The sequence below is a fragment of the Melozone crissalis genome, unplaced genomic scaffold (assembly GCF_028551555.1).
Source record: "Melozone crissalis strain CALT ecotype California unplaced genomic scaffold, PUWL_Pcris_2 ptg000004l_1, whole genome shotgun sequence".
NCBI lineage: Eukaryota > Metazoa > Chordata > Aves > Passeriformes > Passerellidae > Melozone > Melozone crissalis.
The window spans coordinates 40,576,345-40,696,921 of NW_026535782.1; the positions used below are offsets into that span (position 1 = coordinate 40,576,345).

At 50.4% G+C, this 120,577-nt stretch overlaps 10 protein-coding genes across 15 annotated transcripts; 5 read left to right on the forward strand and 5 right to left on the reverse strand.

Annotated features, from left to right (window-relative positions):
• The first annotated feature begins 9,775 nt into the window (after positions 1–9,775).
• On the forward strand, positions 9,776–19,859 carry LOC128939159 (cytochrome P450 2D14-like). 2 transcript variants are annotated; one of them, XM_054279966.1, is made up of 9 exons: positions 9,776–10,186; positions 12,805–12,976; positions 13,695–13,847; positions 14,461–14,621; positions 14,756–14,929; positions 16,727–16,868; positions 17,412–17,599; positions 18,474–18,615; positions 18,742–19,859. In XM_054279966.1, the coding sequence occupies exons 1-9, from the start codon at positions 9,974–9,976 to the stop codon at positions 18,918–18,920; spliced, it is 1,524 nt and encodes a 507-aa protein (XP_054135941.1). In that variant the 5' UTR covers positions 9,776–9,973; the 3' UTR covers positions 18,921–19,859. The 2 variants fall into 2 exon arrangements, with proteins under 2 accessions (XP_054135941.1, XP_054135950.1); XM_054279975.1 differs by lacking the exon at positions 14,756–14,929.
• Positions 19,860–20,713: 854 nt separating this feature from the next.
• Positions 20,714–22,982, forward strand: NDUFA6 (NADH:ubiquinone oxidoreductase subunit A6). The gene is made up of 3 exons (XM_054280144.1): positions 20,714–20,875; positions 21,050–21,165; positions 22,346–22,982. Exons 1-3 carry the CDS (start codon positions 20,749–20,751, stop codon positions 22,475–22,477), a joined length of 375 nt encoding a protein of 124 aa, XP_054136119.1. The 5' UTR covers positions 20,714–20,748; the 3' UTR covers positions 22,478–22,982.
• A 1,487-nt stretch (positions 22,983–24,469) lies between these two features.
• On the reverse strand, positions 24,470–26,976 carry SMDT1 (single-pass membrane protein with aspartate rich tail 1). The gene is made up of 3 exons (XM_054280156.1): positions 26,821–26,976; positions 26,117–26,257; positions 24,470–24,757 (listed from the first exon to the last, which is right to left on the reverse strand). Exons 1-2 carry the CDS (start codon positions 26,974–26,976, stop codon positions 26,120–26,122), a joined length of 294 nt encoding a protein of 97 aa, XP_054136131.1. The 3' UTR covers positions 24,470–24,757; positions 26,117–26,119.
• A 3,922-nt stretch (positions 26,977–30,898) lies between these two features.
• Positions 30,899–33,536, reverse strand: PHETA2 (PH domain containing endocytic trafficking adaptor 2). 3 transcript variants are annotated; one of them, XM_054280056.1, is made up of 2 exons: positions 33,486–33,536; positions 30,899–32,510 (listed from the first exon to the last, which is right to left on the reverse strand). In XM_054280056.1, the coding sequence occupies exon 2, from the start codon at positions 31,879–31,881 to the stop codon at positions 31,084–31,086; it is 798 nt and encodes a 265-aa protein (XP_054136031.1). In that variant the 5' UTR covers positions 31,882–32,510; positions 33,486–33,536; the 3' UTR covers positions 30,899–31,083. The 3 variants fall into 3 exon arrangements, with proteins under 3 accessions (XP_054136031.1, XP_054136047.1, XP_054136039.1); XM_054280072.1 differs by having other exon boundaries at positions 30,899–31,889; positions 33,486–33,528; XM_054280064.1 differs by lacking the exon at positions 33,486–33,536 and having other exon boundaries at positions 30,899–31,889; positions 32,415–33,004.
• Positions 33,537–34,087: 551 nt separating this feature from the next.
• On the forward strand, positions 34,088–39,543 carry NAGA (alpha-N-acetylgalactosaminidase). The gene is made up of 8 exons (XM_054279988.1): positions 34,088–34,266; positions 34,631–34,805; positions 34,948–35,125; positions 35,405–35,499; positions 36,174–36,335; positions 36,797–36,994; positions 37,205–37,348; positions 37,608–39,543. Exons 1-8 carry the CDS (start codon positions 34,097–34,099, stop codon positions 37,788–37,790), a joined length of 1,305 nt encoding a protein of 434 aa, XP_054135963.1. The 5' UTR covers positions 34,088–34,096; the 3' UTR covers positions 37,791–39,543.
• A 755-nt stretch (positions 39,544–40,298) lies between these two features.
• WBP2NL (WBP2 N-terminal like) lies at positions 40,299–49,928 on the reverse strand. The gene is made up of 8 exons (XM_054280044.1): positions 49,845–49,928; positions 46,890–46,998; positions 46,206–46,341; positions 44,620–44,712; positions 43,622–43,810; positions 43,109–43,237; positions 42,714–42,790; positions 40,299–41,838 (listed from the first exon to the last, which is right to left on the reverse strand). Exons 1-8 carry the CDS (start codon positions 49,901–49,903, stop codon positions 41,791–41,793), a joined length of 840 nt encoding a protein of 279 aa, XP_054136019.1. The 5' UTR covers positions 49,904–49,928; the 3' UTR covers positions 40,299–41,790.
• Positions 49,929–52,227: 2,299 nt separating this feature from the next.
• Positions 52,228–64,121, reverse strand: SEPTIN3 (septin 3). Of its 3 annotated transcripts, none has more exons than XM_054280021.1 (10): positions 63,863–64,121; positions 58,622–58,813; positions 58,239–58,367; positions 57,433–57,514; positions 56,919–57,056; positions 56,448–56,565; positions 55,909–56,004; positions 54,970–55,066; positions 54,446–54,497; positions 52,228–53,234 (listed from the first exon to the last, which is right to left on the reverse strand). In XM_054280021.1, exons 1-10 carry the CDS (start codon positions 63,870–63,872, stop codon positions 53,099–53,101), a joined length of 1,050 nt encoding a protein of 349 aa, XP_054135996.1. In that variant the 5' UTR covers positions 63,873–64,121; the 3' UTR covers positions 52,228–53,098. The 3 variants fall into 3 exon arrangements, with proteins under 3 accessions (XP_054135996.1, XP_054136006.1, XP_054135987.1); XM_054280031.1 differs by having other exon boundaries at positions 54,970–55,069; positions 63,985–64,120; XM_054280012.1 differs by having other exon boundaries at positions 54,970–55,069; positions 63,863–64,120.
• Positions 64,122–69,445: 5,324 nt separating this feature from the next.
• On the reverse strand, positions 69,446–73,202 carry SMIM45 (small integral membrane protein 45). The gene is made up of 3 exons (XM_054280169.1): positions 72,879–73,202; positions 70,352–70,424; positions 69,446–69,797 (listed from the first exon to the last, which is right to left on the reverse strand). The coding sequence occupies exon 3, from the start codon at positions 69,793–69,795 to the stop codon at positions 69,589–69,591; it is 207 nt and encodes a 68-aa protein (XP_054136144.1). The 5' UTR covers positions 69,796–69,797; positions 70,352–70,424; positions 72,879–73,202; the 3' UTR covers positions 69,446–69,588.
• A 6,837-nt stretch (positions 73,203–80,039) lies between these two features.
• Positions 80,040–88,905, forward strand: CENPM (centromere protein M). Its single transcript, XM_054280119.1, has 6 exons — positions 80,040–80,119; positions 80,286–80,365; positions 82,953–83,051; positions 84,091–84,170; positions 85,179–85,270; positions 86,024–88,905. The coding sequence occupies exons 1-6, from the start codon at positions 80,063–80,065 to the stop codon at positions 86,147–86,149; spliced, it is 534 nt and encodes a 177-aa protein (XP_054136094.1). The 5' UTR covers positions 80,040–80,062; the 3' UTR covers positions 86,150–88,905.
• A 10,074-nt stretch (positions 88,906–98,979) lies between these two features.
• LOC128939237 (tumor necrosis factor receptor superfamily member 13C-like) lies at positions 98,980–101,582 on the forward strand. The gene is made up of 3 exons (XM_054280107.1): positions 98,980–99,124; positions 99,535–99,696; positions 101,269–101,582. Exons 1-3 carry the CDS (start codon positions 98,980–98,982, stop codon positions 101,580–101,582), a joined length of 621 nt encoding a protein of 206 aa, XP_054136082.1.
• Positions 101,583–120,577: the final 18,995 nt, after the last annotated feature.

Sequence of the window (120,577 nt, forward strand, 5' to 3'; positions counted from 1 at the left end):
AGGTTTGGTCCATTTCCGTGCATTTTGTGTCATCCAAGACCATTTTATTGTTTTCACTTTGTTTCAGAATTCTCTCTTTTATTTTTAGCATTTCATTTCATCCCTTTCTTCTTCTGTCCATTCATGTCGTTCCCTGATTTCAGGATTTCAAGCACCATAATTTTCAATGAGTATAATTTTGGCAAGTTTTGCTTCTTACACTGCACCTCATTTCCCAAAATCAGGGAAAGAAGGTAAACAACGAGTCAGGAGAAGAAATGGAAGGAATGAAATGCTAAAAAAAGAGAAAATTCTGAAACAAATTGAAAACAATGAAAGTGACTGGGATGACCTGAAGTACAGGGAAATGGAGTGAAGCTTGCCAACTGATCCTCACTGAAACCTTGAAACCAGAGAACAAAGTCTAACAAACACTCTGGATAGGAGATATGATGACATAAAATGCAATTGAAAAAAAGTCAGAAAATTTGCAAATAGGATGGCTACAACCTAGTGTATTGAGATGAAATGAGGTGCAGTGAGAAGCACTGAAACTTGCCAAAATTATTTCCATTGAAATGCTGAAATCAGAGAAGAAAGGTAAGCAAAGACACAGGAGAAGAAATGGAAGAAATGAAATGCTAAAAAAAAGAGAGAAAATTCTGAAGTAAAGTGCAAACAATAAAAGCGCATGGGATGACTTGTCCATTCAGCAGTATGTTCACATTTCCCCTACTCTTGCTTTTGCTACCTGTGAACTCAAGAACTTTTTCTTGCTGCTTTTAAGATAATTTCTCAGGTTCACCTACAAGTGGACTTTGGCTTTCCTAAACATATCTTTGCATGCCAAACAGTGGTTCAGTATTCCTCTCAGGTTAACCATCCCTGCTTCCACCCTCTATAAACTGCCTTTTTATGTTTGAATTTTGCCAGAAGCTCCTTGTTCATCAATGAATGAAACATTTATGGAAACTTACTATACAATAAGCTTTACAAAGAACAAGAAGTGCATCTCTGGCTTTACTTAGTAATTTTATGATACCACCTTTAATTTCTTATCATTTACAATGCATTTTGAGTAGGTGTGTCAGAAGGTGTTTAGTAGGTTTTTTTTCCTAAGTAAGTGTACCCCTATAGAGGTTTCATAATGCAGGAACCTTCTTCAGGCAGTATCTACTAATGTTGTGACTGGGAGAGAAAACCAGAGATGAAATAAAGAATTAACTCCCTTTTCAAGTACATAATTTCTGAGTTATATCCAATAATTGACTTAGAAACCTGAAAGTTACACATTTACTCTCTATGCTAGTGGACTTGATGCACACAGGGTTCATGGAGCAGTCCCATATATCAGAACAGGCTCCAAGCCATGAAGCATACTGAGCCAAAACAAATATGATAGTCAGTCAGCAGCTGTTCCCCAGCTTACCTGAATCACCCATACTTGATAGAAAATATCTCTGCCCACTGGGAAACAGAGGCTCCTTCTGTCCCAGTTCTTATTCAGGACAGAGCACAGCCTATTCTTTCCTTTTAGAGAGGTTTTTCTTTTATTGTTTTCTCCCCTTCTCTTTATGCTCCTAAAACTCTCCACAAAACGGAATATACAGCTTCAAGTTCCTCTTCTGATTGAAGGAAGCTTTGATTTCCCCAGCAAGTTGCATAATTGTGAAGGTAGAGCACATTTTCCCACCATTTTGCTTTGCCACTCTTTCAAGAACTGAAAAGTCACAGAGACAGTCAGGGAGAACAAGGAAGAGCATGACTGTAGCCCATGCTAAGGGTTCTTCAGGTGACAAGCTCTCAATTATAAAACTATAAGTTTACCCAGTATCAGGCCAGTGTAGGCCGTGGGACTGCAGGGCCATGCAGACAGATCTACTCTGTCACTATTTCAGGGGAGCACTTTTTCTTTTCTGTACACAGTGGTGCTACCTCCAAAGCACAGTTAATACATCTTAGTAAACTATGCAGCCACTGTCTGGTAGCTAGCCCACCATCCTAACAGATGGAAGCTCTAGTTTGATTCCCCATCATGCTGAGGAATTCTTACAACTTTGTATTCTGACTTGGGGGAAGGAAGGTTCACTATCTACTCAGGCTTTACAGAGAACGTGGGGCAGAGCCTCTTCTTTCTATATTCTTTTCAAAAAGCAATACCTGTTACCAAACCTCACAAGGTTCTTAAATCAGCCTTCATTTCACACATGGTCTGAAACTTCCTAACATAATAAGCCTCTCTGAAGAGTGAAATACTGTGAAGTCTCGTCTCTAGATACTGAACAGACCAAGCATGAAATAATTATCAAAATTACTGTGTGCACATTAACATTCACACTATTTGGAATCTGAGACAGTAAAAAGCAAAAGAATTAAAGTACGATGGAGAACCAAGTACATGCTTACCTGGTAAGCAGATCACCAGTTATGCCTCCAGACTTGGAACTTTTGATCTCTGCACCCAAATTCCATTCTGGGCTTCTACTGGACCTGCCTCAAGACATTTCATTTAACATTCCTTTGTTTATTCAGATGAACACAGAAAGGCAGATATTATTTAATTCTGAAACTGCAATGTTTTCTAATATGAAATTATTGTATTAAGCCGCTTGGAAGCAAGACAGACTCCTTATATTTATATTACGCTTCAGATTACACTAGGGAAAACAATACCTAAAAAGCAGAGTGTCATTATTTCTAATATATAAAGCACTGAGTAAAGAGCAAAACTAGAAGAATTTAACTGGAAGCTAGTCTCAAGTATCTGTTTGAAGAATTTAAACAGAAGAAAGATTTATTAAATAACAGCTTTACTGGAAACAAATTATTTCAGCTTTGCTAAGTAGTGATACCTTCCATTTGAGGATGGACATTTAAATCACCTATATAATCTAACATTTGGAGAAATATAGTTACATTTATCATGATGGTATCTGAGTGCAAAGAAAATCCTAAACCCAGGAAAATTATCCGGCACAACATCCACTCTCTGCTGTCCATGTTCCCAGAAATGTATATGGTAGAAGTATTTGCCTTTTTCCATCTTCTGCATGTTCCGTTCATGAACATTGCTTTGGGAAATTTAGTGTGGGGATACATGGTGCTCTTTCCTTACAAAATACTAATATTTAAACCAGGTATTCAATATTTCCCAGACAGTTATGAGAAAGCCCAGCTCTGTGCCCTGGCAAGTCCATGTTGTTCTCCTGGCAACTTCAGAAGCCTTAAGCAGAAGAATCATACAGGATGACATTCATGGAATTGGAAATTACTTCTGCCAGGCTAATTGAAGCCATAGAAAACAGAAAAAAGAATCTTAAAATGCATTCTGTATTGATCCAGGTCGCAGAGAAAGTGTGTTCCAACAGCAATCTGCTGGTTTGCAAAACAAGCTTTCTATTGCTGTCTGCAATACATGAATTTGTAGGCTTCATATACAAATTTGTAGATAGGAAAGCTGTTAAAAGTATTCTGGTACTAAATGGCACGATTGAAATATGCACAAATCACAACCAGGGCGTCTCCAACTCCAGAAGTTTAGGAAAAATATAAGCAAATGAAATTATTATTAACTGGGTAGTGACATAGCTCAGTGTCACAGGACAAATCAATGGCAGAAACTAAATCAAGATTGTTTTGTCAGTCTGGCTTCCAAAGCATGGATTTAATTACACCATTCTTTCCAAACGTGTCTATAGAAAAGTAGAATGAGTTTTTCTGTGTGGACGTAAACGTATCTCTTATGGGGGGAAAAAAAGATACAGGGTTCTAGCCAGTAGCTGTTTCCAAAATTCCCCAGGATGCTCTCATTACAGCAAAGAAAAACCCCCAGGTATCAGTATTAAACCAAACATGAAAAGAATAGCAAGATACTCACAGCTCCTGAGAAGCTGAAAAAGCAGGAAACCAACACCAGCACCTGAGAGAAATCAACAGCCTATGGTATCGGGGCATAAGCCATGTTTTTCTGACAGTTTCACAAGAGAATGTGAGTCAAGGCAACTGCTGCCAGTCAGTTTCCAAATGAGCAGGCACCTTCCCAGAGCTCAGACACATCACAGAGGTTTAATGGAATCTTAAGGAGGCATTTTGGACCCATGCTGGAACCACAACCTGTGCAAAGCAGCCCCCTTGCCCATCTAAGCCCATTTCCTCCCCGCACTGGGCTTAGAAATTGCACGTGCTGAGCTCTGTTTGGCTAACTCAGATTGAAGTAACAGTGGGAGCAGTTCAGCCTGTGAGAGAACTGAATTTGGCCATTAAAACCAAGCCTGCTCTGATCTCTGCTTAACCCCAGCTAACATGACCAGGATGCTGTGGTTCGGGCCCATAACCACAGCTTTGGGCTTGCTGAGCTGCTGAAGCCATTGCTGGGCAGCGTTACGTGTACATGTAAGCCCAGTCCTGGATCATCTCAAGCTCTGTGAAATGTCAAGTCAAATAAAGCCATTCTGCTCTTATCATTTTCATTTTTCAGTCCTCACTGTCCAAGGCTTTTCTAGGGGTGACTTCATCTCAGTGGCTGCTTCATTCATCCAGATGTTGATGTTTGCAGCAACTGCACAGCTCACTCGGCCAAACTGCTCACAACATCACTGGAGCTCGTCTCTTGACATCTTCCAGCACCAGCACAGAGTTGTCTCTCTGAGGTAAAAGAGAGGGGGCCAGAGACATGTGTTGCTTTTGGCGCCAAGTTCAGATCATTGCTCCTTCAGGGCAAGGGACATGTCTGGGGATGGGATGGCATGTGGGGTAAAGGCATGGGCAGGGATGGGTGAAAGAAGTAAAGTTCAACTACAACTCACTTTGGTGATAAGTGACCTGCTGTGATTGATATAGGGAAAAGGGTAGGAAGCCATGGAGAATTTAAGGAAGAAAAACCTGAAGAACAGATTTCTTTGCAATGTGGGAAGGCTGGCAGTAAGTCATAGTAGCAGTAACTATGAAAGACTTGGCTATTTCACTTCTGCTGACTGCTTTATTATGAACAAGCTGTTAGCACAGTCCATCTTAAGGCTGTAGAAATACTTCTAATATTTAAAATCCCTGTCTGAAGGCCAAGAAAGTCACAATGAACCAGCTGAGACTAAAATTTCCAGAGCTGGAGTTGTGCTTCAGGCTAAACTTGTTTGGGAACATTCAGCCAAAAGTTTGTTCATGCCTTTCTAACGGCTGACATCTTTCTTAGAAATCCATTGTTTATATGACCTTCTCCAAACCCATTAGAAAAATTTCTGGTGCTATTTTCCTGTCTCAGTTGAATGCTTTGAAGCATTACAGGCAAAATTTGGCAGGAGGCAGCTTTCTGTTAGGAAGACACATTGCAGCAGCTCTCTAAAACTGTGCTCAAACTTGGCTCTGCTACAAGCACTTGAAAACCCAGTTTGTGTGCACCTGATAGAGCTCTCAGTTCTTCATCTAAAACTCCCCCAAGATGTCTGAGTGGAGCAGGTGCTGGTTATTGCTGGCTGCCAGGGCTGCTAAGGGCAAATGACAAGTGTGAAGCTGGTCTCTGCCACGCACCCCTTGCCCATTCCAGCACCAAAATGGTCAGGGGGAAGCCAGCTGAGTGAAGGCATAACTGGCAAAAGAGACACTGTGTGCTGAAAAAAGAATGTGGGGGAATGTTAAAAGAAAATCTGGAACTAGGTGGGAGACCATGGGGGTTTTGCCTTAGAAGAGGCCACCAAAGAGGAAAGGTTTCTGGGATTTTCACCAGCCCCAGCTCTGCTGTAGCCTGGGAGACGGATAGCCATGGAATGAGAGCAGCAGGCTTCACACTAACCAATGTTCTTGCAAGAGGCTTTGCTTCTCCAGAAGGGAAAATTGCTGAGGTTTGTGTCCATCCACGTCTGAGGCGTGAAGGGGAAAGCAGTCAGCCTGATGGGATTTGGACAAAAAATTTCTGGAAGCTCATGGAAATATTCATGCTATGTGACCAGTGCTTCCTGGTTGGCTCCAGACTTGGAGCAAAGAAGGAAGGAGGGAAGAAGGAGCATCTCTTTGGCCATTGGAAGGGTTTCACCCACCGTTGTGGAGAGAGAAGTATGTGGTGCTGGGTAATTACTGAAACAGCAGGTTTCATAACCAGGCACTGACCTCTGACCTCCATGTCCAGGGTGCCAAAGCTGTGATCCTGCAGGAAGATCTGCAGAAGCTGCTTGCAGCCTCAGCTGGGAGCTGGCCATGTGCTGTGGACAGCTGTGTGTGGAACCTTCTAGACTTTTACACTCAGTTCCAACCCCTAGAAGGTCATTTGCCTCCATTGGTGGCATCTCTGAGGGACGCTTTGGGGACAAATGACCACCTGCTCCTCACCCACGCAGGCACTGATGATCACTGTGGAAAAGCCCATCTAAACCACCTTTATGGGCAGGGTGTGAACAGTAGGTGCAAAACAGACTTGGAAGACAAAAGCCATAATTAAAATCAGATTAGTAAGTGATCCTCATCTACTCTGAGCACTGAATACAGGGAAGGTCCTTCAAAAAGGAAATACAGCATGTAATTATAATTAAATCTGATCTTATGGACAATATGGACAAAAATGCTCAACTAAAGTTGCCTAAATTTTTTAAAATGGCAACTCTTGCATTATATTGGTTCTGGATGCTTTGTTTTGCAAGATTAATAAGTTTTTTCTTGAAGTTGCCTTTTTGTATTTCAGTGCCTTCACTCAAAGAATGGTAATGCCTGCATGCAACTTCTGTAATTCCACTTGGCTCATCTCTAAATTCACTGTGCTCTGTCAAAGATATGCAGCCAGCACAGTGGGGCAGCAGTTAGCTAAAATTAATATTTATGGATTTGGAGGGCTTTTTCTCTGACTTGTAAATTGCTCAAAATATTACTTTATTGAAAAGAAATGCAAATCATCATCTTTCATCCTTCAGAAGAGTAATGACCCTTTTTCTCTGTGTCAGAAAGAGATTTGTTGTCTATTGTTTCTTTGCTGGCTTTGAAAGCTGTTCTTTTGCAACGATGAAGCTATAGCGCTTGTTCCACTCCTTTGCAGGCCTGGCCATCCATGCTACTAGCCAAAAGTGGAGGAGCTGTCAAGTTTGCAGGAAAGGATCATTTACCAAGTGACCTTTTGGAAAGATGTCAATTGGGAAGTCAGTGCCAGTGTAGGGGTCTTTTCCTTAAGCTGGTGCATTTCTCAGGTTACAGCTGTGTCAATTTATGTCAAGGCTGAGCCACAGGAAGCAGAGTAGCTGGAGAGTTCCTATTCTGATGGCCTTCCATCAGAAGGGTGATGTTCATTAGAATTAAATCAATTCTGATCAACCATCCCTGTTAGAGTCCCCAGGTGAATGATGGGAGTCCAACAGCCTTTGGCTCTTTGGCTCTAGCCAGGGTAAGTAAAACTGAAAGGACCTAGGCGAATATTTTTCTGCTGAAGTTCATAAAGGTCAGGCTCAAACTAAAGTGAAACAGGCAAGGTAGCATCCTTTTACTGGTGGGGTGATGAGGAAATGTCCACTGACATTCCTGGGGCCACATTTCCCATTTTTCCTCTGTCATCTGAGTGCATGTGTCATGAAAATCAATGTGGGAAGAAGCCCTTGATCACCATTTCCCATTCAGCCATCTGCTCAAGCCAGCCCACTGAGGAGGGAACTGCTGCAGCTCTGTCTCCTGAGACCTCACACTAGAGCTGTCTGAAATGTGGAGGGTACTCAAAAGCCAACAACTGCCAGGCTACACTGCAAACAGAGTTCAGCTCTGGCAGCTCTCCCAGGCCAGACTTGCCAAGAGTGCTCTCTGTCCCATCACCCATAATAACTTAATAACCTTAAGTTTGTCAGCCCCAGTATAAACACCTAAGGGACGTCACTGGTGATCATCCACCAGCTGGACTCTGTACTGTTGATCCCACTTCTTTCAGCCCCACAATCTGAACAATCACCCACCCACTTTATCAGCTACCCTGGTACTGTAGAAAATGGTGTTAAAGGCTTTGCAGTGTCCAGGAAATAAATGAGACAGAATGATCTCATGCTTTGAGGAGGTTGCCCTCAAAGAACAACTAGCTCTCCTGGGCAGTTCCTCCACTCTCCAGGGCAGTTCCCTTTGGGATTCTCTCAGGGAGATCCCTGGATGAAATGAAACCTGTTCTCCTGCAGGTAAGGGCAGTAATGCTGTTTGTACTGCTGATTTCTTGCAGGATTTAGTATTTCACAGTTTCATGGTTGCTACAGGCAAAATTCATCATTGACCATCATATCCTGAACCAATTCTTCCTATTTTGTGAACAACAAACCCAGCACAGCGTCTCCTCCTGTTGTCTACTCAATCAGCTGTGTCATGAAGCTGTCTTGAGCACCCTCAAGAAACGTCCCAGACTGTGCCTGACCATGCAGGCCTTCAGTTAAAGCGCACTGAGTTAGCCCTAAGGCCTGTGATTGTGTGGGATGGCTCTCTTGACTTTCTCTCCTTTCCCAAGAAGTCTGTGAGTGAGTGCCTGGCCCATCACTCCCCATAGTGCTTTGCCACCTTCTCCTTGCCCAGAGGCACTCAGATGGCCCATCACCTCTCGCATGGCCACGTTCTGGGCACTCCTCTGCACAGCTCACAACCACTCCTCACTGTTTCCAGCCTGTCCTTCCTGAAGACACTGTGCCCAATGGCGCAGCTCTCCAGGTGTGTGATCTACCCTGGTATGTCCCTGTAACTCAGAAGAAATCACAGCTCTGCAGTTGTGTGGGAGCTGGTATTCCCCCCAGTTGTTCCCCGTTCTACATATTTGTTTCAAACTACTTGAGACCAGCCCTGCACCCTGAGTCATGATGCTCTCAAAACAGGATTCTGCTGTGGACACTCCAGCAAGGTAAGTTCAGCACACAGACAATGAGCATGGAGGTGGCTCCTCTGGCAGGGCAAAGGGCATTGGAGGCCCTGGCTGCACACCAGCGCTGCCTGCACAGCATTTGCAGGCGCACTGCCCTGCAGCCCGAGCTCTCCATCACTGCTGCAGCAACTGTTACATTAGGAGGCTTTCCTCTGATCACACTGAGATCACAGATCAAGCTGTGATGGGTTTACTGCTTCTTTTTATCTAGAGCTGACTGTCCTAAGAGCAAGGCTTGTTGATCTCCAATGGCAGGGATGCCAGGAGCACACAGGTGTGCTGCTTTAGAAAACACTTTGACTGACTCCATAATTGTGTTGGCATTACTACTGCCCCAAAGGCTGGATATTTGAGGCACCTTGTAACACATGTGACTTCTTCTTGCAGCTGAGCTGTGTTCCACAGAAGCTGAGGTCATTGTGCTGACTGACACTTGAAGTTTGATAAAAATTTTTAATCCTAGAAACATAAATTATTTTTAAAATCTCAGGGGATGGTTCCAAGCTAACTGCTGTAGTAAGTGCTTTCTGTAAGGGAATGTTTGATCTAACTTGAATTCTCTCAAGTTCCAATGGAACTCCCTCTTTAGCCTGCAAAGAGAAACCTGTATGATCTGTGTTTAGGAGCTGCTTCTTCCTTGACTTGCCTGTACTAACAAGAAGGTGACACACATTTAAACAACCTCTTTCCAAACTGTCCCATGAGAATGCAGCAGGACTGGTTGCTTGTGAACTTCTCCTCGTCTGTGACAGAAGGCACCCAAACACCCAGGGCTCAGCCAGCCCCGCCCCACTGAGTTCACTGTTAGCACCAGCTGCCACTTTCAGCAGCAACAGAGGACTCTGAGCTCTGGCCTTGGATGAAGAAGAGGGGGAGGAGGAGGGATGTCCCTCATCACCACTCCCCTAAGACTGAGCTAAGCAGAGGAGGAGCTTAGAGGTAGAGCCAAGGTTCATATCTAAAAGCCAGCTAGTGCAGGGAGAGAGGAGCAGCAGAAAAAGGCAGTGTGAGGAAGAGGAGGAAGCAAGGAGAAACGAGCAGCTGTAAGGGCAAGAAAGTGAGAGAGGAGAAGAGAAAAGGCAAAAGGAGGCAGCAACAGTCTTGGGTCAAAAGAGGAAAAACAAGTCGTAGACAGGCTACAAAATGGCATTGCTCCTGTGGCTGGGGTCCCAGCTGTCATCCATCTGGAGCAACATCTCTATACTGGGGCTCTTTCTTACAGTGTTTACTTTACTGCTTGACTTCATGAAGCGCAGAAAGAAGTGGAGCCGTTACCCGCCGGGCCCAGCCTCGCTGCCATTCATCGGGACCATGTTCTCCATTGACTTCCACAACCCCCACCGCTCCTTCGGCCAGGTGAGTGCCAGCCTCTGAGCAAAACCCTCCACATACAATCCACCATGGGCCCAGGAGGGTTGGGTCACACCCTGGCACCAGCTACAGGTACATACCATGGAGAACAGGAATGTTCCTTTCCCCTGAAATTGCTAGAGAAAGCTTTAAGACTAACTAGCAAAAAAAGGTAAAGGGATGTAAAAGTATGCACACAGGATGATAAACATGGAAACAGCAGATAAACAGATAATGAGGAATATGATGGGGGTTTTGGCAAGTTATGTAACAAGAAACGCACACATGACCAAAGAAAATGTTCAAGGGAACATGTAATACTGAATCACTCAGCGAGTCTGACTTCCAGAGACAGGTTTCAGTGACCCTCTAGGACCATGAAAGGACTTCCAGCAGGAGGCAGATGGGTGCTGATAAGTCCTAGGAAAAGGATATCTATGTAGTAGCTGGGAAGCATGCTGCTATGAATATGTATGTTCATGATGCAATAAATACCCTGTTGTAAAGGGCATTTCATGATACTCATTCTATGAGAGGAGTCGTGTGCTACAGTAAAGCATATCTGCTTTCTAATACTTCAGATTATGTTGGAACGTTTATTTCCAGCCAACTACAGTATCACTACCCTTTCCAAAGTCCAGTATGAAGCAAGTCACTGCTCAAGGACACTAACCTGCCCCACACAGACAATGAGATAGTTGTGCACCAACACTTCCCAACCTCTATCTCCCCATTGCTGTATGAGCTCAGTGGGCGACCACTGCTGTGCCCCAGTGACAGGGGCTGCTGTAGAGCTGGCTGCCAACCCTACTTGTGGGCAGGCCTGGAGGCAAAGGAGCAGGGGGTTGTGCAAACAACGGAAGACAAACAAATATCTGTGTGCTGGGAATGTGGCTGCAGGAATGGCAGGCTTTCCTGGGAGTTACTGAAGCATGCCTGCAAGCATGTCACATTTTCAGTTAAAGAGACCAGCTTGTGGGATTTGCCCCTGCAGCAATGCCCAAAATCTCAGTAGGCTCCTATTTAAAGTCAGTGCTTACCTTTTCGCAAAGGGAAGGCAGGGCTTTCACAGCCTGCAGCAGATAAACCACAGGTGTTTTGTTCTTCACCTTGCAAACCCTAAAGGCCTCTTTTCTAGAACAGCATGTCCAAAACCTGCAAGTGGAGAAACTAAATACAGCATTTGTATGATTTGCTTGCATGTAGACCAAAAGCTTCCCATTTTCAAATAATTTCATGTCAGGGTCATACTAACCACAGTCTTGACCAGTAATCATTTTTACTGATGTATTTCTAATTAGAATTTCTAAGTGCTAATCCCCTTTTCAACCCTACTGCAAATACAGTAGTAGGTACTTCAATTCCATTCAATGCTACAGTGAAGAAATCAAGAATCTTAGCTTTTAAACAAAGAAAAAAAGACAGGAAAAAAAAGTAGAAGAAAACTGTGGGGTATTGCTACTCTTGCACTGTCTTAAAACAATGTGCTTCTGAGATATGCTCAGTGTTCCTGACTAGCAAGGGAGCTTTGACCTGCCTACCCCAGGAGTCCATGTCCCATTAAAGGGCTTGTCTACCTGGAGAAGGCTTTGCTCCATGGCCAGCTCCCATGGAGCTGACAGGATTACCTGTGCAGCCATCCTGATTCAGCTTTATGAGGCTCACAGATCACAGCAGATGTAGGGTTCCAGTGACCAGTTGTACTAGATATGTACACTCTTCTTAGGGAGAAAGTTGACCTGGAACTCCAGTGTGGAATTGCCTTTCCCAACCATGTTTGTGGAAACTTGTCCTTGGGTAGATCTTTAGCTACAAATGCATCTTTAAATGCAAATTACATATCACATTATTATCAATACTTCCTTCAGCAGAAGTACACTAACTGAGAACTTACTTAGCCTTTCAGATCAAAATAAATAGAACCATTAGGAAATAATTCATTATTGAGCATGCAGTCTTTAAAAATTCCCACAAAGGTTCTTGACAAAATTAAAAATACTCGCACAATGTTCATGACAACAGTTTGGCCAGGATAGGTGTGTTCTAAATTTTTCCACTTACAGGGCATTGATCCTGCTACAGCTGCTGCTTGGCACTGTTTGGAGCTGATACATTGCAAAGTTCAAGGTCAAAGATCAGCTGAAGATCTCTGAAGAAAAGTACCTCAAAGTTCACTCAGTAGTAAATGCCCTAAAGAAAGATATGGTGATATTTCTGACTTTACACTCAGCTCATTTTCAGGGACATGGGAAGCAACTGCCGGAGCCTGGGCCAGCTCTTGGAACTCCGGTGCCATGCCCGGAGTGGGGAACTGCCTCGGTACAGGGATTTACCAGAGGCAGAACCTTTAGAGCCACTTGCTCTAAGGTGCCAGACACAAGCCATGACACGAACCAGGTTTAAGTGGTTAAAGTGGCAGGGAAGGTTTGGGAATCAAGGGCTGGTTTACCATGACAGGCAGGGAAACAGCTGGAACAAGGGGCAGGGAATGGCATGAGGGACAGCTTTGAGGAAGGGTAACACTAACTCAGGGAGAACATGGGGGTACAACAGAACAAACCACATAACAAAGCATCAATAAAATAAATTCAAACCGCAACAGACATGCTTTCTTATCTCGGCAGCTTCAGAAGAAGTTTGGAAACATCTTCAGTCTCCAGAACTGCTGGACCAACGTGGTAGTGCTGAATGGGTATAAAGCAGTGAAGGAAGCCCTGGTCCACAAATCAGAGGACTTTGCTGACCGGCCACACTTTCCAATATATGAACATATGGGCTATGGAAAGAATTGTGAAGGCAAGTCCCATGACAATGGATATTCCTTGATGGCACTAGCAAGGGAAGGATTGGGTAGAGGCAAGATTTTCTCAGTGCACTGCACCTTTGTGTGTCCCCCTGGTCAACCTCCTTGCATGTCTGGCACCCTTTGGTGGTGATAAACTTGGATTTGATTAAAGGGGGGCTCCCCTTCATGGCTGTAGTAGAGCTCCAGCAATCACACACTTCTTCAGCTGTGTAAGGACACTGTAAATGGTACAACCCAGCTCCCAACAGCCACAAATTAGTACTTACAGTGCTTATGTAAGAGAAAATGCTTATGGAAAATGGTACGTGTAAGTTGTTGCAAAAAATATGATAATTTAATTCAAGACAGAGTATTTTCCTACATCCTGCCCACATCACATCCTCAGCTCCTATGTGGTGGCACATGCTGCTACCCAGTTCACACAAGCTATGGGAACAATGCTGAATGCTTTGGAGAGGTGATTGCTTTATCCTTAGCAGCCCTTGTTGCTCCCTTTGAATCCCCCTGCACCTTTGCCAGCCATGCACAAGCTTTAGAAGGTGCAGTGATCCTTTTCTGAATTGCTGTCTGAACAAGCTGCACAAGGTCAGACTCTTTCATCTATCCATACAGACCTGTACCTCCAGACTCACAATTGCTGTTCTCCAGCACGCTTCACTTGATGCACAAGCTAGGTATCTGACATTTCTTGCTCATCCACAATTCCAGGGATTGTTGTAGCAAGATATGGGCATGTCTGGAAGGAGCTGAGGAGATTTTCACTCTCTGCGCTGAGGAACTTTGGGATGGGAAAGAAATCCCTGGAGGAGCGAGTGGTAGAGGAAGCTGGATTTCTTTGTTCTGAAATCAAGTCTAAAGAAGGTTTGTGACATCCACAAGGATGGGGAAATCACAGAAAAAGGCCATACAGTGATGCAGAGGGAAGTAATGCTACAGCCACTGCTGTTTGCATGCAGGGCTCTCTTCCCATGCAAATGCAGTGTTCCTAGTCTATGTGCCCTCCTTGGAGCCTCTTCTGCTTTACACAGTGGGCCTACTGTAATAACACTAATCCATTTGAATCAGTAAATAAATAGGAAATTAGAAATAGAGAGGTAAAACAGAGTTATTCCCAGAGCTCAGTAACTCTGATTGATGAAGTTTAGTGGAACATACTGATATTATAACATGCAATAAAAGTGCAGCTGAGAGTTCACAGCCTGTCATCCAGACACAGAACAAAGAGTTACCTGTCAAGTCACAGAGCAGCACCACAGCTCAGTTTTTCTTGGGAATTTTCTTCTTTAAACATAGAGCAACTAAATACTAGTAAGAATGAGATTATTTCACTTCCTAGAGTGATGCTTTGAGTGGTTTGGGGCATTTTCTCCTGGTGTCATCAAGGTGGCATTTGTGTATCCTCACTGCTTGCAGATGAGGTTCAGCAGTTTGGTGTTGCTGAGCTTCATGGCTTGGTCTCCATTGCCATTTTCAGGTAAATCTTTTGATATACATGTTCCCTTAAATAATGCTGTCTGCAACATGATCTGCCACATTGTCTTTGGAGACCGTTTTGACTATGGTGATGAGACATTCAAGAAGCTGTCATGGCTATTTCAAAATTCTTTGGATCAGGAAACTGGATTCCTGCCTCAGGTACGCCACAAGCTGTAAGAAGCTGCCCTCTATTACTTGAGAGAATTGTGTTTTCCTCATTTTTCTTTTTTTGCATCATGTAATAAATATCTCCTCTCTCTTTCTTTGTCCCCTCTTTGGTTCTCACACCCCAGCTTCTTAACGTGGTGCCCATTTTGGTGCGGATCCCTGGAGTGGCACAGAAGCTTTTTCGAGCACAAAGAGAGGTCATGGACTTCATAGATGTGGCCATTGATAAACATGTGAAGACCTGGGACCCTGCTTACACCCGAGATATCACAGATGTATTTTTAAAGGAAATGGAGAAGGTAGGGTGATACTAGCAGACCCTCCAGGATCAGGAGTAGTTTCTTGGCCAGTTCAAACCTGTGAAGCTGACTTTCCTCCTAGAGCTGCACAAAACCTCTTACCAACTGATTTCCTACTTTTTCACTCCATGCTGTACCTTGTGAAGAAAGGTATTCTTCATGCGGAACCTCTTTTATTGTCTTAGGACACCATGTTATCTATTGATGTCCTTGTTTCCATTTCCTGCCTTCACACTTCCTTTATTATCTAGGAACTTCCTATTTCCAGCCTACAAAAATATGAAGGCTTCTAAAAGGCAATAATTGAGAATTCGCTAAATGTCCTAAGTTTGCACTAGGGAACAAGTCAGCATGCAAGGTTCTCTGTAATGTCAGTGCCTCAATGACTGATGCCTCAACATCAGTGAAAAAATGGAGCAACGGCCTGACTTTTTGGAGTCATTGCCCCATCCATAGGCTGCCTTTAAACCAAGATATGATTTGAAACCAGTGTCTCCTTTGGGATATATATATATATTTCTATTGCTTGCTAAGAAGTAGTTTGCTAGATCTCAGAGGAAGGCCTAAATTCTGAACTTCACTGAAATTAAAAGGAGTCTTTCTTTGAATTCAGTCAGGCACAAAGTCAGTATAAAGTCAAAGATATTTGGGTTGGTCTGTCCATCTGCCATATGTTTCTGCACATGGATTCACTACATTTCAAGTGCCAGATGAGCAATATTACCAAATTCTGCTTGCAAATCACTTCCCCCATCCAAGTCCTCAGACTGCACTGCTGCTATGCACTACAAACCCTGCCATGCTGTGGGGATCGGGCACCTCCAGCCCATGGGCAGAGCAACGTGACCCACGTTACTCTGCATTGAGCAGTACAGCCTGAGAGTGGGTGCTGCCTCTTGCCACATCTCTCTTCTGTTCACTAACATCATCTGAAAGCCAGTCTGATAAATCCCTCTCCTGAGTTAACTTGGGTCAAGTCTGTCCCAAACTCCCTTGTCTGAGATCTTTTCTTGGAATAACAGTTGAGTCTTAAATGCATTATTAATTGCTATCCATATTACAACAGCATCTAAATATACAGAGTAACTTAACAGAAGCTAGTCCCTAGGAAAGGGAAGTATAGAGAGGATTAGAAAAGACAAGCAGGTGAACTCATGCAGAGAACTTGTCATATCTCATATGCTAACAAATTTGAGCTCAATTAGCATTTGGATGGGAGACCAGTTTTGCTAGAAGTGGTGTTGCAGATTTAGTAGGAAGCAATAATCCTTTCACCTGATAGCCCCGATCTTTTTTTATTTTTCAATAGTAAGAAAACACCAGGGCAGGAGCAGCGAGAATCTGTAATGCACAGCTAGAGATAACCCACTTAAAATAATGCTAATTTTGCATTTGCCACATCAATGAAGCCTCCTCTCTCCTCTGTGGCTTTTATCATCTGATCAAACCTGAATAAGTGTGCTCCACTTCCTCTGGGGGAAGATGTTACAGTGAGTGGCAAGGGCCTGCTGTCTGTTTGAGCTGAAGGCACAAGGTGTTTACTTCTGTCCTGAAGGCAGGAGTAGCATTCTTCTCTGAGTATACTGGAGGTGGTTGAGGGCCTTCAAATACAGGAGGTAACCGAGTTACAAAGTACATCCCTCATGCTCAGACTTTTGCTTGTGCTGTGCTCTAGTCTCCCAATAAAAAGCAGGAACACATGCTAAAAAATGGATCTAGTGCTTCTCAGCACTTCTCTGGAAGTGCTTTCCCAGCAATTACCGCAGCTGCAATCACTCACTTTTTTGCTCTCCACAGGGTAAGGCAGCTGAAGAGAATGGTTTCCACTATAACAGCCTTCGTCTGGTGACCCTGGACTTGTTCACAGCTGGTTCTGAGACCACCTCCACCACTCTCCGGTGGGCATTGCTGTACATGCTTCTCCATCCAGAAATACAGAGTAAGTCAGAAACTTACCTGCAGAAGTGGAGCCTCTTCCTTTCAAGAGTCATTTTTCCACAAGGATTTTGCAATCAGGAACAGCTTTGATGATTGTTGGTGTAGCAGACACAGAAGAGAAACACTTCCCAAACAGCTGTTCTGGCACAGGGTAGCCATGATAAAAAGACTGGAGTTTGAACGGCAAGTTTGCTCTTGCCTTCATTTTGAGAGCTTCATCTGAGGACTGGCTGAGGTCAGTGTAGGCTCTTCCAATATTTGGAACAGATGCTGATTGGTTTAAATTCTCTAATGCTGCTTATCCAGGCTGCATAGAGGAGGGGTAAGGTAGCATATCAAGTGGCAAGGCCTTAATAAGGGTGCTATAAGCAAAGAACAGTTATACATAGCCACTAATCAACTGAAAAATGCCTTCCTGTCTCTAACTGCTTGTCCTGTTCTCACACAGTGCTTACAATCTCCTGCAGCCAGTCTTCCTTCAGCTTGTACCAGCTGCCTCTGGTTCTCTAAGGGTCCTCTAATTCTTTATCTCTTCTGCTTTCAGGTAAGGTCCAGGCAGAGATTGATAGAGTGATTGGCAGAGAGAGGCCGCCCAGCATGACGGACCAAGCAAGCATGCCTTACACTAATGCTGTGATCCATGAAGTGCAACGCTGTGGGGATATTGTTCCTGTTGGGATACCTCACATGACATACCGGGACACCGAGTTGCAAGGCTTCTTTATTCCCAAGGTGACTGTGACCACACAAGCAACACAGCAACCTCTCCTTTTGCAGCTGCCATGCACAGGGTGGGGATGATCCCATCCAACCCTGCAGCATTGCACTTCCAGCCCCAATTACAGTCACTGCTGAGCACTAATTTTGAAATGCTAAATTCAGGCAGACGGTCACATCTGTGTTCTAGGCTCACACTTGTTGTATGGGAACACAACTGCAATGGCAGCTCAGTGCAAAGGTTTCCTTTCCTCTCAATGAGCTGTGATATTCACTGCCTGTCAGAAGCAGCCTAACAGACTCTCTGGAGGCACTGAACACCAGCTTACTGGCTTTCCTGAGATGCTAGTAGTTAAATTCTAATCTCTGAAGCTACTCAGATGCCATTGGCATTCAGGCCAGTTTCATTGTGACAAGTAGCTGCCATGGGAGCAGTGGCAGAATTTAAGCCTGGGATTTTTTTGTAGCCGTGTGGTATCTCCTCTGATTTAGAACCTTGACATGTGAAACAGGAAAGCTTTGCAATTTTCCCTGGTCCCTGCAAAAGCTGGGCTTTGAAGTCTGTCAGTCAGCTTTTTCTCTGCAGCTCTAAAACAAGTCCAGGAGGATCTGAGAAGCAGAGGCTGTTTCCACTGTGTAACCGTGAAATTGGCATTTGCACGCTACAGCCTCTGTAAGGCTACAAATTGCAAAAGTTCAGGTGCTTCAGAGTGTAGGGCAGGCACCAAATGCCATTGGAAAAGGGCCCTCCTTTACCTCTGCTTCAAATAAGATGCAGAAGTGGAAATGGGGGCTATTAGCTGGCAGTCAGGGACTAAAGAGGGACCAGTACTCTTGTGCCAAGATAATCCTGCTGGTCTCACTTGTTTCCTCTTGTGGGGGAGTGCAGGGGACGACAATCATCACCAACTTGTCTTCGGTGCTGAAGGATGAGACAGTCTGGGAGAAACCAAATGAGTTTTACCCCGAACACTTCCTGGATGCAAAGGGGCAGTTTGTGAAACCAGAGGCCTTCCTGCCCTTCTCAGCAGGTAAATCTGAGGGGAGGATCCAGCTGCAGGTCAGAAGAACAGCTGGAGGGTAATCCGGTCCCTCCGTGGCAGTTCCGGCATCGATTATTGCCCTCTCTGACACACTTCCTCTTCCCTTTCTTGCAGGTCGCCGTGCCTGTCTGGGAGAACAGCTGGCCAGGATGGAGCTCTTTCTCTTCTTTACCACTCTCCTGCAGAAATTCACTTTTGTGCTCCCTGAGGACCAGCCCAGGCCACGGCAGGACGGTCACTTTGCACTCACCAACTCTCCACACCCATACCTGCTGCGAGCTCTCCCAAGATAGGTGCACACCACTCCCCTTTCACTGACAGACCACCACTGCCCAAACTCTGTCAGGAGCATTGCAGGTCTAGGCAGGATCATGCCACGTTCAATCTCAAGTCTCTGCAGAAGCCACAGCTGTGTAAAGTAAGGACCTAGGCCACTATCTTGTTGAGCTTAATTCTAGTTGTGCTTCTTGAATCAGACAAGAGAGCTTCAGCTTCAATAACAAGGTGACATTACAACGTAGTTTCAGTGTAGTGCTTCTGGAAAATCTTACCATCCAGGACATTCATGTCCCCTTCATTCCTTCCTGTTTATTACACACTTCTGTGTGTTGAACAAATATTGCACTGTCTTCATTTCTAGCCTCAAAGAAAGTAAGTTTTAATCCTGACAGCCCTTATGTCACACTATGTCTCCAGTAGGAGTAAATACCAAGGAGTACATAAATAATCCAGATGGTGTTGTAGCCACAGAAGAAGGTCCTTTTTAAAATACAGAAATTTCTATAAATACATTTAAAGAGAAATCCTGGTGTTTAGATTTATTATCTCCTTCAATTAATTTTTATTTTTTATTTTTGGCATTACATAAAGTCAGCTCTTGGACAGGTTTGGAACTCACCTTGGGATGGAGTTAACACTGTTTGAAACTGTATGGCCACAGATTTCAGAGCTGCCTCTCTCTTTCTTCTTGCAATATCCCTGACAAATTGTGTGCAAGATATAAAGATATGCTGATGTTTAAATTAGGAGTAGCCCACTTATCATATCTAAAGAGATAGTAGCACAAAGGAGCTCCTACATATAACCACCACTAAAAAAATAAATAAATAAATCTGAAATTGAGTGCACGTGTGGAGTAGTTATTTTGTGTAATAGTAATTTTGGAAGCTATGAAAGCTATGGAATTATGCATATACTTACTAACAAAATTAAGATCTGAACTTCAGCAGGATCTGCACATTTGCACATTTATGCTTTTCATCGATAAAATAACTTGAAAGAATAAAAGTGATGCGAAATCTCATTTCTCTCCCCTCCTCTTTCTGGTTGCCTCAGTCCTTCTGTGCTCCTGCCTCAGATACTCACCTGAGATTTCTCTCCTCACACCCAGCACCTGTGCCTTTCAAGATCATTTCAGTGTTACTTTTCTGGTCTGTTCAGTGACACCAAACTGCATGTGTTCAGATTTATAGGGGCCAGCACATTCCCCAGTGTGTTTAAAGGGAAATTAACTTTGGAGAGTTTCCGGCACTCGCTTATTTGGATAAAACGTGGGTATAGCTAAAGTAGGGAGCATCTTTTCCAGCATGCAAGAGTAACAGAGAGAAAATCCACTTGCCTGATCGAACAGCAGCCGATTGCAGTGTTCCAGGGCAAAGGGAACAAATGGTTTGCTCAAAATCACAGCCCCAGCCCTGCCCTGAGGGAGAAGCCGGCTCTGAGGGGGTATAGCTAAAGTAGGGAGCGTCTTTTCCAGCATGCAAGAGTGACTGAGAGAAAGTCCACTTGTCTGACCGAACAGCACCCGATTGCGGCATTCCACGGCAAAGGGAACAAATGACTCGCTCCAAATCACAGCCCCAGCCCTGCCCTGAGGGAGGAGCAGGCTCCGAGGGGCGGGGCAGACCCACGGCCTCAGGAGGCGGGGCCCTGTGTGGGCCCAGCCAGCAGCTGCTCCGCCCCTTGTAGCACGGTGATTGGGTGATTGGCGTTTCTTCTGACCAGTCAGATGGGAGGCGCTCGGCCCAAAAGGCTGGAGTGGCAGCTCAGCCGGCCAATAGCAGCCGTTGCCCTGCCCTGTGCGCTCCCGCGGGCGGTGGAGGAGGTGGCGGTGGCATCAAGATGGCGGTGGCTGGCAAGGGGGTGGTATCGGCCGCCGTGAAGCCGATCTTCAGCCGGGACCTGGGCGAGGCGAAGCGGCGCGTCAGGGAGCTGTACCGGGCCTGGTACCGCGAGGTGCCCAACACGGGTGGGTGAGGGACGCGGGGCCTGCCGCGCGGGCTCAAGGTCGGAACGGCCTTCGTGACATTGGTGAAGCCGAACGAGTGACAGTGTAGCGATTTTTAGGGTTGAGTTGCGCGTTGCTGGTGGAACAAGTGCAGAACGACGTGGATGACCGCAGTAGGTGTTGTGTTTCTCTTAGTGCACCTGTACCAGCTGGACATCACGGTGAAACAGGGGCGGAACAAGGTGCGGGAGATGTTCATGAAGAACGCCCACGTTACGGATCCACGCGTGATAGACATGCTGGTTATTAAGGTACACACTGTTACTTCTGATTTGTTGAAGCTGCAGAGAATATGGCTGATGGTGGTGAGTGTGATGGAGGAGAGGAACAACTTTGTATCAGCCTGTCTGTGGAGTGGTTGTCTTTTGCAGTTGGATTGGTAATATCTGTGTCAGCAAACCTGTTGATAAGGGATCAGGTGGCTTTAGAATTCAGCAAGTGTATGTCAAGCAAAGCGACAATTAACTAACACTAAGCTTGTTCCTTTTTTTTTGTTGTTTGCTCGCCCTTTTTTTAACAACAACAATCAAAGGGAAAATAGGTGCTGCTCACTAGTTTACTATTAAAAATGAACTTTCTTCCCTCTACAGTACTTCATTGGATCGGAAAATAGTTTTCTTCACTGATTCTGAAACATATATTACAGTGTCAGTACTTGGTGGGAAGTTGGTTTTGGGTGGCAGAACACTCTGGCTCTGTAACACATCTCATGGTGCGTTACAGATGCTTCAAAGCAATAATCAGCACCTCAGGCTTCAAAACGTGTCTGAGCAACAGTAACTCACCTGTGCAATTCTAATGCATTAGAAAGCTTCCAAACAATGACTGCCATGCTCACCTGTTTTGTTTCTTGTATTTCAAGACAATTACTCTGACTTTACGTGATGAAAAAATCTGGAAACAAAGTCTTAGATAGTATGCTAGGTGACAGTTCCAGGCAGTCTCATTTTGCTGTGCTACCATCCTATAAAATGAGTACAAAAGAATGGAATTGTGAAGAATTTGCACGTCTCAGTGGCAGTGATACTGGTGCAAAGCACTTGGCAGCAGTTAATTTTACAGCTGAAGTGTTGCTGTTCACCCAAATTCAGTAGAGGTGCTTGAAAGTTAGGAATGTTGTGTAGAATTTTAGGGGAGGTGTGGGTCAGGAAAGAAACAAAGCAGGTTTTAAGAAGGGGACAGAGTCTCTTGCCTGTGTCACAGGGCTGGGAAGCTGTGCTGCAGAGAAATCCATGGAAGTCCCAAGGCAGGAACAGTATATTTGTGTCACAGTGCAGGTAATGCACGCAGGCTGTAGGAGTACAGAACTGTTGATGCAGCTATTATTTTTGTAGGTGTTTTTAAGTTCACTCAAATAACTTTCTCAGTACTGTGTGGTTAGACTTGGGCTCTAACTGCCAACTAGTCTAAAATTCTTTTGTGTGTGTGCAGGGAAAAATGGAGCTTCAAGAAACCATTCATGTCTGGAAGCAGAGGACTCATGTCATGAGGTACTTCCACGAGACGGAAACCCCGCAACCTAAAGACTTTCTGTCCAAATTCTATGCGGGCCACAATCCCTGAGGAACTGACTCTGTGTCTTCCTGCCTTATATTACAAATAAAGTTCTATACAATAGAAAAAAAAATCCATACCAAGAGATTCTCTAGCATCTTAGGAGCTTAATGACTAGGCAAATCCAGAGCATGTGCAAGCGATTATGATCTGTTTGAAGAGTTGTCATGTCCTAGTTTTGCCAGTGTGTATTTTCAGTGGATGGCATTTATCCCATCACTTGCCCTGGGGTGTCTGCTGAATAACCACAACACAGCCTGGCTCCTGGTCTTTGTGCTTGGCCTGCAGCCCCATCTGTAGATGTTAGCTCTGTGAGGAAAAGGGCAGAAATGTTCTTGTGCTTGAGGGGTATGCTAGGGATATTGCAAGACACTGCAGTGTATTCATGCAGTGTCTTGCAATTTCATCCTATGACTTTGTTGACCTTGTGTTTTATATTGGACATTAGTCTCTTTCATTTCTCCCAGAGAAAATATCCTAATGGTAGGCAAATAAATCCTTGTGTAATAAAACATCAGCAGAGTCTATTTCTCTGCTGTAAAATGAAACTACCTGGAAAAAGGGGATTTGTACTGTTTTCCAGAATAGGAAGGCTCTGTAACAGCTTCTGAAGCCTAGCAGGAGAAGGTGTCCCACCATTACCTCATCCACTGAATCAGGAATTATTAGTTCCCTTTTGAGAGGGATAAGGAGAATTTATTCTCTCAGCAGAGAACAGGTTTTCAGCAAGTAACTGGGTGCTCTTCCGGATGTGCCCAGCACTGGATGTTTGCAGTAAACTAAAAATTCTTTTTTCCAGCCTAAATAAACATCTTTTTATCCTGTAAGTCCTGGGGCTTTCTTCCCCATGAGGACTGTAACACAGCACTCCTCAGGGACGTGTACATAGCTGCCTTGGGCCTCCAGGGTTGACAAAGCCAGGAGGGGCCCAGGAGGGACAAAGCAGTGAAAAGGATTTTGGCAGCATCTAAAACAGAAGTAGGTACATGTTTGGCTCCCAAGAACAGATAAACTGGAACAGTTGCCTCTCAGGTGGCTTTGGGCATGGAGGGGGCAACTCAGACACCAAGTGACTCAAGAACCTAACAGCTGCCTTTAGCTGCAGCTCTCGGGGTTACTCAGATTACAGGCTCCCTTTTCTCTAGTAGCCATGCTGGAGAGTTATTGAGCAAACATTAAAAACTGTGCCAGAGAAGTAAGGGAACAAATGTGGTGTTGGAACTATACACTGCTGCCAGTTCAACAGCAACACCAATAAGGAAGGAAGAAGTGGGCAATCAAGAGGCCAGACCTAGTGACCAGAAACCATAAGACACTGGGGCAGTGCTGGCTTAAGAAAAATAAATAATTGACCAACCTCTCAAGGTATCATTTTGAGAGAACAGCTGGTCTGCTGTGACTAAAGATATTCTTCCTGTGCCGTAACAGCAAAGGAGACCTTTAAAGTCTATGATGCAAGGATTTAAGTGCAATAGCAAACACTTTTATGAAAAGAGGAGCTGAAGTTCATACAGTGAAGAAGACAAATACCTTAGGGCTCTTTCAGAAGGAAGTACTGAACTACCTAGGAAATATTGGATACCTGGAGCCAGCATTCAGAGACGAAATGCTATAAAACACATGAACAAGTTCATTTGCAACTTGTGATCTCAACCCTTTACCAAAGCCACTCAGAGTTTTAACTCTGTGATGATAATACTGTTGTTCATCTTCAGTGAGGTGAAGTTCATGACACAGTCCTCATCAGATACAGCTGCTAGGTTGTTGAACAGTGCCATTGTCAATGTGCACTCCATTCTTTAACAGGGCTGTGTTGTGGGGCTGCTGCTTCCCCTAGGATTCCACATGTCCTGTAGATGAGTAGTGAGTTTCTGAAAGGACTCAAAAGAGAAAGTAAGCATGAAGAGAGTCTCCCCACTGGAACCGACATCCAGAGATAGAAAGGTTAAGACAGAAGTGCTAGGACATAGGCAAATAATGTATAAAAACACAGGACCAAAGTTGCACATGTCAATCTCTGGGTCTTTAATTGTTTCCCATGTTGCTAATTAAAGGCATCCCAAGCAGTCTTTGATGAGGTGAGCATGTGTGTGCAAGGACGCAGGGCCTATCAAGCACTTCTTCAACCCTGATTACAGATTTCCAGCATACAGAGATGTGCAGGACACTCACTGGCAAAAGGGGATACAAAGCCCCCTGTCCCCTTTGGGAAGGGCAAAACACAGGGGACAGATGTTGGAACCATTGTTTTGTCAATAGCTTTCTCCTTTCTGTTCTTCTGTTCCAGTGCTGCAAATAGAAAAACAAGGTGTTACAGATACACTACTGAGCTGCAGTCTGCATCCTCCTCCCAAAACTACACAAGATGGGGTTTACATAAAGGGAGTTAACAACAGGCCAGTGCAGTCTTTGCAATCTTTTAAGTCTTAGCTTTTAGCTGCACAGTGCATGCTGGAAAGCCCCTTTATCAACTGGAATACACCCACCAAACTGACTGTAAATCTACATGATTTACAACAACTTCTCTAAAGCAGCTTCTTTGTTCTATAAAGAAATACACCCAAACTCAAATCTTTACACAAGAGCAAGCTAAACAGAATAATGGAAAATGGTAGAAAGTGTAGCACAGTGCAGATAAAGGTGAATTATTTCCATTCTTCCTTTCTGCAATGAGTCTGAATGGTCCAACTACTCCAATGTTGTAACACCCAGCAGACAGTTTGTTCTGATGGGTTCTGGAATGCTCTAACATTGTTCACCTATATCAGAATTTCAGACAGTACATGATTCTGTTTTAAGAGTCATTCTGTGAGTTAGGAGAAGACTTTTAAACAGGTAAACAAGTAGAACAAAATCATGGAATCGTTCAGGTTGGAAAAGACCTTCAAGTTCATGGAGTCCCAGTTGCTAACCCAGTACTGCCAAGTCCACTGCTTAAGTATGTCCTTAAGTGCCTCATCTACACCTCCTCTAAATACCTCTAGGGCATGTGACTCCACCACTTACTTCCCTGGGCAGCCTGGTCCAATGCTGGACAACCCTTTCCCTGAAAAAATGTTTTCTAATATCCAATTTAAACGTTCCCTAGCAAAACCTGGGGCTATTTCCTTTTGTCCTGTTGCTTGTTAATTGGGAAGAGATTGAACCCTTCCTGGCTGCAGCCTCCTTTCAGGTAGTTGTAGAGAGTGATAAGCTCTCCCCTGAGCCTTCTTTTCACCAGGCTAAACAGCCCCAGCTCCCTCAGCCACTCCTCATAGCAGGTGTGCTTCAGACTCCTCAGCAGCTCTGCTGTCATTCTTTGGGTGTGTATGTAATGTAGGAACACTGAAGTCTCTCTGTTGTCTGCAGTACAGACCCTCATTGACTACATTTTATTTCTGATTCAGCTAGCAAGATCTAAAACACCATCACTTTTTCCAGTCTCTAAGAAATGCATGGCATGGAGATTGCACAGACACCAGTCTGGCCTACTCTGCTATGAAACAAAAAAGTTCATAGCCAAAGGCTATATCTGTGTCCATGTGTTTAACTGCAAGTACATCTTTTAAGCTGTTGCTGGCTGTATTTCCTTGTCTGAGATTCTCCTCCCTGCCCCAAGCCAAACGGGAAGCATAAATAATTAGATTGCTGGTGTAGTTAATGACATACCGTTTAATCATCGTCATCGTCATCCTCTGGGACAAAGATATCATGTTCTTCAAGTAGGGCTGCAAAGTTCTTACTGATCTGAGTGCCAACATACAGGAAAGGGATCACGACGCTGAACACTCTGAGGAGTCCGAAGGGTGTCTGCAAGGATGTAAAAAGTGGATCTTTACATCCAAGCAAGTCGCACTTTGGCGACTTTGAACCGGCGCACTCCCGGCTCCCCAGGCGCGCGGAGGAGCCGAGAAGCGGCTCCCAGAACGATCTGCGTCCCCGGTGCCAAGTCCCGGTCACCGCACCGCGCTTTATGAGAGTATTTATTATAGCGTTACAAACGTATTTATTATATCGTTACCAGCGAGCGGGCAGCCCGGGGCAGGGAACACCCGTGACTTGGGAGGGGGGGCGGCCGTCGGTGACAAAGGGCGGCGCGTAGGCGGGTACTGATGTCCCCCTTGCGTCGCAGCGCTGCCTGACCCGGGGGGGACGCGGGGGACACCGGCCCGGCGAGCCCCGCACACTCGGGGGCCGCTCCCGTCTCCCTCCCGCTGCCCAGCGCTTCCGCATTCTCGCCCGCAGCCCCCCGCTGATTGGTCCCAGACACTGTCACTCACTTCCACGACCCCGCCCACAACAGCTGCGCCCGCACCGATTGGTGACCGCTCCCACCCGTGGCTGCCGCCTCCGCCCGCTCGCCCCTCACTCACCTTAACCGGCTTGGGCAAAATGGCGCCGCTGCGGGTGACGGTGGCGCCCCGGGAGGGCACCAGCGGCAAGGCCGGGGCCCGGCCCGGCCCGGCCCAGCCCGCACGCCCCGAGCGAGCCACGGTGGCCGCCAGGAGCCGCCCGGCTGCCGCTGCCATCGTCCCGCCTGCCCCGAGTCGCGGCCCAGCCCAGGCGTCACCTAGGATCTCGCGAGGCTTGTGGGGAGGCGGTGCTGTCGGCACTGCGCATGCGCAGGTGAGGCCGCGCCCCCCGTGGTCTCTGGGCGTTCTCGGTGCCCTCGCGGGACGGAGGGCCAGGGCTGTCCCCGCCGCCTCCCGGTAAGGGAAAACCGGGCCGGGGGAATGGCCAGGCCCTGCAGACACGCTAGGGGCTCCATGGATCTATTAACAGGGCACGGGCTACAAATCAAACCGGTTTATTCGGCTTCGCGACATAAAATACAAACTCTAAACAATGTAATAGGATGCGTAATACAAGTTCCGCGTGTAAAACAAACTCTAAACAATGTAATGTAATGTATAATACAAGTTCCGCGTGTACAACAGGCGCATGCAAAACCATCTCCTAAAACAGGGAACAGGCCCTACCTAAAACAGAAGCACTTGGAAAGGCAGGATTCGCTCGTAGTGTTTTCCAGGTGATTGTGCGGACAGAACACGAGTTTGGTGCTGCTGGTGAAAGATGCCCCGTGCCTTGCAGTGGGGCTTGCTTTCAGCTTCTCTGCAAAGGCAGCCGAGAGAGGTAACACTGAGGGGTAGCTCCCCCAGGCACTGTTAGTGCAGTAGCTACTGTAACACAAAACGCCTGATCTTGGTCATTATTGTCCACCCCGTAGCCAAAAAACGGGCTCAAATATGAAATGCTAGCCTCAGAAAAATGTAAGGATTAAATCAACTATTTTAGCAGGCCATGTCAGAATTGCCCTTCCTCTTTCAATTTCTTTTACATTTCAGTACCTTCCTCTCATCACTTGTGCACTAAAGAAAACTCTTAGAAAAGGATCTTAGTTCAGTACTTCAAGTAAAGTACCCATTCAATTTCAGTGTTCAGCTCCCCCTTTGCCTAGGAACTTGTTTAGATAGACATTCTCTACTTTTGAAACTAAAAAGGGAAAGTGGAGGCAGGTGATGAAACCGTCCAAACAGTCCAAACTTGAACGACTGGAGAAAAACCCTGGGTGGCAATCAGCCTTATTTTGCTGCCAGGGACAATGTGCAATGAAAACTCCCTGCCTTTCCTGTAACAACCTCTGCCTGCAGGAAGACAGACAGGCTGCTCCATTAGCCAGCTGAATGTTCAACCCCAGGAAGCTGAAATCCCGACCTCCTGCCTGGGGGCTGCTTCAAAGGCACTGCTTCAAAGGCACTGCCAGCACAAGCAACTCAGCTGGGCTGGCTCCATAGCCCCATCTCTGAGGAGGCAGGGCAGCACTCAGGTGCTTCCTGCCTAATGAAGCAAGTGGCAGTGATCATTAAAAAATCTGTACTCCTACACAAATTTGGGCAAGGCTCCAACATGGCTGCTACAACAGTGGGGGGGTGAGGAAACCCTGATCAAGCCCATCCAAAGGCCCAGGCATGGATGGCTGGGCTGAGCATAAATGTGGATCAGGATTGAGCCATTTTCTTGTCAGCACTGCAGAATAAAACACAGAATGATTCCAAACGCACTGAGATGGGAAGCAGAGCGCAGTGCCTCATTTGCAGGATTTGGGATTTAACTGGGATATGGGCTAACGCAAAGGTAGGTAGCGTGGAAATTGTGCTGTTTGAATGGGACAGATTAAAGCATTAAATATAAGCTCTTTAGTAGTGTTACGAGCACAATCCTGGCTTATTAAAACACACTAGGCTTCTTAAAAGTGAAACTGCCCTTAAATGAATAATACTGTCTCAGATTCAGTTCTGACAGAACTGGCTTTGTTAATTTATCTTCCCTTTCAAGTCACTCCCAATTCTTGGGTCTCACGTAGGAACTGCCGCTACATTTTGATTTGTTTTGGAAGTTGGGTCTTTACTGTCAATCTGCCTTATATTAATCTGAGACATCAGGAATATTCTCTCTGTATTACACTAAAAAAATATAACCACAGGAAAATACTTATTTGACCTTGGTCCCAAAATACCCATGCTCAGAGCAAGGAGGCACAGGTAGTGCAATCCCCTGATGCTGCTGTCCTGGCATGGGAAAAGGGACACATTTGCAGCCAGGAATGCTGCAGTACCGAACTTTTCAAGCAGCAGGATAGGGAGGCAGAAATGGCCCCTACGTCCAACCAGCTAAGCTGCTGAGGAAGCCAGGGCCTTGCCCCATGGCCACCTGCTCCCAATTTTTCTGAAATATTTTCACAAAAGCCGAAGAAAAAGAATCCTCCCGAATTTGAAGACCCTTGCTGTGAAGTAATACAACCATGAACTGGAGAGGACTGGATTGTGTTACTCCCAAGTGAAGGTTACATTCTCACTGCCCAAAGTCATTTGTAAGATCTAATTTAAGATCTGATTTCCTCTAATATACCATTAAGCTATAATTAGGCAGGAGGCTGGAAGCTCATCATCCAAAACTACCAGAGACATATTTTAAAAGGCACCAAGAGTTAACAGAATTAATTTCATTTCTGCATTGGCTATCTCTATAGGCCATTGCAAAGTAGGAAGCTGAGTGTATTTAAGGCCAGAAAGGTTCCAGCCAGTCATGATCTGAAATGGGCTTTTTCTTTCCTAGCAAAGCTCTTTAATAAAAAAGGACAATAAAAACAGCTTAAATGTTTTCAGATGGGAAGCATGCAACTAGATAAGGGAGATTTTTAAATCCCATCCCAAGGGTGTTCTAGTCCCTGGGCTTGGCACCCACCTATTTGTACCGTGTGCCTTGTGGCCAAGGTTTGTGACCTACTGATGGACAAGTGTGTTTCCACAGTGAGGTGACAGGCGTGCCCTCCCTGCAGCCCTCCCAGCCCGCTGGGAGGACAGGATGTGCTGCAGAGATCAGCCAAGCAATGCTGACATGGAGTCAGAGGGAAGCGCCAGCAGGCCGGGTGCAGGCTTGGTAGAAGGCAACGACATGGCTCTGACACTGGAGAGGCAAGCCTGGACACTGCCAACACCCATAACTCACTCCCACACCTTCACTTCTCCTCCTGAACCAGGCCCCTCTCCCTCCCCACCCTTCAAAGCCTCTCCTCCAACTGCGCAGCACTGCCGGGAGCTGGGCAGAGCCACAGCACTGAGAGAGGCCCTGCAGGAGCGTGGCTCTGGACACTCTCCTGGGCAAGCAGCCCCATGAGCTGACTGAGCCCTCCATGGCATTTTGCAGGGGCTGTGGTTCTAAACAAAGGCTGAGACATTTACTCCTGCCCAGGCAAAGAGGCTTGAGCATCCCTGTATAGGAACAGGGAAACCTTGAGCCAGAGATATTAGCAGGCTTGGTTACCACTTGACAGAGTCCAGATGAGCCCTGGGGTGCTCCTGGTGTGCTTCTGAGGCTTCAGGCCAAGCTCTGTGTCTCCATTTCAGGCTTGCTGCTGAGTATGAGCACATAAAGAGACTGTTGCAAGACCATGATATCTACATCCTGAAGGATTTAGCTGAAAGAAGGGTTAGTGCAGATGAAAGCAAAAAAACTATGCAAAAGCCCCAGCTGCTGTGCCAGCAACAGCTGCAGAGGCTCACGTGTCCTGTAGCGAGAGAGGCACAAGGCTGGAGGCACGCGCCAGGGCCAGTGGCCTGTCAGAGGCACTTCACGAGAGCCCAGCCTTATCTGCAGCAAAAGAACAAAGGCAGAAGGACTTTGGCACAAGACCACAGACAGTAATAAGTACTGACCAAAAGCAAACTTCCACACTGAGAAACAAAACAACAACAACAAAAAAAAAGTGGTGAAGGAGAGGTAGGGGTGAAACACCCAGAGCATCCGCTGTGTCAGGACAGCAAGTGGCCAAGCCTGTTGGCTGAGTTTCATTGCTGATTTGGGCAGCTCCTATTTCCAGCAAAGAGAGTTTAAGTAAAGGTGGCTCCCCTGGTTTCCACGAGGCTTTATACAGCCAGTATAAAGCTGTATAAAGCCTCGTGGAAATTAAATGTGAGGTTTAGAGATTTGAGTCCCTCCCAAGTGAAGCATACACACATCACACTCAGCCATTCAGGAGGGCAGGGGGAAAGCAGTGTCCCTCACTTTACTCTTCCTGCATGCAGGACAGGCTTCCAGGCATCAGCTGGCCAGTGACTTGTGTCCTGTGCCCCCAGTCACGGGTGTCCCCTCTTCTGCCTCTCCTGCCACTCCCGTCTCAGCACTGCGATCTCCTGCCCGTACCAGTTGTGCAGCTTGGAGAAGCAGATGGTTTCTGGTGGCACTGGGCTCTCCAGCATGGCTGGTGAGATGCCAGGTGCTGGAGATCCTGTGGCACTGCTGGCGGCCGAGCGCCGGCGTGGAGGCAGGGGCGGGGGCTTCGTTTGCCCCCCATCATGGTCAGGGGAGGTGGCTCCACCAGCGACACAACCACCACTACTCCATGTGGAGTAGCCATTCTCCAGGGTGGTGGGCTTCTCCTGGAGAGGCTGCAAGGCAGGGTTGGAGAGATGCCTCTTCCTGCCAGAGGAGGACCTCCTTGGAGACTTACGGCAAGCAGCCAAGCTCTTGCAGGCCTCCTCCAGCTGCTTCTCCAGCTCCCTCACCACCAGCCGCATGTAGTCAAAGCTGGCCCGTGAGAGTGCCTTCACCCAGGCCTCCATGGCAACCTGCCCGTCAGCCACCAGCACATAGGCCCTGGCACCAGCGTCATCAAAGCGGATGGCAAAGGCAAACTCCTCAGCGGCCTCGCACAGCTCCACGGTGCAGCCCTCCAGGACCACCAGCCCCATGGGCTCCCGGCTCTCCCGCTCCTCGAAGTAGAAGAGGAGGTTGCCCTTGAGGACGAACCAGCGGCGCTGGTAGGAGGTGCCATGGTGGTGGTGCCGCTCCACCCGCTTGCGCAGAAAGCCGGTGTGGTCGGCCGGCGAGTCGCAGGTGGCGTAGTGGGCCACGCTCCGCTCATTCAGCTTCATCGCCCCACCTAGGAACAGAGGAGAGAGGGGGAAGAGGTTGTCTTGGTGTGAGGAGCATGTCACTGGCCCCACCAGAAGAGGCCCGATCCTGCTCCCAGGGAAAAGCAACCCCTATTCCAGCAGCCACTGATACAGGACAGCGTCTAACCCAGCAGGTACCCTACAAAGGGCAGGCTGGTTCCTCGCTGCTGCAAAGAGGAGGTCATTACCAGAGCCTCACCACGCAGACACCTGCCTTCCCTGTGAACGCCAACACCGCTGTTTAATTTCTTATTCCACAGGTGACCTACTTTGCTGGTTTTTAATGGGGCACATCAAAGAAATTTGCCTCTCTGCCTGCAAGGCACTCATTTTGCTCTCTATTAGAAGGCAGGATAAGGAGGGTGTTTCAGACCCAAGGGCTCTGGAACTTACACTTCTGTCCCCTTTCCCTACTCCCCGTCTCCATGCAGGACCACCCACCCCCACCAGCCCTCCTGGAAGAACTCCCAGCTCCAGCAGGTTCACCAGCAGTGGGATGCAAGGTGCCATACCAGCTGTGCAGGTCAGACTGCAAACCCTCGCTGTCTTCCTTGGCCAGGCTGCTCCCTAGCCGAGGGTGTCCGAGGCTTTGGCGTGATGAGCACCATCTTTGGAGGAGGAAAAGGATGAAGAAGAAGGAGTTATGAACCAGAACAGTTTGGGACTGACAGAGCTAAGAGCTGTGTCACTCCCACCTCAGAAATCCAGGGTCCTCAGTGCAGGTAAGCTGCACTGGAAACTGGGATAGCAAAACTGGGGGAACATACACTTGCTTCAAAGCCTGAGCCCTATCCCAGCTCAGGCCAGTGCTCCTGTGGGTTTGTGTTCTGGCTCCTGGGTTTGTTTGGGGTTTATTAAAAGAAAAAACTAAATGTTTTGCAGAAGCTGTCACTGCCCCATTTGTGGAGGCCCTTTGGTAGGCGACTCAGCAAGTCAAGGAGGGCAGAGCCTTGAGGGGCAGAGCCAGTACAAACCTTTGTGCATTGTTCAATTGCAAAAGGATTTCCAACCGCTAAAACTCCACACATAGAAATATGCAGAAAACAAACCCCAGCCACCACTCCCAGGATCTGGGCGCTAGGAGCTCCCCACTGCTGAGCAACATCCAGAATCCCTCCCGGAGCCCCTCTCTCCTATCAGAGCTTGTGGGGCACGGCTGAGGACATGGGGGCACGGACCCCCGCTGAAAAAAGCCCAAGACCCCGATCAGACACAAGGAAAGGCCGTTCGCTCCCTGGAGGTGCTCTGCCCTGGGGAGCTCCCAGCCTGGCTCACTGTGCTGCGGACAGCCGGGGCGGCGCAGGCCGGCCCTGACGCGGGGGGGCTGCGGGGGTCCCACGTGTGCCGTGCTGGGCTCTGTCTTTGTGTGCGGGCGCACGCCCGTGCGATGGGGCTGCGTGTCTTTGTGAGTGTCTGTGCCCCTCCATGGGCGAGTTCGTCGTGTGGCTGCGCCCCCCGCGGCCCCGCCGCCGCTCCCGCCCCGCCGCCCTGCCCTGCCCCGGCCCGGCCCCGGCGCCACCCGGCCCTCGCCCAGCGCCTCCCGTGCGCCGGCGGGACCCCGGCCCCTGCCCGGCCCGGCTCACCTCCGGCCGCTGCTGCTCGGCGGTGCGGGGCCCCGGCCCTGCCGCGGCCGGGCGGGGAAGGCTCCTGCGGCCGCCGGGGCCGTCCCGCCGCGCCGGCAGCACCGCCCCGCCAGCGGCCAGGGGGGAGCGGGGGGGCCGGGACACCGCAGCCAGACCGGAGCCGAGTCCTCCCGCGCCCCTTCGCTCAGGCCGACACCTCTGCGGGGTCGCAACCTGGGGGGGACCTAAACCCCCGCTCCGAGTCACTGTGGGGTGCAACAGGCACGGGGGCGGCGGTGACAGGGTGCCAGCCACGGAGTGCAGCTACAGCGGGGTGCAGCTACAGCGGGGTGCAGTACGGGCTGGGCGCAGTGCTGATGGGCACCGGCTACGGGGTGCAGCCACAGTGGGGTGCAGCACGGACAGGGTGCAGGTGGGGGAGCGATATTAATGGAGCGGCACGGCTGTGGGCTGCAGTACCGGCGGGGCGCGGTAGCTACGGGCGGGCGGGAGGGAGGGAAGGAGGCGTGGACGGTCCGTCAGCTGATGCGGACGGCATCATGTGAGCGGGGCCGGGCCGGGAGAGCCGCTCCGTGCTCTGTGCCGCGGCGGCAGTAGCAGCAGCAGCAGCGATGGAGGCGGTGGCACTGAGCGGGCTGGCCCTGGCCCTGGCCCTGGCCGTGGCGCTGCCCTCCGTGGCCCTGGAGAACGGGCTGGCGCGCACTCCCCCCATGGGCTGGATGTCCTGGGAGAGGTTCCGCTGCAACGTGGACTGCCAGGCGGATCCCCACAACTGCATCAGGTCAGTGGATGGGGCTCGGTCAGGTCGAACTTCAGGCCCGGGATGGCTCTGGCACCGTCTGGGTCCCTGGGACCCCGCGGTGGATGGTGCATGGGAGGCGGGAGGCACAGACGCCCCGGTGCTGGGCCGGAGAGCCTCCAGAGCTGAAGGATGTGGCCAGGCTTTTCAGGCAGCCGGGGAAATGCTTCCACCTCGGTGAGATCAATAAACATGGATAGGGTTCAAATAGGAGCGCTGGAGACCCTCCTATGGCCCGGACCGGCCCTCCAGAGCCCCCAGTTAACCCGAAATCCCTCTGCCTGCCTCACCTGCTGAGGCACGAGGGTCGCAGGGTCTCAGCCTGCCATGCCTCCTCAATCCACAGCGAGCAGCTCTTCTTCGAGATGGCAGACCGGCTGGCAGAGGATGGCTGGAGGGAGCTGGGCTACGAGTACATCAACATGGATGACTGCTGGTCTGCCAAGCAGCGGGATGCGGCCGGGCAGCTGGTTCCCGACCCCAAGAGATTTCCCAGTGGAATTAAGGCTCTGGCTGACTATGTGAGTGCCTGCTGGGGGCCACTGGGGTTCTCTGTTCCCATGCCAGTATGGTGGGAGAGCTGGGAAGGAAAAGAGGAGTCTGGTACCTGAGAGACACCTTGGATCCCTTCATTTGCTCCTTGCAGCTCTGTTCTCCTCACAGGTCCATGCCAGAGGCCTGAAGCTGGGCATTTATGGTGACCTGGGCGTCTTCACCTGTGGGGGCTACCCAGGCACTATGTTGGAAAATGTGAAGCAGGATGCCCAGACCTTTGCAGCGTGGGGTGTAGACATGCTGAAGCTGGATGGGTGCTACTCGTCCGCAGAGGAGCAGGCAAAGGGTAAAAGTTCACCAGCCTCCGGCATTCCTTTCCCTGCTGCTTGGGGTGGGGCAGCTGGCCCTCTGCAGCAACACTGGGCCACCCAGTGCTTCCCTTGTGCCTCCTATTGCAACTGTTGGGAAAAGAGGCGGGAGTTTGTGTGCCCTGGAGCTGGTGTAAGGAAGGAAGCCAGGCTAGCCTGGTATTCCCCGTGCTGGGTGGGCTGGGACAAAGGCTGCTACTGGGACATGGGCTGCTGCCAGCCACCCCCTTCACTGGTTGTCATCTTCTCTCCCTAAGGATACCCAGAAATGGCAAGGGCTTTGAACGCCACAGGCCGCCCCATTGTCTACTCCTGCAGCTGGCCAGCATATCAGGGGGGTCTTCCTCCCAAGGTAGGGGTTTTTCCATCTGTTGGCAAGTTCCCATGTCCCCTGTGCCCTGGAGGAGCTCTTGCTGGAGCACCAGGAGCAGGGTGTTACACCCAACTTAGTTTTCCACCCTTGGATGGTGCTGCAGTCCCAGAGGGAATGTGGCCTTCCTGCCAGGCACCTGGGGACACTTGGGGGTCCCAGTACAGCTAGGTGATGGGAGTTTGTGGGAAGAAGGCTCTGGAGTGTATTCTCTCCACTCTAATCAGATGGTGTGGGGTTGGTCCTGACAGTCTTCTTGTGAAACAATCTTGTCTGGTTTCAGTGCTTGAAATAGGATAATCTTCCTAGTATATGTTTCTCGAGAATTGGTTGCTCTCAGATATTTCCTCTTTCACTCATTGAGTCAGTCCTGAGGTGCTCTCATTCTTGTGGCAGATAAGTTATCAGATTTCCCCATGGCCTCAGTGGTTGTTTTGCCAGACATCCTGTAGCACTGGGGTGTGCCCAGACACAGTGGGATATGACTCTGTCTTGCCTCCTTACCCTTCCCTCCTTGCCCTTCTCCAGATTCCTGTGTCTTTTACACACTTGCTGGACAGTGCAGCTCTCAACAGTTCAACAGTGCTGCCCCTGCCTCCCCCACCTTGCAGAGCAGCTCTTTTTTGTCTCCTGCCTGACACTGTTCTCCTTGTCAGGTGAACTACACCATCCTGGCAGAGATCTGCAACCTGTGGCGTAACTATGACGACATCCAGGACTCCTGGGAGAGTGTCCTTTCCATTGTGGACTGGTTCTTCACAAACCAGGACGTGCTGCAGCCGGCAGCTGGCCCCGGCCACTGGAACGACCCGGACATGGTGTGGCTGGGTGATGGGTGCTTGGACCCTGTCTGGGGATGAGCATCTCCAGGGATCCCCTTCTAGGGGCAGGGCAAAGGAAGAGCTCCAGGAGCAGGAGTCCTGTTGCTGCAGAGGCAAAGCTGGCGTTGCCCTTGGCTAAGATGTGGGAAAAACCACTGTGGTTGCAATGAACCCTTCACCACTTGAATTTACCTCTCAAGTTCTTCAGGTGTTCTTGTCCTTCCCTGCACAGCCTTAGGGCAAATAGTGCTGAAGCAAAGGGTATTAATGAGTGTATGTTGCTAGCAGGGATGAGATCTCCTATGGCAGTGGTGGACTACTTAAGAGGAAGCAAAAGTGTGCGTGAGGTTTCCCTTGTGCATTCCCTCCCAGCAGGAAGCAGCATCACCACAGGTGACAGGCAGACAAGTTTCTAACCCTTTTCTGCTACTTCCGTCTTTTCACTGTCTCCCCTCCAGCTCATCATTGGAAACTTTGGCCTTAGCTTCGAGCAGTCACGCTCCCAAATGGCTTTGTGGACAGTGATGGCAGCTCCGCTCCTCATGTCCACGGATCTCCGCACCATCTCCCCCAGTGCCAAGGAGATCCTGCAGAACCGCCTGATGATCCAGATCAACCAGGACCCCCTGGGAATCCAGGGGCGCAGGATTGTCAAGGTTAGGGGGAAAGCAGATGCATTTGGGAGAGCAGACAGGAGTAGCACAGAGCATCAGAATAAGGAGGGAGAGGGAAGCGATGCAGAGAAACAGGAGCAAGAGAGCTGTGGGATTGTGGTCCTGCTGGTGTAGCAGCCCCACAGGGCAAAGTCAGAATTCTGTTACACTGTTCCTGGCAACTCTGCCTCACCCACCTATCCCCACCCCTAGGAGAAATCCCAGATCGAGGTGTTTCTGCGCCCACTGTCGCGGGCTGCCAGCGCCCTTGTGTTCTTCAGCCGCAGGACAGACATGCCCTTCCGCTACACCACCAGCCTGGCCAAGCTCCACTTCCCTGAGGATGCTGTGTATGAGGTGAGCCCCACTGACACACTGCATAGCAGGGCAGTCCCATGGCACATGGATCCCCCTCTTCCCAGATCTCTATGCGATCTGGGAGGGTGAGAGGGAGTACTCTCACCCCATGCCTCTGGGATGAAGGGGCAGCTGCCCACTGGGTCACTCTTTTGTTGCCCACTGCTGTGCCCTTTCCCACTATTCCATGTCCGTGACTACAGCTGGACCCCAAGATGAAAGGTCTGGAATTGCTGGTAGCTCCATCTCTCTCTTTCAGGTACAAGACGTGTATGTTGGGAAGATCGTTGGGGCCTTAAGAACAGCAGACAACTTCTCAGTGGTTATTAACCCCTCAGGGGTGGTGATGTGGTATCTCCGTCCCATGGCACTCCTGGTACAACCCTGGCATGTTGCCAGGCAGCAAGCCCCTGCTGAGGGTTTCCACCCAGCCCTTCTGTGACAGGGCCCAGTGGATGTGGACCAGTGCCAGGGTGAACTGTGAGACCCCAAGGCACGTGGCTCTTCACTGCACAAGTGCCTTTTGCTGGTGAGCCCAGCAGTGCTGGGCAGTGACCATCCCCTGGTACCAGCTTTATGATGTCTGCTCTGTCTGCATAAACCAGGAATTCTTGTTACCCACTGCCTAAGGGTGTGCAGAGCATAGTGCCTCAGTGATTGCAAAGCCTTTTGAGATGCTCCTGTGGAAAATGCCATACAAGTAGAGTCCACCATTACTGACGTTTGTCAGCTCTGACACCTGAGAACTTCATTGCTTTGAGCTGGGTATTACTGGATGCTGCAGAGGTTGTTTGAACTACACTTGTAGAAAGGCTTTGGGTGCTTTAATATCTCCTAGGGTTGAGACATCCCCTTTTCCCTTTTCCCCCAGGTGTGTGATGGCATTAACCTTAAGGATTAGACTTTGTCACCTTCTTTCTTTTGCTTTTATCAGCTTGGTTTAGAATAAGGAGCTGCCAGCTGGGCTGCATCCCTCCCACGTATCCCCACCAGGACCAAGAGCTCTTGGAGGCATAATGGCCCTGTGCAGTGAGGCTTTGGCCTCTAGAATCCTGCTGCCAGGATTCCAGAGGCCAGCACTACTGCACCCTCCTGTGTGTGCTAGCACTGTATTGAAGCCCTTCTGGTAGAAGTTTACAGCAGGGCAAAAATCTCCATGCGCCATGCACAACCCCAGGAGCCGTGCTGTGGTACACACCAAAAACTGCAGAGCCATAGCACTTTGTGTAGGAGTGCTGGCAGGAAGATGCTGATACTCAGCTGTGGTAGTCTTTTGGGTTGGGAGTTGGTCACAGATGCCTCCAAGCTGAAAGCTGCATCCTTCTTTCTCTAGAAGGAAATTTCTGCTAAAAGGAGGATCAGATCCTACTTCAGCAGGCTGAAAACTCAGGGTATCTCAGGGAAAGGCTTCTTCTCCCGAGGGCTCTTGAATCCACAGCTCTATCCTGAGGAGGAACCTACACTAATAAACTGGAAGTGAGCATCAGGACACTCTAAAGCCTTCAACTGCTTCACCTTCATACAGCAGATTACCTATGGAGTTCTAGGTGACACAAGATTCAGCCTCAGACTGAAGAAATACATTTTAGATTAGGAAAAAAATTCTCTATTTCTATTCAGCTGTGGGAGGGTTCCTGGTCATGTGTCCACTCTGATTCCTGAAGGACCAAATGGTTGATTCTGGACCCTTCCAGAAACTTTCTCGGCTGTTGCAGGGTCAACATACTGAACAGAACGCTTGCAGTTCTAATAAGGGAGGACTTGCCAACAAAACAATGAGCTGGCTTTGTTCTTGGGGAGTGATTGAGGCAAATTGATTGAAATAAAGTGAAGTAGATCATAGACTCTGTTTCATGTGTTGCTAGCTATACCTGCTTGGTTAATGTAGGATTACAGGGTCATTACCTCAAAACAGGAACAACTGTGCTAGGAAATTTAACCGGTTTCTGTCATGGACATATTTTATCAAAAATCCTTTTGTTAGGATCTTTTCTCCTGAGAAGCTAAGAGGCCTCAGAAACAAAATGTAAACAATAACTATCTGCTGCTGTGGAATGCAACAGGTGTATCTTTGATTGGTCTCATGTGGTTGTTTTTAATTAATGGCCAGTCACAGTCCAGCTGTCTTGGACTCTCTGGTCAGTCACAAAATTTTATTATCATTCGTTCCTTTCTTTTCTAGCCTTCTGATGAAATCCTTCTTTCTATTCTTTTAGTATAGTTTTAACATATCATTTTCTTTTAATGTTATCTATATAATATATATATTATATATTATGTATTATATATTATATATATAATAGAATAATAAATCAGCCTTCTGAACCATGGAGTCAAGATTCCCATCTCTTCCCTCATCCTGGGACCTTTGCGAACACCACCACAGGTTTCCTGTCAGAAACTGCACTGATGCAGAGTAGGAAATTGCTTTCCAGTAGTTACATCATGTTCAGCAGGGTAGCAACATTCCTTGGCACAACAATCTACAGCCAAGTGCCATTTGCCTTATTATATATTTATTTTTTCCATTGCTGGAAAAAAAAATGCTGCCGAGAAGTTTCTTTTAAGGACTTTAAAGGCCTCCCCTCTGGTGTAATGTACATAGAAGAGGTGCTGTGACTGCAGCTGTAATGAGCAGCAGCGTGGTGACACGGCCCCTGCTACAAGCAGTGATGGGACAGGAACATCTGGATACCTGGGTATAACCACAGGCCCCAGCCAGCCTTCTACCCTTCCCAGGCAGAAAGGGGATAAGCCCCACTTTCTTCACTCCCCCCAGTTACTTGATTCCAGGTCCAGCTTAGCAACATACCAGGGAGAGAGATGTACTGACCCACAGGTGACCCAAGGGAACAGCAGCAGTGCCTCTAGTTCATTCTAGCCTCCTGTGGAGTATGCAAGAATTAAGGTCAACACAACACACACACACACCCACCACTGAACTGGCAGATAAAGGTATCAACACTCTTGTATTAAAGTGCAATTGAAAAAGTTACAAACATTCATGGTTGATTTTTTTTTTAAATACAGAGTTGTTAGAATATCTCTAAGTCAGAAAAAGTGTTTATAGATGAGGAAACTTACTTCCCCCCACGTGGAACTGCTTTAAGAATTCATTCTTTTAAGTTGTGCAAACCTGACTTGCAGGTGGGCCCTGCCATACAGGGAAGTAAGAGGGAAACACTCCTTTCCCCTCCTTGTGAAGGTAGGGAGGCTGTAGGAAGAAGTACAGTCACCCTATTAGGATAAAGGTAAAGGATCACAAGGGTCTCCACCAGACTAGAGACTCTCTTCAGAGCAGGTTTAACTTCACTATGACCTAAAGAAAAAGGAGAGGTTGCGGCTGAGCAGCCAGAGTCTCTGCAAGAGAGCCAAGCACTGGAAACTCCCACCCAGACAGCAGCTCCCAGCCGAGGGCACTGCACCTGTGAGCAACCAGCTGTGGCATTACAGTGCCCACCTGCCCACACTGCTCAGGTGTGGGCACACACAGCCTGGCTCCAGCAGCTGAAGGAAAAGATGAAGGCCAGTTTTCCCCTGTGGAGGTAGCACTCAGCACAAGTTTGGTCAGCAGAGGGAGCCAGGGCTGCAGGACTTGTCTCCTGACAAGGCTACTGCCAGGTCATCTGCCTAATGTAACGTACTTTGCTCCAAGGCAGGCAGCCTCCTGTGCAGCACTTGACTCCATTAGGCTGCTTGACACAGGATCCTTGCACAGACATGGGACCTGCTTGGACAGGGAAAAGACAGACTGATCCTCAGGCCTGCCAGTCTATGAGCTCACTGCCCTGAGGCACACCTTTGTTTGCTCCTCTATTCAATGGCTACAAAGACAGGTTGATTGGGACCCATCCCCTTCCCTCTTTTGTAGCCAAACAGCTTCGGCATCTCTTCGAATGCACTTCCCAAGGTAATGACCTTGTTATTCCAGAATGCCACACACTTCCAACACAATACAGCATGTCCAAAGCCCCATCTCACACTGAATTTAAGGACATTTAACACCTTTCTAGGGCACCAGAGGATCTGGGCAGGGAACCTCATAGCTCTCTACACCTTTCCTTCCTGTATGGGGCTTCAGAAGTCAAAAGTTTGGCATTCCAAGTTGTTTCACTCCAACAAGATCCCAGAGCCTTCACATTTTAGTCCTAGATTAGTCATGTGATACAGTTTAATAAGTCCATCTCTCTCCTCAAGCCAACGGCAGGGCAAAAGGTTAGTCCTCTGACCCCATGAGACAAAGCAAGTAAGTAGGAAAGTGCTGTTGTCCTGCCTTGTGTTGCCACTGGATCAATGTTTAATGAGGGCAGGTGCTCAGCTGCCCAGCACTATATCTATTGCAGAGAAACAGAGATCTAGAGATATGCTAACTTGAGGGGTATTAACAGCCAAGTTGTCTTCAGGGAGAGAGAATGTGGGAGGCTGGCTGCAATTTCCTTCTGCTAGTTGTTCTTCTTATCCTCAGGAGGTGCATAAGGAGGTGGCTGATCCTGGAAAGAGACACAGTAGAGTCAACAACCATGCTTGTTTTATGGCCAGCTCTTCCCAGACATTCCCAGGCTTGGCTCACCACCAATGAGTGCCCTGCAGTGAGCTACAGGCAGAATGAAGTCCTATGCTTTAAGCTGCCATTTCATCACACCATTCCTCTCTGGTATCAGCTGTGTTCCATGACACATAACATTTCTAGGAAAAGTCCCCTCAAAGCCAGGTAACAAATGGTCTACTGCAAATGAACCATTTAATGTGTTTTAAATGCCATTCTCCCTTCCTGTCCAGGGCTTTGGTCCCTGTTGAAGCTCTAGCTCTGACCCAGCAGACAGCAAACCCCGGGCTGAGGGCCAGCTTTGCTGCTCCATCAGTCTCCAGCCTGCCAGAGCCAAGCAAGGCAGTGAGGGGCACAGCCAGACTGCCATGTACCAGATGGAGGCTACAGACAACCTACTGGCTGCTACTGACTGAACAGTAAGAGACCTCCCTGTCCCTGTGCAGCCCAGAAAGAAACCAAAACAGAAACCCACATGCCATCATCCTTAAGTGACCTATCCTTCTTTAACTCTCCTCATTTTCAAGCCCAATGGATGCAGAGAGCTCTGTGTTTTCTCTGTGCCCATGCAAGTCTGTTATGCCTTTAGGAGTAAGACAGGAAGTAAATGGCTGTTAATGGATCAATCTTAAGGCCCTCCTCCTTTCCTGACTGAAAAATTCACCAGTCTTCCTCATGGGAGCCTCTCTCCCATAAAAAGGCATTCTTTCTGTCCATGTTCAACATGAAGGTACACTAGACTTTGTAAGAAAGCAAAGCACCATCTCTGCTAGTGCCAGAGGAGGGAGTAGGCACATGAAGACCAGGCATGGCACTCACCATGGGCATGTACACATTGTGTGGGTTGGCAGGGTTGTAATATGCACTGGAAGCTGCTTCCATGGCCTTACTGCCTCCTGGAAAGGAAGGAAAAGAAGCCACCTTAAATATCTGAGGCAATGGCCCTAGTCCCAGAGCCTTCTCCCCAGCTTCACAGGCAACAAAGGCCCAAGGAGCCAACAAAGGCCCAAGGAGCCAAGAGGAACTGCAGCAAGCTGGGTTAGAACCCAGAGCAGCTCAGGAAAGCTGGCTAGGGCTGACCACCAGCTGTGCAGTGCAAGGCAGAGCAGCTCCTTACAGAAGACTTGGAGCTACTGCAACAACAGCTTCTGCACCCCATGCTGTGCCCAAACCCACTTGCACCCAGACCCTGGCAACCACCCAATCCCATTTACCTGGCATTCCTGGGCTCACCCAGGCTGGGGGAGCTGAGGGGCCTGAGGATTCTGCAGGAGGTGCCCCAGAGTAGGGTGGTGGAGGTGGCATGTACACGGGGTTCATGTTTGGAAGTGGTGGGTAAATACCTGAAAAAGACAACACCGGGCTGATACTTCGGACCGCAGACCACGAGACAGAGAGCTCACAGGCCTGACAGCACAGTAGCTGGGACAAGAGCAGTGGTAAGGGAAGCTCTCCAGGCCTGACAGGGATGCAGACAGATTTGATAATTTGCTAATGCCTGTCACGTCAGCAGGCAATCATTCCCTACCAAGCAGCAGCACAATTTGTAAACGACATTTTCATGTAACTAGAACTATAGTGACACATGGGTGTCATCAACAGCATGTGACAGATTTCTGCAAGGACAAGGGTCCTCGATGGAGACAAAACTACAGCAACCCTCAGTGTACCACTGTCACTTCTTCTCAGCTGACATCAGAGGCAGTCCCCATGCACAACTTGCAAACCTGGGGTCTGGGCGTAGGGGTAGCCCATGGGCTGTGGAGCCGGTCCGTAGGCGCTCCCTGCAGGCGGCGCATAGGGGTAGGCTCCGTTCGGGGGCGGAGGGGCCACGTAGCCCCCGGGAACAGGGGCGTATCCTCCGGGAACAGGGGCGTATCCATAGCCAGGGCTCTGCAGAGGAACCCCACTGGAAGCTAAGGAACACATGTTTAGTAAGCCAGACATCTTTTCTTAGAACTAAATGGAGAGAATAAAATGAAAATAGTCCTGTTATTTTCTGTTATTTTTTTCCTGTTATTTTCCTGTTTCCCCTTATGTAGATTCACTATATAGTCCCGGCATAGTACTGTGCCTGAAAAGCATTAGTCACAGAGTGCTGAAGGAAACCAGCTGCAAAACTACAACCTCACAGGTCCCAGTCCCACCACAGAGCTCCCACTGCTTGAAGGAAACACCACTCTAAAGCAAGCAGCAGTACAGCGTGTTTTCCTTTAATATACTTTCATTCTGAAAACAAGTATATTTTAAAACACACATTTTTTAAAAAAGAAAACTTCATCAAGAAAAGAGTTCTTGTTCCTCCATTTGAAAACTTTAAAAAGAAATTGTTTTTTGAAACTTATATTTGCCCTCTCCAAATGTGCACGTTAGCTTTTCCCATCTTACTGCACTAGTTTAGAAATGAGCTGAGAGCAGCTAAGTGAAGCAATTTTTCACCATCACATATTTCAACTTTTTTCCAGTAGAAATAAGGCTCTGTAGAAAAACGTGGTCCCCCCTCGGAAGCCCAAACCCCAGAACGTTCTGACTGCACAAAGTACTAAAAAGAAATAAAGAAAAAGGATTGAAAGGGAAACCAAAAGCTCCCCTGGAAAGAGAAAAAAATACTTTGCTGTGGAAGAGGGCCTAGGGTACCCCTCTTCCCATGAAGTTCAGAACAAGAGCAATTTGCTTACTAACTCAGACAACCATGAGGGAACCACAGGATCTGAAAATCCCTTACCACTAGAAGCAGCTTTCATCATCAGCTGTCCAAACTCAACGGCTCCTCCACTGTTGAAAGTCAGTTTAAATGTCCCCTGCCCTTCCCAGCCACCTAGGAGAGAGAATTACGATTGAATCCAAGCCAGCAAAATTTTATACTTCAATTATTATTTTATGCTTCAATTATTATTCTGTTTATACTTCAATTATTATTTTCTTCTTTATTTCAAAACTATTTTGCATCCTATTACAAGAAGGAGTCATGGCACTGCTATCAGATGTCCCCCAAAATAACATCTCAAGAGGATCAAGAATTTATTGTTCTACCCTTTGAAAGGCAGAGTCATGTAGAAGCAGCCTACTCTAGATACAAGGTTGTTTTGTTCTTTCTTGAAAGGTTTAATGGAACCTAATAAAGAACAGTGTAAAGATGGAACATTTATTTCACTGAGGATATTAACCAAAAGCCCTCAGATTAAGTTTTATTGATATCCTCAGTGAACTACAGATCAGGATCTGCAACTCAAGCCAGGATTTAAATCAAATGTAACATCTTTAATCTCACTGACACATAGAAGCTCTGACAGATTTTTAAATGCTGAGGCATAAAAGCAACTTCTCAGGGAAAAAAAAAATCAAGTAGGCAATGTCTTGCAAGGCAAGTAAGACTGCTTGGTTTTTCTAGGACTTTTTGGGATTTAGTGGATTTTTTTGGTGGAGGGCACTTTTTGTTTTTAACAAAAAATAGGTGTCATTTCAATATAAGATTTACCTTCCTTGTCTAACAATTAAATTAGTATCAAGAGAGATAGTCTCTTGGGGACAAAGTAGAAATAAAGTATAGAAATATAACAAAAGAGCCCATCATGGATAAAGTCATTTCTTTGGAGATTCACCTCTATAAAATCACTGTCTTAGTATGACTTCAGCCCAAGAAAGTGGGCTGATCCACAATCCACTTTACAACATTGTTACAAACAGAAAGCAAAAAGAATACGCACTTCATATGTCATGAAAATGCACATGAAAGGGCTGAAGAGGGAAGAAATTTGGACCAAAAGCCGTGCTTCCAATCCCTGTTTATCTTTTGCAATTCCCCATGTGGTCATAAACACTTGGTTAAGTGTTACTGTGCCTCCATGATCAAATTGGGATCAAAGCTAAATCAATGATGGACAGCAGACTCCCAGATCCATGCAAACCACACCCAAAGGGCTCTTGACTTCCAAAAAACCAAAAGTGGATGCTAATTCTAATTCTGTGTATCAGTAGGGTGGGTAAATGACCAAGGCACCAGTCCAAGCTTTCAGGTCAAAGAAAAACAAGCACATCGGGAAAGTGAGTAAACACGACACACAAAGCTAGACAGGAGTTAAAGAATCACACAGAACTCATGCTGGGCAAGTCAGTCCCTGGCCTGAGGGCAGGAAGTAACATGGCAGCAGTGGCCAGAAGCGCAGGAGAGGGGAGTTAGCCCAGTGTGGACACACCAGCTATACCACCACAGCCACTCTGCCATTGCTGTGCACATCATCTGGTCTGGTGCTCAGCAAAAATGGGCTGCGATGCTTGGGAAGAGCTCAATCTGCACAGCACTGCACGTACCTCCGGCCTCGGCCTGGATCTGCCCCTTGATGTAATTGGCAGAGAAAACGGGCTGCTCGATGGAGCATCCTTTCACCAAATAGAACGGCATCATGAAGGACAGCATGGGATCCTTGCCCTTGGTCACAAAGATCATCTGCAAGAGAGCAGGGAATGCTTCTGAATTACTTGAGTGCCACAGAGAGAGTGATGATGGAGCTCTCACTGTATCAGCATTCCAAAAAGAGGGTGACTTCACCTCTAGTATGAGTATGCACTGAATTATTTCACAGCTTTAACACTGGGGATCCCCAACAGATTTGATGGCACACGGCTCACTGACCTGAGGCACGTACAATCCAAAATAATAAACCACTTAAAACACACCTGCACATTTACTGAGTTTTACTGCTCTGCTTTTTAAGGATAATCTATGACAGTCCGCAAAGGAAGTATGATTGACTGACACATTATATGAAATATATTCTCTAGACAGTGATTTCCAGGATTGCATGTGCCTTTGTAGGTGATTGGGATTGTGGCATAGGTATGGACTATCCCATTTCCACCTTTCCTTCTCCTACCTAGTGCTGTCAGTGGTCCCTTCCACAACAAAAATCCCTTCTTCTATCATCAACTAGATTTCTGGTTTAAAGTTTACAAGATCCCTTGAGAAAGAAGCAACCCTGCTGGCATCAGACTTACCCTGTAGGGGGTGAGATACAGCATTCCTTTTTTGGTGCCTTTGAAGATTTCAGGCTTGCCTGTCACGTCACTGAAGGAGAGCTCCACATCTTTGCACTGTTTGAGGACACTGCAGGAAGAAATCAGACAGATTGGAGAGACCAACTTGGTGACAGCTCTGACACATACCCTCATCACACAGGGCAGGGAACAGCACAGCAGAATCTGAGCAGTATCCTGAAGTCCTGCTGCAGCCCCTGCCGTTTTGGCTTTGAACAGAGAGGGGTGATTTATGCAGACTGGAAGAATCCACGCTCTCATCTGAGACAAGCCCTGCCCCTCCTTCCACAAGGGCACCTTTAAAATACAGGGGGGTTTCTGTCTCCAACGGTGTCAGACTGAGGAATTCCACTCTACACACCAAGACCCCCAGCCCAAAGATCAGGGCACAGAAAGGGCTGAGGTGTCAGAAACCATCCCCTTGATGCCAAGGTGTAATCTCAGAGCATTCCTCCCTCCCTAGCCCATGCTGACATCAAGCCCTCTGCACTGGAAAACAGCACTGCTGTGGCACCACACCCACTGTGCAAACCGAGGAGGTGGCTGCACTGGAAGCCTCAGGGCTGACCCTGCCTCAGGTGACTTGTGCAGGCTTTTGTAGTAAACAGTACCACGCTAAGGAATGATGCAATGAGGCAGCAGAGTCAGCAATAACGATGTCACTGCTGGAGATCTATGGGAACAGTAGCAGAGCTTCCTAATGACACAAACCCAAATGAGAATTGTGAATGGTGCAGGGTCAGGGGTATAGAGCAGCATGAAAAAGTAAATATATTTCCAAAAAAAATGAGGCATCTTGGGAAAGCACGTCACTGAGTCTGTGGTGCAGATCAAAACATACCACAGAGTAAGAAAATCTGCAGAATAAACAAAAGAACCTTGAGGGTGATAAACCTTCAGCATATTACAGTGGCAGAAGACTCCAAGGTGTTTTGTGGTTCAAGAGCATGAAAACCAACGTGACAAAACCCTAAACCAGCACAAGCCTGAATGAGCTGGATCTAAAATAATCCTTATGAATTCTGCTCAGCATACTGTAGAAGTCAAATAAAGTCAGGAAACTGTGCAATTATTTGGGGAAGGGAGGAATCTTCAGGGCCACCATATGGAAAAACAACCAAAAAGCCTTATAGTCTCAGGTAGTTTGCTGTTTAGGGAAGAGAAGAACACTGTAGATGTAGATGAAAAATGCAGCTACTCAAGAATAAACATGTTGAAAAGTCCAGCTTTGATAAGAAAGAACAACCTGACCAAGAAATTCTACTGGAGACTACTTCATAGCTGAGCTAGATGGAGATTCTCAGACTGGCTGGAAGGGACAGATTTATGAGACAGCAGAGCTCTTTCCATTTCCAAAATGCAAGGGGGAAACACATATTCTAAGCTAAACACAACCATCTTTTTGACAGCTTTAATCTTACCAGAACACTCCCTCAATCATGTCTTGTAGCAGCATTTCACATAATTTTGCCTCACTGGGAAGAATTTCTATGCAGTCATTGCAATGTTTACTGCTTTGCAGCTACTCACACAAGCAAATAACATGGAGCCACACCACAGAGAGTAACGAGGCTGCCGAACCAGTCTGCACCTGCATGCCTGTCCAGGGCTGTCACAGAGACTGTGCACCCTGTGGAGCCACACTGCCCTCACTTGTGACCGAGCAGCACCCCAAAGAATGTATGGTTTAATGATCTCAAGCCAATGTGAAGGCTATTCCAGCCCATTCCAGTGCCCCACCACCCTCAGAGTGAAGAATTTCTTCCTAAAGTTTAGCTTAAATTTCCCCTCTTTCAGCTTGTACCCATTACTCCTTGTCCCAGCACTGCAGCTCCTGATGAAGAGCCCCTCTGTGCCTTCCCTGTGGGTCCTGTTCAGATACTGGAAGGTCGCAGTGAGGTCTCCACAACAACCTTCTTCTCCAGGCTGAACAGCCCCAATGTTCTCAGCTTGCCTTCACAGAGGAAGTGCTTCGTTCCTCTTACCAACTTTGTAGCCTTCTCTGGACTTGCTCCAACAGTTTAATATCCTTCTTATGCTGGGGACCCCAGAGCTGGATGCAGCACTGCAGGTGAGGTCACATCAGAGTGGAATACAGAGATAGAACCACCTCCCTTGACCTTCTACCCACGCTGCTTCTGGTGCAGCCCAGGATTCAAAGGGTAGAGAAATCTCAAAGCTTTAACATGAGCTCAACATGTCAGAGAACCTTCCCGGCTGAGGTATGAGGAGTCAGCTCCAAACTCAACTCAAGACGGAGCATATTGTTCAAGTGTAGTGTTCCTATTGATCACCAGACCCAAACCAACTCCTTTGATCCTTTTACTTCGATGCTTTACTGGGCCTCGGGTTTCTAGGATTTCTCGTGCCAGGATGGTGGGAGCACCCAGCAGGACCGGACTGAAGGCCCAGTCTGTTCAGCGGGCCGGTCAATCCCCGCTCGGGGCGAGGCAGGCTGTGCTTCCACGGAGAGGCGCTTCTCCGCAGAGGAACTCTGAATTCAAGTTCCTCACTTACGAATTCAAGTGACCAAGACTCCCACCTTAAACAGTCTCTGCCGCTCTGCCGTCACTAAGTGCTTGAGCTTACAAAACCCCAATTCCTTGACTTTTACGAGCAACGGTAGCCGCAGTCTTCACCCAGCACCCCCGCCCGCCGGAGCGGCTTTAAGGACGCCGGAGCTCCCGCGGTGAAGTCGCGGCAGCTCTACGGACTCCAGCCAAGCCTGCCCGCCCCAGCCCGCCCCCGCCCTGTCAGGGAGCCCTTCAGTAACGCAGACCCCCGGCCGAGCCGGGCCTGCGCGGCCGGCCAGGGAACGGGGGTCGCCCCTGCGGGAGCCTCCCACCAGCGGGCCCCGCCGTCCCGGCCCCGCTGAGGGGACAGGGGGCGAGGAGGCCCCGCCCGGCCCCCCGGTACCTCTCGGCATTGGGGATGACGACACCGCCCTGCTGAGAGTGGTTCCTGTTCAGCGCCATCTTTGCCCCGCCGGTCCCACCCCTGACCCGGTGACGGTAGTGACGTCACATCCAGCGCGGCCCCGCCCTGGGGACGCGTTCCCGCTGGCCCCGCCCCCCGCGGCGCGCGCGAGGCGGAAGTGAGAGGGAAGCGAGGCGGAAGTGAGAGGCGGTGCCGCGTCCGTTTAATGGCGGCCGGTTGCTCTGAGGGGCGGTCCTGCCCGGCCCCTCCTGGCCGCACAACGGTGAACAACACACACTGTGCCTACACGCAGTCCTGCTCGCTCCTCTGGCTCTCTCTGCTCAGGGCAACCACGTCTGTTCGCTGCCGTAGTTGCCTCGGTGGAAGTTGTCCAGCATTTGCCGTGCTTGGCAAAGTTTTTCTGGCGAACGGCTTCTGTGCTGAACGGCTTGTGAGCCTCCGAATGCGCTGAGCGGGCCTCTCTGGTGTAAGGTTTAGACTCTTCCCCTCAGCAGCATCAGTCGGGATATCTCAGGGGAAGAGCTGACTTGCTGTGGTCATCCTGGAACTCAGCTGGTGGCGCTCGATTCAGACTTTTCGCAGCTTATCCATTCACAGAGGCTTCTTCCCAACAGTATCTCCCATTGTCATGCCACGTGGGATTTTTTATTTTTTGTATTTGCCGTTTGTAGACTTCCTGGTAGGATATCGGCATGAGCAGATGGCAGTGAGGAGTACCTGAGCATGTTTTTCTCACAGCTTGTACGGATCATTTAAAAGTAGTCTATGATCCGACAAGAAATTACAGAGCAGGGTGTAAAAACCACGTTATTACAAAGAAATAAAAATTCTTAAACCTATAGGGCAAAACACACAACCTTGTCCTTGAAATCCACATTGCAGGCAAAGGAAAGTCTCTCTTCTGTTGCGTGGGTCTGCTTTGCTCTCTTTAGGCAGGGCAGCATTGTGTCCATGCCCTAACCCCTGGCTGGGCCCAGAAGTCATAAAGATTACTATTCTGTAGCCCAGGGTGAAGGGATGAGACGTGGCTTCGTGCTTCTGTGCTGTGAAGAAGCAGAGCCCTGGCAGTGTCTTTGACGAGGTTCACGTCTTTGATGTCCTCGGGCTGAGCAGGGCCAGCTGTGTGGCAGCATGGGTGGCAGCATGGCCAGGTGGTCTCTGAAGGGGTCCATGGAATGGCTGCTGGCACCGGGGACAAGGCTCCTGCTCCCTGCAGGACCAAAGAGCCTGGTGCAGGGGGAGGGTGTGCAAGGCTGCACGCACACACTGCATACAGGAACACCAGGAGCTGTGAGCGTGGGTGGGGAAAGGACGTGGAAGTGCAGGAATGGCCCTCACGTCCCAGTGCTGCTGAGAATGGCTGATTGGTGTGGACAGGTGGGAGTGAGAGTGAAGAGAATCTTTGCTTTGCAGTGACAGCACCAGAGAAAGCCACACGATGGACACATGCTCCTGACAGTTTTGCTAAGGCTTGGAGACCCCCACTGCCAGCCCCAGCACCCACACAGCTCCATCAACCAACATCAAGTTTGACTTGAGTCCTCCTCTGCTGCTCATTTGCTGTTTTCTTCCTCCTCCCTCCAGTGCCAGCCTTTCCAACCCCCATCCCAAGCCCTGCTCTTCCCCCTGCTGGGTGCCAGGCCATGGCATTCCAAGTGTGGCTGGCAACTCTCCTGGAGGGGACAGTCCCTGCCAGCCATGTGACATGCAGAGACAGGCAGACACTGCCAGCCTCAGGACATCTCTGGTCTTCTCCCCTCCTTCCTTCTGCCCAGACAGCCCTGACACTTTTGACCTCGCTCAGGGACACCCAGACTGGGCCTCTTTCTGCTCACAGGTCTTTGCCTTCCCTCCCCATCCCCTCCAGGGAAAGGTAAAACAAAAGCTTCTGAACAGGACACAAAAGCACATTGTTAAGAAGGTGTGAGAGCTTGGGAGAAGGAGGAAACAGCCTGGAGAAGAGAAATATTCAAGTACTTGGAGAAATGAAGGAGAGACTTAAAGGATAAAAAACAGGAAAGAAAAGAAGGAAGAAAGCTACGGAGGGCTAAAAGGGAATGAGGACAAAAGCACAGGAGTGGAGGAGGAGATGGCGCAGTAGGAGAGCAGAGGAACAGCACTGCTACAGTAGCAAATGCAGCCATTTCAATGAGGAGAATGGGGAAGAGGTGTCTCTTGTGCCCCACCCTGGCCCAGTGCTTCTCAATCCATGGCTGTTTGCACTCCTCCAAGATCCCCAAGGTGCTATGCTGAGTGGAGCTGTCCCTGGGGGGGGGTCCCAGCAGGGACCCGCTGTGGCACTGTCCTCCCTGTGCTCACACAGCAGCGGGGCCATCTGTGGGGAAGGGTTTGGCCAGGTGCTGCTGGAGAGAGACCACTGCAGCAGGGGCATGGGGTGACCCCAGCACAGCTTGGTCTGATCTGCACAGAGTCGAATGCCTGTGACACAAGCATGGCTTTTGACCTTCTTGCTGGGCAGGGCAAATGCATCCTCTGCAGCAGGAACACGTTCTTTCCCCCCGGGTTTTGCTTCTTTTGGAAAATATATCCATTTTCCCCAAGTACTTTGATGCTTCTCAAACAGATGCTACAGGCCAAGAACTAATTCTGTCTCCTCCCACCAGTCACTTGCTCTGAACCACAAAACAGTGCCAGTCTTCTCTCATCTACCCTGTTCCAAGCTGTCATTTTCCCTTGGGAAGCCACAGCAAGAAAAGGGGATTAATTGCCAGGCCACCATGCCCTCAGACCAACCAGCTGCCTTTACACCCATGGAAGATCCAAGAGAAATCTCTGCTGGCATCTCTTGAAACATGCATGCATTGACTCCACCATCTCTCCCAGAGTCTCTCCTTGCCTTGTGTCCAAGTGATAAAAACAGGACTATAGCATGCCTCACACCTCCCCCCTCCAAAATCCACACCCCTAGAAATCCTTCCCCCCCACCACTATTTCCCCCAGACAAGATACACAGCTGAGACACAGGAAGGAGAGCAGGGAAGCTGGGGGACAGTGCACTGTGCACAAGCAGACCAAGGATGGGGACACTCTGGGAGGGCCGGGGGGATGCCCTGTCCCTATCTGGCACACAGGGAGGCACACGCACGCCGCACACTCACACTCGCATCCTCTCACTCCCACGTGCTGCAGAGACAGGCCCGTGGCTGAGTCAGGGGTAGCAGGGATGGGTTGTCTGGCCAGAGTCACCAGTGACCATGGAGGGGGAGGCTCTTTCACAGGTTACTTTCGTGGTTTTCCTCTGTCTCCACAGTCATGGGGGGCAGCCCTCCGTTGTCATTCAGCCGTTTGGCCCTGTAGGTCTCATAGTGGATGTTGTGGGTCACTTCTTTTAGGTCCTGAAGGTGGGTCCTGCAGGGGACAAAGTGGGTTGGGAAAGAGGATATCATAGCCAATATCAGAACAGTAAGTATTATTCTTCTGATGATAATTTTATTCCCCAAATAGATGGAAGATTTTTTCAGTCAGTCAGTTTAGCTAATTATTGTTGCCCGTCTTTCTGTATGGATAGCATGGGTGCCATCGTACACAACTGAGAGCTAGAGCATCAGCATTTGAGAACACACAGGCAGGATGCAGGACGTGGGCTGAAGTTCCTGGCTGTGCTTGCCAGTGCTCTGCCCTTCTCTCACCTGTGCAACTGGCCCAGCCACTGGCCCTCCTGGTGTGTCAGAGCAGACTGGGGCTTATCTGAAGCAGTGGTGAGGCAAGGAAGCAACAGGAGGTGTATCAGGTTCACTGCAGATCATAAGCTGCAGAATGCTGCTGTGAGTATCATCCCTGACCTCCACTCACAGCCTGGGGGCTTGGATTGTTACAGGCTTTGTGATGATCATTTGGGTAGGATGTTTTTACTGAAAGACTTTGGAAAAGCAGCTCTGCTGCAGAAGGTATTACAAAACAAAAAGAGGAAAGTAGGGTGATGTCAAAGCATTGTACCTGGCCAAATGTCTCAATTGCACCATACCCACAAGTGGAATTAGCCACAGGGCTTTGATTTTGAACTGTGTTTCTTTTTATAGGGAAGAAAGGTCACCCTGAATCTACAGCTCTCCTGCAGAATCTGTGCTGAGGCAGCTTCATGAAACAGACTAGAAATAAGACAGGACAATGAAAGCTATTGAAATAGGAAGATTTTCACTTCCAGCTGAGATGTTCCAGCACATCCTTCAACCTGGAAGGAAACACAGTCTAGGATGTGGTAGTGACCTCTTTATTACTGACCTGTTGTCAGCAGCAAATAAAAGTTTTTGCAACCAGAAGGGATTTTTTTTTTAAACTTCCTTAATGGGAGTTTTTGCAACCTTGAGAGGGGTGGTAGTAACCTGGTTTTTTCCTGGCATCCAGCTCATACATGAAAACTAGCACCTACCTGACACAGTGCCACTAAGAGAGGCACTAGAATATCTACCTCTTAACTCAATCCAACCCTACACCACATAAGCTTTCACTGCCTGAAATTTACTTTATTTCCCTTTTAGTGGGGGCTATTTAATTCTGACTGGATCTCAGGAAGACTCCCAGCTCCTCAAGAGCAAACTGGTGCATGACCATGACCTTACCTGATGACAAAATCTCGAAGTAGGGCAAATTCACAGTGATTGAGGTTTTCCACTGAAAAGAAAGCAAGCAATTGTTACATTTGATTTTTTCAACAGCCCCTTTGTGGACACAGAGCATGGGAAAGTCACTTCCATGGGGACAGGTTCCAAGTGGGTAGAGCTTGCATACTTCAGAAAGGACAGACAGTTGTCTGAACGCCACACTGTCGAGCATTGGGGAGACACACTAAGAGCAGTCACACATGAATTTTCATTTGAAAACCAAGACAACCTCAGGAGCTTAGCTTCACACATCATGGTGTTCAGAGTGGCTCCAGCTTCTGCCAGGTGGTGACAGTGGCACCATATTGACCATGGCAGTTCCCTCCTGGCACAGGTATTTGAGAATTCTCCTTTTGGCTGGTTTCAAGCAGTTTGTCACAAATGGGATGGGAAGGTAGCCACAGGACATGCTATCTGGCCCCTTGTCTATTACTGTGATCTGCAGACAATACTTTCAGCTCCCATAAGCAAGGGTTTTTTACCTTCAATGATTCCCCAAGGTGTTTTCCTGCCCAGGACTCTTTTGCCATTCACTTGGTACTCCTTGTCACTGCCCACTACTGCAAAGGGCATGCTTTCCTGCTGGGGAGAGACACGTGGAAAGATCCATTGAACCCATTCCAGAGACCAGTACCACCATGGTTCCCCATCCACCTTTCCACCTCTCAGCTCAACAAACACAAGGCCTTCTCTAAGGGAAGAGATTCTCCAGAGCAAAACTTCACTGGCTGTCCTTTTCACCCCTCAGTGCTCTCCCTAGAATTCTGGACTCTTGCTTTCCAGGTGTTCTTGCACCCCAACAAGCTGTGTGGATAGCTTGGAGCAGTGCCAAGGGCTCCGGAGTTGGGGCGGAGCTTTTCTGCACCTATCTCCAGCATTTCTGAGGAGGGGGATCACCAGAGAAGTACCTTAGCATAACCAACAGAGGGTCTGTCAGCCCAGAGATGCTCATATATATAGTTCAAGGTGAGTATTTCTTGACAGATTTGTAGTTCTTTACAATAGAAAGATGGGACTCAAATAATCCTTCCCCATAAGCCCCATGAACATTCAGCAAGTTTAATGGCTGGAATATACCGAGGAAAGCCAGAAATGCAGTAAGTATGCAGCTTTCCAGGGAAGTAGGACAGTAGGTGAAGCTATTGGGGACCCAGATATCTCTAAGCGCAGGGAGAAATTATCTGTTTCCAGAGCACAGAAAGCAGGAGACTCTGCAATCCATTGGGTTGTGCAGCTGTTCACTGCTGCTTTACTCTTCTTTACATTACAGATATCCCTGCAAAGAGACTGCAATTACCACAGAAATGGAGATTAAAAAGCAGTTTATTTCTTATGTGTGAGGGCAATAATGCTGAAGTGCAGAACAAAATGTGGTGCCCTCCTCATCCACCCTTCCCCTCCCACAATAAAATGTTTCCTACCCTGATTTTGTCGTTCTCTGTTTTATCCTCCAAGTCCTCATCAAATTCTTTCTGGGGATAAAACTCAATCCCATTTACTTCTAGTTCCTTGCGCACCTAATCAGAAAGACATTTTGGAGCACAAAGCAGCACAAACCTGAAGGGAAGGCAGTTGGCAAGGCCAGGCAAACACATCTGGGACATCCTTCCAGGGGGCAGAAGCTGGAGGGATTGTCCCAAGGAAGTGCACGGTAAAGCGAGAACACAAGGCAGCAATGATGAGGCTGTTTCCCAACCTCAGTTACTTGTCTGGCTCTCCAGTTCCCATGACAGAACATATCACAAGACATCACAAGGATACACACACTTCTTCCTTCTCTAACAGATGCCCTCAGAGATGTAAACAGCAGCATCTTTAGGACTTAACCCAACAACCCAGCGCTGGACTCTGTGCACACCCTGGGGACTGCACTGCAATCCCAGGAAGAAGGATACCACTCATTTCTCCCACCTCCAAGCCAGTGCAGGGAAGGATCCCATCCAGAAGAGGAGATACTCACTCTTTGTTTGAATTCGGTCTTCTCCTCCAAGGTCATGGTGTCAGCCTTAGCAATAACTGGGATGATGTTCACTACCTTGCTGAGATGTTTCATGAACTCCAGGTCCAAAGGCCGCAAGCTGCAGCCCAAGAAGGAACAAGATGGAAGGGGTCACTTTTTATCCTCCCAGCCGTTCATCCTAATGACTGTCCAAGAACCAGGCCACCAGTGAACCCTCCCTTGTACATACACTGCTTGGTGCCACCATGTTCTCATCTCCTTCTTCCCATCCATTCTGCCCTCTCCCAAAAACTACAGTGGCATTTCTCCCGCTCTTGTAAGCTTAGACCCTTTCAAGCCCCACAGCTCCCAAAGTTAGGCTAAACAGTGCCCAGTCCTGCTGGATCCATGTCTGAGGTGCAGCAGTGTAGGGTGTGTATCTGGCACAGAGGTACCAAGGGCTGGAGGAAGGACAAGGGGCAGTGTACGTACGAGTGCCCTGTAGGGGAGATGAAGTAGAGGCAGCAGTGCACGCGCGTGTCTGGAATTCGTTTCTTCCTTGCAATATTCACCTCCTCTTTCAAAAACTTTTCATATTGCTCGTTGATGTATTTCTCAATAGGCTCCCAGCTGTTAAAGTGGGAAAGAGAGATGAATAGACTGGTACAAATCTCCTCGTGTTCCTGCCCACAGTGTTCCCAGCTCTGACAGGAGCAAAGCAGTCTCAGGCATAAAAAAAAAATCCACCTGAAGCATCTCGCCATCAGCACAGATGATTAAGAGTTTCTGTAACTGGCCACAGAAATAAGCACTCACCGTGTAATATGTGCATACCCCCAGTCACACACACAGACCCATGGTTTCACAGTCCCACAGCCCCATTATTAGTCCCCAAGTGCAATAGGATCCCAGATGCTTTCAAGGGCCAAGCAGATGACAGTCACTCATATACCATCTTAACTTCATCCCTTTCTGGGACACAAGGCCTTGACCTTTTAAAACTCACCAGTTCTCATTGTTGATCTGGTCTCCAAATCCAGGTGTGTCAATCACTGTCAGCTTCATTTTGACACCACCTTCTTCAATGACTGGGGGAAAAATTGCAAACAATCATACTCCTCCCTGGGGACCTGCTCTGTCATGAAACATGTGTTTGTGTCCCACAAGGGAACAAGAGAGCTGTGCCCTCGTCCCTGCCCAGCAAGCATAACCAGACCAGCTTGTGTCATGCCTCAACAGTTGTGACCCTCATTTCCATGTCTGACCCCAGATTTTGGTAATATCTACACAAAAGCCACCTTACATCACTCTGTCACAGGAAAATGGATTTGTGCTCAGTCTGTGGCCCAAAGGTAGTACCTACCCTAACACAACTTCTCCCCTCTAATGCATCATCCTGAATCTGAGATGCTCATTACCCTGCACCACCACAGGAGTTGTGCTGATGCTTTGTGAGGAGCTCTGCACTACCAGGCTTGGGATGGGACCCAACAATGCAACTTGTGTAGCTTATCAAATGTAAATGCAGGTGAACATGACTTACAGCAAGGCTTAATCCACAACTGCAGACTAATGTCTTAGGTGATGAAGCCTCTCTATTTGTCTACCCCTCACTTTTGTCTGTGGCATCAGGGGCTTTTCAGTTTAAGAAAAGCCTTTTCTGTCTCTGAGGCCATCTAAAACTGTGCTTTAGCTTCCTATGGAGAAAGAGCTGCCTAATACCAAAGAACTCTTTGCATAGACTGCTGGGATCTTCTGCAAGACTATGCTGAGGCATCAGTATTGCCTCCACCCCAGCAGCCTAGCTCTTACCGTGCCCAATGGCTTTGATCTCCACTGTCTTGGGGATCTTCTCCTCCCGGTTCCAGCCTGAAGATTTGCGGCTCACCTGGGATTTGAAGAGGGTGTTTACCAGCGTTGACTTTCCCAGTCCACTCTGACCTGAGGATTGCAGAGAGGAAGCTTGTGACATTTGCCACAGCCTGGTGATGACAGCAGGCCCAAGGAACACAGCCAGACTGGCAGGGGAAGAGGCTGGAGGTGTCTCCTTGCCTTGTGCAGGCTCTGTTTTCCCTCAGAGCAACTTCTGCCTGCTCCCTCGTGCCCTCCCCACAGGGCTTGCTCTCCCACCTGGCTTCAGTCCCTGGGACAGTCCCTGGCCATGGTTCCCAGTTCCTCAGCTGGTCTCTGCCTACCTACAACCATGATGTTGAAGTCGAAACCTGTCTTCATGGTTTTCTTGCGCATCTGCTCAATGATGGTGTCGATACCGATGTAGCCCAGCAAGCTGGTGTTGATGCCCATGGGCTTCATTGGTACGACTGGTTTTTGTCGTGGCTCTGGCACCAGCTCAGACATGGCTGCTTCGTTTTTGCTGTCCACTGGTCCTGCATGGGGACAAAGATTGAAAAATCATCATGGAGGTGTAACAACAGCCTCCTTGCTTCTCTGTCACAGGGGCTGAGGGCAGCACTGAGCATTCTTTTCAAGGGCTACTGAGGATAAGTGAATGTCAAGATTTTAGTGGTAAGGCTCATAATGGAGAAACATCTACTTGAGTTTCCAGCACACTCTTCTGTGTCCCACTCCAGATGAGGAGGTGAAGGGGGTTTCATTGAGAATGTAGTGTATTGATGGCTCCCTCCAAACAGCAGGAGCAGGGGCAGCAAGGATGGCTGGGCTGATAATCAGGTGCACAAAGTTCCAGGTGTGTCTCCTTATTTTTGTCTCCTGGTTCTCAACAGGATCGTCAGTGTTTTGCCCCTCCAAGTTCACCATAAAATTTGTGATGGAACAGACTTAAAAAAATTATGTGTCAAGTCCTGGCATTGAAACAGAGTTTGGGATGTACCATGAGGACTTGCATGCTTGGCCCTTGCCAGGGGTGGCCACATTACTGGCTGTGGTGCACAGGCTGAATTCCTCAGAGGAAGACAGTGGTGGAAGTGAAAGCCTGGCCATAATCTCTGTGCTTGCCTCCCATCCATCGACCAATAGTTTTTGTCATACTCAAGAAACTAATCATCATGATCAGAAAATTAATTATCTGCATCTTTCCCTCCTCATCTCTGCTTCCTCACTTCTTCCACGTAAAACAATCGGGTGAAAAGAAAACCCTGAGGGCTTTCCAGCCTCCCTGACCCTTTTTTGGGTGATGGCACACATTGCTAGGGGCAGGCCTCGCCCATTTATCTCTGTCTCATTAATGAGTAGCTCCCACCCGCTGGGAGGAAGCGGAGGTTGGGAGAGGACAGGGCATGGAAGAAAAGCTCTAATTGGTGGGGAAGGCAGGCATGAGGGATGAATCTGGAAAGGAAGATGAAGGGGATAGGAATCAAATACCTTTCATATACAAGCCAGCTGCAAACTAGAGGTTCTCCCACTCTAATTACTTGACTCCCCCATGCTTTGTCTCATTAGAGGGTTATTTTTCCAGGATAGAGACAGAATGCATTTTTGCTTGGTAAGTACTTCATTTGTTTTGGATGCCACTTCAGTTCAAGTATCTCACACTAAATTATCCCTTTCCATCATGTTGGCAGAGGTTTTTTTCTCCACTTATCAGAATCCACTGGCAGCAGAAAAGAACATGAGCGGCTAGGCAGGCAACTGCCATTTGGTGGTGACACATGCCCCTCTTCACAAGGAAAATGACTCAGAAGTCACTGGACTGGTGAAATTGATGGCACCAATCTGGGGTTCCTGTCACAGCTTAGTCAAGCCAGGCAGAGACAGACTGAGAAGAGGTCAGAGAGATTTTGTTCAAGGACAGGGTTAGGCTGGAGCAGGCTCCATGGCTGAATGAGGACCCTGCCTGGCACTCCCACATAAAAGCTCCGGTGCTGACACAAGGGCTCCTTTACACAGTGAAGATTTTACATTTCTTATAAGCTGTAATATTCCACTGTCACGTGCTAAGGAAAGACATTGTGGAAGGGTCACCCTTGACAGGGGGAAGGGTGCCTCCACCCAGCTCCTTTTCACCGCTTCGGAAGTCTTTTATATTAAACTGGGAGAAGGAGTGAGTTTTCCCCTGTGTGAGACGATGGTAGCACAGCCACTCATGTACAGCACTGTGGGTAACATCTGAAGGCTCTTGTGCCACCTCTGTTCCACCTTGCCCACACAGGAGAGGTCAGTGGCAGGATGGCCCCCCTCCTGCTTTTCCCCACCGAGTGAAGGCACCCTGAACTATCATCAGCCTCTCCTGAAGCAGCGAGCAGCACCCTGGGGCAACCAGAGCACAAGATGGACCATTGGCTTGAGTCAGACTGGCAATTTGGAGCACCTCACGCTGCCAGGCAGCTGCTGGAGGAGGCAGCCTGCCACACCAAGTGCTTCTCAGCTGCAATCCTCTCTCACACCCATCACAACTAGTATGTGCCTTTCCTGCTGACAAAGCATCCCTTGAGGCTCCCGTTGTCTTTTTTCAGATTTATCAAAGCTGATGTGAGCCAGGAAAGCCCATCTCTCTGGTACAGCACAGGGGGCCAGGCCAGCCAGTTCTCCTGCACCCTACCCTTTACTCACTCTGCCAGGCTGCCCACATCATCTATATCCTGTATGGTTGTGTGGCTGTGCTGTGTCCCTTTTGCTGCTGCAGCGTTCTCCACATACACCCCACACAGCCCTGCTGGGCTCCTACCTAGCCCTAAGAGTGGGAGAAGAGAGAGAAACAGAACAATGAGGGAATTAGGGCCAGGGGGCTGTGGCCCCAGTGAGGCACTTGGCTACTGGAGAAATGGGGGCAAATAAACTCCAAAGGTAGAAGGGAACAGGTCAAGATGGAAAGAAAGCCCAGCTGAGCAGCTGCATGGGATGGGTGCAGAACAGGGGTCATGTGGGCTGTGACCCTTTCAGTGCCTGGGTGGTAGCTTGTCCTCAGGGAATCTGTCACCCTCTCCTTTATTCCTTCAACCCTTGTTCTTACACAGGGAAGAGGAAGGAGGGAATTTGCTGTCAGCCTCAAGGCTCACTAAGAGGTTCATAATTCATCCCTCAATCTCACCAAGGAAAGCCTCGCCCAGAGCCAGGAGATGTTGCTAACTGCTGTGGACATGATAATGCAAGACCATTCCTTTGCAAGCTTCAGTGTTGGAGCCAGGAGCTTGCAGTGACTAGGGTAGATATTTCAGATTCAGGTTCTTGGGCAGCTATAGAAAACCCTGAGACCAGGCGAAAGCCATCTGCTTTTCTCCTCTAGGTCATTTGCCTTCTTCTCTGTGTGGGGTTCCTTCCCATACAGCCTCAGGCAGGGAAGGCCCCATTTTGCAGAAATTTGCCCAGGGTTCATCTTTCTGCACATGACTTTTCACCTTTTGCCTCCCACAGATTAATTCAAGGAGCCAGCTGAGGAACAGCCTGCTGGGCTGTGCAAAACCAGGATCAGAGCTGTCCCTGAGACATGAAACATGCCTGCCTGCTCTCCTGGGAGTGGTTCTGTTTTATGTGCACTAAAGCTAATGGTTCTAGCCCCCTGAGCACACTGAGTGGCTGATCAAGGGGTGGCATTCTGTGTCCTGGGCTCATCCAGTAGCCCTTGCAGCTGTCCCCTGTAATGACTCAGTGAGAGGGCACTACAGCCAGCACAGCTGATAATGAATAGAGGGCTAGCCAAGGTTAACCACTTACATATGCTGTTTACAAGGCCCCCCTTTTCCCTGCTGCTTTGTTCTGTGTGCTAAGAGAAGCTCATTTAAGAGGGCTGTAGCTGGTGATGCCCCCCCTGCTGCCCAGATCCGGTAGGAGGTGGCCCTGGGTTGGGCTGTTAGGGAATATTATCTGGCTCACAGGAGATGCTCCATGTGACTGGATCAAGGGACGGCACAGCTTTTGAGGCAGGGACAGGCAGAACCACAATGAGTGCCCAGAGAGGTCCCCATGGTCCCAGCTAGCTCCTGCTTCTGACACCCACTGATCCACCCCAGAACCTCCTCCTGGAAGGCCAGCATATGTGGCCAGCAGCAGACACCACCACTGATCTACCACCCTTCGTGCTCTGATGTTCACAGGACCTGTGTGGGGACAGAGGTGGCCTTGCAGGTCCCTTGGGGGCTCAGGTAGTGGGGACCAACATCTACTATGTCCTGATAACCCAGATACAGTCGCATCCCCTCCCCCTGCCTTCCCATCCTTTGTCTGGCAAGAGGGAGGGAGAGCTGCAAACAGTGCTCACCACAAACCAGCTTCCAGCAAGGAAAAGCTATTTAACCCTCACATAACACATGGATGGCCTCGCTGCAGCTCTCCTCTGGTGCAGCACAAGGTTGTCCCTCTGCAGCTGGAGGCAGTGATCCTCACTCACATCTCACCCCAGCCCCTTCCACCCATTTGGCTCTGGACGTCCTCCCTGTTCCATGTAGACAAGGAACAGGGAGGAGGAATGGGTTCAAAACCTGAAGGTGGCTGGCAGAAGCAGGCCCTCAAAGGGTGATGCCAGGTTCCTAGGAAAGAAAGCAAGCAGCTGCTTCAGCAGTACAGCCTCCCTGGAGCTCATGGCCATCAGGACCTGCTCCTTGCTTTGCTTCAGATCCACAGAGGTGCTGCACTGAGCATCTCTCCACTGGAAAAATGCCTTTCCCTCCTCAGTTCCTGTGATGACCCCAGGGCATTTCTTTCAGCTGTGCAGCGCAATGGCTGAGCCCTGCCGGATGTACTGCCTGACCTCAGAGTACAGAACAGAACCATTCTCCTTACCAGATCTTTTTTCCTGGCTTGAAGATCACCCCAATCCTCTGGGCTGCTGCAGCCTTCCCGACAGCAGCCTTTCTTCCCCTCAGCACTCTGCAAAGGGCTTGGGCAAGAGCCCGGCTGCAGTGAAATCTAGGGCAGCGTGTGCTGAAGCCTCTCTGGAGATGCAGAAGCTGGAGGTGAAGGAGCTGGGCACATCCCAGCCCAGCCACCACAGCCCCAGCCATGCCCTTGGTGCTGCTCTCCAGCCATACAATCCTTGTCCCATGTCCCAGCTCACCCCCTGGGTGCCACAGCTGTATCACACGGCGAGAGGATGCTGAGCACCCCTGGACCATGGCAGCCACACCACCACAGCTGCCTGTGCCCCTGCCTGCAAGCCTGCTGGCTCCTGTGCAGATGCTCAGGGAGAGGCACAGCACATCCCCACTGCCTGTCACTGGCAAGGGACAAGCCAGGTGCCTGTGGCACTACCCAGCTGGATTATCCCTTCCTTTCAAAGCAGTGCCTGGCACTAGCTACTCCCCATCAGCACCACGACCAGCCCTGCTCCTTCTCCTTCATACAAGGAGAACAAACAGAGGAAAGACAAAGCCGAGACCGATTTCCCCCACTGCCCTCCAGGGTTATCCCTCCCCCATGCCCAGAGCTGGGCAGCGTGGGGGCACACAGAGGATGCCTGCGCAAAAAGCCCCAGCGGTGTCCCTCTGGCGTTGCCCAGCCCTGCCAAGCCTGGAGCATCCTACCTTTGAACATGAAGCTTCCTTTGTCTCCGAATCCTCTCCCGAGGGGGTGGGTCTCCCCCCACTTTTCTAGCCTGACGCTGATGAAGCAGCACGGTGGGCTACAAAGCTCCACTTGCTTTTACCTTTGTCTTTCTTCCCTGTGTCCTCTTGTCCCCCCTCTCTCCTTCCCTTCCTTCTCCAGTGGCTATTTCAGCAGAGCGGGGATGCTGGTGCTGCTCCTGCTGCCATCGTCATGTGACCTGAATATTAAACATCTCCGCAAAATCTCCCCCCGCGCACCTTCCCCCGGCTCCATCCCAGGCCCCCGGCTCCATCCCAGGCCCCCGGCAGCCTCCCTGACTTGCGGGGGGGGCATGGCCTCGGGCTGGAGGGGCCGCTGCCGATGGGGCCCCCGTGTCCTGGAGGGGCCCTCACTGCACACCCACACCCCCCCCCAGGCCTTTTCTTGCCCTTTTCCCTCCCAATTCCCCAGCCTTTTCAGCATCTCTGCTTGTTTAGGGAGGGGCATATTTAACCCTTCACAGCTTAGTTCCGGCGGGGCTGAGAAAGGGCGCTCTTTGCCCCTAGGTATTTCGTAGGATCAGGGGATTGCAAAATCTCCTTCTGCTTTCCCAGAGGGAGGAAACTGAGAATGTTTTGGTTCATCGAAAGCGATTTGCCCTTCAGCTTTGCTGTGAAGGTGAGAGAAACCTTTTCTCCTCCAGCACCGTGATTGCTGGCTGACAGCCCAAGGCGCAGAGGCAGAGCCAGCGCTGTCCCCTCTGCGTGCGTGTGTGTGCAAACCTGTGTGTGCCTGTGTGCGGTGAGCAGGGACAGGTCCTCCCACTTGGACCATGTTGGGGTACACAGGTCACATCCCCCTGTGCTCTGGCAGGCACCTCCACGTGCCCTGTGGATGTGGCTGTGCCTGGAGAGCCGTGTGGCTGCCTCTGGCTGCTGGTATCTTTGGAGGGGGATGTCCTTTCCCTGCTTTGCATGCCCTCCTACATCTGTGAGCCCTGGCCCCGACAGGCACTGTGTCCCTGTCATGCTGTGCTGGGGCACCGATATCTGGGAATGCTGTGACCCTCCAGTCAGTGGGATGACAGGAGCACCCCGTGTTCCTCCACCACAAGACAACCCCCCTGGGTGGGGGCCAGGCTGTGGGATGCCTGGCTGACTTGGCAAGGGTTTGCGGTTCCTCTTTTTGCAGTGCTCTGGGACAAAAAGAAAACTGCACCCACTTCAGGTTTTGGGAACATTTAGAATTGCCAGCAGTTACCCCGGGCTAGGCTGAGCAATGGACAGACTGGCTTCGGACAGACAGGCATTCCAGCACCCAGAAAATATCCTGACACGGCGACCACAGTTGCCCATCTCCCTGCTGAGTGCCAGGCTCACAAGCACACGGGCTGTCCCCGCACCAGCTGCTGCCCACCCCTGATTCCTGCGTGGGTCAAGAGGAAATCACTCCAAGGGGAGGAAGCCCCCGTCCTCCCTCTCATCACCCTACCTCTCCTGAAGGGTCCTGCCCCATGCTGGGCTCATGTCACCGCCAAGGGACCCCTTGGTGCCTCCCTCCCTCCCTCTGCCCTTCAGCAGAGACCCACCGGAGCGTGGTGGGGCGTAGGACAGCCCCATCTTCGCCACCGGGGTGGCCTCGGTCCCGTCAGAGCTGCAGTGTCGCTGGGGCCCCTCGGTCGCCACGGGCCGGGGCCGCGGGGGGATCGGGGTGACCGGGGCCGGGCCCCGCAGTCGCTCCCAGGGCAGCCCCCCGGGCCCGGCCGCCCGGCGCAGCGTGACCGAGAGGCAGCTCCGCTTCGTGGGGGCAGCCACGGCCAGGGGCCCGTCCCGCCGCCGTGAGGGGCCCGGGATGCGGCTGGGGCCGCTGGGGCTGCCGGGGGCGGATAGGCAGCTGCGAGGGAGGGCGATCTCCTCCTCCATGGTCGCCTGCGGGCTGGAAGCGGAGATGCGAGGGCTGGGCCCCGGCCGTCCCTGCTGTCAGGGCTGTGGTGTCTCGGGGTGCAGAGCTCCCTGGGGCTGCTGTCACCCACATGCTTGAGCCCCCACCTCCAGCCCTGTCCGGCCAGCCCGCCTCCAGCGGGACAATGGGGCTCTTGTGGCCGGCATGGCTCGCTCCCACGCTGGGCGCCATGGCCACTCCTGCGAATGACCAGCACCTTCCTGACCTCCGCCACCAGCAGCCCCATAGCACGGGCAGCTCCACAACACGGGCAGCTCCTTGCTCCCGTGGCAGGAGGTGCAGGAGTGATGCAGAGGTCAGGTCAGGCCTGTGCTGCCTGCTTCCAAGGACACTGGGTGTGATTAAAAAAAAAAAATTAAAAATATTTGAATTTTTTAAATGTTTTCCCTTCTTGTCTTAGTTTTCCCCCCTCAAATGGCATATTCCAGTGCAACAATTTATATCCCACTGCACAAGTTCAGTGGTCACTTTTTGGATGTTTGTCCAAGAGGGATTCAGCTTGCTACTTTACACCTTCCTCACTGTAAGAGGCTTTGAAGGGCAACACAACAAACAAGGGGAAAGAAGAAAGGTGTTTTGGTGGAATGGGATGAGAATATGAATGGTTTGGTGGGCAAGTGGGAGCAAAAAAAAGGAGAGACAGGCACCCACAGTACCTACAGTGTGGCAGGGACAATGATTGCATGATCTCAGGTGACCAAGGCTGTGGAAGTAGAAGAGGAATCACCATCCAATGACCCACATCAAGTAATTGGGAATGCTGGTGGAAGGCAGAGCTCAGGACAGTGTGAGTTCTTTGCCACTTTAAGGGCAAAGAGACAGAAAACATGAAAAAAACTAACCTGATACTGTGTAGTATTTCCAGCAATAAGTATCTTCTCTGATTCTTTATGCAGTTTAATTCAGTATCTGTGACTATTTCCTTCTCCCTGAGGTCTTTCTGGCTGCACAGATCCACAGAGGAGAAACAATCTCAGTTTTCAGGCAGCATTTGCTTTTAATTATTCCAGGATAGCCCGGCAGTGTAGCTGGCACAGGAGCCAGGTGGATGGAGACCTACCCTGTTGTAAAGGAAACCTCACTGCAGACTGCTCCTTGCTGCCTGCCCAGAGCTGGAGGGAGGCAGCTCCCAGGGGGAACAACAGGAAAACAAAGCATCAACCAAGCAGTTTGTCACACACTTCCACTGCGGAAGCCTTTGACACTGCTGACAAAATAGTCCTTCATAGCCATGGAAAATACCTGGCTTAATGCTGATTGTGTCAGGGCTAAACAGCACAAAAAGTAAGCCAGAGGAGATGAACAATTAGTTTTTCTCTAATCCAGCCCTCACCCAGTTGCTGTCTTCTTTTGCTCAGTTTCTGCATTGAGTCATGGGCAGTGGAGCTCAACACAATTACAGCAGCATGCAGAGGAGAACACAGAGCAGGGGAGAGCTCTGGGACCCCTGTGAGTGCAGGCTCCCCTTCCTCCAGTTTGACTTCTTCCTGACTGCTCCAAGCCCCTCAGCTCCAGTGGAGAGGTTTTTATGCTACCCCACAGCTCAGTTGTGTTTGTTTACTGAGCAATCCCACCCACCAGGGAGTTGAGGAGAGGAAGCAGGTTTCCAAGCTGGTGTTTGGAGATATGGCTGTGATGTGCCAGAGGGCAGGGAATGTGAGCCATGCAGCTGAGGGTGGCACATCATGCCATGCAACCCAGCCCCTTGTCATTTCCATTTACAGTCCCAAGTCATGAAAATGTATCTGTTTCAGACTACACCGGCTCTTTTGAGTCTTTGCTTGCCAGGGCAAGTATAACTTTGGGCACAGCAGTAATCCTATTCACTGCATTTCCCTGCTGAGTGAGGCTCCCCAGTTAGGGTACTTGCATCACAGTCTCTGTCACTTGGCTGAACGAAAGGACCCTTGACTTGTCCTCTGTCCAAAACAGAGCCAGAAAGCTCCTGCCAGTGTGCCTAGTTTTGGTGTGGAAAAGAATGGTAATGCAATTGCAGTCTGGCAGATGAAATGTCCCAGGAATACCCAGGACATTTGCAGGATGTCCTGATCCATTCCTTAGAGCTAAAAATTAACTTGGATCCCCAGAGAATTACCAACTTTCAGGCTGCATCTGTGCTTTGAGCCTTTCTTTGCCAGGGCAAGCTAAACTTTGGGCACAGGTATAATCCCACTCACTGCATTTCCCTGCATAAACCACTCACAGCAGCCCAGTGAACTCTCCTTCTTTCTTTGGGAATGGAGGAGCAAACTTCCTGCTCCCAGGTTCACAGGTGGGGCTGAGTGACACAAGCCAGGAGCTGTGGCAGATTTTCACAGCTGTCCTGAGGAGCCCTGCTGCTGAAAGGAGCCATTGGGAACTGGAGCACAGAGTCATAACAATGGAAGGACGCTGGAGATGTGGTTGCCAATATCCTGGCTGGCCCAGGTGATGGCACAGGATGCACAGACATGTGCACACAGGATGGTGGCACCAGCTAACATACCTGGGAAATGCAGGAGAGGGGCACACAGGATCCCTCTGTGTCCAGAGCATTCACAGGTAGCACCATTGCACCTACATGCATGCAAAGGGTGGATGTTGGGGTGGGAGGAGAGGAGACACAACCTCCTGCCACAGGCTCCTTACTCTCTCAGGCCTTCCTGTACACACTGGGCATTGCACTGGGCTGTCAGGGAGAGAGAGGATGGGGATATCCCTCTCAGCCCCAGTGTCACAGCTTCATACAACACTTTGGTGGCTGGTCATCCCCATGACAGTGCAGGATGCCTATAAACATGGGACTTTGTGCCAGACCCACATTATACGGCTTGGGTTCAGGAAGCAAAGGTGGTGCAATGGGCCCATTTATCTGGCAGGCTCAATGTTCCTTCTCAGAGACATGCAGGGTGGAAAAGGGCTGAAGGATGCTTCACGGCTCTCATTGGGAAACAGTTGAGAAAGAGAGTCTGTCTAAGGGCTCTGCAGTGCAGTGAACAAGTGCAAGTAGCTTCACAGACTATCCCATCTTCCTCCATGACAGAGGAGCAGGAGGTCAGGCAGATCAGGAGTGGCTGATGTGGTAAGTCTGGCAGCACCCCTTTATGCAGAGGTGCAGAATGTTCTAACTTGACACAGGACTTGAACCAACCTCTTTAATAAAGACCTTTCATTTCAGTGTGGTGCATCTGGAATGGATGTAGGGATGGATGTTCTCCATCTCCCAAACAGACACAGAAGGGGTGTGCATTTAGCAAGGATAAAGACGTTCAGTCTCTGAGGCTCACTGAGCCCTTGGTCCCTCTGCACAGGGCTTCAGCAAGCTCACCTCTTAGCATCAAGAGTGGGTGCTGGGAAGAGCTCAGCTGAAGCAACAATTTGTATTGAAACCCCATTTATTTTCCCCAAAATACCCCTTGGACTTTGACAGACTGTGTTAGATTTAACTTAGGGAGTAGGAGTACAAGGTTCTGTATCCCTTTGCAAAACCTGGTACCTTTCCTACGGAAGATCCTGTCAAGGTGCCAGGCAGCTCAAACTCAAGTGATTAACAAGGGATATTTCATTTGAGTGGTTAGTCAGTCTTGGCCACAGGAAGGAGCAAAGTCCTTGGCTGGCTGAAGAGCTGTGAGCACATGGTGAGTGATGAGGACGAGACCCAGATCAGCAGACAGCAAAGTGAAGACCAGCCCCACTTTTACCAGGGCAGGACTGCCATCCCTAGTGAGGCTTGTGGTCTGCTGCCCACCCAGGAGAGATTCCTCTGGCTGCAATGGGCAGCTTGTCAGACCTCAGGCACCCCAAAGGCCAGGTTGTCCCGAATCATCAGCGTCTTCCGAAGGTCTCGCTCCATGATTGGCCTCTGTGTTCGCCACTTATGGGCTTCCTGGAGTCCTGGTTCGAAGTAGTAAATGCAAGCTCCAAAGCCCACCAGGATGAGAATGGAGATCATCAGATACACGGGCACAAACCAATCCAAGAAGTGGGGCATGGCTGCCAGAGAAAAGGAGAGAAAGCTCATGCAGTGGGAGCACCCAAAACACACCTTCACCACCAAAAACCACCTCCTCCACCAACACTGATCATAAGACATCTGCCTCATCAGCAGTGGCCAGTTCCTCCTCACAGCCCTGCTGCACCTGGCTTATGCTTGGTTGCACATGAAAACACCTCATCCACTGGGAGAGGTCAATGCTTTTGGGGTCATTGCTGGGCGCCCTCCACAGAGTATCAATCCTACTCCCTCCCCACAGAGAGGGTTGAGCTTGCTTGCCCCCAGCCCTGCTGCCAGTGATTAAAGGTAGGCAGTGGGTAAATACAGCTGCTTCTCACCTCCTGCTTGAGGGAAAATCTGCTTCCCCTGACACCCCATCACCCTTTTGAATTCCCAGTCTGAGCTGGTCTGGCTCAGGATTGAGCCCTCCCTTACTGCACCTCTATTTCAGGTCCTGCTTTGCCAGGGCTCAGGGTCCTTGGTTCAGCACCAGTCTGTGAGCAGGCCTGAGATCCCTCCACCACATCAGCCACTGTGCAGTGGGGGCACTCACCGGGAGCAGCTGATCTGCCTCGCCAAGAGCCCCTGGCCAGCCGGGTGCGAGGTGAGTCCGGAGCAGCGTTGCCCTGGGGAGCACAAAACAACACCACACTGTGTGATTGCTGCTGGGCCAGCGCTAAACATGGGAGAGCAGGAAGGAGCAAACATCTCCTTGTCCAGAGGTCAGGGCTGAATATTTCTGGAGGGATGAACAAATGGGGTCTCAGCCCCACGACTTGCTGGTGCCCTGGCACATTCTCTGCCCACCATTACAGCCCTGCTGATGCCATGCTTAGGGCATGCACCCTAACTTAGGGCCATTTAAATCTGTAATGGCATCACATTTGATCCCATCCCTTATCCCCATCCTTTGGGAGGGAGACAGCAACCCACATTGCAACCAGCAAAGGTACTCAGCTTGTTCAGCTCTGCTGCTTGCTCTGCACCAAAATGACAGGCAAGGTGTGGATCATGCAGGGGCAGAAAAGGGGATCAAAAAGCATCCCACACAAAAAGCACAGCTACAACTTCACCAGGCACCAGATCTTCTGGGTTTTCACTGCGAATGTGCTGCTTGTTAAAGGCTTTGGTGGATTAAACCTGGCACCCTCACTCTTGGGAGAGCACAGTGGTGCCAGACTCAGGCACAAAAATGCAGTCCTGAAAGAGGGCGTTCTGTAACCCTCACCCCTTGGTGGGAATGATGAAATGCCCCTTGACTTCTGTGGGGACACACTGAAGTGCACCCACATCAAACTCCTGCTTTTCCAGACAGATGAAAGCTGTCATGTCTGACCATGGCCCAAGTCATCCCTCTGCAATAACAAACTATCCCCAAATTCCTTGCACAGGGCAGGTTAAAAGGAGGCTGGGGAGAACTCTGAGCAGTTCCATCCTCTTCCCTGCTCCTGGCCCATAAGGTTGGTGCGTTTTTCACACCAGGGGCTGGGCTTTTTCCTTTTTTTTTTTTTTTTTTAATACCACAGCCATCAGTTGTTTCCAATGTGCCCAGCAGCATTTATCTTCTGGACACCTTTTGTCCCAGGAGGGCCTGTAACAGTAACTTTTTTGTCAAAGGGTAAGATCTGAAACAAGCTGCAGTTCTTATTACCATAAGAAGAAACTGCAGAAAATGCCTGATTTCTTCCCACTTATTGGCATGGATCTGATCTGGGCACTACTGCTGCCCCTTCATGGCTGCCTGTGCCTTCCTCAGGTGAAAAACTGCTGAGGAAAGCTCTCACCATAACTTCCAACAACATCACAGAGTTGTTATGAGGAGCTGTGGGGCTTCCCTTAACGTACCTTAGGGGACCATGTAAGGAATTAGGCACAAACTCCTTCCACAAACCCCTCCCCTCAGCAGCTGGGACTGAACTCTGGGCCAGAAACCCCACAGCACAGCTTTCTTACACGCTCTGCAAAAGTAGCTCCTTTGCACCCCCTGCACCCCCCAGTTGCATCTGCAGACATCTTGGGGATCTCAGGCTGCTGCTGCACCCCCTTTTTTCAGGTGTCTCAGCAGCTGCTATCTGTCCCTGGCTGGCAACAGCAATGGGCAGGATTAGAGACACTGTGAAGGTGAGTTCAGCCTGGATCTCCTGGGCTGATGGGAGGAAAGCCAATAACCTCATTCGCTTCCCGATCATCCACTTTCCAAATGTGTGAGTGAAGCTGCCGTCCAAAAATGCACTGCAATAAAAAGCAGCCCTGCACACTTCCCAATTCATCCTTCCTCCATCACTAGCAGAGCCAGCATTTCCTAGCTCCTCGCCAGCAACCTATTCTTCATTCTACTTGCTATGCAGCCCTGTCCTGCTGCGTCCTCACGCTGCTCACCATCCCCACTCCCTCAATGAAGGGTCCTCATCATGGCCACGCCGAGTGCTGGATGAGGTGTCAGAGACGGCTTTTGTCAGGCAGGTGAGCAGATTTTGGCTGCAAATACTGAAAAGAGGGAGTTTCATTTAAAGACATCAGCTTTCTGGAGCAGTTCTGCAGATATTAAATGTGCCTTAACCTTGCCAGACCAGTTGATCTTCAGCACCTCATTTTGCAGTGGGACATCCATGTCCCTCCAAAGACACAAAAGAGTCCTTAGTCCTCCATCCAAAACCATGTCTTATATAGATAAGCTGTCTGACCCCTTTTAAACCTGTGCTACACCTCACTCCTGCTTTTTGCCTTCAATGTCACCCGTGGATCCCCTATGCCGCCTCCCACCGCCCCCGAGGTGTTGTGGGCACACTGTGGCAGGAGCCCCAGGGGCCACGTTGTTAGTGGCAGGGCACAAACTGCCTGGGGGAGGCTGGGAGCAGCCCACAGGAGAATTTGGGCGCAGAACCCTCCCGTGCGCATGGCTGGGAGCGCAACTCATTTTGCAGCATTACAAGCCGTGGGCTCACCTCGACCGCAGGAGATTCCCCCAGACCTGGCAGGCCGGGGCACAGCTGCCGATGGCTGGGACCCAGACATGACCTCGCTGCCACGCACCGCATCCCCAGCACTCACCGCTCCGTGCCCTGACACCTGTCACCTACCTTCCTCCACGGGTGCAGGGCGGCGGGACGGGACTGCTCCCTCCGGCATCTGCCGGGTGCCAGCCGGGATGAGTCAGGCTCCTTTCCCGGCCAGGCAGTGCCAGGGAAAAGGCACCCCGCGCCGGGAGAGCTGGGCGACAGCGGGAGGCGACAGGCGCGGCTGGGCGGGAGGCAGGCAGGGAGGGAGGGATGGCGGGAGCAGCCGCGGCGGGCGGGGGAAGGACAGGCAGCCAGCAGCGTGGCCTCATTGCCCAGCAGGACTCCCGGGGGCTTCCCCCACCGCCTCCCCGGCGGTGTCGGCCCCGCTCCAGCCTCCCCGGGGCACCCCCCCGCCGGCCTTCCCCCACGCACGCAAGAACGGCTGCAGCGGGCTGCATCCCGGCGCGGGGAGCGGGGAGCGTTTTAGCAGAGGTCGCTATGGCAACGAGCATCCCCAGCTCCCCCGCACATGGTACCCGGGTCAGAGCCACGAGGGAGCTGCCCGCGGGATGCTCTCCCTCCTCCCGCATCATCCGCAGCCCGGCTGCAGCCCCGGAGGAGGAGGAACGCTGGGGCACACGTGTGTGAGCTCGAGCTGATGGAGATGGACAGAGTGCTCAGGCTCCGCAGATTTACCAGCGTGTGCAGCCCAACGACTGGGGGCTGGTGGTTTTTCATCAGTGGATGGGAGGCAGAGAGAGAGGGGGAGATTAGAGGCAAAGGGGGGGTTAGTACTCCCTTCAGGGCTTTTATGTAAAATTAAACCAATCAACACTTTGACCAAAAGAATCTTACATCAGGAAACAGAAAAACAATGCTGTCTGAAGTACTGTTCTTGCTTTCAGTGAAATACCATTTTCCTGAATCCATACCTAGTTCTGTCATTGCTGCTGCTGACAAGGGATGTTAAAACATTTTCTGCTTTTCAGCAGCACAAAAATAGGAACATGCAAATGGGTTTGCTTTTTTCATATTGAGGTAATTCTGTTGTTTGGTTTGTTTTTTGTTGTTTTTTTACAAAGAGAATTTTTCACCATGACCCAGAAATTGTTTAACACAAAAGAGTTTTAGCAAAATCAATCAAACAACTGGCTGCAGCCCGAAGAACTGCCTGCTCTCCTGCCTGTGCTGTCCAGCTCCACCCACTTAGTTTTTGACACTTACAGCCCTGCAGATGCGCCACAGTGGGTTATTGTAAAGGTTTTCAGGATTAATAGTATCCACTGAAATGTATGAGGCCCGAATTTGTGTCTGCTACACTCGAGGAGCTGTGAGATTTGAGGTCTCAATTCCCAGTAGGTTGTGTTTTAGGCACAAAGGAGTTCATCCTCTCTCCAAGCCAAGCTGTGGATGGTGACAGAGCTCATGCACACCTGCCAGCTCCAAGGGTAATGCATGACGAGGTTCTGTCACCTGGTCTGTGCCAGGGTTTCATCCACCAGTGCCAGAGACAAGGCTGTGATGGAGCTGTGGGAGCTGATTAGTATGCTCTGTGATTTCCTCTTCGTCCTCTTTAGGTCCTCCTGAGCCTCACTTCTTGATGTAACTTCATAACAGCTTAGAAGCATTGAGTATAGGCCTTGCAAGCCCTCTGTACCTAGCAGGATATCTGCGTGGAGGATCAGATCCATTAGGTTTAGCTAACTGCTTCTTGGTTTGCCCCAGTAAAGTGGGCACTCCAGGTGATTGCCAGAGTGGAGCCTGAAATTTTGTCTGAATTTTAACCTCAGTGAAGTTGGGACATGACACCTTGACCATCAGCACAGTTATTGCTTCACTAATCCCACTGCAGGGGGTTGAAAACACAAGCCCCACAGCTTTGACCATAGCCTGTGGTTTGGATAAAAAGATTTTTAAAAATAACTTTGGAAGGATATTGTTTATTGCATTCCTCAGAGCAAACCTTTAGGGTAGGCAAAAACAGTCCATTTGAGAGGGCAAAAGGAAAACTGCTTTCCAGGTGTGCAAAGAAAATGAGAGGGAGATCAGTGGTTGCTGGCACAAGGTAGGAGACTATTCATTTATCCAGGTGACTGGTCAGTGGTGAAGCTGCAGGCACTAAGCAGAGCCTGCCAGGCCAGGTATATTCATGCCACAACGTGTGAGGTCCTCCCATTGTCCCTGGCCAACTGTCCCGAGTCTCTGCTCTAGGTCACCTCAGGGGCACATCAGAGCCAGTGTGTATCTGCCAGTCTTCAACTCCCCAGATTTAAGCTCAGGCCTGATGCCAGCATGCTGCTCATGCAGCCAAAACCCCAGGACAGCAATAGTTTTGACTCACGAGGTCATTTTTTCCTCTGGCCCACTTCCCTGCCACGCAAACACTGGGAGGATGTGACAAGGAATGGTGATCACGTCATTCTGCAGCCACCACCACAGCAGTGGGCAAGGTAACAATGTGGCAGCCTCTCTTGCTTCAAGCAGGAATCCCCCCAGATGAGTCTGAAGCACCCTTGGACACAGCAAGAAAAAAACCACGGGGCTTTGTGCTGCTGGAGCTGGGACACGCTTGAAGACCCTGTGCCTCTGATGCAGCTGCTTGCTGCCCGTGACTGGGCTCTCAGGTGCTGTCACAGCCTTTGGTTTCCAACAAGAGCTAAAGCTGCAAGACAGCTCCAGGCATTGATGTGCCAGTGCAGCTCAATCTGCATGGAAACACTTCAGCTGCAGTTCAGCTTCCACCTCAGAGGAGGCTGCTCTGTGCCACTCAGGTCTTCCAGGCATAAGCTTGTGCATATCATTCTGCCTGCTGCCCTGGGGCCTTCCAGCCCCCTTCACCTGGCTAGCAGGAAGCCTCTGAGTGTCTGTGCACACACTGACCCCTCAAAGCCATTTGTCCCAGGACACCTGCCTATCACCAAGCCTCTGACTCCCTCCATGTCTCTGGGCAACCACAAATTCACCTGCGTGATAAAGGTAACATGGGGTCAGGTTTGATGTGAGAGGGCCACCCAGCCAGAGCAGAAATCATGAAACCCTTCTCAAAACCACAGACAAAAACCTTGGCTGGAAAAAAAGGAGATGGTCAGGCAACCTCAGGCACATGCTTCCTGCTTGTAGCACATCCATAAATCACAGCACAAACAATGTACTGAGCTCAACTTAATCCCAGTCCGGGTTAAGTGTTATTGCAGTCTTTCTTAACAAGTTTTTCCACTGTTCTTTAGTGTCTTTTAGCCCTTTATCAGCATCTTCTGAGATGACCAGACCCAGGTCGATGCCAGTCTTTAAAGCAACACCCAACTCCCAATATTGCTCTCCCAATGTAGGCAGAAGCATGGGAGAAGATTGAGTTTATCAAACTTGCCTTTCCCAAGGTCTGCAGTAGAGGACAAAACTTCAGCAAGGGTCACAGAAACGCTTCCCTGCTCAGCTGCAGGAGGTGAGGGAGCTGCTGCAGGATGCAGAAGGCACACAGGATGCATGGCAGGGCATCAGTTGGGGATACTCTGGTGGGAAAGCAGACTAACCCAACTTATGGGTGCTCCTGCAACTTCAAAAAAAACCCCAACCCATTAGAGAAGCTTTGCTGAGCTGATCAAAAATGAAGGAAATGTGTATAGTGAGTTAAATTAAAGAGCAGAACGAAAAAAGCTGACTTACTTTGGGTCTAAATTTAGCTGTGAAGAGCCTTTGCCAAAGGAAGCAGAAGTTGCCAGCAACATATGTGAAAATGTCATTAATTTCTCTAATAATCTGCACTTGCTGCAAATGATATAATTTTTGTCTATTAGTGAGAGAACAAGTGCAATCAAATACACACGAGCTCTATTTTGCAGACTTCCCAGGAGGGACAGTGAGAAGTCAGCCTGGAGCCAGTAATGCATGAGAGGGTGACATCTCATGGAGCTCCTCCTGAATGGGCTGTCAGGAGCTGGGAGCTGTCACTGAGACAGCTGGGACCATGCTGGGGTCAGTGCTCCTCTCTAGACCGTCTCCAAAGCCCGTCTCCTTTGCTCCTCTGGCTGCTCAGAGAGAGCCAAGGGAGAAATCAGAGAGAAAATATCTCAAGATGCAGCCACTGCATGAATCATACAGCAAATTGGCCATGGATGTGTGAGGACGAGGTGTGCTTTTTAACATTTTTTGTACTGGCTGGTGCAGTCCTGCTGCAGGAGCAGCTGCCCCCTTCCAAGGGAGCACTCATGATGGCCAGGCCAACTCTTGCTGATGTCAATTGTGTTTTTTGGGCAGCGTCAGAACATCTTCATGTTGACTGCAATACATTTCTACCCATTTGTGGAATGGTTTGTTCTACCAGAGCAATGTACAATGGCCCACTGAGTAAAATCAGGAGCTCTCTCCTTCCATATCATGCCCTGCTCTTGTCCCTTCTGCTTACACTCTGGGCCAGTGTACCGACACCCATCTGTGCTCTCCTGCACCACTCAAAAGCAAAGATCAAGTCACTACTCCCACTTTGCAACTGGAAATGGGGCAGCAAGAGGTGAAACAACCTGACATAATTACTCAGGAACATGCAAAATACATCCTGGTTTCTAACACCAACCACATCTCATCCCTCTCCCCTCTTCTCCTTGCCAACTTACAGATCTAGGCAAGAGATGCAGGCACAGTGCCTGACCAGTCTCCACTTCCTTACAATGTCCTCTACCACGAAAAATAATTTTCTAACTGTGGGTGAGTGGTAGCTTATCTGGATCTGCTGAATATCAACAGACACCAGCATGGTGAGAAGACGGAATCCTGCAGCAGCAGGGCACAGCAAACATGTCCCTGACCAGACCCTAAAGCCACCCAGGTCCTTCAGTGGGGCCAGAGAATAGGTAACGGGGCAGAAAGACAACAAACGCCTTTGAGGTGGGTGCCCGAGCTTTTACTATATTTCCACACCTTCAGCAGCCCAAAAGGAACATTGTTCTATTTGCTCCCTACATCCCCCCAGCCTGGGAGCTGGCTCTTGCTATTTATTTCATCAGCTTGTCTCCCATCTTTAGGACACGTCTGCCCTGAATTCATCCTCCCTTCCCCCCACTAAACTCAAAAACAGCCAGAAATATCTTGTAATCTCTTCTGCTTCACCTGTAATTTGTCTCATGCTGGCGATGAGGGAAACCGTCTGCCTTTGTCAAGATCAAAAACGCCACAGTGGCCATGTGATGTCAGCTTTCTTTAACCCTGTCTCGCTCCCCTTTGCCTCCCCTCTCCAGACTGTTGCAGAGTGGCAGATGTGTTTTCATTCTCCTGCAGGCTTTTTTCTCCCCTGGCACATCTCCTGCCTTTTGGAGGTATCCTGGTTGAAAGGGCAGGGAGAGCCAGCACCAGCAGGCAGCAGAATGGGTTCGGGACACCCTTCCACACCAAGGTGGAGCCAAACCCAGGGCTGAGGCAAAGATCAGGAGATGCAGCAAGGTGGACCACAGGCCACTGAGGTACACTAGACTCTGAGGTTCTGCATAACCGCATGTCATCCTTCTGCTTTGACCTCAGAATGAGAAAAACTGAGTCTATCTCTGTTACTGCAGTGCTTCTGCCCAGCCCCCTTCCTGCCTGTACCACAGACAGGGGAGCACTGGGCTGGGGAGAGGCTGACCAGACTGGGGGCTGAGGGGGAAGGCACCCAGGAAGGGGCAGGATGGAGGTCAAGCCTGCTGGAGCTGCTGCAAAACCTCACACAGAATAAATCAGTGTGCAAAGCCAGTTGCTACTGCCACACAGTGTTAGGGAAATTCCTTTCCCTAGCTATGTTATCAAGCAGTCTTTATGGTATGGAAGTGTAATAACTATGTTAACATTTTTCCCTACCTCCCTGTTAACTTTTCACCTGCTACTGGTGAGGCCACAGCTCAAATCCTGTGTTCAGTTTTGGGACTCTCACTACAAGAAAGACATTGGGGTGCTGGAGCATGTCCAGAGAAGGGCAGAGAAGGAGCTGATGAAGTGTCCAGAGCAGAAGTGTTATGGGGAGCAGCTGAGGGAGCTGGAGTTGTTCAGCCTGGAGGAAATGAGGCTCAGGGGAAGCCTTATTGCCCTCTACAGCTCCCTGAAGGGAGGCTGTAGCCAGGTGGGGGTTGGTCTCTCTTCCCAGGTAACAAGCAGTAGGATAAGTTGCTCCAGGGGTGGTTTCCACTGGATTTTAGGAAACATTACTGCACTGTTGGTGGTCAGGAAGTGGAACAAGATGCCCAAGTGTGTGTTGAAGTTACCATCCCTGAAGTGTTTGAAAAGCTGTGGCAGGTGGGGACATGGCTGTTTTGAACATGACAGGGTTGGGTTAATGGTTGGACTTGATGATCTTAGAAGTCTTTTCAATCTAACGATTCTATGATTCCATATATTAGTTCACATTATAAATTGCAATGTAAGGAGGCGGTGGAATTTTACGGAAACCTTTGCTTTTTTTTTTTTTTGTCTTTTTTCAGTCTTGAGTAAACAAAGGGGCAACAGCTCATGGCAAGGGCCAGGGAGCAGCACAGCCCTGGAAATAAGGGCTCTGCTTCTCAGAAGCTAAAGGCTGTTCATGATCCCCCTGCACCGCCAAGGCAAGGCCAGTGTCCTCCCCTCAGCATCCCTCCAGTACTGCCTGTGGGTGCCTCAGGCCCAGCTGATCCCTGGGATATCTGGATGCCACAGGAGCAGTGCTGCTTCGCAGGATTTTGTGGTGGCCTGTCAGACCTTGTGGTGCTCAGAGGGGCCCCAGGCTGTACCTGTGCATCACTGCAGTCCACAACCACCTCGTGAGGGAAAGTGCATGGGCAGGCGCTGGGCTGTCTGGCAACCAATGCAAAGACCCAGGACAATGGCCTGAAGCAGTGTCAGGGGAGATTTAGGTTGGATATTAGAAAGTTTCTTCACCCCGACGGTGGTCGTCCACAGCAACAGGCTCCCAGGGAAGTGGTCACAGCATCCAGTCTGACAGCGTTCAAGAAGCGTTCGGACGACTCTGTCAGGCACATGCTGTGACCGCTGGGGCTCCTGGGGCCCGTGGTGTGACCCCTGTGCAGGGCCAGGGGCTGGACGCGACGGTCCCCGCGTGTCCCTCCCGAGCCGGACCAGCCCGTGAGGCGATCGCCGCCAGCCCCGCAGCGCCCCCTGCCGCCCGCCGGGAACCGCGCCCGCCCCGCCCCGCCTCGCAGGCCCCGCCCCGCCCCGCAGGCCCGGCCGCTCACGTCGGCGCAAGGCGGAGCGCGAACGCCGCCGTTTGAATTCCGGCGGGCGCGCAGGAGGCGCCGTCTCCCGCGAGGATGGCGGTGCTGCGGCCCTTCGACAAACTCCCGCAGCTCAACTCCGGCGTCCTCCTGGTAGGTCCGGCGGTGGCCCCGCCGTCCCTTGTCCTTCCCTTTTCCCGGCGCGGCCCCGCTGTGGGCCCGCCCGCTCCGTGCCCCCGCTGTGTCGGGCCCGGCCCGGCCCCGCGCGGGGTTTGGCGGTCCGGGGCCGGTGTGCAGTGTGCTCTCGCTGTGCCCGCAGCTCGTGGGCTCGGACGAGGCGCTGCAGCGGCAGCTGGCGGAGGCGATCCTGGAGGAGAAGAAGGACTTCAACATCAGCATGTGAGTGCTGGCGAGCGGGACGCGCCGCCTGCGGCCCCGGGCCCGTACGGGAGCCGTTGTCACCTGGTCCAAGAGGCGCAAACCAGCGGCTGTGACGCGAATTCACGGAAAGCTTCCGCTTCAGATTCCCGATGCGCCGAAATTGGTTAAAAGCGCGGGTTCCGTCCCCGTGGCAGGAGTCGGAGCTGTAGAGCACACGGTTCAGAGAGCGACTTCGCTCTTGCGAACGCTAGAGAGCACCAGTGCCCAGATGTGAGCGCGTCTGCGGCGGGCAAACCCCTCTGTCCTCAGGGCAGGCACTTTGGGCATGCTTGGGAACGGAAAGAGGGACGGGGGGAAGCATTTCCCACGTTCATGTTCACAGTGCACATACCCTTGCCTTTTGCATGTTGCACAAATATTTAAATATTTCATTACTAAATTGGAAAGGTGTGAGAGCAACACTTTTTTTTTCCCCGCCTGAGAGACAGAAATTAAACTTCCTGGGACAAAATGGGACAGGTACAATGCTGGCAAGTAATTGCAGGAGAGCAAGTGTTTCTGAAAGATGTCCATTGCTTTGGATGCTCTTTGTAGCTGTTTTCTGGTTTGTATGCACACATGTGCGTTTCCTCCTCAAGCTATTAAGATGCACTTGAAATTTCAGCTTTAGCCGCATGACATGTCCTGTCTTAAAAGCTTGATTAACTAACTTTTTACAATAAAATGTCCTTGACAGCTCTTTTACCAAGACCAAATGAGTTTAGTCAGCTCTTCAGAAGGTGTTTGTGTTATTTCTCTGCTGTAATCCATGGCTATGCAATGGATAAAAGCAATCCAGGCTAATGTTCTGCTGGCTAATTAGAGTGACTGTAATGCTCTGATTGTGGCATCTTGGATCTCTGTGCTAACTAATAGTAAATGAATTACCCCATTTTCTTTGTGAAACCTGCAGCCTCTGCTGAGCTGTGGAGTGCCATAACTAGATGGCTGCTGGGTAACTGCCCAAAGGCACAGAATCGTGTGCTTGTGCTACAGAGCAAGGTACAGCCCTGTGTAAATATTGCTAGGAAAGCAAAGCCAGTAGGGTTCTTTCCCCCACTGAGTTGATTTGGGATTGTACACATTACAAACAAATACAGTATCTAATCTGACAGCTCTACCTGTCAGGTACAGCTGTTGGGTGAAGAGTTACAGGGCTTGGGTTCTTTGTGTCTCTTATTGCTGGGTGGGGGGGGAAAAGGCTTCTGCAGTGCATGTCTGGAGACTGCTGTCATCATCTAGTCATGTTGGTTTAAATATAACAGAATTCCAAACAATGCAGTGCTTTTTCTGGGTCACTTTTATCTTCTCCCCCAAGGAGATCTGATACTTTCATCGAAGAGTCTCCCTAAATTTCACCTTAAATTAATAAGCTGCTTTGTGTTTCAATTAATAAGCAGTGTGTCTTTCAAGCTCACTTTGCTCATCTCTTGTGTTAGTTTCAGAGTGTTTTTGTTAAATCATATCTCCCATAAATAGAAGACACAAAACATCTTTATTTGGAGACTAGCAAACAAACAATTACAAACTAGGTAGGATTAATAGAAAGGAATGTGTGCCATGGTCTGTGGCTGCTGGAGAAAACTGTTAAGTCCTTGAGACTGAATTGCTAGAAGTAATATTCCCAAAGAAGACCAAAATCAATGTTTCTCTGTTGGCTTCCAGAGAGGAAATGGGTTGTGAGAGTGGCTGAACTTATGGGATGTTTGTTTGCCCACTTTAAATGAAGGTGATCTTCCAAAAATGCAGTGCTGATAATGTTCTTCCCTGTGGAAGATCCAGTTATGTACTGCTGAAACATTTTTTGGTAGAGTTTTTGGTTGGTTGGTATGCTTGTTTGTTTTTTGTTGTTATTAGTTGTTTGTGGTTGTTTGGCTTTTTTAGTGGGCAGAGATGCAAAAATCCCCACCCTTGTTAGCTCTAATTAGAAGTTGTAGTACTGTGTAGAAGGATGCCTGAACTAACCTAGTAGTTTCTGACATAGCAAAAGGGTTAAAAGGGAGGGTAATGATATAATAGAAACTCTTTTTGAGTTATAACTTCATCTGTAAAGCTGCTCTAGTGACAAATTTGTGGTTTAAGGTTCTTCTGTACCTGGAAGCGTTGCCTCTCCTGTGTGAGCATATGAGCTGTATCTCTGGAATGTGACAGAAAAACACTGATGCATTTGAAACAACTGAAACCTGGCAGCAAACTATTCCAGTAAAGAATTGGGGTTTGCTTTGTTAGAAAGGATTCTTTGTAACAATTAAATGAAATGACTTGCCATAGAGATCTGCATGGAGAAAATGTTTCTGTGAGTCTTGTTATGCTCTAATAAGCGTCCCATTATAACCAGCCTTGTCTAGCAATTACCATTGTGCCTGTCAGCAACTGTGAGTGGGCCCAAGATATGAGAGTACCACTTAAACAATCACAGTGCCTCTTCAGTGCCCACGGATTCAGTAATTAGCAGGCTTCCTGGTAACTTGCTACAGGGTGAACTGCAGAGGTTGTGTGATTATGGGTGAGTGGGTACTGTCTTGCCAAGCTAGTTGGTTAAACTGGCAAATTTGTTATCTTGCAGTCACCTTGCTACATCCCTCCCCTTACCTTCAGAGAGGGATCATCTTCGACCCAGGATAGATCTGGTTGTGTTTATGATCGACATCAAGAGCAAGTACAGGTAAGAGAAGGGCAAAAAGATGAGAGGGGGGACTAATATTCTTTCTTGGTTTGATGGCTAAATCTGCATTTTTACTGTATTAGAGTTGCTGAATAGTGGGTTTCAAACCCAAGATTTGCTGTGGTGGAAGAACTCAGTAATGTATACAGTGGCTTTCTGGCCTCCAGCAGTGGATTAGGACTGAACTGCTCTGTCCAATAACATGCCTGTTGTGCACTAAGTTGCCATAGCAGAGAAGGCAGAATTTATTTCTGGATCTGGATGTGTGACAATACAAACTGAGCTTTGGAAAGATGCTGTCTGTAGAATTAGATGGAAGTGCTGGTGGTGCTGTGAAGTTCTATAACACGCAGAAGTCTGATGTGCACTGGGCAGTGCTGCCCAACAACCAGCAAGTGGCTGTGTCTGTGTCCTCAGTCCACTGACACTCCTGGCCAAGTGGGATCAGCACTATGGATATCTCTAGGCAAAAGAGAAAGGTCAGCAGGGATTGATCCCTTTTCTATCATCTTGTGCTCAACTTTGTAGAAATGATACTTGTTTCCCCAGGCCACAAGTAAAGACTTGCTAAGGCACAGAAGTCAGCATTTTATTGCTTACTTAACTTGTGACTGATGATCCTGGGCTCTCATTTACCAAAAATGACAGGCCCAGCTGCATACTTAGAGCACAGATGGTGCTGCAGAAATGTGTGGGCAAGCGCTTCCTGAAAGAGCCGAAGTGGTGCTGAAGTTTCATTGGATATTAATGAATTCAGATGCTTAGTGTCTGTAAATCATGGAGGACACTGTTCAAACTAACTCTAACTGTTGAGTCTTGAGTAGAAAGGATATGTTATGGGTTATTAAACAGCTGTGGGTATTACAGAGGTCTCTGATGTCATGCTTTTAGCATAAAGCAGAACTTTGCGAGCTCACAAATCAGCAGATGTTAACATCATTGTTTTTCTAATTGTGCTTCTGAAAATTATTCCTGTTATCCTTATGCTGCACTGATTTAACCTCCCTGTCCAACTGGATTGCCTGTACTTTTCTGACAGCTTGAAGAATGTTGAAACTTCCCTGGCTTATGTGGATGCCAGCTTCTTCCTGGGGAAAGTGTGCTTTCTTGTCACTGGGGGTACGTATGGCGCCTCTTCCTCCTCTTCAAGCAGCACAGCTCTGTTGGTTTTCTTAAAACGGGGCACTGACTTAACTTGAAACAAACTAAAGGAAACCAGTGGCTTTGTTGCAACTTTGTTTAAATTATTTGTGAGCTCCTCTGCCTTTTTTATTATTTTCCTAGGTACAACATGGTTCTCTCATGCTCACTTGCTCTCTCCTTTTTGTTTTTGTCAGTCAGATCTCTCTTCTCTGTTCCTAATCCCTGAATATGATTTGTGTTACTGGGGTTTTTTTTGTGTGTGTGTGTGGCACTCCAGAAGTCTGTTCTATCTGCTCTTGCAGATCTGTCTTAATGATAGTCCTAATGAGCAGCGAGAAGCATATGATACTGTGGTAATAAAGTGAATCTAAATGGATGAGCTACAAAACTATCAAGTATAGTCTCAATATAGTACCCCTGCTGTGTACTGAGGCCATGTTGTGCCTCTAATCTTTGTCTCCCAGTGCTTTCCTGTGCACCCTCCCTGCTTCAGCTCTGAGGAACTGGAGGGGCCAGACTGTACTGCTCAGTGTTGGAATATAGGTGCTGTGTCCCTGGAGTTTGGGGGTCAGGAGGCCTAATTCTGAAGTAGAGCAGTCTTAGCATTGTCTTGTGTTATGGTTCTCTTGATAAAGTGAATTCCTTGGAGACCAGACCACTCTGTGATGCCAAATGAGTCAGGAAGACTTTTTTGTGAGTGAGTGGAAGCTGATGGTGTGCTGATCCCTTATGCAGTGTTAATGTTACATGAAGAATGATGTGGTACTATTCCTGCTGTTAGTATTATGAAAGACTTCTGTGCTAATTCCATTTCAAATCTTGTACCATTCTGTTTGCACTGCTCACTCTTGCCTTACCTTCTATTATGCTCTCAAAATTAGCTCAATCCAATCCTCAGCTCTGGATTGTTCTCTGGATGTGGAATTTACGAAAACTTTTCTTTGCTGATTATGAGGCTTGTAATTGGGAAAATGTTTTTTTTAGTTGGCAGGGTGAATGCTTGCAGCATTGAGATGAATGCTGTCTGTAAATTAGGAGAAACCTACTGCAGCCCTGTGCTATTCTGTGAGCTGGAGGTAAGGTGCTTATTTGACATCTCAAGGGATTTCTGAATTCCACTGCTCTGTGATTGTTAGAAACTGGATTGTTAGAAACATTATATTAGCAATAAATACATGTAACAATAAATACGTGTGCTGCTGGCCTTCATAAGTGTCAGAGACCAGACTCTGTCTACAAGAACAGTAGAGGTACAGGAGTCTGGCTGTCCTTGAAATGAGTCTTCTAGTAATTTGGTCCTTCCTGTGCAACTTCAAAACTTCACAAAGCAAAGCATAAGCTAACAAAAACCATCTCTGATATGCAAAGCATTGGTACACTTGTTCCTTGCTGCATTATCTCTTCCTGGGAGCCCCTGAACTGTTATTTGCCAAGTGACCCCCTTGCCCATGTAATGTTTTGTGTCAGCCAAACTTTGTGGCTTCTCTGACGATTTTGCCATCTGATATCCAATTACCTGCATGGTCTAAAAAGCTGGAGGGAGAGTCTGGCATTCAGCAGCAGCACACTTCACTTTTCTGTGTACTTGTCCCTGCATGCTCACAGACAGTTTCCCTACCAGCAGGTAGAATCTGTGCCTTTGGCAAGCCCTTAAGCACTTCTACCTGGCAACATTGTACCTTCCTCTAACGTTAGGGAAGTAAATCGGCCTGTTTGGGGTTTTCTGCAGCTAGCCACTTGATGCCTGCTCTGGTTCTTTCTTTTGTCAAAGCTTACCGTTGCTTTTCTTCTTTTGTATTGATTAAATAATGTCTCCATTTTGTTTCCAGTTGGAAGGCGTTCGAGCTGCTACTGCTCAACGGCTTGTGCGGATATTAAAGATCTGTGCTGGTCTTGTACCGGGAGTTTCTGCCTTGTCCTTTGTCTCGCTGATGAGGAAGTCTGATGATGATTAGCTTCTCATTGTGATACTTCACACACATTCATCAGGTTTTTTTTCACGTCAGGCATTCAAGCTGCTGCAGTTGGAATCACATTGGGAAGCTTTTTTTGAGTGACTTGTCATGACCACTCATCCAGAACTGTTCCTAGTTGCTCACCTCTCAATAAAAGTTTGATTCCTATTCCATGGATAACAGATAGGGAGGACAGTTTGAATTGGGGATTCCGATCCATTATTACATCTGAATCCCATTTCATGATCAAGTTTGAGTTTTTTCCACTTGGCCAGTGGCCAGGAGCTACATGTTTTTCTGAGAGAATATTAGAAGAACAGGCTGCTGTCTCCAAAGTACCAGAGAAGAGGCAGCAGGCTCCTTCTTTCAATTGAAATGCAGCACCTTAGTCTAATGTGAAATCTTGCTGCCAGGTTTTGTCTGTCCACCAAGAGAAGAATGGGGAAGGAAGGCTGGCCTGCAGCTTCTAGACAGACTGCACTTGCCAGTTAATGATCCAGCTGTGTGAGCATCTGCCCAGCAAAGGACTCACTATTTCCATGTCTGGTCCCTAATTGGGAAGGAAGGGACTAAAGATAAACCATCTAGCACTTTAGCTTTCTTTTAGATCCTCAAAGAAAAAGACTCCACCTGTCAAGCCCAAAGAGAGCCCCAGTAGTGCAGCCTCTGGGGCTGACCAGAGGTGAAACCCAGCAGCCAGGACCACAGCAGCACACAGAAAACAGGTTGTCTCAGCTGGTTTGGCATATGCTGTGTATAATCCCTTTACTAACAGGTTCTGACCAGCTGTAAGTTGTGCCTTGTGCTTACTGCAAGTCACTGAGATTTGAGAGTTCTAATTTAATAAAGTAAGTGATATGTAATAGTTGTATGCTCTTTATTAGCCATGTGGCATGGGCTCTAAACCCTGCAAATGCTTGCCCTGGCAGGCTGGTCCTTTCTGGTAACTCCAACTCCCATTTAGTTGTCTTGCTGCACTCGTGGCTTCAACCATGTGGTGGTGGCAAAAGCTTTTCAAATACAGCCCTTTCTGTTCATTGAGTTGAGCCACCTGCCAGAATACAGTGCTTTTGGAGACGCTGGGATATTTCTTACCCAGAAATGAAGCCTAGAGAGAATGTGTTAAGCTCCCTTCTGCTTTAATTTATTTAATCCCTAATAGTCTGCTTTAATGTTCCTAGGTGCAGAGCTCTAGCTGTGTGCACTGTTTCGGTTAGCTTGTTTCTGACATCTGTCTATGAGCAGGAAAAGCAGAAAGCAGCACTGCAGGCTTAATCAGCTGTGAGTGTTGGCAGTCCTTGCAAAGACAGCTCAGCAAGGCACAAAGCTTGTATCCTTGCTCAGAGGACACACAAATCCCAGCTCCAGTTGTATTGTTGCTCATGGGGGAGGGCTAGGGTGTTTGTCAGCTGAAACAAAAGGAGCTAAACCATTCAGCTGTGTTATGATGCCCAAAAGGGCTGGACTCTGGCTAAAACCCAAAGGAGAAAGACATGTGCAAACTGTCGTAGCTGTGTAAGAAGGATTGGAAGCTTAATGGGCATGCCCTACTTTCAGCTAGCTTTGCCATCCTGAAGGTACTAACCAGGACTTGGCCACCAGAGAGGGGAAAATCATGCTGAGAAACAAGTTTCTGTGTTGGTTATGCTGTCTCAGCCCTGCTCTTGCTTTGAGTCCCTCAAAATAAAGGAGACCATGGCTTAGAATAGGCTGGTTTCGATTTGCTCTCGATGTGCAGGTGCAGTCTGTGGGAGGAAAGGAAGGGAAGTGGCATAAAATGAGCCACTCTTTTGTGTCCTCTGCAACTCCTATAAGGCAAGGAGGCTTTTCCATATCCTAGGTTGCTCTCCAATTCAGTCTAATAACAGATGGACTCAGGTTAAATCCCTTTGGCCTCAAGAGTAATTTCACTGTGCTTTTTTTAACTAGTGAAAATGAAACTTTTTTTGGTCCACCCAGAATGCTTTGGAGTAATGCACATGTGCTACTGTCCACTCCTGCACCTTCAAGCAGGGCTTTTTTTCCATTGTTATGTTTCAGATGTGGTATTTCTTTCCTTCTACTACTTTCAAAGAAGAAAGATGCTGGTTTTGCTTCCTACAGGTGGCTGAATCTCAACTGGTACAAAATAAAATCTAGTTCCTTAAGAGCAGCATCTTGCTTCACCTTGGGGCAAATATTTTTCTTACTCTTAGGAGAAAGTATTTACTAGAACTGGCAGGGGAAGTGGAGCGTATCTAAGAATATGACACTGTGTCTCAGGTCCATCATGTTTTACAACCCAAAGTAGTTGGGACACATCTAAAGCTACATCTTCAACTAAGTAAATACCTCTAGGAGCTGTCAGCTATTAGTTTAGACAGGCCATAACACTGCCCTTACTACCAGAGGAGACAAGGCAATTGAGGATATCTTTCATCTGGATGGAGTAGCCAGGGCTAATGTTTGATAAAGGTCTTGTGAAAACTGGGATCAGAGGCGTGGAAGGCCTGAAGCTGAGTTAAGGCTAGTTACTCAGGTTCTGTTGTGTTCAAACCTCCTGAAAGAGCTTGCCAAGCTGACTGAAATCTAAACTAACAGAAACATTTTGAAGTTACTTGCTTTCTCTTCTCTCTTGCTTCAGTTCCCTATCCCTGTGGAGATTTTCAAAGAGGAATCCCCCTCTCTGTGGTGAAAGTGCCTGTGAGCTTTGCTGGTCTGACTGTTTCAGTTTGTGGATGTGTCTCTGTTTGTCAGTTAAGTCAGCAAAATCAGAATAAAAGCAGTTTAATTGGTATAGAAGAGCTCATACCAGTTGCACTGGTGTAAGCTTTGGCTTCACAGTGCTTTTTGGGGGGAACTAAATGAGGTGGTAATATGGTCTCCTCTGCTCTGGCAAGTTGACCCACAGGATTTCATTTTCAATCCAGTCCCTTGAAGGAGATTTTGCATTCTCAGCCTGCTAGCTGAACAGTTCACAGAGGTGATCTGAGAGAGATTTTGGCACAAATCAGTTTGCTTGGCATTACCTGGTGGGATTACAGCTCTCTGCTGTGCCAGGTTTTCTAAGACTAACTCTGCTGCACCAGCAGTTAAGCATGATAAAACATGGTATGTTCAGTCTATACCAATGGGAGAGAAAGCCTGCACACTGAAATGGCACCTGTAGTAAAAGATCTCTCTGTTCCTGGCATAAAGATCAGAGATAAATCCAACCCTGGGGATGTATCTGTCCCTTCCCAACCTCAAAACTGGTGCTAGAGTTTTAGATTCAAGGCCATCTCTGATATTTGCTTTTGGAGTTCATTAGAACTGGATGTCCTGCTTGCCAAGACCTGTAGTTTGAAGGGAGTGGCTGGCTTAGGTCAGCAGTGGTGCTTAGCAGCTTTGCTCAGGCTGCAAGAGCTCCTTGGTTGCTCTCATCATGACCGCTGTTCACAGCAGTGGTGCACAAGAAGGGGCTCCTGCTCTGCTGCCCGGAGCTGACTGCCAGAGCTGTGGCAGAGGTCAGCTCTGCTCTGCTGCCAAAAGCAAAGAAGAGGCTTCCTCATGTGGGGTTTTTAACTTGTCTTGATTTCGCAGGAGCCCTGGCTGGTTTCCAGCTGCTCTGTTTCCATTCAGCTGGCCCAGATCCCCTGGCAGTCCCCTCTGCACTCTGAGTGTTCTCCACTCCCCATCCTAAGCCGGTGTGCAGTGTTGCTGAGGGCCGCTGAACCACGTCCACTTTCCATTCAGTGGCCAGCTGTCCTTCCCTGGTGGGGAAAAGTGATTTATATGCAAGAGAAGGCAAGAGCTGGTACGGCCCAGGGGCAGGAGCCAAAACCACTGGATTTGTTTCACTTCTGTGGCTGATTTCTTGCATCCCCCTGGGCACGTGAGTGAAAATTCACTGTGCCTTGAGTGAAAATTTACTGTGCCTCACTTGCTCTGCTTCTACAGCAGGATCTGCCTCCACTGGGTGTGTGTAAGGAGGCCAAATTGACATTACTCTGGAGTTGCAAATCTGGCATTGAGTGGAAACCGAAAATAAAGGTGGAATTCCGAAAAAAAAACTATTTTTTTCTTCTTTAGTGGGGTTTGACTTTTACCCAAGTTCTTTGAGGAAGGGTTTGGTGGGGCCTGCTGGCTGGGCACCTCCTGAGATCAGCTGGTTTTGTGCTGCCTACATGCCTGACTCCACTGCAGGGAGGCTGCCTGAAACTGGCTGCAATCCTTCTCAGAAGGCATTGCAGCATGGTTAGGCTTTGGTGTGAACTGGAACGAAACCACCCTCTGAAATGCTGAAATTCCCTGCACAGTTCAATTATCCTTGAATTGGCCAGCGGGGAAATCAAAGTCTCTGGATCTGTTCCTCGCTGTTAAATATTAATACGGCACGGAGATGCCAGGCAGAAGGCATCCCCTCGGGTCAGCTCTGTGCAGGAGGGGCTGTCTTGGCTGTGAAGAACCGACCTGCCAGAGAGGTCGGGCACGGGGGACTCTGGAGTGACGTGCCTTGCTCAGACTCCCTGGCAGCCGAGCAGCGCGGGCTCCCAGCCCGTGCTGGGCCACGTTTCCTTTGCCACGGGCTCCTTCTGCAGGAGCTGCCACGTGCTGCCGTGTCGCATCCCTCGTTCCCCGGAGCTTACCGTGTGCCGGGCGCTTTGAGAGGGGCCGGGCAAGGCACGGTGCCCCCGTGCCCCGCCCCGCCGCCTCCTGCGCCGGGGGAGCCAGCGGTGTGTGACAGCGAGCCCGTGTTCGACATCCGCGCAGGCAGCCTCCCCGCCGGCCCAGGTGCAGCTGCGGGCTGGGTACCACAGCCCCGTGGGCTCTGCGTGTCACGGGAGGCAGCACCGAGCTGGGGCGAGGACAAAAACAACGAGAGAGAACACCTCCCCTTGGGAAACACGGCCCTGGTGTGCCGGTCTGCTCTAGCCTCTGGATCCCAACACCCTCTTGGCACTAGGACGAGCTGTGCCAGGCCCAGCTGAAGCACCTGTGCTCAGGCATGCTGGAAAAAACTAAAAGCCCAGCCAGCATAAAAAAAACTGCTAAGGAGGCTTTTCCCATTTTCTGTCAGTATGGAGTATTGCTTTTCTGTTTTCCCATGAAAGCTCTCTGGTCCTGCTATGTGCTCACCGTGCAGTGACAGGGTGACAGTGCCATCTTGTGAGTGGGCCTGCCTTGCTCCTGCCCTGTACTCGGACTGTTGGAACATCTCGGGTGTTTGTTGAGGGCTGGAAGTCCTTGGGGCACTATCATTGTCTGCACTGGTCAGCTCAAAGCTCTCCTGAACCTCTGTGCTGGCCACTCTCCTCATTTTGACAGCAGCATTGGCATTGCCCCCGTGTGAATATTCAGTTTTTTCCCCCCACTGCTGTTTCTTTTGCTTGCTCTTCTAGAGATCACAGATGTGAAGCCAGGGCTGCATTTGCCTCAGTGAGTAACAACCTGTGGCTCGTGTGGTGGTGGAGTATCTCTCTTTAAAGAGGGGTGCCAGAATCAACTAATTAATCCTCATTCCCCTGTGGGACTGAGGAGTGACTCAGTGCCTCGTGCTGTTGTGCTGAACAGCAGAGGATCAAAGGCATTGGAGCTGGGGAAGCCCTGGGATAGCAGTGTCACAGGCACCTGTAAAGGCTCAATCTTGTGCACTTATCTCCAGGACTTTTTTTAGCCGTGCAGGGAATTGAAAACTCTGCCGCCTTAGAGACAAGGCTGGAGCTGCCCTCACCTTGCTCCAGAGGGAGTGTTTTCACCTGAGGTTGCCTTTTTACCTTTTCATTGCAACGCCACTGGGCCACCCTGAGCAATTCTCCCTCCTGACCTACAGGTCCCTCACTGCACACACTATCTGTCTGGGTGAAGGGGAGGCTTAGGCACTGCTGACATCGAGCTGTGGTGGTGATGCATGTCCCTCTTGGGCATTGTAACACGCAGCACGCTGCACGCCAGGCTGTGCCAGCATGGCTTGGCAGCCCTGAAGAAGTGCAAACAAGCCCCTACACCTGGCCTTGGGCTGCCCTGGCATCCATCATGCTGCTGTGTGAGCTGCTCGCAGGGAAGGCAAGGGGAGCTGCTTGCACGCAGATGTTGTGTAATACAGACCTAGTTCAAACACAAGTTTGCAGGCTGGAAAGCCTTTGCCCAGTCTAGGGGGAAGAGGAAGACCCTCTGGGACAAGGGCTGCTGCACTGCATCTTCTGCTCTGTGTTATAAAGAGATGAAACATGAAGCATGTGCTTTCTTCCAAACCTGGGTCTTACCCAGGCTGCATGTGGAGCATCACCTGTGAGAGCCCCCCTGAGTGTGCATGAGCTGTGGTTTGGCTGAGCTCAGCCACTGTATGGGACTAATACATAGTGATGGTGTCCTATAAATTATATAGTCGGCATGTTCACCATCTGCTCTGCACTGAAAGCTGACTGTGATTGAGATCTTCCCCCTTTCCCAGAGCTTGACTCTTGCCAAGCTTGAAATGTGTGTGTGTATCTCCCGTAAGTGGTTCTGATTGAATCAGGTAAAGAGGGAATTTTTTAAGCAGGCTGCAATGTTCCCTGCACCCAAAGTGAGAGCTGAAGCAGCGGCCAACATCCCATTATAAGGCTATGAGTAAAACTGAGTCTGATTTCATGTTAATTAGGTTCTAAAGGGACTGAATCTTGATTGCAGTGGTCATATCAAAGATTTAAAATAGTAATGCAAAAAGCAAAGGAAACCCCACAGTGATTCATATAAGAAGGGGAAATAAAGACAGTCATGGAGGAAGAAGGAGTTTGAGGGGGCCTGAATTGCTCTGCTGCCCAAAAGCAGGAGGGGATTTGAATCAGATTATCCTCATTAGATGTCTCTTTAAAGCATCATCAAGCCAGATGAATGGTCTGGGGGAGAGCTTGCAGGCATGGTGGCTGTGATTATCACCAGGGATTTGCAGTCCTAGTTATCTAGCTTAGAGACAAGATTATTAGGGGGTATAAAGCTGTTCCTGCCCTCAGCCTCTAATGTGCATTTTCAGGCTGGGTGATGGGAAGCGCTGAGTTGCTGCACAGCCCCTCGGAAGGCTGCCTGCATTCTCTGGTGGTCTAGCCCTCTCTGCAGGGCTGGCCAGGAGATCTTCCAGGGGGATGGACAGGCAGCCTTCCCTGGGCACTGTGGCAAAGGGCACCAGCTCCCATACAGGTACTTGCACTGTGATAGGAAGTGTGGAAGGGATCTTGGGAGGGGGGATTTTATTTGCCTGCCTTGGCAGAACCGTTTGCTCCCCACAGCATCTCCCTTCTTGTGACAGCCACTGCCAAAGCAACTCATCCTTCCTCCAGCTAGAGCCTTGAAGCCACAAAGGCTCAGAAGCTGGTGTGGCTGATACAGAGGGAATGCCTGTGAGCTGTGAGGAGGGCTCTCCTCTTGAAAGGGAATCAATGGAGATTGCCCACAGGTTCCTTGGAGTTCATTCTCAGGGGTGGTGGATATGGCACAGGGCTGCTGGCAGTCACTCTCCACCTCCTCAGCCCTGCAGCTGCAGCAGCTTTTCATCCTCCCCTTTATCTCCTTCCCTAGTCTGCATGTTGCACTCCTGTTTCTTCTCCGACTTTGGCAGGATGGCCAAGGCATTGTGCCCAGGTGCCAGCCAGGAGACGAGGTGCACAGCCAAATCCACCTGTCAGTTCGCTTGTAACATTGCATCCTTAATACAGTCATGGAAATTCATAGCATTACTCTGCACTCAAGCCTGTACAAATAAAATCATTCTGGCCTTTTTACAGCAGGCTGAACCTAAAAGTCTGTGGGAAGCTGGAGGATATTGTATAGGTGCTGGGGCAAGTGTGGCTTTGGTTTTTGGCTCTGGGGTCATCTGCTGGAGGTTCATGCCTTGAGAGTAAGTGCTGGGGCTTCCCACTATGAGTACTGGGGAGATTTCTGCTTCAGCATAAAGGATGTCTGACCTGGCTGAACCCACCTGTGGTTTTTCCTGTGAAAAACCTGAGGTTTTGTTCTGTGGCAGCCTATCACCCTCAGCCACTGGTTTCTGTTTTGGTGCTGGAGGTGCTGCCTGGCCTTGTCAAGGCACGTGAACGCTCCCTATGAACAGCCACAGGACAAACTTGGGGGGCACTTGCCCCCCGTTCCCAGTTGCCCAAGGGAGACAGAGCAAGATGCCACTTCTCCTCAGGATGGCAGTGGGGGCAGCATCCCTGCTGCAAGGCAGAGTGGGCAGGGAGTTTGAGTACTGTTTGTTCACATTCAGGCAGAAGAGCCAGGCTCAGCTAATGCTGTGTTGCTCATGGTGGGGGAGGGGGGAGGGCTTGCAAGAGCCAGGGCAGTGCCAGGGACCCGAACCTCACTGAGTCCCCCCACACTCTGCAGAGCAGCAAGAGCAGCCAGTACAGCAGCTGGAAACACCCCTCACTCCTCCCCACCAGGGGAGATCAAGGGCTCAGCCCCTCCAGGGCTGGATCAGACAAGGGAGGTTTTTCCCATGTCCTCTGTGCTGCTGTGTCCCTCTTGGGCTCTATGGATCAGGGAGGGGGAATGGGCAGAGGGAGTTTGAGCTCAGGAAGTATTGACGCACCCTTCTGTAACCCCAGAGGGTTCTTCAACAGGCAGCCCACTGAGAAGGCTAATTTGGGTGTTCAGCATTATCAAGGTCCCTTTGCAGAGAGAGGCAAGGACACCTTTTTTTTTCAGCCTTGCAGACAAGCAGAGCTCCAGGGACATATAAACAAGGAGCAGGGAGACAAATTCCACTCAACAGGGTGGGGCACTCCCCCACACCAAACACCCCATGCAGGTGGCTGAGTGGTGTCACAAATGCCCTTGACAGGAAGCACCTACAGAGGAATCTGAGATTTAGAGTGACTGTGAATCTCTTGAAACCTTTGGTTTCCCATATTATTCCTAAAATCTTCCCAGATTTTGTCCCTAAGCCCATCTGACTTTAGGAAAGATCCCAGTGGATCCCGAGGAGAAGGCTTATGCTGGAGCTGTGAGAAATCTGCTCCTAATAGCCATAGTGGTACTTTTTGGGAAGGGATGTTTCCCACCAGCCAGCAAAGGAGTGTTGGGAAAGGGTGCTGGGATGAGGTGCTGAATGGGCTTTGGGGATTGGCTCCAGCCAAGGCATTCTACTGGACCATCTGAACGGGGTGCAGGTGTCAGGCTGTGCCGAGATGTTCCCGGAGCGCTGGGTGCATGCTGTCAGAGGTTTGTCCTGAGGTAACTGGGTCTGCTCAGTAAACACCTCACAGCTTCTCTGATCGACAAGCCTTTGGGTTTCCGGTGTGCACGAGCACAAGGTGAACTTTCGGGGGATATTTTCTGCTACACGCGGTTTTGCAAGTGCGTGCGTGAGTCACTTCACCTCCCCCTGACACCAGAGGAACTGCTCACACGAGTCCAGTCACTCATGTGTGCATGAGCCCTCACAGGCCACTGCCAGCCCTCCATGCTCCTGGAGCACCAGCCCTGCCCTGTCCCACACCTGTCCCAGGGATCTCAGCTGACCTCAGCCAAAGGCAGCCCTCCAGGTGTGGGATGGGAGCAAACGGCACTGGAAATCAAACTATCTGACTCTGAGATGAAGACGTAATTCTTGAATCACTCATTTGATATCTTTTCTGGTTTATTTGTTTAATAAAAGGACTTAGCCAGAGACCCAGGCTCCTGGGGTTTTCATTTCTCTGCAGAGGAGATAAGAAAAGCGCATTTCCTTATCCAGTGAGTCATTTTTTCTGCTCTTTAATTATGCATTTGTGCGATTATCAAGCGTATTCAGCTCTGAGATGCAAACAGCTCAAACTACTCACCAAGATTTAACTTTTGCTATTCCAAAAGCCACAGTTATGAAGGGTAGGGGAGGCAAAGATGGGGGAGACGAAAAGGGGGACAACTGATGCCCAGAACCTGGGCCATGCTCATGGGTAGGCCCACGTGACGCTGGGGTACTCAGCACTGGTTTTCTCCTTGAGTAAGCATTATCATTTGTAATTTCAAACATATCTTCTTGGCCCAGGAGGAGGTGGACAAGCCAGGACAAGGGCAGGGCAGGGCAGGGAAGACCTGTAGAGCCTGATAAAGAGGGGTGAGAAAATGGGGGGGAATAGGATAACGTCAGTGGCAGCAATGAGGCTGCAACCTCCTTCCATGTAACAGGACCTGGGAGCGCTTCATTCACAGGAGGGCATGACAGCTGCCATCCCCAGGCTCCTCACCATGAGTTTGAAACTTCAAGTTTTCTTTCCATGTCCTGAAATGGGATCTGTCGGCTCCTGAGCTTAGATGTAAATCTTGCCCTCCATGTTGAAAGCACTGTGTAGGTTACTTGGTTTGGGCTTTCCCCAGTGTGCATGTTTGACTGGGCTCCCAGAGTTAATCTGTAAGTGTGGTGCAGCAGATGCTGGGAACCACTTCTCACCCCGCACTTTAGGCCAAGCAGGGAGGAGAGACAGGAGGAAGGGGGACACGGTGACAGTCCTGTGGTGGGGCCCACAGAAATGGGGGCTGAGGGTCCCTGAGAGATGATTGACATGGGGGAAGTACAGTGGGGGCATTTGAGAGGTGAGGAAAACTGGGATGATGGAGAAGCATACCTCTGGGAAAAGGAGACTAGCTGATGGAAACACCCCAGGGCAAGAGGAACAGCAAAGCCTTTGGAGCAGGGAGGTGGTTTGGGAATAAGTATCCTGACAGAGCACCAGATGTTTTGTGGGGATCCTCTGCCTACATGCATGTCCTCAGCCCCACCAGCCCACAAGGCAAGGTATTTTCTTTGCCCTAGACCCTAACTTGCCCTTCTGAGAGCTGCCTACTGGGGACAGTGAAGATTCCAGGTGCCCTCTCCTTGCCAGGTCTCTCCTCTGTGGAGCTCAGACGTGGACTGGAGTGAGCCTTGGCTTTTAGTTTTCCCCCTGCTGTGGGTTATGGCTCTGCATCACAGCTTTCCATCCCTTCCCACTGCTGGACACTTGACTCTCCAACTCCCATGCCTGCAGCCCAGCCCTGGTCCTCACCTGGGGTGTGTGGGAGGCAGAGGGTCAGCTGCAGCTGGGGAAATGGAGAGATGTGCTGCTGCTTGACCCAGCTCCCCCAGCAGGTACAAGCCAGGCAGAGCCTGCTCACAGCAAGCATCGAGGCAGAGGCTGCCGAGCTCTCTGTGCCCTTTGTGCCTCAGGGCTGTGCCGGGAGAGGGAAGTGCTTGGCATGCCCCCACTCGACTGGGGAGTTTTATTTTGACTAAGATGGAGTGGGAATAACTAAGCCACAGGCACAAGAATGGCCAGCCTCTCACAGCTCCTCTGGCAGCCATTGCTGCTGGCATGGCACAGGGGTGAGGGATCAAGCGCCAGGCACACTGACTGGAAGGGGAATCATGGCAGGTTTGGAGCTGGTGGGCAGTGATCAGGTTTTTTGGGGGGACTTTGGTTTGCCTGGAGCCTTACAGTGCCCATGGTGGGGCTGAGACTGTGTTGGGGCTGCTTTGACATTGCTATGATGCAAACTATGCCCTGGAAATGCCAGTGGCAGGGAGGGAGATGTGCTGTAGGGCAGCTCCTCCCCTGCAGGGCACGGGGTACCAAAGAACTGCACTTGGGCTGAGATCTAGCATGGGGAGCTGGTGACTGCATCCTGCTCAGAACTTCAGGAGGTGGGATGTGAAGCCTGTGGGCTCAGCTTGTCCAACAGTTACCTTGAGCCAGAGCACCCTTTAGATTTTTCCTTCTCCCCTCCCAGCCTTGATCCAGGACAGTGGGCAGTAGAGGCCTTACTAGAAGGAGTGCAGATGCTGTAGCTGCTGGAAGGACATGACTCCAGCAGTAAAACCCTATTAGGGATCTCCTGGGTAAGGCAGGTCACCAGTGTTGCTTCCCTCAGCTGAGAGCCAGCAAACAACTCTGGCTGGCCTCTTTCTTTCCTATGGAGTGAAGAAAAAGAGTATGTGACTTTTGTTCAGTAGGAATGGAAGAGATCCACCTACAGCACTTAAATCCATCTCTTTGGGTCTCAAGCATCAGGCTTTGATGTGTGGGTGTTGGTGGCAGAACAGTTCACCTGCTCCTGATCAGGAATACCCGAGACTATTAAAGGGTTTTTTTAATGCCTTCCAATGGTTTGAGGACCAGGCTTGCTTGGTGTGACCTGCTTTGCCCATGCCCTGCACATTTATTGAGCAGAACCAGATTTGAACCCTAGAGAATGAGAATGGCTGAGGAGCCACAGATCTAGGTCTGCATTGGAGAGGATGGAGAGAGCAAGGTGATGGAAAGCACCATCAGTAGGGGTGGAGAACATACAACAGCTGGCCTGATTGCAGAGCAGTCACTGGCAGGATGTGTCCTCGGGGCAGTGGGAGCTTTTAAAAGGGGAAACATCAGTGCCCTTTTCTCCTCTGGTCCTTTGCATTTTCAATCCAAGCCAGATCTGTGCGCCTGGGACAGAGTCTTGTAAATATCTGTGCAAAGGAAAGTCTCCTGTAGACACTGGAGGGGGCTTTTCAGTGTAAGCAAGGGAGGGGGCAGGCTGGGGGACATGCTTGGGCTGGGGGCAGCACGCAGGTGGGCAGGGGAGGAGGGAGGATCACGGAGGTCAGGCTGGGACACAGTACCCCTGGGTACGAGGTTCAGGCACACAGGGGGCAGCGGGGATTTCGGCAGCATATTTTGGAGGAGAGGGGTAGTTTGAGGGCACATTGCAAAGGCAGGCAGGGGTAGGGCTTGGTTGCTTGCTCTCCTCCTCCCTGGTGAAGATCCGCCCCAGGCCAAGCACAGCGATTGCGAGCCCCAAGGGAGACGACGCAGCTTGACAGACTGTATCTCCCTCTGCCACGGGGCCTGGGGCGCTGCGATTTCACACTCCGGCGGCCCTGTCACTGCTACGCCATGCAAGAGCTGGGCTCTCGCTCCCACTCTGCCATGTCCTCATCAGGAAAAGCTGCCATTGCCCCCTCCTGCCTCTCCTACGAGTGCTTCGACGCCCTGACCAAGTCGTGCATCAAGTGCTCCGACCTGTTCCAGGACAACACAAGTAAGAGGACAATGGCAGCTGCAGTCTGAGCTCCCCAGGGCGGGGTGGTGGTGGGCCAAGGAGGCTGGGGGCACCCCAGGGGTGGGCAGGTGGAAGGCACCTTCTCCTGAGGATGGCCATGGAGGTGGCAATGCCAAATGGAGCACCACCTTCACCTAAAGTAGAGGGGAAGAGGGCAGCCAGTTCCAGTGAGAGGAACATGGTGTAGGGAGAAGTTGGATGATCCGCCCTAGCGATCTCATCAAGCAGGGGGATATTTTGTTGCTGGTGGCAGGTGGGTCACAGTTAAGTGCCACACTTCTTCCCTGTGACCGCAGCTGGCAGGCCAGCCAGCCAGGTGAAAAATGCTGCTGCCCTCCTTCCTCCTTCAGCTTTGCCCCTCCTGACACTATCGGCATCTCACCCCACAGCAGAGCCTACCCTGGCACCCACCCTGAGCAGCACCTTCCTGACCTTCGGAGTCCCGGTGCTGGTGGGGCTCATCCTGGTTCTGGCTGCCGTCTGTGTCTTCCTGGCCTGTAAGGAGGGAAAGCAGAGGAGAAAGAGGAAGGCAGCAGATGAAGAGGACAAAGGTAGGAGACCTCTTCCTCTCCCTCTCACAACACCCCGAGCACCGTGGGGTAGGTGGGATCACTTACTGCTGGCTCCACTGAGGCACAGCCCAGGCTAGCTCCTCCACCTCAACATCAGCTCCACAGGCATCCCATGGCATTTTGGGGCATCTGAATCACTGCCTGAGTGACAGTGTCGCGCATTCCCTGGGAACATATGCTTGTACCTGACTGCCAGTGCAACCCTGCTGAGCCACCCCTCCCTTTGCTGGATCTCCCTGTGCCTTTGTTTGCTTAAAGCATGCCCTGGCACCATGCCCTCTCCACAGGGGACACCTATGGGGCACTGGTAAGTAGGAGTTCTGTGAGCTCACTGGTGAGAGCCCTCTCCCCCACTAGCCAGAGGAACATGGATAGAGTGGGAGTAGTGGGGGCCGTGGTAGACACCTGGGGTTGGCTCCAGAGGCAGCCTCTCCCTGTGGCGCTGCAGTGGGGGTCCCATGTGGACCACCCAGCTTGCTTCTTGTGCTTGAGATGCCCAGCATCCTCCAACATGCATCCCAAAGACCCCAGTGGGATGCCAAGGCCAGCCCCATTGACAGTACACTGCAGCACTGCACAGGGTTGTCTGGTGCATCAAAATTAGGGCTGGCATTCAAGGAATGGGGCTGAGCCTTTCCTAGCAGGGTACTTCCAGGAGATTAAGGCCACAGTGCTCCATGATGGCCCATTTTGTTGGGGTGGCTCTTTCCTCCATTGGCGGCCCCTGCACTGGCACTGATTCAGCCTTGAACAATCTTCTCCAAAGTGCTCTTTCCTGGCTTCACCCCTCCCCATTCCCAAGGAGGGGTATGGCTGCCCAGGACCCCCAAGAGGGGCTGCCACATAAGGATGCTGGCATTCACCACTGCCCTACAACCCGGGGGGTGTCCACAGTGGGGCAGCTGGTCCTTGTGCCCGGGCTTGCCTGCACCCTTCTGGCACTGCCGGATGGTGACTCAGAGCAGGGGGACATTACCCGGGGCCTTTGTGCTCTGCGACAGCCCGTGACGCACATGCCTAGGAAAAATACCAAAAGCGAAAGAGAAGGGAGAAATCCAGCAGTGAGAGAGATCTGGCCACTATGGAGAGTGTTGGAGGCACTACTCAGTCTCCTGTTGCATACCCTGGTCCACATCCCCCGTGTCCCCAAGGCTGCACCACAGCAGGCCCAGCGCTGCGGCACTGGATGTGTGGGAAGAGGCAGGAGGCTTGGGGCTGGAGGCACACGCCTGCGTTCAAAGTGTGTAAACAAGTCTATTTTTAAGTGGGAGGCAGTCGGGGAGGGCAAGCTGCCATGGGCTGGGCTCCTCTGCTGCCAGCAGGGTTGACAGAGAGGACTCGAAGTGGAAGTGCAAGTTTCGGCCCTTCCCTCTTGCCTTTTAGGGAGGGAAAGCCCATAAGCAGGAGAAATTCTGCAGCAAGAGATGTGGGAACCTTGCAGACTCCTCCTGTTCCAGATCCATCTTCTCCCCTAGGGGCAGCACCATCTCCCTGGGACCTGCCTGGCCCCACTCCATGAGCCCAGTAACCCCTTTTCTTGTCCCTTCCCAGAAAACATAGAGACCGCCAGCCCCCTGCCCAGCCAGGACCCTGCCATGCCAGAGGGAGATGGAGCCCTGAACCCAGCCCCATGCCTGCATCTTGCTGGGAGCCTGAAGATGCTGGGGCCACCCAGGAAAGCCAGGGCAAAGCAGGGGCCGTGCTGCCAGGGCGATGCTGATGGTGACATCGTTCTGCTCTCTGCCGTGTACCCCCGGCCTGAGGAATGCAGCCACAGCTTCCCACTGCCCGCCACTGAGCTGGGAGCCACAGCGCTGGTCACCACCAAAACCACCCAGAACTGTGCCAGAGAGGAGACAGTCTGAGGGCAAGGGCAATGCAGCTGGAGTGCTCTGGCCAATCCCTGTGGACACTGACTGTCTGTTCCCGGGACAAGTGAAGCCTTCCATGCCTTTGAGCTCTGTGAGGACTAAGATCAGCCTTTTAAGATGACTGTCATTTTTGCGCTGAGTCCCAAGTTACACCTGTAAATGCTGGAGGAAGCCAAAGTGGATCATGCTGAGTTACAATGAACTGTTGACAGCTGCCATGGCTGAGCCATTGGGAGGTGGCAGAGACACAGCCTGTGAGGATGGAGTGTGGCAGGGACTGCTGTGCCATTTCCAAGGTAGCCATTGTGCCTGGACAGGTCTCCTGCTGGATGGGTAATTGCTGGGAACATGGGGCTGGAACACCAGAAACTGCAGGGGAAATGGAAGCAGGGAGTTACTTTAGGACCAAATCCCGCACAGCAGTAGCTCGATTTTTGCTGGCCTCAATAAAAGGACACCTCAGGCCATACGAAGCAAGACACACTCAGCATCTACTCCATTTACAGTCCTGCCACCCTCTCTTCTGCATTCTGTGATACTCAGGTCTTCCCACCCTCTGGGCTCTCTCACATGGTGGCAGGCATCCACTGGCATTCATGGGAACCCCTCCACAGCCAGGTACCCTCGGGACAGGAAAAAAGTTCATCTTCCCAAGCAGTGAAGAGGGGAAAAAAATCTGTCCTCGCTCTGACCTGTAGTCCCTGAAGTTAGGGAGGACCAGGGGCAGGCAGTGGAGACAGCTAGTCCAGAGGAGTTCCCTGAATGTGTCATTACAGCCCCAGACAACCGTCACTCCAGCTCACTGTCGCTGCAGAAATACCGTGTGTCACTTGGGATGGATGCTTCCACACTGCACAAAAGCAGTCAGGGAGTGATGTGAGCGTAGGCAGGATGACTTAATGTATGACAGTGTCCTCGAGGCTTTGCCTGTGTGCCAGAGCTGGCCGGCGCTGCTGATCCCAGGCATTCCCCCGTAGGTGGGTTTCTTCACCCGCCTGTAAGTGGCTTTATGGCACGGGAAGGGCTCTGTTTGGGAAATGAACTCGTTAGTGTGGCATTGCTGATTCTGAGTAATTACAGCAGCTGATGCCCACTGGCTGAACAGAGACTCTGGGCTGGGTGAGGAGCCCCTGGAGAAGGTGATTAGTCACTTAGAAGTGCTTTGAGGGTTTTTTTACATGAAGCACCATCTCTGGGTCTGCTCTTCCTTAGATGAGGTGGCTTCCTTGTCCAGGAGGTTTTGGACACTGAACAGAGCTGGACAAGCAAGGTGTGGAGCACTGACACCAGGCACTAATGGGCCACCAAGTGCCATATTCCCAGTAGGGTCAGCTGGAGGCACTGTGTGGAGGGGATATCCCTCTGATGATGGGAAGGTGACTCCCTGCCCAAGCCTGAGTTCTCTCTGGGGCTGCAGGAGAGATGCTACTGTTGAAGGGGGACCACCTCTGTTCTCCCCTTTCTGCACTACTGCCAGACTCATGGCATCTGTCCCATAAGGGCAACCACAGGCACTGCCACAGGTGCCAAGGCCAAAATTACTCACCTCAATTCCTCTCCCAGATCTTAATAGACTGGCAGAGGTGAACCCTCATCTGACTGAGGCTCTGCATGATCCAGGGTGGGATGGATCCTCATCTCAGCCTTGGGGCTGAGGATGGTGTATGAGGTGGTCCACGTGCCCAGTGACTCTCTCCTGGAGCTCCAGACACCTGTGGCAGAAACTGTGGGCTCAAAGGCTGGTGTCCCAGCTACCCACACCAGCCATGCTGCCCTTTGCAGAGGAGCCACTGCCACAGCATGAATCAGACATCTCCTCATCCTCATCCTCATCTCCTCATCCATGCTCTGCACCCAACCCTGTGAAGTAACTTCAAACAACCTTTGTGTATCTGGAGCGGGGAAAAGAGCCGAAGCCAGCTTGGGAGATGTTTTGTCACTAGAAGGACTAGATTGGTCACTAGAGGACTGCTTTTGGGAGACAGAGCAACCTGTTTCAGGGGAGATGGGGGTGATACAGAAATGGAGCAGAACTGTCAGGAGCCACCTCCACTTCCTTCCCAGTGTCAGCAGCAGCCCAGCCCTGTGGATGCACTGCCCACCCCAGATGATCTGGGAATTTGAAAAAGAAACACCCATACAAATCCTATTGAAAAAGCTCCTCTTTCTACCCAGGTAAGGACTTCTGTTCTCATTTCTGCTGGAGCTGAAGCCCTATGGACATCTCCCTGTAGGGGATCCCCCTGGCATTTGCAGCACACAGAGTGGCAATTGGATCCACACTGTATTCCTCAACCAGTGAGTGCCCCTTGGATCTCCTCTCTGTTATGGCATGTGAGGTGTCTTCCCTGCATCATGTCTGCCCAACTGCCAGCTGTGGTGGGGCAGGGGTCCCCTTCTGCCCAGTCTGCCCAGGAGGGATCTGTAACCTGCTCTGTGCGCTTCTCCATCCTTACATACAGGGCAGAGGGTTGTCCATTTTGTCTGCATGGAAAGCCAAGGGAATAGAGATTAACAATATGGCAGTGAAAATTAAAGAATAAAGTGAATACATTGTCAATGCATGCTCAGAGGTCTGATTGGGGTCCCCATTTTCCTGGCTTTAGGGGTCTCCAGCATGAGAGGTCCTTGGGGTATAGCAGGGATTTGAGTTGAAGAGGCTTCCCTGGCAGTGGCTTTATCAACACATTCCCCATCCATGGCCACCTGCATGGCCAGGAACCAGCCAAGCCTGGCCACTTGCATTTCCCCACAGCCATGCCACGAGCTGGCCATTAGGACAAGGACTGGGGAAAGACTTTTATTTGGGGGGTGGGGATGCTGCCTGTCTTTGACTTTCCATAGCAGTTTCTCACTTCCCTCTGTGAGGCAGGAGCTGTGCTTCCTCCTCAGCCTGGCACTCACCCCAGTGCCCGCACAACTGCCTTGAAAGGCTGGTGAAGCTGGGCTTCAGCTGGCTGCACACAGGGGCATGGGGCTTCAGAGGGAGCCAGGGGAAAGTCTGAGGAAACCCCTGGGCAAGAGAAAGTACTTGAGGCTAAAACCCTCCTCACTGCAGAATCACCTCAGTATCTCCCTAGACATTTCAACTCCACTGACCCTGTTTTGGAGGAAGCCATGAGCATATCTGAACTCCTGCAAATCTCACCAAAAATGCTGGTGGTAAAGGAAAGAAGTCTTGGTGTCCCTATGGACATGGGTTTGGTTTTGTCCATGATCCTAGAGGCAGGAGCCAGCTGGCCAACAGAACATGGCAGTGTTCTCTCTCTGAGGAGAGGGAACACCTGACCAAAGGTCTTCTGCAGCCAAACCCTTCATGTCTGCCAAACCCTTCTCAATCCCATAGGCTCCCCAGACTCCAAAGTGAGACTTTCCTCCCTCACTTGCTCCTCTCCACTCCCATTACTGGTTCACCCAGCAGTGTAGACTCCTGATAGTTCACCCACAGGCCCAACTACTCCAGCCTAAATTCCCCCCAGGCCCCCACAGACCTGGCTTGCCCCTCCCTGGGCAGGCCTTTACAGCAGGCAGGGCAGGCAGGGCAGGTGGGCACCATTTCACCCCATACACAAAGTAATGCCCCGATGGCAAATGTCCAACATGGTCCATCTGTCTCTGGGTGCAGCCTCTGATCCCCCCCTTGCTGCAAGGACGGGGCTGTGGGGCCACCCCATCGTCTGCTTGAGGAACATGGATCTCATCCCATCCCAGGAACCTTTCCCACCGCTCATTCCCAGCGCCAACCACGGCACAGCGACACGTGGGTGCCCCTGCCATGCTCGGGGGGCACCGTGGGAGGCTGCGGGAGGAGAGGAGAGCCCAGCGGTCCCGGGGCGCCCGCCACGAGGTGGCACTGACACCACACACGGCAGGCCGTGGTGGCCGCAGGGCCTGTGCCCCAGGACTGCCAGGGACACCAGGGACAGCCAGGCACGCTTGTGGCCAGCGCCACTTGGGCCAGACGGAAGGGTGACAGCGGGGTCTGGCTCTGTGCGACCGCACAGCCTCTGGGCTGCCCAGGAGACATGGTCGCTGGTGGCTGGACACCTGTGAGGCAACCGGAGGCACAGAGAGCTGCTGCTCCATCCCCCAACAGCACTGAGCACCTCGACCATCGTCCTGCTCCCTGAGCAGCCCATTCCCAGCGCTGTCAGACCTTTCTGAGCATTCTCCAGGACACTGACCTGCCACCCAGCACCTCCCTTCTCCATCCCCTCCCTATCAGCCCCTGCCAAAAAGGAAAATACTGTGCTAGCCAAAGGATCCCCAGGTGGAAAAGGCCAGGGCTGGAGAGAAAGGGCTGGCCAGCTCCCTGTGCGATGCTGTCAGGGGACCACAGCCTTCCTGATGCTGCTCATCAGCATCCCTCCCTAATTGCTACCCAGTGCCTAATGACAGTAATTAGGAAGAACGAAGCTGCCTGGGGACTGGAAGCGCTGACGGAGTTGGGGGAGACAGATGGTGTTCGCACTTAAAGAAAGATTGAAAAAAATTTCCACTCAGCTTCGATCAGCCTCCTTTTCCTTTGCTTAGTGTCAGGATCACTTCGGTCCACAGGCACACCAGGGAGAGGCAGAGATGTTGCCCTGGTCACTTTCAAACACAGTATCTGCACACACACACACACACACACACACACGCACACACACACACACGCACACACACACACACACACAGACACACACACACACACGCTGAACCGCCGGTATTTTCGAGTGCCGAGGGAGCTGTGGGAGGGGGCGCAGTGCCTGCCTGGGTACCTGGCACGGAGGGGATTTCCTCACTGCCTTTGTGGGCTGGCACTCTCCCCTGGGGCCGCCCCCACAGCTCCCGGCTTTGCTGGCTGTGATCAGTGAGCAGCTTCCCAGGGGTATCAAGTGAGGGAACAGCCCAAAACCACCTGAGTGCCTGTGGTGAGCAGACAGAAGCTCTCCTGGCACAAATAGCTGGCCGAGGGACAGCCCCACATTCTCCCCATCACTGTGGAGTGAAGACACAACACTGGGCTTTCCAGGGAGCACCCAAAACTGTGCCTCAGCAGCCAGAGCAGTTGGACAGGGACTGCAATGCACTCAGCTTTACCTGCCAGGAGAAACCCCACCTGCAGAAACCCCCCTCCAAACCCTTTCACAGAGCCCCTTCTGCCCAAGTCCTGGGGTGATGCCACCTCCCTCCAGAGCTACCTGCCAGACTGCAGCTGCACCTGTGCACAGAGATGATACTGGGCTGCGAGGGAAACCCCCTTCCTGCCCCTTAGCAGCTGTCCCAAATGCTCTCAGGATGCCCAGGACCTCCATTCCTCGGAGCACCCTGGGGATGCAGGGTCAGGGTTATGCTAGGTAGGGAAGACGCTCAGCCTCATGGAGGAGGATGCTCAGCCCTGCACTGTGGTATCAGCCTGGCCACATTCAGGGGATGCTCCAAGGAAAGGCCCAAGGCAGGCATAGGGCAAACCTGCACATCCCCTGGGCCTTAGGGGGGCAACTTCTTCTCCCACAGGAAATGGGGTCATTTAAAACCCATTCTGCATCCTGGCCACAGCTAGCGAGGCAAGTAGAACCTTGCCGAGTGACACAAACCTCATGTGACACCTGAAGTGATCGGTGGTGACAGGCAGATTGTGCAGGGAGAGCCTCTGCACTCCTTTCAAGGTGCTGCTGTGACAGGGACTGACCCCTCTCTCTCACAGGGACACCTCCAAGGAATGCAGGGCTCTCCTGCTGAGAAGCTGGCATTCCCAAAGGGCTGTGGAAGTGGACACACGATGTGGAAGAACCCCAAAAGTAAGGATCCAGTTTTGGACCCCCCTCAAAAGGGTCATCTGGACAGCTAAAGCACAAGGTGCAGCCTGCTCTGCTCCAAGCTGCATTGCATCCTCCCTTCCCTCTCCTGCCGTATGTTGTTTCTTCTTTTTACCCTCTTTTTCTGAGCGTGGGGCTGTGATGAGAGCCCAGGGTGCAGCCACAGGGAGCAGAGGGAGGAGGTCACCAGCAGTGGGGTGCTATGGGGACAGACCCCCATGTCCTTCACTGCTGTCTCCAGTGTCAGCTGGCCACAGCTCCCTGGCTGCTGACAGGAGCCATTCTGAGCCTGGATCAATGGGCAAGTGTAGGGGTTTGGGTCACAGCCACGGGAGGCATGTTGGGAGGAGGGCTGCAGGCAGGGAAGAGCAGGTGGGATTTCTCAGGAGATTCCCCCATCTACCCCCCCAACACACACACTCTGCTGTCCTGTAAGGTTTCAGTGATGCAGATGTCTTTCTCATTTCCTTCCCTACGGGGGTTGCAGTCTGACTGGGTCCCACTACCCAGATGTCGCTTCCTGATTCGAGAAGCGCCGGCATTTTGTGGAGTGGCAAAACTCCAGGATGAAGGCACCTGCAGCCAAAAACTGTGGCCAAGACTGAGCTCAGGATGGCAATTTAAATAGGGTTTTATAGTGGGGGTGACACACAAAGGATCATCTTCCTCCTCCGCCAAAAATAATTGCCATTCTTATTCTGTGACAATAATAATATTTGGTAAGGCTGTTAATTCTTTGTGAAGTGAGGATAATTTTAAAGCTGGTGATTTAAATTCAGCACTGCAAAAGTTTTTGAATAATTAAAAAAAAAAAAAGCTGTTTTCCTTAACTGAAAGGTTTGCCTTCTCCATTAGCATTTCCAGTGATGTCCAATAGTTTCCCATTAGCAAATTTGCAGATGATACCAAGTTGGAGGGGAATGTCAGTCTGCTGGAGGGCAGGAGGACTCTGCAAAGGGACATGGACAGACTGGATAGAGAGGCTGAATCCAACAATATGAGGTTGAACAAAACCAAGTGCTGGGTCCTGAACTTTGACCACAACAACTCCCTGTGCACTACAGGCTGGGACAGAGTGGCTGGACAGGCAGAAAGGGACCTGGGGGTATGGATTGACATCTGGTTGAATATCCAGATGTCTGAGTAGCCAAGAAGGCCAATGACATCCTAGCCTGTATCAGGAATAGTGTGGCCAGCAGGACTAGGGAAGTGATTCTTCCCCTGTACTTGGCACTAGTTAGGCCATAGCTTGAGTCCTGTGTCCAATTCTGGGCCCCTTAATTTAGAAACAATACTGAGATGCTGGAGTGTGTCCAGAGAAGGGCAATGAAGCTGGAGAAGGGGCTGAAGCACAAGTCCTGTGAGGAGCAGCTGAGGGAGCTGGGATTGTTTGGCCTGGAGAGGAGAATGCTCAGGGTGACCTGATCACTCTCTTCCAATACCTGAAACAAGGCTGTGGCCAGGTGAGGGTCGGTCTCTTCTCCCAGGCAATCAGCAACAAAACAAAAGGACACAACCTTAAACTTCACCAGAGGAGGTTTAGGTTGGGCATTAAGCAGAATTTCTTCAGGAAAAAAGGTGATTGGGCATGGGAATGGGCTGCCCAGGGAGGTGGTGGAGTCACCATCCCTGGAGTGTTTAAGGAAAGACTGGAAGTGGCAGTCAGTGCCGTGGGCTGGCTGACATGGTGATGTTTGGTCACAGGTTGGACTCGATGATCTCAGAGGTCCTTTCCAACCTCATTGATTGGGTTATTCTGCGACAAGGACCTCAACCCTTGCAGAAGGGATCCAGTCTCCTTTTCTGGAGAAGAATGAGCACACAAGGGAGGCTGCAGCTGGTCACCCTCGCTGGCCTCTCATGGCCACCACTGCCCTCACTTGATGGTGGCCCTAGTTTATTTGCAGTGTGAGCTGATAAAAACTTTTCCTTCCCCAAATGAGAGGGAGCATCATTTTGTCACTGGACAATCCTGTCATGGAAAGTCAGAAAGAACTGGAGCAGTGGATTGGGATGAGGGGCAAGGAGAGATCTGTTAACTCCTCCCCAAACCCCTTTCAGAGCCACAGCCCCAGCCTCTCTACCCCCTTAATACACTCCTGATGCATTCCCTTTTGTCTTTCTTCCTGTCCCTCACCACTAATATAAAAATTAAATCTATAAATGCTTCTGGGGTGACACATTTCCCAGTGTATTCCCAGGAGTGGTCTCTCTGGGTTTGCTCTTCAGCTCCTCAATTATTTATCTCCGCAAGGGAACAGGAAAACAAACTCAGCAAAGCAAACTTCATGCCCTGTAGTGACACCATGAGTTATTAAAAAATATAATAAAAATTCCCCAGTGAGTCATTTAAGAGGCACTTAAGCAGCTCCAACCACAGAGACGACAGTCATGACTAACTGTTTACAGCCAGCATTGGCTGGGGAGGGCCAGGGGCAGGACAGAATCCGGATCCCCTCATGGCATTTCCCAACAGGGATGTTGGGGGAACCCTGCTGGTGGACAGTAAACATTAAATGTCCTCATTTGCAGTCTAAGGTAATTGCAAGCCCCCTGTAAGTTTCATATGTTCTGGGGTGGCAGAATGAGGTGGTGCAGAGGATGTGGGGGATGTAGGGGATGTGGGAAGTTATAGAAACTGTGGTGGGATGCAGGGGATGGAAGAATGCAGGAGAATTTGAGGGATGCAGAGCAATGTGGGGGATGTGGTAGAAGGTGAGGAATGTGGTCGGAGGTGAGGGATGCAGAGCACACAGAGGAATACAACAGACACAGGGATGAAGAAGATAGAGGGGACTGGGAGGATGCAGTGTAGAGGGATGTCCATCTACATGGGCAGATTGTGCCAGAGGGCTGCTGGGAACCCTCTGCCCCAGCACTCCCCTGCCCCCCTGAGCCCCATTCCAGCTGTGATGCCAAACAGCCACGGGAGCAGCAGGGAGAGAGCCCCTAAACACAACCTCCCTGTGACAGTGAGTGTCCACTGCAGCCAGTCGAGCACTGAGCCCATGCTCAGGAGAGACCTCCTTGACCTCTCCACCTGCTGCCTCTCTCATCATGGCCAGTCCCCTCTGCTCCTCAGCCACAGGGACCTGCTGGGGCACATCCAGTTCTCCTGCTCCCGGCCCAAAGAGCAGCAGTGGCAATGCAGGAGATGGCTGAATGCTGTGCAGGGAGTGTGTACAGCCCAGCATGGATGGGCTCCAGCAGAGAGAAACTGTGGGGGAACTGCTGGCCTTGGAGGTGTTAAGAGGAGCTTATCTTTAGCTCATCCCTTGCTTTCAGCCCAGATCCAGAGCCCTCCACAGCTAAAATGCCCATGCCTCAATTGGGACATGCTTTGAGCCCCGGTTTATGTGCGCTGTCACAGGGGCAGTGCTGAAGCCCGTCTTGCTTCAGGGCATCCTGTGATCCAGCTGGCACTCCGGGAGCCCAGGCAGCAGGGTGGGTCCGTGCGGACCCCTGCTGTCCCCGCTGTGCCCAGGAGCCAGCAGGCAGCGAACGCTCACTTGGGCAGCGCTTAACCCCGCGCTCCGCCGCCCCCGCAGCCCGGCACGGCCGGCTCGCTGCTCTGCCTGCACGCCGCTGGCACACCGGGCTCTGCGCAGCTTGAACGCCGGGAGAAGCAAAGGGCATAATTTTAGGAGAAGCGTGTGAAATGTGTTCTGGCAGATCAGCCGAAGAGCTCTCCAGCGCAAGGAAAGCATTAACATTTGCAAAAGGTCCTTGCAACAAAGCAACAAATTCCCAGCAGGCAAATCCAGATGTGGGGATGTCCGAGCCCTGGGATGCAGACGGGGATGGGACAGGTCCACCGGTTTGGGAATGGTTCAGGAGTGTCCTGGGGAGGAATGTTACACTGCAGGGTTGAAATGGTGCAGGCAATCAGAGTGGGAGGGACCGCTTGCTCCTGGCTGGGATTGACAGCACAGAGAGACGTACAAGGGGATGGATTTAGGCTTGGCTGGGACAGGATCTCCCCTGGGTCTGAGCTCCTTTTCTCCATCAGCCCCTCTCCCCCACATGATGGATTTGCAGAGAAAGGATGGGAAAAAAACCCTGAAGCCTGCAGCCTGTGATTCATCCTTACTATATTTGCACATATTATTAGAAAGATGAAAATATAGCCAGAGCTGGAATTACAGATTTAGTAAGCAGGACTGCCTATTTCAGCATATACTGCTTCTCCCAATGACTGTAACTCTACAGGGGACCAATTTACACCCTCACTAGCATTAAGGCATTGCCCTACACAGTCTACTTATATATCTGGGTGGATATATTCAGCAAGCAAGTCCTTCAGGGACAGTAGTGTTTGGGTTCTGGTGCTGCCCACTCAGCATGCTGTGCAACTGGCTGGTGCCCATAAACCTCTGCCTCAACCTCTGCCAGTCTCCTGCTAATACTCACCCAGATTTTGGGAATGTATCAGTCCATGAAACCCATAGGCAAGAGAGACTTGTTCGCTTGCTGTTTTGCAAGCCTTCTCCATCCCTGACAGGGAGTTTGGGATGAGCCAAGAGGGAGAAAGCCAGAGCTTGCCAGCTCTGTGCTGTAACTCACCCCAAGCCCCCATCTTTTTATGAACAAATTATTAGCAAACCCCACAAGTTTGAACCCATGCCTGGCCCATACCCACCCTTGTCCCCAAGCCTGGCCAGTGGGCTTTGTGCCCATCAGGTAGGGAAGGTGGCTGATACCTCCCTGTGACACCTCTCTGTGCTATCCCACGTGAGGAGATCTGGTGCTCTCTGTGAGCCTGGGCACAGCACTCTCCTGCATGGGTTGCTCTTCCTTGCTAACTTGTTAAATGCAGTCAAGGGGATGGGTTATCTGCTGGAGTCCACTTGCTTGGTTTGAGACATTTTGGTCTGCTAATAAAGCAGGTTGATTCAATATTCTTCTGTCTGCAAAAGATGTCTCTCAAGGTTTAGTAAAGCAGCAGGCAGCTGTGTGACCTGAAGAAGACCAAATAAAATATGAGGTACCAGGTGTGGTTGCTGGTCTCCAGCATCTTGCTAGCAAAGACTGTGTACTGAGCCCACTCCAAGTGCAAAAGCTCCCAGGTGTGCCAGTGTGGAGGGGCCAGGAAGGCAGCACTGGATCCCTGCTGCCGACCCAGAAAATTGTGTGTCTTTTCCCATGAGGTGGCAATGCAGTGTCTGGAGGAGTTTTTGCCAGGGAGGTGAGGAGGACTCCAGGATCTGTCTGCTCTGGCTGCAGTGGGACATAGCTCCGCAGGGATGTGACCACAACAGGGTGAGCAGTGCAGTGACACAGATTTTGGCAGCAGTGCAGTGACCTGCATGGCTGAGGTCAGCAGGGAAGATTTCCTTGTGTGATGTTTTCCTCTTTTTGCTGGAAGCGAGGGAGAACTTCTGCTTCTGGGGGTTTTCTTGTTTGTTTGCTTGGGTTTTTTTCTGATTGCTTCAGCCCCAAGAAAGGAAAGGGAGGTTGCCAGGGAGCTGACTCTAGGGACGGTGTGTGACAGGATGCTCTGAGCAGAGGGGACCCCAGTGTGGTTGTGTTTGCTGTGAGAGACGCTGCAGACTCCACTTTTGGGATTGCAAAACACTGTGTGACCCCAGCCACTCACCAGAGAGGTGATGGCACCCCTATTTCTGTCCCTGGCCTCCTAGGGAACATGTGGGAGGTATTTTTATCATCCTGCCAGCTCCCTTAGTCACCGGTGCTTGCTTTAAATGGGTCAACAGGGAATAAAGATGCAGCAGCCCTTGCTCCCTCGCTGTCTGTCTTGGAGCACATTTACTGGCAGCACTGACTCTTCCTCCTCTTGCACTCCATCCTGGGCAGGTGTTATGGAGACCCAGGAGAGAACTCCCTGGCCCAGGCAGTGTCAGCTGCAATTAACTCCTCATTAAAGGCAGGCCCACTGCAGAGCTGCTGCCAGGACAAGGGCTGTCTCCCGGGACAGTGGCTGCCCTGATGGTGGCAGAGGCAGTGTGTTGGGGTGGATAGATGTGCAGCAGAAGGGGACAGCAGGAAAACTGCATCCATCTCACATGCCTCAGATGCATGGGTACAGGGTGGCAGGGATGGCTTTGGGGCATCAGGGGCAAGTACGACCCCTCTGAGCCATTTTGGGAAGGAGATGAGGTTCACTAGGAGAGTCCATAAGGTTTGCATCTGCTGCCAGCAAGGTCTTGGAGCAGATGCAACACTTGATGACATCATTTGACACCAATGACCCCAAAGCCATGGTGATCTGCCTGGACAGTGCCAGCCACTCGTGTGACTCCCAGTGCTCACTGCCTCACACATCTGTGCACCTCACGGTCATTGTGCCAACACCATGGCTCACAAGCTCCTATTTGGTGACCATCCTGGGAACTGTAGCAAAACTTGAAGGGTTTAGAACCAGGGCTCTGCCTGAGCACTCCGCTGGCTCCAGCCCCACTGTGCTGGTGCGGCTCAGCTGATTCTGGGCAGAAGGAGCAGTGATCCCTCTTCCAGAAGCAAATCTAGCTGGCCACCATTTAAACCATTTAAAACGGTTTGTTCCTGAAGGGTGACAACAGAGCTTCACATCTGCTCCCTCCTGCCTGGCGTTTCAAGGGTGAGATTTCTGCTGCAGCCGCCTTTGTGGCCAACTCCCGGCTTAGAGGGGACAGCGCTCGACTTCAAGGTGACCTCAAGAGATGAGCATGGGGTGAGTGCAGTACCCAGGGAGATTTGGGCCTAATCCTTGTGACATCTTATAGCCAGAGAGGGAGAAAAACAGCAGGAGACAAGCTGGGTGCAGGGAGGAGGGGGGCAGAGGGGGCAATGGCTGACAGAACCAGGCAGTCGCCTCCATCACATTTAAGGGAGTTCGTTTTCCTCCTGTCTCCTCAGATCTGTCCTCCTGCTGCACTTGCACAGAGCCACGCGGCTTGGCTGCCCTGGGGAAGAGGCGAAGGGAGGGGGACCTGCTCATCGGGAGATGTCCCAGAGAGGAGCCACAGCTCCAGGCACACTGTGCACAAGGGATTGCTCACCCTGGTGTGAGCCAGATGGAGAGTGAGGGGCTGGCAGCCTGCCTGGGACCCCCAGCACATGCAGGGGGAGCGGGGTGGGTGCCAGCAGCCCACCTCTCCCACTCCAGGGGGAAAGTATCTTTGCTGCAGGAAGAGACTGCAAAGCCCTCCCAGAATACCAGCAGCTCTCTCAGGGGGCCCTGGCACAGCATTACCCTCAGGCACCTCAGGGCAGGAGCCAGGCCTGCAGAAAACCAAAAACTGGCATAAAGATTGTGAGAGTAGAACAGAAAGAAGGAAAAAAGTGAAGATTTGGAACTTTTCTTATTTCATCTCAGGCTCCTGAGCCTCTAGGCTACATTCATTTTACCTTTTCAAGTCTTTTCTCTGTGAGAAGGATGACTAGAAACCCACACCTTGCTGATGAAGGCAGAGCCCCACAGGTACTTTGGTGGGTGGGGAACCTGGCAGGGCCTTTGGAGCTCCAGCCTTTTTGATTTCTAAAGCTACAGAGCCTGCCTGGCAGGTCAGGGAGGGGAAAGTGGCATGAGAGTGGCAGTGAGGGCAGCATGGCCTGCAGTGGCATCCGTCCCCTGAGGTAAAGCTGGTGCAACGGGGAAATGTCTCTGGCGATGATGTGGAAGACAGCAGAAGGGCCACTCAGGTGTTGCTAATTTTCAAGACCGAGCTTTTTTTGTCTTAGCAATTCTGTTGCTCAGCAAGGCATGACATTTCCCTGCCACCACCAACCCGGCCACCTCTTCTCCCACTGGTCCTGCTGCCCAGCAAGCTCCTATTCAGAGCTGAAGGACAATCTGGAAATGTGAGCTAAACATCTAAATGTGAGATCAATACTGAAACATCCCCTGCCCCTCCAAAGAGCCATTCGGTATCTCTGATGCATGTACTACCTTCACACTGCAGGATGGTGCAAATGTCAGGGCTTTTCCCCTTCTCCTGAAGTGTTGGAAGTACTTTACCTAGAGCAGCCTTGAGCTGTCAGTGTTCCCCATGAAACAGGGGCTCAGCCCTCACTCAAGAGGGACAAGCTGAGGTAAGAGAGCTCCTGTTTGCAAATCTTTATCACTCTGCATCCTTCATGCCTCCCAAAATCAGAGGCCCGGGGTCTGGTCTCAGTCTCCTAGATGCCAAGGGAGCAGAAATCAGGAGATCTTCTGGCCATGCTGTGCTCAGTGACACATCTGCGCTAACGAGGACATGGCATGGACATGGCTCTCCATGCACTGATAGAGCAGAAACCCACTGCTGGTAGATGCCAAGATTTTATTTTTCTCCTCATATTTGCAATTATCTCCACTAGTTGTTACAAATATTGGGAAGTTTTAAAAATTATCAGGGCAGCCACCTCCCTGCATTTACCCGCCTTGCTCCAGCAGCCACATCCCATCTCCAGCCAGGGCAGCGCCATCATCATTCTTTGACTGCAAAAGACTGATGGTACATCTTGAAACAGAGCATGAGGGGCAGAAAGCAAAGGATGAGGCCACGAGCAGCACCAGAGGGCAACCACACAGCGTGTCACAAGGGGTCTTGTGACAAGATGAATGTCCGGCAGTGAGAGCCCCAGTTGGGGGACATCAGGGACATCTGCCTCTGCAAGAACTGAGACTCTGAACTGGTCCTCCAAGCGGAGTGATGAGTGAGGATTAGTACCTGGGAGGCTTGAACACAGCTCTCCTCACTCGGTCACACGCCTTCCCTGCCCAAGTATCAGCCAACTCACAGGAATTTTCACAGCCCACTCCACCTGCACCCTGGTGCTGCACTTAGACAGCTGCAGAAGTGAGAGAAGACCTGTCACATCCCCCACCCTGATCCCTCTCTGCTGCTTTTGGCATGTTTTTAATGGTGCTTCTCTTGCTCCAGTCTGAGGCCTGTCTATAGCTACATACATCTCTCTGTCTGGATTTTCAGTTTTTCTCCTGTTCTGCTTAATTTACTCCTATTCCCCTCACTGTATATTATGCCCCTTACCCTGTCCTTCGTGGAGCTGCAGGTAGTTACTGAGCCCCTCATCCAGCCTCAGTACTTTGCAAACCTCACACAGACCTTCAGAAATTATTTGTTGGGAGCCAATATCTTGCCTTTTTCCTTTTCCCTTTTTTCCCCAAGATTTGCCATGGATCCTCCTGCATCCCTGGTCACAGGAGTTTTCAGTGTGCCCTGGCCCCTTGTTCCCCTTGGGGGAATTGGTGGGTGCACCCACCAGCTGTCCTTGTATTAGTCTCAAAGCTATTCACCAATTTGCTCTTCCTGTGTGGAAAACACAGAACTTGTTTCACCTAAAGCTCTGCTGCTGGTGGCATCTGTCCTGTCCTTAGACTGGGATTTGGGAGGCAGAAGGAAAATGACATCTCTGGTAGGAGCACCAAGGTGACTCCTGCTTGCTGCAGTGAGGCTGCTGCCGGCGTGGCACGGGGACAGTTCCTATGTGGGAAAGCTTGATTTTTAGTCTCCCAAAAGACAGAGGCTTATTGCACAACAAAATGTCATCAGGGTAATGGTAGGAGACCTGAAGCAAATCCCTGCCACTAATAGGATTGGGCCATCTTCAGCAGGTCTCACTCGCAAAGGCGGATCATGCCAAAATGAAGCTGGCTCAAAAGCCCAAGGCTCCCGGCGGGCAAGGGAGCTCTGCTCACAGCCAGCCCTCTGATAGCAAAGCCCTCTCCTTCCTCTGTAATCCACTGAAAAGAGACATCAGAGGACAAGTACATCCATCCTGGGACACTCTTGGGAAGCCAAGGGCACAGAGAGCCTGCAGTTTGCTGCTACAGAGGGGAAGAGGCAGCTTGGCACATACCAGTGCCCGTGGAAGGGCAGGTGGAGGAAAGTGATGGTCCCAAAGGCAGCACAGCACGCTGCTCTGTGCAGAGGTGGTGTATGGGCATTGCACATCCACACCTCTGTGTTCTCTTTACCTTCTCACCCTTGTTCTCTTCCATTGGAAAATCAAAACTGATTCTCTGGGCCTTCCCTGGTTTTAATTAATGGTCGTCCCTGTCCCATTCTGCTCAGAAGCCTTCCCTGGTGTCTAGCTGAAGCTACTCTTTTTCAGGACACATCCCTGATTTTTTTTCTCCCCTTAGCATCTCAAGAAAGGGCAGGAGCCCAGCGGATTGGGAGCCTTTTGTAGAGCCAGCCTTTGCTGGAAAAGGGTTATCATGAGAGGAAGAGTGTGCTGAGCCCCTTCAAGTCTCTGCTGGAAGAGCCTGTCCCCTCGCACAGGGAAGAGCTAGCAGAGGGGGAGGTGGATGTGCTCCTGCTGCCAATGTTCCACCGGTCATCCTCCATTTCCACGTCAAAATGTTGGCCTTGTAGAAGCAAAGACTTCATCAACATTCATACCCCGCCACAACCACATGCACAGTCACATCCACCTGGCCCAAACTTGTGCTGGGTGGGGGTCATGAGCCCCTCCACGTCTCTTGGTTCCAGGGGATGAGGAGATGAGGAGGGACAGCTGGTTTGCACAGAGGCATCCTGCCCTGCTGGCCGTGCCGTGCTGCCCTGCGGGCTCTGAGCCGCCCGCAGCACCTGAGTGTACCTGGCAGCCGGCCGGCACCTGTGCCAGAGCCTGCGCTTGGCACGGCCGCCCTTCCCGAGGAGAGGCTGTGCCCGCTGCTGCCGGTCTGACGCCGGGGCGGCACGCAGCACGCTGCTCCCGGCCATATGGCCTCCTCCTGCACACCCTGCCTCGGCCGCCGGAACAGGCACCCTAAATCCCCACCCCAGCAAACCCCAACAGCTCACTGCCACCGGCACCTCAGGTACTCAAGCACGGGAGGGGAAACACGGGTCCCTTTTGCTGCCACGGTCTGGTTTTTATTGCTTCACAGTTGGCTAAAGCAACCTGGGGCTGGCCCCGCTGCCTCCCATCCTCCCTGCAGCAGACCCCCTTCACACACAGCTGTTACACTGAGCCCTCAGGATGCCCTGTGCTCCAATGACTGCTCTCATCCTTTCTCTCTTTGGGTGTGTTTTGCCCTAAATGATTGTGGTTTGAATCAGGAGGGGTGGTGAGGGGTGAGAGTGGAGGTGGTGAAGAGAGGGACCATAGCCAGAGATGCCACGGCAGTGCTGAGTAAGCTGGGCTGTGCATTACTGCTTCCAGATATTATATGGCTTTTTAGTGCTTGAAAAACTAGTAGAAACTTACTTTGAAGAGGAAAGGAGAAAATACTCGGGCTCCACCCAGGATAGCAGCAGGGACCTGCCGCACAAGCCCAGCACAGAAGGAGGTTTGAGGCTGGGGTGCTCCTGCTCAGCCTGCAGGCACCAGTGAGGGGACAGTTTCGGGTCAATGTCCCACTGACTGCCCTGAAGCTCAGATGAATGCAAACAGGGCTGCAAAGGCTCTGCAGCCATCCCCAACACAACCTCCAGACTGCTCCAGCAAAACCCCTGGGCTAACGAGCTGATGGGTACCAAGTGCCTGCAAAGGGGAAGCATTTACCAGCAGTGTCTCCCAATTTGATCCTAAATGCAAAGTCCATATGCAGACAGCCTGGGGGGCTGAGGGTCACAGCTGATGCTCATGGACCTTTGTGCTGTATGTGGAGGCACGGCTGCCCTCTAACAGTGGCAGCTGAGGGAGCTCGGGCTTCCAGCCCAGATCCTGCTTGCCCATACTGCGACATAAATTAAAAATAAGCTCTTGCTTTGAGCTGATTTTCTCCTCATTCCTCTGGATGTCATTTGGATTCGAATCCAGCCGCGTTTGGGAAGCTGGAAGCTCGCAAATCTCAACTTTTGAATGTTTGCAGTTATGATGGTAATGGTAAAGCACATATGCTTCTGTATTCTCTATAAGCCGTTATGAGGCACAGTTGTTCTTTTACAGCCATTTTACAGCCAGAGCATCAAGCACAGGCAGGAGAATAAAACCCTTGTGCACATTGTGCTGGAAATAGGGTGGATGGTGGCTGCTCTGGGTTCAGCCACCTCATCTCTGTGCCTCCCCCAGTGCATTTAACTATTCCCCGCTTTAGTTTTCCAATTCCAGTAGCCCAAGATCTGATTTGGTTTCCCTAATCCATTGAGCCTATGATAATGTGTGGAGGGGAGTAGCATCTTATTGCACACTAGGCCAGCACTCGAGCCCAGGGATCCCTAATCACAGTCCAGGGGTCCCTTATCCCAGGCCTAGACAATGGGTCTGAGAAAACTCAGAACTTACGAACAGGCCAAAGAAATTTCCCTCACAGAGACAAAGGCAAGGGGAGACTTCCCTGGCTCTATCCCTGGCTGGAACAGAACCAGCTTCAGCAGCTAAAGTTTCAGAGAGAAGCACGTTTCTCTGATGTATCCTGGGGAATGGTGGGAGGTGTGGGGGGATGCACACACCCCGTGTACCCCCAGGGATAGTGGCAGGAGCTCTGCCTCTCCTCTGCCTCCAGGCAGGGGACGGTGTCGCAGCGCATGCTGGAAGCTCTTCCTGACAGCCTTCCTTCGCCTTCAGCCCTTCCTAGATGATGATGTCGGGTGTTAGCTACTGATTTGCAAGCAAAACCCACTCTGGCAGCACTCCTCAGCACACAAACATGAGGCGCTGGAGCCCTCCTATTGCAGCACAGCCCTTCAAGATGGGGCATCATCCCACAGCAGCACCCTTTCCCTCATTCACCCCTTAGCCCTGAGCCCAGCTCAGTCCTACATGGTTAAAATCACTTTTTTGGGAGAGGGAAGTGTCTCTGATTCTCTGGGTGGGAGGGAGGGGGAGCTGGCTGGGTAGCTTTGGGGCTCCAAACATCCACTGCCAGCTTTTCTCAGGAGCTGACTGCACCCCAAATCCTTCCCCATTCAGGGAGGCTCCCAGGGCTTTACTTCACACTGATGATGGTGATGGCTCCCTCCTCCTCCTCTCCTCGGGCAAGAGCCTGGCAGCTCTGCTAGTCTTGCACCCCCATGATGAGCATGGATCTGGGTCTGTCGGGCTCTCTGGCTGTGACAGAGAGGATCTTCTCCAGATCACCGTGCCCTGCCAGAAACAATCTGTTTACAGTGTCAGTGCTCGGCGCATCCCTCCCCGCTCGGTGTTGAACCGCCCGAATATCCTATTTCTGCAGGCACAGAGACACCCTTCTGTAGTCCGGGTGGCATTGTCACTACAGGGAACATTTCCATGACATCCTCCAAGGCCGGTGGTCAAAGTCTAACGGAGCTCTTCTCCCAAATCCCCGTCCCTAGA

What these genes read in the sequence shown, in the direction of transcription:
- LOC128939159 (XM_054279966.1), top strand. Translation starts at nt 9,974, where the DNA reads ATGGCATTGCTCCTGTGGCTGGGGTCCCAGCTGTCATCCATCTGGAGC. An exon ending in CTATGGAAAGAATTGTGAAG is followed by an intron (nt 12,977 to 13,694) that starts GCAAGTCCCATG and finishes CCACAATTCCAG; the next exon opens with GGATTGTTGTAGCAAGATAT. An exon ending in TGAAATCAAGTCTAAAGAAG is followed by an intron (nt 13,848 to 14,460) that starts GTTTGTGACATC and finishes TGCCATTTTCAG; the next exon opens with GTAAATCTTTTGATATACAT.
- NDUFA6 (XM_054280144.1), top strand. Translation starts at nt 20,749, where the DNA reads ATGGCGGTGGCTGGCAAGGGGGTGGTATCGGCCGCCGTGAAGCCGATC. An exon ending in CCGCGAGGTGCCCAACACGG is followed by an intron (nt 20,876 to 21,049) that starts GTGGGTGAGGGA and finishes TGTTTCTCTTAG; the next exon opens with TGCACCTGTACCAGCTGGAC. An exon ending in TAGACATGCTGGTTATTAAG is followed by an intron (nt 21,166 to 22,345) that starts GTACACACTGTT and finishes GTGTGTGTGCAG; the next exon opens with GGAAAAATGGAGCTTCAAGA.
- SMDT1 (XM_054280156.1), bottom strand. Translation starts at nt 26,976, where the DNA reads ATGGCAGCGGCAGCCGGGCGGCTCCTGGCGGCCACCGTGGCTCGCTCG. An exon ending in TTTTGCCCAAGCCGGTTAAG is followed by an intron (nt 26,258 to 26,820) that starts GTGAGTGAGGGG and finishes ACATCCTTGCAG; the next exon opens with ACACCCTTCGGACTCCTCAG.
- PHETA2 (XM_054280056.1), bottom strand. Translation starts at nt 31,881, where the DNA reads ATGAAGCTGAATGAGCGGAGCGTGGCCCACTACGCCACCTGCGACTCG.
- NAGA (XM_054279988.1), top strand. Translation starts at nt 34,097, where the DNA reads ATGGAGGCGGTGGCACTGAGCGGGCTGGCCCTGGCCCTGGCCCTGGCC. An exon ending in AGGGGGGTCTTCCTCCCAAG is followed by an intron (nt 35,500 to 36,173) that starts GTAGGGGTTTTT and finishes TCTCCTTGTCAG; the next exon opens with GTGAACTACACCATCCTGGC. An exon ending in AGGGGCGCAGGATTGTCAAG is followed by an intron (nt 36,995 to 37,204) that starts GTTAGGGGGAAA and finishes CCCCACCCCTAG; the next exon opens with GAGAAATCCCAGATCGAGGT.
- WBP2NL (XM_054280044.1), bottom strand. Translation starts at nt 49,903, where the DNA reads ATGGCGCTGAACAGGAACCACTCTCAGCAGGGCGGTGTCGTCATCCCC. An exon ending in TGTATCTCACCCCCTACAGG is followed by an intron (nt 46,342 to 46,889) that starts GTAAGTCTGATG and finishes GCTCTCTTGCAG; the next exon opens with ATGATCTTTGTGACCAAGGG. An exon ending in ACAATGTGTACATGCCCATG is followed by an intron (nt 41,839 to 42,713) that starts GTGAGTGCCATG and finishes GTCTCTTTCCAG; the next exon opens with GATCAGCCACCTCCTTATGC.
- SEPTIN3 (XM_054280012.1), bottom strand. An exon ending in ATCTCCCCTACAGGGCACTC is followed by an intron (nt 56,566 to 56,918) that starts GTACGTACACTG and finishes CTTGGGCTGCAG; the next exon opens with CTTGCGGCCTTTGGACCTGG. An exon ending in ACCTTGGGGAATCATTGAAG is followed by an intron (nt 54,498 to 54,969) that starts GTAAAAAACCCT and finishes CTTTCTTTTCAG; the next exon opens with TGGAAAACCTCAATCACTGT.
- SMIM45 (XM_054280169.1), bottom strand. Translation starts at nt 69,795, where the DNA reads ATGCCCCACTTCTTGGATTGGTTTGTGCCCGTGTATCTGATGATCTCC.
- CENPM (XM_054280119.1), top strand. Translation starts at nt 80,063, where the DNA reads ATGGCGGTGCTGCGGCCCTTCGACAAACTCCCGCAGCTCAACTCCGGC. An exon ending in GACATCAAGAGCAAGTACAG is followed by an intron (nt 83,052 to 84,090) that starts GTAAGAGAAGGG and finishes CTTTTCTGACAG; the next exon opens with CTTGAAGAATGTTGAAACTT. An exon ending in GTGCTTTCTTGTCACTGGGG is followed by an intron (nt 84,171 to 85,178) that starts GTACGTATGGCG and finishes TGTTTTTTTTAG; the next exon opens with TTGGCAGGGTGAATGCTTGC.
- LOC128939237 (XM_054280107.1), top strand. Translation starts at nt 98,980, where the DNA reads ATGCAAGAGCTGGGCTCTCGCTCCCACTCTGCCATGTCCTCATCAGGA. An exon ending in CCTGTTCCAGGACAACACAA is followed by an intron (nt 99,125 to 99,534) that starts GTAAGAGGACAA and finishes CTCACCCCACAG; the next exon opens with CAGAGCCTACCCTGGCACCC. An exon ending in AGCAGATGAAGAGGACAAAG is followed by an intron (nt 99,697 to 101,268) that starts GTAGGAGACCTC and finishes GTCCCTTCCCAG; the next exon opens with AAAACATAGAGACCGCCAGC.